Source organism: Taudactylus pleione, unplaced genomic scaffold, assembly GCF_031769625.1.
Source record: "Taudactylus pleione unplaced genomic scaffold, aTauple2 ptg000341l, whole genome shotgun sequence".
In the NCBI taxonomy this organism is placed as follows: domain Eukaryota; kingdom Metazoa; phylum Chordata; class Amphibia; order Anura; family Myobatrachidae; genus Taudactylus; species Taudactylus pleione.
Window position 1 is genome coordinate 1,907,780 of NW_028284742.1, and position 144,179 is coordinate 2,051,958.

Here is a 144,179-nt window from a genome sequence, read left to right on the forward strand (position 1 = left end):
CGACTGCAGGACTACGACATTGTAATCATGCAGTTGTTTGTCAGTCTGTGCTGTATCTACACTGAACGTTCAGTCGTTCAGTGTAGGCACATCAATCATCCCCTACCAGGCTCAACCTGACTTTATCGTCAGGTTGTACAGCATTTTCGGGCGTTGGTTGATGTCGGAAACGACCAGCGGGAGCGCTCATCGCTGGTTGTTTCCGACATAAAAGTGCACGAATCGCTCAGTATTATCGCTAAGTGGACGTGTGCCTTTAGTTCAAGGGAAATCTTTCACCAATATCATTCATACAGCACATCGTCTAATGTGTATGAGCCTTAGGAAGCAGCTGGATCAGTAGATTGACGTTATTAGTAGATTCACAAATTTACATTTTTTTTCAAGTATTTTTCACAGTATAAACAAAAGCCAAGGATCTGATCACATTCCCCTTCCTGTCAGCACACATACTGTAGATCTAGTATAACAGGGATGTAACTGTAGCATTGGTCTCTGGCTGTGCGGGGGAGTGATCATACTGATCCCACCCCCCTGGATTTAATCCCTGGCAGAGGAGCTCACAGCACCCCCCCTGTTCAGGGCTGTTGTCAATTCTCCATATGGTATATTTTCTGCACTATTACATCTTAATAAATAACATTAAAATAACAATGTGTGTTTCCCCCCCCACTAAACTACACATACTGAGCCACATACTCCCACTCACATTGCAGCTGAAAGATAGAGAGACCAGCACAGAAGATCTCCTAGGGGTAAGTAAACAATACAGTACCACCCCCCCACCCCCATTTCTGTGCACACTAGTGTCTAAACAACCTGATGTTGTCCCTGTCCCCTTTTTTATGAGGTGCTGTGTTATACCCCTTTCAGACAAAGTCTTTCGACCTGGGATATTGTCGTGGCTTGCGGCTCGACCCAGGTCTCGGCTATGTGTGGACAGACCCTTCAGAGGGAAGTGGTATGATTTACCGCCGGATCCCTGCCCGGCGGTTGGAATGCCGACACCAGGAGGCCGGTAGAGGAGGAAATCCCGATCATCGAAAGTATTAGCTAACCTATTTCTAACTCCCTAACCCTAACCTTCCCCCCCAGTGCCTAACCCTAATCCCCCCTCTAAGTGCCTAAACCTAACCCCCCCCTTCCCCGCCGCCTAAATCTAAGTCCCCCCCGAGAGCTCTAAACCTAACCTTCCCCCCCTTGCGGCTGTCCGCAGCGCCGCCCGGCATCCCTTTGATCCCTGGGTCTCCTGGCGTCGGTAAAATGACAGGCGTCTAGATTTAGAGGCCTGTCATTTCACCCTCACCGGGATTAAGCAGTCGGGAAGCCCGCTGTCGGGATTAGGTCCGCCGGCTTCCTGACTGCATACCCTTCACGGGTAGGATGTCCCGAGTCCGCGACCCTGCTCGGTACCAGAGTTATTACGGGGACTGACCTAGGTTCTCTGTATTGTGAACCTAGGTTCTCTGTATTGTGAACTGTGCGACCAGGATTTTTAGACCTGGGTTGCGCTGAAAATACTTGGCTGGCTGTTAGGGGCGCTTGCAGATTACCTCATCTGACCATCGGACATTGCACCTGCCCATAACAGGAGCAGAATGTGACTCACCATGGCCGCCGAAGCCCCGCACAGTGACACTACCGCAACTTGTAGCCACCCACCCCGTTACCACCCTGAGACGCCTATTGAGATTGTATGAATCTCCATGTAATTTCAATATGCGTCCAACAGTGCGCATCTGCAGTGCGTCTCGGAAGCATGCGCAGAGGTAAAACACCAGGCAGTTGCACACAATGTTTTACCAGCATCCAACTCAGAATTACCCCCATTGTATATAATTTGATGGCTCGCATATCATATATACTGCTATGATAGAATAAATGTTATATATTGTACAGAATTGTCTTTACCTAACTAATGCAATCTTCCTTACAAGTATATTTGTACAGTGTTACACTAATAACTAAAAAAAAAAAATGTAGTATAACTAAAATGATATTTCTTCCCTGTTAATCCCTGAACGTAATTAGAACATTGGGTTCTTAAAAGCATTTCACAAAACTTTTCTTCGGTTCTTGTTTGTAGAGACCACATCAATGATCCACTCATTTATTATTGCGGCCTGGTTACTGCCTGTAAAAATAAACCATGGATAACCCTTATGTTGTGTCAGTGCTGCAAAAATGCGATAGTAAGAGTAAAGTATATCAAAACAATTTAGATCACTTTTAATTAAGTTTTGTTGAGGACTTTGAGCCTCTGACCCACTTGCAGCAATCTCTTGCAGAGGTCAGGATGCCTAAACGTTTGTGAAAACAGATGGATATAGGAGGAATGCAGTTGATAAGTCACCGTCCAATGACTCAGACAGAGCATGATACAGAAATATTCGGTCCAGTAACTTTTTAGAATTCAATCCAAAGTCACTTGAGGGGATGTATGAAAAGTAGTGTAAAGTACATTTTATATTCCACTTTTTTACTGTATGGTCAGTAAATGATACCTTAAGATGTATATAGACTAGAATCTTCATATGTGTTTTTGGCCTAAATATTTGTTTTTAGATATTCTTAGCACGAAAAGTGCCCCAGGTGATTTTAGTTAGTATGGGTTCTGTGCATTGCAGTACACACATGTAATGGGCACTATTATAGGCAAGTCTAGATTAAGTTATGCAATGTGTCAGTATTAGGGATGGTAGGGACAGACCTGATGAGGTCACCATGATATGGTAGGTGGGCAAACTTCTTTGGCCAAACATGTACTAAGAACCTCAATTTCTAACCATGTTAATTGAAAGTTTATTATATATATTTTGATAGTGTTCTTAGTCCTTAGAGTATGCATCTGCACCCCCTCCCCCTTTTTTTTCTGCATTAGAACTACAGGTCTCGGCATAGTAGCACCTCTAGTACTGATGCCATGTGTCTCTGTCCCGGCCGGCTCCACTGAGCATGCGCGGGATCTCGCAAGATCCCTGCGTGCAGCCTGGGGCCGGCAGCCAGCGCAGCAGGGACAGCGCTGTCCCTGCTGTGGGGATAGGCTAGTGCCAGGCTGTAGCTGTCAATAACGACAGCTACAGCGGGCTGAACGGTCAGACGATATGACCTTTCGTACATGGCCCAGGCTATCAGCACTGCTATCTTGTAGATAGCAGCGCCGATGATGCGCCCCTGTCTTTTACTGCCCAGACCCCCGATCATACATTGGGGAGAAGCGTTATCAGCGCACATAACATGCACGGATACCGCTTCTGGGCTCCATACATCTACCCCATTATGTTTAAAATGGGATGTGCAGGCCAGCCCCCCCCCCCCCCCCCCCTTTTTTTTTTTTTTTTTTTATAACCGAGTCCTTATGGGAGCACGGTCAGTACGACTGAACTATTGAGGGGCTTTAATATATTGGGCTCTATTCAGCAACAGTGACGATGTTGCCCAGAATGTTATCGGCAACATTGTCACGATTTTTTATCAATTGTTAATAGTTATTGTTGCTATTCAGCAATATTTTCCTACCCTCCAACATGACCCCTTCCACCTGGTACAAAATGCTCTGCTCCTGGACTTCCCACCTAATTAATGATTGTAGCCACCTGTGTTGAGCAAGTTAATGGATGAGACAGGTGTTTCACCACAGGTGTCTGCAATCCTAAATTGAGAGAAGTCCAGGAGCAGAGCATTTTGTACTTGGTGGAAGGGGCCATGTTGGAGGGTCTGTATTTTTTGTAGGGACAGCGGCTGCGGTAACACTGTCCCTGCGATCAGGGCTGGATTAAGGTTTGAGGGGACCCTGGCGCAACAATTTGTGGGGGCCCCTCTCAATATAATTGTATATATTTATATATACACATACACCACACGCATATATATTTATACTTATACACACAGAAAAACACATATATACACTACACATACATGTCACACATACTGTACATTACACACAACCATACATATACACACACACTTACCTTGCACCATCTGCACTGCATGTTGTGGATGGGGAAGGGACCTGGCAGGAAGGCACCATGTTATTAAGCTCCACCCCCCCTCGAGGCTTTGGCCGTGATTCTCGGGTCAATTGGAGCCAAATGACACAATTGTAATGGAAATGCATCATACTGGCTCCACCTCCAGCCGATTGACCTGCAAATCGCGGCATTTTGCCACGAGGTGGGCAGGGCTTAATACTGGTGCCTGCTCTTGTGCGGCTGCTGCTGCTGTATGGGGGCCCTTTAGGTTTGGGGACCTCGGGACGACCTCCCCTGTCGCCTCCCCCTATAATCCGGCCCTGCCTGCGATGTTACAGAAAGCATTGTTATCAAACAATAGCTTGTTTCTGCTCCTGCACATGCTCAGTCATGCGCTTCCAAACAGTCTCTGGCCATGCTTTGCAGTCACCGCGTACAGGTAAGTACAACTACAGCCTGTCCCAATAGATTGACATGTGTATACAGGCTTTAGATTAGTCTCTATACATGTATATTTATGTGCCTTTATATATATATATATATATATAATCGCACATAAATATGAATGTATACAGGCTAATATAAAGCCTGTGTACACATCAATTTATTTAGGCAGGTTTAACAGGCTGTAATTGGACTTACCTGTCGGCAGTTACCGGGAGGCAGGGACGAAGACTGGTCAGAGTTACATGATGCTGCAGGGACTTATGGGGAAATGTCCCTCTGTCCCTTCATATAATGTCATACTGAGATGGCGTTATATAAAGTAAATACTTTGAGTGATTTAACACTTTTTGCTTTAAAGCACTGTAGAGATCAATGTCTGATCCCTACAGTGCGGTACTCTGTGATATGGGAATTAATGGAGAAGATAATTGCGTTATCTTCTGCCATCTCAGAATGGCGTTATATGAAGAAAATACATTCAATTCTCAAAAAACTGCAGGGACAGAGGGACATTTTGCTATAAGTCGCAGCAGCATTGTGTAACTCTGCCCAGTCTCTGTCTCCGCTTGGCCGTGACCGCCGAAGGGAAGTACATCTCCAGCCTGTCAAACCTGCCTAAATAGATTGACATGTGTACACAGGCTTTATAGTAGCCTGTATACATATTTATGTGCTATATTTAACATTTCTATATGTTAAATATAAAAGCACATAAATATACATGTATATAGACTAATACTAAAACCGATAACAACCTCTTGTGTAACATCGCAGGGACAGCGTGTTACCACAAACCACTGTCCCTCTTTTTTGTTTTTCGTCTCGTGGGGGACCAGCAGGTTTTAAGTGTTACATATAAGTGCTTCATATATTGGTAATTAGATATATATTATTTTTTGGTTGGAGTGGCAATGTCTGGTGTAGTTTTTTCTTTCTTTCAAGTAATGGGAGTCTTTGGTAAAGCTGTATAATTTTTTTCCCACAGCATATTTTCTTAAGTTGTTAGGCAAAGTGAGTCATTGTTCCAACTGATAATTTATTGCTTAATCATAGCCAATATTTTATTTTTCAGCGATGTTGAAGTTTTTATTACAGGCCCTGTGCTCATCTGAATACCATGGCACTGGTCAGTTGAGTAATGGGAAAACAATGCGGCAGCTTTTATGTAGATTGGGATACCTTCAGTAAGACCGTTCTCCAATAGCTGAAGACAACTTCTGCAGCTGACAGCTAATGGACTTCATCCAGCCCCATGCATTCTTTCGTCAGCTACTGAATGAGAGCGGGTGAATACATAAGGGGATTGTAAATAGAGAATACCATTCTCACACCAGCCTTGAAATATGACACAGCATCGAATCATCAGCATAAACATCGGTCATCTGAGTAACCTGGATAGCTGGGAAATTTACACTGCTGAAGCACACCCAGAAATCAGGTTTGGCACATCCCCATTTTCTGGGATGCTACCAGTCACCGCCTGCATACACCAGCAGCATGTCAATCATGCTGCGTCATTTGGGGCACCGCTAGCAACATTGCAGCCCTGTATCTGTGCAGCTGATTAAAAAAAAAAAAAAAATCGGATGTAAACCATCGGGTTTACAATTGTACATACATCTCTGATTTAGGAACATAATTGTCTTCTTCTGAAATGAAATGTGGTCTCGGTAATGATTTATTCATCCTGGATGCATCAAATAGAAGTTTTTAGCATCATACAAATCACATTTTCACTTACAAAAAATGAAATCTTGGGTCTTCTCCATGTTCACACAAAATGTGCTGGTTGTTGTTGTGAAGGAGTCATTTGTGGCACAGGGAAGCTGTTACATTGATATGTGCACCACTTGTTTGTTTTATATCATCCATTGGGCTAAAAGGGCTAAGGGCAAAAACTTATTTATTCCAATTTTCTCCAATGAAACCAAACACTGCCAAATGTACAAAGCTTTTGTTTTTGATCAGCACTGCTTTATAATGCAATATAATCCCATATGTGGTTGGAACATTACATTTTAAGGCGACAAACACCACCAAGGGATCATATTGCGTGCACAAAACAAATGCTCCTAGCACCTGGATGATCCCTACTAATGTGATCACACACATGTAACCTCTCAGTGATCTGAGTATCTTCTACTCATACCCCTTTCACGCGTAGCCTAAACACCTGGATTTTTGCCGACGCACAGACACAGGTTTAGACTATGGCCCGGATTCAATTAGCAGCGAAAAATCGGAATCTGCGAAAAAGCATCATGGATGACGTAATTTCGCCAGGCGGAAACTTTTTGCCGTATTCAATTGCAAAGACTTTTTGCGTACGCGGAAAGTCAATGTAATAGGCGAAAAAGTTTCGCCTTTTTCGCCTATGAAGAGCAGGCGGAAAAAAGTGTAGAATTGCAGATTTGGGGTGCAAAAGTGCGGAAACCACTTTGCACCCTTGGGACGGCCCCCCAAAGGATAACTGCCCAAAAAAAACTAAAAAAAAAGTGATGAACACCCCAAAAAATTACTTTGAAAATGGGGACGTAAAAGTAGAAAGTGGAGGTACACATAAAAAGTAGCAAAATAGACTTTGGGGGGGGCCTGCAAGTGGGGGGGTGGTGTTTTTCTGATTGCAGGTGCTTGCTGAAGGTGCATTTTTGGCAGCACTTAATACTTTAGCAATTTTAAACCATGCTAGCACCCATTTTTAAGTACCCCAAATTTGACAGGACTACTTATTTTCTCCCAAAAAAACTGCTTAATGCTATTCTTCACCACTGGTGCAAAGACGCTATGTAGAGGCAATTGAAAACACTTAAGTACCCCAAATAGCCCAAGGGGGCTAATCGGGGACATCTATACTGATCCCCAATGTTAGTGCATCTTTTGGGGGGTGTCAGGCCGATTCCCCTATTTTTCACAGCACTTTTTGCTTGTTTGAGTATCGCCGGGACCAGTTTTCGGGTCCTTTGGAATTGAATACGGCAAATAGCGGGGCGCACCCGATAAGTTCCGCGGCCAAAACATGCGATGTAAGCGAATAGTGCGGCAAGCGGAAAAGTATCACGGGTGTGAAACTAATTGAATACAGGCCTATGTGTGCAAGGGGCCGACCCGGGTTGGAGTCCCGGGTCCAATGACCCTGTGTAGTATAAGGGTTATTCCCGGGTCAGAGCCGGGTCACCTGTAGTGTGAATGGCATAACCCGGGTCGCGATGACCTAGGTCATGCCTAAAAGGCTCTGATTGGTCAGCTCAGTGGCACTTGGAGATGACATCATCTCCAAGTGTCTACTGCCTGACAGAAGTCCTGGATCCAGTGTGAACGGTGACGACCAGGGAATAACTCGGGTCGTCGCCCAAGTGTGAACGGGGTAAGTACAGAAAGCCCTAGCTTCAAGCTTGGGTTTGTGTAAGAAAAGGGTATTACAGAGCATTTAAAAACAGACAAAACCCAACAAAAAGAATTACATTTGAAAATAAACAAACACTATATATTTGAGCCCAAAAATTTCATAAACACAGACGCATTCATCTTAAAAGTATTTGCTCATTAAGTCTGTCTGGGAATAGGACATATGTCTCAACTCAAGCCATGATAAAAAATATTATAGAAAAGTAACTGAGATGGGATTAAAATGGAATGAATGTACCACCAGCCCACACAAAAATATATTTTAAAACTCCATGTAAAATCTTTTAGATGTTTGTGTGATTTAAGTATCAAGTGTACAGTGTCAGACCTTGCTAGCTGAGGGGTTGTTTTTTTCTTTTTTTTTTTTACAGATAAAAATTTTGGTTCCTGATCATTCACTTTCCTTTAAGTATTAAAATGTCCCTAGTTAGGATTGAGGGAACTAATGTTTTCTGAGGCACGTACTTTTGGTTCCATGTGACCTCACCCTTCCATAAAACTAAAGCAGCCTATCCATTAGACTACTTTCTGAAAGATGCGACCAAATGCAGGTGGTTTTGGTCAGAACGTTCAGGAAGTTGTCTAATGGATAGCCGGCAAGGACCAGCGATGTGCGTGCATGCTGGGTCCTTGACACCTATCTGTGGAACATGCCCGTCAACCTGACGACGATAGTCAGGTTTGGCATGTTCTCAGACAGGTCGTCGGACTCCTGCAATGAATGACGTTCAGTGAACCCATTCAGTGCGGGCACCGAATCTAGGCAACCAGAAGGACTGAACGCTAGTCGTTGAGATTTTCAGGTCGCCTAATGGATAGGCCCCTTTAGGCACAAATGCCGTCAATGAAACAACATGTACAATTATCTCAAACACAATTTTTTTTTCCTCCCCCATTAGAAATACATGCTATGACTGGATGCCATTATGGGCCTGATCCAGTAAGGATCGCAACTGCAATCGCAATATCGATTACGTATGCAGTCTCACTGCGAAGATATGTGATCGCAATGCCATGCGCAGCCTAACAGAAGGACGCCCCCTTTACCTTACACACATCCGTAATACTTTCGAGGCTGTGGAACAATCGGTAACATCGAGCACCATCGGAGCCTCACACTTGCACAACTCTGAACTTGCTCAGGAATTGCTAACCTCATCGCACGCAGTGAAAGCCCAAGCTGCGTATGGCATATTTATGCACGCCCTTGCAACGATGTTTAAACCCACTGGCACGCCTTCGTTTCGCCGACCACTCCCCCCATCATCAGCTCCAAGCAGTACTTCCTGTCAATCACTCTGCTATGGGTCTCCATAGTCACTGCGTTTACAATCGCGCAGAAAGCAACAATCGGCTGATTGCGTGTGTAATCGCACTTGTGATCGCTGCTGAATCAGGCCCTATATCCCCCATTACGCAAGTAAAGCCAGAGTCCAAACTGCCAAAAGTTTCCGGTCATCATTTTATTGTTAAATTACCAAGTGTCATGTACCTAATAAAATAGCAAGCTACTTCTATGCGCTCAATATACATTAAAGACAGTGATTGGCTTTATAAGGACAGCAGTAGCAATGGAGCGTCACACCGACATCTTGTGATGCATATTTCTATGTATAAGACATATGAGCCCCATTCTCAGTTACCATGCACATTGTACGCAATACACTTGCTGATTGTATTCCCTTTTTCAAGTGGATTCACGTAAATTGATGATTTTACTGTCTAGGGGGAGGTGTATCAAGCTTTGGAGAGATAATGTGGAGAAGTTTCCCAAAGCATTTCTGTCTGTCATTTATTTGTAATGACAGTTAAATGCTGATTGGTTGCTTTGGCAACTTCTCCACCTCATCTCTCTCCAAGGCTTGGTACATCTCCCCCATGAGGAGAAATCCAAACAGCAGAACAAATATTGCATTCAAGAGAACAATTCTAAACGCACCCCATTGACTATCATTTGTTTTATTTTTGGTCAGTCTTTAATGTAAGTTCATTGCAAGAAAATCCTCAAGAACTCAAAAATGATAACTCCTAAGTGCTCAATAAAATGAAGTCTGTACATTATTTATATGGATAAGTGCAATAGAAAAAGATACCATGCATTGCATTATCCAGCTTGTTCTGTGGATCAAAGACAATTCGATTTAGAGGTGGTATAGGGACCAGTCCTTCCCAGGGTGCCTTTCTCCTCCTGGTATATCCCTATTACTAAGCTGCCAGCTCAGCCACATACTGTCGGGCCTGATTCTGAGTTGCATGCAGGTCCGAATGCAGCTGCATCTAGCGAGTTTTAGAATGCGCTGTAGCTAACATATGCCTTTTTGCATATCTCTGGGTGATTCTGAACCGGGCATTACTCTCCGTCCATGAAATGGGCTTTTCTGGGTGTCAAATGCGCTTACGCACAGAAGAGAACCACGTTGTTGGGGTTACCATATTCTGAGTGGTGTGTATGCTGAGATGCCGCCTATTTCAATCCTCTCTCTTGTATCCATAGAGTGGGGTAGATGTGAGTGCAGATGATTAGGACGACTGCTTCTCTCACATAATAAATGGTGGGGTGGTGTGATGCCCACCTACAGTCACATTAGCATTCCATATGCTACCCATCCGGATTTTGAATGCAGCCGCATTATACCCAGGTCCAGTCTGCATGGAAGGAACTGCACACAGCTTGGTGCCTGATCGGTAAGTAGGGAATGGGGAAGAGTCATAGGGGTATATTTACTAAAGTGAGAGTTATTAGATGTGGAGATGTTGCCCGTAGCAACCAATCAGATTATAGCTATTATCTTCTACAAGGTACTAGATAAATAAGTAGAATCTGATTGGTTGCATCTCAACTTTTAAAAACCCTCATCTTAGTAAGTATGCGGCATAGAGCTGTAGTAGGAGGTGTCTGTACATTGAAGAACTATATAAAGCAAGAACTGTCAGACCTACAGAGATGAATTTGCTGCTGGATTTATAGCACTGAGGGCAGAACCACCCTTTTTCCGCAGCCTTTATCCAAGTTCTTCCACAAGAAGTGACATTACGTTAGACACCACAATAAGAGTAATGGAAAGAAAGGTTTCAGTAGACACACTGGATCAGGGTGTACATAGATCCCATTTATTGCATACTCAGTGCATGCCATTCAATGCCTCTACCACCAAACTAGATCCACAATAAATGGTCTATTTCCCTGCACAGTGATCTCATCTTTAAACATAAAAAGCCATCCAATTAACAACTAATAGTTTTTTTTAAGTTAATAGGTTATAATAAATCACATGGAAAGAATCCGAAATAGTCCACTGAAATCTGCATGTGGGAAGAACAAATCTGTTACATACAAAAGTGAAGACATGCAGCATCAGTCCCACCAGACGTACCCAATGGAATATATATAGCCTTGGCCAGAATTTCATAGGGTACTGTCCGATTCTCCAGGATTGTGTGGTCTGCTTAGCAGAAATTACACCCTGGCCCATTTAAAACCATACAATGATGTATTGCCTTTGTTTGACCCTCAATTTAGCTATTGCCCTGATCACAATCAGAAGTTTGGGTAAAAGCTATAATAACAGAGTCTTACCCCATAGTCATCCTTCAGTATCTCAAATAAAGAAAAAACAAATAACCTGAGATTAACAATAAAAAAAGGACGCTACATCTGTTACTTTACTGTCACCACAACCAACCCTTCTGTCCTGGACATCTATGCTTACAGAGGAAGCCCGCCAGGACTTGGAGACGCTGGTTCTGACAAAACAAACTAGTGGTAGATCTTTCACTCCTCCTTGGAAATGGGGCTCACTCCTCACTGGCCAAGAAAGTCAGAGTAGTTGATTTCTTATTCAATAATTATGTCCTCTGGTCGAAACCTCGATGTGGACTTCGGTGCACCCTTGGTACAGTAGTGTTAATAATTACATTATAGTATGCACAGTTGTCAACATTCTACACATTAGACTTGGATTGTTTAGGATTAGGCAAAAATTTGCTAATAAAAATAAAAAAAAAAACTATACTGTAGTTTTTTTTTTCCCATGAGTTACTTTCAATTCATCATTATCACTATGATCCAAACTCAATTGTTTCATCCGTGATTTGCTTGAACTCATAGTAGCCTCTGCCATCCATATGGAGGTAGTACTGTAATGAGAAGGAGAGTGTTATTAATTATATAGAAATATAGTATTGTTACTAGGACGTCAGCCAACTGACTGCATCTAGTATAGTACTTTATAAAACGCCTCATCACAGACAAAAAGAGGGGGCCCAGGCGGACCCACGGACAGGGGCACAGGCGGACCCACGGACAGGGGCACAGGCGGACCCACGGACAGGGGCACAGGCGGACCCACGGACAGGGGCACAGGCGGACCCATGGTCTAGGCCAGCACAGTAATTGCTTCTTTTCTTTGTCAGGCAGAGTGCACTATTGTGTTAAGCTGCATACACACACAACGATTTTTTGAACGATTATCGTTAAACAATATCGTTTAACGATAATAGTTCGAAAAAAATCGTTCACTTTCTGAGTCAAACGACGAACGATTATCGGTCATGCGCGTTCACGTTTGTAGTTTAGTCAGACTTGTCAACTCAACGATTTTCATTAAGGGAATATACAAAAATCTTTGTAGTTCAAAAAAAATCGTTCATTACACTTTAAAAAATCTGACAGATAATCTGACAGAAAATCGTTCAGAAAATCGTTGGTAACCAAATCGTTGTGTGTGTATGTAGCTTTAGGATTAGTTGTTTTAATTCTGTTTCTCTCACTGAAATTGCAACCTTTCAGTACACATAATCGTACCTTAACAGGTTGATTCCATTGAGTCCATCAATATCTATGAATTAGTTGCCCATATTATCGGTATACCTTTTCTGCTTGCTTTCTATGTGGAAATCTTACCGAAATAAGACACAGACTTGATTTAGAGAAGGCTCTGTGCATGTCTATGCAGCACTGAGGAAAATGTCCTAGAGGTATACATGTAGAATAACAACCAACACCTGACTGGCACTCCTGAGATTGTGGGCAGCCACTGTAATGGCAGAAAGAACACACCGCACCGATTTCTGCCAACACACTGCACTAAATGGAGACTCATTTCAATCCTACGGACGTTTCACACAATTACACACTATACACATAAATGATGTCTTCAGAAGTATACCTCATGGTGTTTCCACAGGGACTTTCTGTGTGACACTGTGAACAAGGATATTCCAACCTAGCAAAGAAGAACAAAAGGATTCAGGCTTAGTACAATAACTACATAATATAGAGATCTGCTAGTCCTACAAAGAATTTAGTAGAACACCCCTGAAAACCTAACTAACAAGGATTTATTTGTGACTGCTGTCACTGTAGCATTACTTAACACTGAGGTTTTTTTTTCTTTTTGAAGAAAGTTTAGTGACGCAAATATTCCCACTGGAATTGTGCCAGCAGTTTCCCTGGCACAATTAAAAGTGCCAAAGGATTACATCTGTAAGAACACCGCAGTGTGTCAAAAAACTACTGAAAGTTGCATTGGCTGTAACCCAACCCCAGGCTTGGAATGACTAAACTGCTTTATACTGCCTTCATTATTCTTCATCTGTGAATAATTACAGCAGACTCATTCATTACAAGAATAAACTTATTTCTTAGTAAGTTGCACTTTGAGTAGATTTCCCGGTCCAATTCATTTTCCAAAACCCCAGCTATTAGCAGGCAATTATTTACACACACCACAAGGATCTCGGATGGTAAATTCTAAGATCTGTCCTAGAAAATGTTTGTTTGACCATTCTAGTGCCTACATTTGAAACCTCAATGGGGATCATATGTTTCCCAATGAACAAAGACTGCCGGTATGCCCTAATCCATGAAATTGCTCACCAAATACAGTTACTCAGCTAGGTATCTAGTTTAATGTCCTCAATGGTGGCATCATAGTGGGCGACACCGCACACCCATGTCACCCATTGTGATGATCCTAATGGAAGTAGCACAATCAATTCAGAAGTCACAGCACATAGAATGAAGTTTAATTTGTTCCCTTTTTGCTGGTTGACCGCTGTGCGAGGAGATTCTCCTGTGCGCACTTGTTTTTTTAGATAACCCCTTCCTTTCTAATGTTAGGTACACAAGTCCAATATGTTGTTCATAAAGCAGACAGACTATATCGTCCATACCATCGGAACAGTGTCTACACACGATCTATCGTGCCAACAGTGCAGCATGGCAGATATGATATATATTGCAGATATATCATTCACATCTGCCGGTGCGCGCACACGACCAACTGAACGAACAATCTATCTGGAGCAGAATCCATTGAATTTGACGTCACTACTAGGTGGGCATATTCAAATGGAATCTAAGCCGACAATTGGCAAATGTGTATGCACAGGATCATTTGTGCATAAACCTTATCATTGGATCGATTGCTCATTCGGACAGCCAACCCATCAGCCCAGTGTGTAGCCCACATAACACCTGTGTTTATTTATAAACTGATTGAGCAACTTCCATTTTGTATATATTTATTTATATTTATCAAATCAATTTCTGTGTTATGCTGGGCATACACGGCAAGATAAAATGTCTGTTAGACCAACAGACATTTTATCTGGCTGGCTGCCAGCCGCAGATGTCCGCGACATACACTGTGAGAGAAATCTCACAGTGTATAGCCCGACATCTGCGCTCCGGCCCCGGGGGAGGAGACATTTCCCTGTTCCTTCCGTAGGAAGGAACACAGGAAATGTCTGTCTGTCGGCCGCGCTGGGCATACACTGCCCGATGCGGCCGACAGTTACCGGGTAAATATCGCATCGGATGGGCATGCTGGACAATCCAACATGCCCGACCAAGCAATATTTAACCCTCGGTCGCCCCCCCCCACGCTACAATTATCGCGGCGATCCGCCGAAATCGGGCGGATCGTCCCGATAATTGCAGCTTGTATGGCCAGCATAAGTTGTTGCTAAGCTGTAAGTCTGGTTACCATAAATGGTAGCAACAGGCACAACTGTCTGCTAGGAACCCTGTGCTATATTCAAGTCAAGGGACAGGCCTATCCGACGATAATATGGCTCCCTCTAGATGAGCCCTCAACAAACACATACAGACCAGTATTAATACAGTTTAATGTAACCTGTAAGGATCTATGTGGATGAAAGTCCAAGCTCAGATAAGTATACTGTAAATCACATCCAGAGTTAACATTTACCTGCATCATAAACAGATCAACTATTTAACCTCCAGTATGCCAGCCAAAAGTAATCAGAAAAACAATAAAATAAAATAATCATTGATAGCATCAGTCGTACATGATCACAAGGATTAACGTGAGGTTATGTAATGTGAAATAACATGAGCCTTGTAAACCTCATGAAGGAGGAGGTGGTCTTGTGTGCGGACATTAGACCTGATGCAGAGACGTATGCTAACCCAATGGTTAGAGCACATCTCCGTTGAGTCCGCTCAAAGTGCCTCCCAGCCGCAGCCTGATTGACAGGCTGCAGCGTTTGGGAGGCAGAGCGGGGGCGTTCCTGGGTATTGTGTCGCCCCTATTTCCCGAGAGAGAAGAGGCCATGGTCTGGCTCAGACAATGACTGTCCATTAGCATTATTCGGTTCTCATGACTTTAAGACTTTCCAGATCTCACTTTGCAGTCTTAAGCTAGGTACACACCTATATAATCGTATGACAGATCTTCCGATTCCCGACTCGTTTGTGAGATATCTTAAGAGTGTATATATACCTATAATCATGTTTTAATGAAAGAAAGCAGATCACATCTGTGGATCTGGGTTTATGGGCCTCCTGATATTCATCAGATGCGATGGTGCAATGTCGGATAAACCTGGAAGTGTGTACGCACTACCGACCATTCTGTCCAATACATCTGCTGCTGTTCCTGCAGTCACAACCGTTTCAGATGATTTCGAGAGATGGGGATCACAGGTGGAATGGTAGATTGCAATAGTGTGTACGCATTAATCTATATGTCCATCTGGACTTTCAATTGTAAGAAGAATCCGATCTCAAATATTATTGTACAAGTGTGTACATAGCTTTATGCTGGGTACACACTGGCCAATATATCAGTCATTCAATTGAACGGCCGATATATTGTGGGCGCATCGGCCAGTGTGTACCAGCGACATGTCTAAACGACGACACTGCACTGCAGATGTCCAATATATCTGCAGTACATTTGCTGCAGAGGCAGCCAGGAAGGGGGCGCAACGTGACCCCCGACCAGATAAATCTTTAGATGGCAGTGATGGTTGTTCATGGTGTATGAACAACCATCATCTGCAGATATATCTTTCAGGTGTGTACCCAGCTTTACTCAGTTTATGTCTGATCTGTAGATCACTGTGTGCAGGGGAGGGTCTCTATTGTGGTGTAATTTACTTGCAGTTCACTGATGTGTTCTGTGTGGAATGCAACATGACTAATTACTGACAAAGCCTCACCTGGATGAACAATAAAGTGAAACTGTAGCCTGCTGTTTTGTGACTGTAGGGACAAAGTCTAATTAATGTGTATCCATTAGCAATAGTTACAATAAAATGACCCACTGGGAGTGACTATACTCTCTGCTGTACATTGGGCTTTCTGTCCAAATTGGTTAAATAGCAGAAAGCTTTATGTCTCCCCTTATCAGGTCACTCTATGATTCGCTCTGCCCTAATGCTGGAATCTCCAGCCTGTCAATGGACTGTAGCTGAAGTTCAGGTGCAAAAACAAGAGATATGGTAAGAACTTACCTTTGTTATCTCTGTTTCTACGAAGTCCATAGGGTCCACAGGGTCCACAGGGTTGACCTTGGGGTATAGCTGGATCTGGATCCATGGGCACCACGCAGTTAAAGCTTTGCTGCTCCCAGGATGCACTTGGGTCCGTCCTCCTCTATACCCCGCCCCGGCCACAGGCACCTCAGTGGGTAAGCAGCTAAGGCTGGAGGAGGAGACTAAACAGAGAGAAGGAAGACTGGAACACACAAGAAACCATACTCACAGAAATGGGAGACGGAAAACCGGTGACCAGCCACACAGCCCATTTGAAGCCAGGTGCGTCAGGGCGGGCGCCCTGTGGACCCTATGGACTTCGTAGAAACAGAGATAACAAAGGTAAGTTCTTACCATATCTCTTGTTTTCTACTTCAGGGTCCATAGGGGGTCCACAGGGTTGACCTTGGGGATGTCCCAAAGCAGTTCAACTAAGGGCGGAGACGCTCCTGTGCTGAAAGGAGTACCCGGCGCCCGAAGGATGCATCCTGAGAGGCGAAGGTGTCAAACGCATAAAACCTCAAAAACGTTTGAATTGAAGACCAGGTGGCCACCTTACACAGCTGAACAGCGGAGGCGCCACGTCTAGCAGCCCAAGAGGGACCCACAGAACGAGTGGAATGAGCCTTAACAGAGGCTGGCACAGGTAAACCCTCCTGTGCATAAGCCTCACAAATAACGGAACGAAGCTAACGGGCTAACGTTTGCTTGTTGGCAGGCCAACCCCTCTTGTGAAACCCGAAGAGGACAAACAAAGAATCCGACTTCCTAACCAAAGCAGTCCGATCCACATAGATTCTAAGTGCCCGGACTACATCTAAGGAAGCCTCACCAGCTGAAAGATCAGGCGACTGAAAAGCTGGCACAACAAGTTCCTGATTAATGTGGAACTTCGAGACCACTTTGGGCAAAAACTCAGGACGAGTGCGGAGCACCGCTCTGTCCTGATGAAAAATCAGAAAAGGAGGGCGACAGGAAAGCGCCCCCAACTCTGACACCCTCCTGGCAGAAGCAATTGCTAGGAGAAAAACGGTCTTGAACGTCAGCCACTTGAGGTCCACCACCTCAAGAGGCTCAAAAGGATGACCCTGCAAGACCCGTAGCACCACCGCCAAGTCCCAAGGAGCCACAGGAGGCACGAAGGGAGGCTGTATCCTGAGAACACCCTGGAAAAAGGTGTGAACATCCGGTAGTGTAGCAATCCGTCGCTGAAACCACACGGACAAAGCAGACACATGAACCTTCAGAGAGGCCAGGCGTAAGCCGAGGTCCAAACCTGATTGAAGGAACTCCAAGATTCTGGAAACCCGGAACACCTGAGGATCATAGTTTCTGGATTCACACCACTGAAAGTAAGTGCGCCACACCCTGTGGTAAATCCGTGCGGAGGCAGGCTTGCGTGCCCTAAGCATGGTACCAATGACTGAACTGGAGAAACCCCTAGACCTCAAGACGGCTGTCTCAAGAGCCACGCCGTCAAAGACAGCCGACCCAGATCCGGGTAAAGGCAGGGCCCTTGAGACAACAGGTCCCGACGCTGAGGAAGAAGGTACGGAGCGTCGATGGAGAGACACCTCAGATCGGAGTACCAAGGACGTCTGGGCCACGCCGGAGCAACCAGCACGAGCGTGCCGCCGTCCTGCTTGAATTTCCGCAGAACCCGAGGAAGTAAGGATATCGGAGGAAACAGATACGCCAGGTGAAACGTCCATTTCACCGACAGCGCGTCTACCAGACTGGCGCCTGCGTCTCTTGTCCTTGACCCGTAAACGGGCAACTTGTGATTGTGACGGGAGGCCATCAACTCCAGCTCCGGCAGCCCCCACCTGTCCATGAGTAGCTGAAACACCTCTGGGTGAAGCGACCATTCCCCGGGATGCACGTCGTGACGGCTGAGGAAGTCCGCCTCCCAATTGAGGACTCCGGGAATGAAGACTGCCGAGATCGCTGGAATGTGACACTCCGCCCAAGCAAGGATGCGAGACACCTCTGACATTGCTGCCCGACTTCGAGTTCCTCCTTGGTGGTTGATATACGCCACCATGGTGGCGTTGTCGGACTGCACCTGAACCGCCCGTCCGTAAAGAGCGGGACCGGACGACTGCAGGGCCCGATAAACCGCCCGCAGTTCCAGAATGTTGATGGGAAGAAGAGCTTCTTCCGCAGACCAACGACCCTGAAGTGACAACGAGCCGGCCACTGCCCCCCAACCCCGAAGACTGGCATCCGTCGTGAGCAGGACCCAGTCCGGGATCCAAATGGGACGCCCCTTGACCAGATGAGCTGTCTGAAGCCACCAAGCCAAAGACTGCCGAACCTCCGGGGACAACACCAGCAACTGAGAGCGGATCCGGTGAGGTAACCCGTTCCATTCCGATAGAATCAGCCCCTGCAGAGGCCGGGAATGGAACTGGGCAAATTCCACCATGTCGAATGTTGACACCATGGAGCCCAAAACCCTCATAGCCGAATGGACCGACAGGCGGCAACTGCTCAGGCAACTGTGTATCCTCAGCTGCAGGGAGGAGACCTTCTCCGGGGTCAGGAAGATCCTTTGCTGCCGAGAATCCAGCAGGGCTCCCAAATGAACCATCCGCTGAGATGGAATCAGGGAGGACTTTTTCCAATTTATCAGCCACCCGTGCGCTTGCAGGCAAGCGACCGTCAAGTGGAGATGATGAAGCAGTACCTCCGGGGAACTCGCCAGCAACAGGAGGTCGTCCAGATACGGTAGTAGCCGTACATTCTGGTTCCGAAGATGTGCGGCCATGACCGCCATAATCTTCGTGAACACCCTCGGTGCCGTGGAGAGACCAAAGGGTAGCGCCCGGAACTGGTAATGGTGTTGAAGGATAGCAAACCTCAGATACCGCTGGTGCGAAGGTGCTATCGGAACATGGAGGTAGGCGTCCTGGATATCCAGGGACACCATGTAATCCCCCGGTTCCATCGCCAGAATGATGGAACGTAACGTTTCCATCCTGAACTTGGGAACTCTGAGGAATTTGTTCAGAGACTTCAAGTTGAGGATAGGGCGATGAGAACCATTGGGTTTCCGCACCAGAAACAGAGAAGACTAGAACCCCGTCCCTCGTTGTAATTGAGGAACGGGAACAATGACCCCTGCTGTCAGCAAGGACTCTATAGCTTCCTAAATCTGTAAAGACTTGGTCGTATCCTGAGAAGGACTCGTGCAGAAAAACTGGTGGGGTGGTCTGTGCCGAAAAGACAGGGCGTACCCCTGGGAGACCACTTCTCGAACCCAGGCATCCGTGGTGGTATTGTGCCAGCACTGGGCAAATAGAAGAAGTCGGCCTCCCACTCTGGGGTCCCCCAGAGGGAGGCCCGTCCCATCAGGCAGAAGGTTTATCTTCCTGCTTGGAAGAAGGGCGCCTGGCACTCCAGGGCTGCTTCTTGGGCTTAGAAGCGGCCTTGGTCGTCGACTGCCTCGGGAAGGACTGACCTTTTGCCTTGCCCTGAACCCGAAAAGCAGAGCTCCGTACCTTGGTAGGAGCAGAAGCCGAAGGGAGGAAGGCTGATTTAGACTTAGCCAGAGTGTCCACAATTTTGTCCAAGTCTGGACCAAAAAGCAACTCCCCATTAAAAGGTAAGGCCTCCAGTCCCTTTTTAGAGTCAGCGTCAGCTCTCCAAGACCTCAGCCACAAGGACCGACGCGCCGACACAGATGCAGCCGACACCCGAGAGGTTAGCAGGCTTGCGTCTAATGATGCTTCCCCAATGTAGGAAGCCGGATCCCTCATTTGACCTATCAACGCTCTCTGGATCTCCGGAGCATCTTCCGGAAAGGTATCCTCCAAAGCATTGGCCCAGCTCTCGATGGCCTTAGCCACCCAAGAGATGGCCATGGACGGACGGGCCACCGCCCCCGAGAGAGAGTAGATAGACTTCAAACAAGTCTCCACCTTCCTGTCCGTGGGATCCTTCAGGGAGGAGATCGACGGCAAAGGCAGCGTAGCGCTTTTAATTAAGCGGGTAACGTGGGAATCCACCACTGGAGGAGTTTCCCACTTCCTGCAATGAGTCTCCGGAAACGGATAGTTCGAAGCCAACCGCTTCTGGAACCTCTTGCTGGGCAGCTGCCAGGCCCCTGCCATATGATCCGTCAATTGATCGGACAGGGGAAAAACCGTCGAAGCTACCTTGGCCTTTTTAAAATTTGGGTATTTTGACCTGGGGGCGGGCACATCCTCCTCAATGTGAAGGATGGCCCGCACCGCCCTAACCAATGCCGGCACATTAATGGAAGACTTAGCCTCCATCTCCTGGGCCCCGGCATCCGAGTCAGAGTCTTCATGGATCTCCCCGTCATCCGAAGACACGTCCGTGTCCGTGAACTGAGCCGCCAGTGAAGCCGGAACGGAACGCTTGGACGCCCGTGGGGGCAAATCACTGTGCAACATATGTTGAAAAGCCGATGACGAAGCCGCCAGACTCTGAACAGAGCTGGAGAGGACGTCCACCCAAGGCGGGGGTACTGCCTGAGGATACCCCTGAAAAGGTACCATCGACTGCTGCGGCACCGTGGGGGTTTGCACGTATACCGGCAAACCCGCATAAGGACCCACAGTCTGAGACCCGGGAGGAGACTGCACCAGACGAGTCACACCTGGGGAACGGGGCATGGTAGGCTGGGGCAACGCCCTAGAAGGGGCAGCAGTCGGGACCGCAAGTCGGTCCGCGATTGACGCCAGCACTTGCGTAAACATTGCCCACGGAGGATCCTGCGCCACCGGGGGTTTAGAGGGTCCAGGTACCAACTGGCACCGCCCGCACAGACCGTCCTGAGACAAATCTGCCCCGTCAACCCCTGCCGAACAGCGTCGGCAGGAAAACAACACAGGAGCTTCGGAGCGCTCATTCCCCTCATCAGACATGACACAAACTTTTTTGCAAAAAAAGTGTCTCACCGAAACGAGGTAAGGCGTATAACACCCACGCACTCCCAAGTATGCAACCCAAACAGCCCACAATATGGTACTGAGGAGCACACCGCAGTATGTGACGGACCTCACAAATACGTAGATTTATATAAGTGAGGTACACAGAAAGAACACCCCTCCCCCACGCACCTGCGGGCCGTAGGAGAAGGAAAGGGATAGGTAAAAAGCTGACAGTAAGTAGAAAATAAGCACAGACAGCAGCACTAGCAAAAAGTCACATACCATGCAGAGAAGTTATACTCACTGCACCTTCCGCTACAATCAACCTCCCAGATTCAGTGTCTGGGAGGGCTATAGCGCTGCGAACACAGTCCTTTGCAGGGGGAGAGGTACGCAGGGGGACTGGTCCACTGGAAGCCTGCCTGGGAGCTCTGCGATGCTGCCTGAGGAAGATGGCCGCCGGAGAGCTCTGAGGAGGAGTGGCCGAGTGAGAACAGCCCAGCGACGCCAGCACACATGAGAGAAGGCGCACTGGGCTGAGGGGAGGAGCGCTGAAGCAGGGAAGGCTGCCTCCCCTGCTAGTACTAAACCCCCGGGGAAGCCGGTTCCCCGCCGGTACTTACACCCCGGGGGCCAGCGGACAAGCGGGGTATTCCTGAAGAGGGGGAGCCCGCCGCCGCTACTAGCGCCGCCGGTCTGTCCCCAGAGACCGGCGGCATGAAGACTGCATTTTCCCCGCGTGCAGCGCTGACAGCGCGGCACGCGGCTTACTTGGCCCCTTCAGTCCGGCAGCAGTCCTTGGGAGGTCCCGGAGCCACGCTAGTACTGTCTCCGGGGTCCCGCTGCGATCCCCGGATCAGTACCGGCGTCGCAGCGCCAGCGGGGCTGTTGGAGCGGCAGCGTAGACGTCCAGATGGACAGTCTGATGCTGCCGCTCTGAAGACAGTAAAAATAAAATAATAAAATCTTTTTTTTTTTTTTAAATAAAGAATAAAGCTTAGGGGCTGCTTATGCAGCCCCACTGCGCAGGGTGACCCGACTCCGGCCGGGCACCAACTAAAACTGAGGTGCCTGTGGCCGGGGTATAGAGGAGGACGGACCCAAGTGCATCCTGGGAGCAGCAAAGCTTTAACTGCGTGGTGCCCATGGATCCAGATCCAGCTATACCCCAAGGTCAACCCTGTGGACCCCCTATGGACCCTGAAGTAGAACAGGTTATGTTTTCAGGTTGATATGATCTGGTTTGGACTGAATGCCTGATAATTGGCAAATGCAGAGTTCTAAGACCTGCTGTGATGCAAGACTGGAATGAATGGCACAGAGTAAGCAGGAAAGAAACATGACCAAGCCTGACTATGAATCCACCCAGAAAACCCTCATTGTGGTTACAGTAATTATCTGTAAATTTTAAGCTTGGAAAAAGCCTACTCACGAAATTTATGCACAATGTGAAAAGAGACAGGTTTAAGCGACATACTGTTTTTATTGATAAATCTGCAGATAAATAGTACAAGTCTGCAGTTGATCTGCTATATTGTTAACGGAGTGTACATGTCCCACAACCACAGTGCTGTGATTGGTATCTTAGTAATTATTTCCTCAGTCTCGTTGGCTTGTCATTTTTCCATGTGTTGAACCCCTGTAAAGGCCCAACCGAGTATTAGACCCAGTAAGTTTGTGCCTAGGGGCAGAAGCCGAGAGGCGACTCAGTTCATGCAGACTGCAAAAGTCAGGCGTCTACCAAATGCAAAACTGGAAATACGTGATCTAAGTTTATATCAGGATGAAACTGCTCTGGGATAGCACTAGCAAGTACTGTGTAATCAAGGTGTGCCTAACACAGGGGTCAGGGAACTTTTTTACCTTTTACCCCAAAATATATTTAGATACGCCGACGTTACCCCCTTGATTTGAAAGGAAGGAAATGTAGTGCCCCCATATAATGCCCCTGTAGTAGTGCCCCCATAGTTATGCCCCTGTAGTAGTGCCCCCATAGTTATGCCCCTGTAGTAGTGCCCCATATAATGCCCCTGTAGTAGTGCCCCCATATAATGACCCTGTAGTAGTGTCCCTTGTACAAAAAAAACCAGCCACTTGCCTTAATCCCCGCTGCTGCATCCACCGCAGTCCTGTCCACCCGGCTACTCCTCGGAACTATGGGAGAGACGTCAAGACGTCTCTCCCATAGTGCGCATGGAGAGAGGCGGAAGCTGGAGTTCAGAAGAGAACTCCAACCTCCGGCTAACGCGGCGCTGCAGGGAAGGAGCCGGGCACCCGCTGGTAATAACATCTCAGCGGGCGTCCGGCTTGGAGCCTCCCTGTGGCACAGCCGAGCATGCATATGAATCATTCTATATTATAGAATGATTCATATGCATGGCCGGCTGTCCGTCCATTACCCCCAGGAATTTCATTTTTACCCCATGTGGGGTAATTTACCCGTTCCCCGACCACTGGCCTAACAGGTTGGGCTTTACACACCAACAGCCTACACTTTTTACTAATGTAAATCTTCCTCTGCAGCAGAACTGAGTGAATGAGGCAACACACAGTAGTAGCTGCAACTGGGATGTAGTTACTATACCGACACGTGGCATACCGGCTGAAGAAATCCCGGCGCCGGAACGCCACTACCCGGCTAAAAGTCCAGCACCGGAATACCGACAGTAGGTGACATCGCGACAGCCTGGATGCCGAACATGAGTATAGCGGGGCTGGTTAGGACTTAGCCACGGGGGAGGGGAGAGGGTTAGGTTTAGGCACTAATGGAGAGTGTTAGGATGGGGTGGGGGGAGGGTTAGTGTTAGGATGTAGATACAGAGAGTTAGTGTTAGGGGGACAGGGGGCAGGGTGAGTATACTTACCCAACCCTTGTCGGGATCCTGAGCATCGGGATGCCGCTGTCGGTATATTGACAGCAGGCATTCCGACTGCAGGGATTTTACACCCATTCCCTGCAACTGACTGCTGTGCAAAACAATGCATCTGCACAGACAGATACCAAAGTAATGGGATATTTGCTGTACAAGCCAATTCCTGAGTCAGCAGCCCAGACTGTGGGTCTGTGTAAGTTAGCATTGTATTTGTGTGGCCAAATTGGTCATTGATCCGGAAGTTTGGCTGCTGGGCTGGATAAGCTGCTGAGTAAGTATGTGGACATCATAAGCATTACATATCACTACTGCGAGATACTGCATATTGTATAGACATTGATACAGTGATGGTTGCACTAGAGCTATTTGCCAAACAAGTACCAACACATACTCCTTTCTGGAAATATATATATTATCTGATTAGTGCATCTATAAATTGCAGTTTTATGAAGGGCAACAGGTAGTAGATCTCTTGCGTGATAAAAGCTAGATTAATATATTGCCACAATTTCGTCTCTTACTTACCTTCCTACAGTGGCTGTAGATATAACCTTCTACGTCCACACTAACAGCACTTGTGCATTCATCCAAGATCGCAAACTGAGGCTTGTGGTAAAATAGCCGTGCCATCTGAAACAAGAGCGATATGTCACTAGCTCTGCAAACAGTGTAAAGAACAAGCCTAGTAACTAAACTCTTAGGAAAAACATAAAATGCTATGTGCCAACAAAGTGTAAGAACTTCATATACTTTTCTACAAGAAGAGAACACATGGAGTAAATTTGGCTTTAACATCTGCAATGACATTATTATTATTTATTTACAGACCACGACCATTTGACACACTGCAGAGTATTAAGTCTTTTAACCACTTGCCGTGCGTGGTCGCATCCGGAGAGGAAGAAATTACCCTCATCCGGACTTGACCTCTCTGCTGCTTTCGACACTGTGGACCACCCTCTCCTGCTGCAAATCAATCACTCCCTTGGTCTACGTGACACTGCCCTCTCCTGGCTGTCCTCCTACCTCTCTGACCGATCCTGCTCTGTCTCCTCACCGGCTCCACATCCTCTTAACAGTAGGTGTTCCCCAAGGTTCTGTTCTTAGACCACACCTATTCTCCCTCTATATGTCCTCTCTAGGTAAACTCATCAGCTCTTTTTACCTCCATTATCATCTCTATGCTGATGATACTCAGATCTACCTTTATTCCCCTGACCTCTTCCCTTCTCTCCTCACTCATATCTCCAACTGTCTCTCTGCTATCTCTTCCTGGATGTCCCAGCGATTTCTTAAACTTAATATGTCTAAGACAGAGCTGATCAACATCCCACCCTCCCACATAACCTCACTTTCCACTATTTCTTTATTATTTGATGGCACAACTATCTCCTCTAGCCCCAAAAGTACCCTGTCTTGGAGTCATACTGGACTGCTCCCTCTCCTTCAAACCACATATCCAGAACCTCTCACAGTCTTCTCGTTTCCAGGATCAGACCCTCTCACCCAGGATGCTACTAAGATCCTAATACACTCATTGGTCATCTCCAGATTGGACTACTGTAACCTCCTCCTATCTGGCCTCCCCAACTCCCCATCTCTCTCCTTTCCAGTCTGTCCTCAACTCAGCTTTCTCCCCAAACGCTCTACGTCTGCCTCTCCTCTCTTACAAGCCCTCCACTGGATCCCCTTCCGAGCCCAATTCAAGGTTCTCACATTTACATCTCTGACCTCATCTCCCTTCACTCTCCTGCCCGCCATCATTCGTTCGACAAATGCATGCCGCCTCTCATGCCAACCGATTACTTTCTCCCACTCCCGCCTCCAAGATTTTGCCCGTGCTGCTCCTCACCTTTGAAATGTTCTCCCTCTCTCCATCAGACTCTCCACCTCTCAAGACCCACTACACTTCATCAATGCCTTCCAGCTCTCATCCTAACTTGCTGCTACATGCTCCCTCCTCCCTGTCTACCCCATATGTGTCACGCCTGTTAGTCTTCCCTTCCCCTTTAGAATGTAAGCTCTTGCGAGCAGGGCCCTCTACCCTCTTGTGCTTCTCCCTACTTTACTTTCATCTTCTTACTCCCCACTAGGGCACCTAACACTTGGTTGCTTATGCTCTGTTGCTTATTTGGGTGTTATGGTCACCAATGTAGCAATGTGTATTATCCATGCCCTTGTCCTGCATTGTATTGTTCTGTAAGTCACTTTTTTGTTTATGTACTTTGTAAGGCGCTGCGGAACACTTGTGGCGCCATATAAATAAACAATAATATTAAAATGTGACCGCGCCAATAACGCCCACCGGCGGCTGCTGGAAGGTCATCTCCTGGCAGCCGTAAAAATCTCTGCACATATGACCTGCGCCCCTGCTCCCCAGGCAACCACCTACACAGACACATATAGACACACACAACACAATAGAGTAGAATAGCCTTTATTTACTGAATTTGATAATTAAGAATACATATATATAATTAATATATATATATATATATATATATATATATATATAAACATTAACTCGTTAGTCTAATTCTAATTAAACGGACAATATATCGTGTGTGTGTCGGCCAGTGCGAACAGACGATATGTCTGTGAACGTCGCAGCTGTACACACTGGGCGATGCGCTATAGATATATCACCTATTCCACTGAATAGGTGAAATATCCATCAGTGTGCACCCAGCTATAGAGGGGGGACTTGATTAGCTGGACCTATGTCCATATTGCAAAGGGTCATTTGACATATCATTGGCAACCTATCCTGTGGTACCTGCTCATTTTTGAAAGCTGCCTCCCTCACTGCCTATAGCTCAAAAAATATGCGCTACACGTGTCCACGTACATCTTACTTCCTTTGCAAGTTAAATAGCCCTTCTAGTCGTGCCATACCTTGGGTGAATCAGTAGCGTCAATCGTCTTTTCCTGCAACTTTTTCCCTTCAAATGTGTCTTATGTGCAAAGTGATACAATAGGGTGCACAAGCAGCTTCTGCTGAATAAAATGATATACGGCATGTTGTGTGTGACTGTGGGTGCATCTGCATGCAAAATGCTACGTGTTAGAGTGTCAGCGGCATATAATTTTAATCAGCAGCAGGTGCTTGAGCGTCCTATTGCATCGCTTTGTGAATAAAACGCATTTGAAGGGTAAAAGTTGCACGTAAAGAAGCTTGGCGCTACAGAGTCACCCATGTCACGGCGCAGAAGGGCTGTTTAACGCGTAAGGAAGACATGTGGACACATCTGTTGCACATATTTTATGCGCTATAGGCAGTGAGGGACACAGCTTTAAAAAATGAGCAGGTCCTGCAAGACAGGTTGCCAATGATAGGTCAATCATCACATTCATAATGTCAACATGGTTGTGCCATATGATAATAGCACATACATTAATATACCTAAAGTTGCAAGCGAACTCACCTGGAGGTACTCCAATATCCTCCAAATGGCACTACAAGAACCAGCACAACCTCCAAATGCTGGTCCCATACATGGCTCTCAGAACAGTATTATTAAATAGTGGCTGCTCAAATCAACCTAATTGTCTTTCACAGGTGCATGAAAGTGAGGGGTTTAAGAAGAAAAAAAAGGCACGAATGATCCCCCAAGCACACTGCAAAAGATCACACATGCTGTGTGCGTCTATATGATTTCCTGCCCCCTCGTGTCCTAATCTGCAAATATTTCTAAGGTAAAAGAGGAAGCTGGGCATTTAAGTAGCCAGTGGGGAGGTCAAAATGTTTGGTTACACTGCTGTTTTTTCATTATTTCTCTTATATGGGTTTAGAATTTTACACCAAACCCTACAACAATATGGGACCTAGAAACAGTGAGGTAGGACTCCATATTTTAAAAGTGATTACGTTCCTGGAACCCATCGTCTCATTGCGATCACTGATTAAGTGCACATATACACTGTAATTTCCAGACAATTGGTGTAAAACTACACGGATAGCAGTAGTGCAGCATCTCAATGGACCTTTAGATTAGCCTCAGTTATTTCTACCACCCATATTGTTGACTCCAGCTTGAACAAACAAACGGAATCTGTATGATTTACCGCCGGGTGGAATACCTGACAGCAGCTGCCCGACGTGGGTGAAAATCCCGATCGTCCCCAGGTAAGTATTCACTAACCTAACCTCCCCCCCAACCCTAACCCTCCTTAGGGGTGCCTAACCCTAACCTTCCCCCCAGTGCCTAAACCTAACCCCCTCTTCCCCGCTGCCTTACCCTAAGTCCCCCCCGGGGGTGCCTAACTATCCCTCCTCCTAGCCTAACCCTAACCTCCCAGGGGGTGCCTAACCCTGTCCCCCAGGAAACCCTAAACCTAACCCTCCCCCCCCCCCCCTGCGGCTATCCGCGCTCAGCATCCCTTCGATCGGGATGCCGGGCGCCGGTCTCCCGGCGTCGGTAAAATTACAGGCGTCTAGATTTAGTCGCCTGTCACTTAATCCTGACAGCCGGCTTCCTGACTGCTTTATCCCGGCGAGGGTTAAGTCCGCCGGTTTCCCGACTGCATACCAAACAAACAAACACCTAGTTCTATACAGTTTTCACCCACTTCCTTTCTGTCCTACTGTCACAAAGACCTGATCTATATCCAGATCATGAAATAAGAACTTAACATGCAGTATCTAATAAAATAATTCAACTATAGAAGTGGAAGAAACTACCCAAGTTTAAATCTAACTTTTAAAGACTGTAACACATCTTAGCCAGACCCTAATTACTCCATATAACCAGAACTATCAGCCTCTCTCTCTATGGATGATCGCTCATTAGATTTTTCATTCTGTGCTCACAATTGCTGCTATTTATACAAGAGAACAGCAGAAATGACTACTATTACAGTCAGGGATAATGCTGGCAGGGGGAAGGAACAAAGCCTGCCTGTTTGATCTAGATCATACAAAGGCTGTTTTGTAGCATTTTTGATACATTGCTACTTGTAGAGTGTGGTAAACACAGACTGGCGACTGCCCTTTATCAACGCCTCAGTATGTAGATCATTGACCAATCAATCTTAAGCATGACAAGCCAAAATTGGTCCAATTCAATTAACCGAAAGGTCCTGTAGGCGCCTCATGTAATGTGTTTTTGCACCCCAAAATCAGCAATAGCTCAGTTTTGTTTGCACCTTTATGGGATGCAAGCAAATATGAGTGATGGTTATTACCATAAACATCCCATGGAAACAGTGTGCGAGGCTCATACGAAGCCTCACTATTACAGGAATTGGCCCCAAGGTATACTGATGTATTGCAATCTTCTGCTATTGATGGGCGCCAACAGGTGAAAGGTTGAGAAGAAGTTTAATGTAACAAAATTATGCTTCAGAGGACGTCACTTTTAAAAGCTAATGGAACACTTCCAGGCCTCCCATACTTGCACTATTTGTGGAATGATGATCTGATACCCATGTTTTCCCAGCAGAAGAAACAGTACATGTACAGGGGTATTCAATATGGGTGCGATAACATCGTTTTTGCGTTAATATCGGAGCTATGACGTCATTATCGCAGGTTTTAGTTTTACACTGTATTCAATATGAAAGACTTATCGCTGTTTTGAAAAGTCTTTGATAAAAAAAGGAAATAACTTTTTACCATTGAATAGGTGTCGAAAAAAATGCAGAATTGGGGTTTAGGGGTGCAGGCTTAAAAAACATAGCCTGCACCCCTGGGACTGACATTTAAAAAAGAACAGTGTCAAAAAAAAGTTTTAAAAAAAAAAATAGGGACACCCCAAAAAATTAAAAAATTGAGGTAAAAAAAAAAAGGGAAAAAATTGTTTAACAATAGGGAAATAGGTTCAGGGCTATTCTGCAAGTATGCGGCAGGTGTTTTCTAGAACAGAATTATAGCGGCAGGTGCACAAATGCAGAATTTTTAAAAACTTACTTTAGGGACATCAAAATATGCTAGTACCCATTTTCATGTACCCCAAATTTGATGGGACCACTTAAAAAAACGAAAAAAATAACCTAAGTGCTCTTCTGCATCACTTCTTCAATGTCGGGAAAAAAACACCTGCTGCGGCTATTTAAATCCCCGACTTTCAATTAAATGCTAAAACGGGGGTACCCATGGTGTACCCCCATGTTTTTACAACTTTAGTGGGGTCTTACAATTATTTTAAGGAAAAATTCATAACTTTACGCAAATCCAACTTCGGAGTTTCCCGTTTTCATTAATTTTATATTGAATACGGGGATATGCGGGAGCGCGCACCAAACTTTAACGCAGGTAAAAACTCTGATATGAAACATTAACTTCGGCAGTGAAGTTAACGTTTCATATTGAATACCCCTCGTAATGTTCTAGTGCCATAAATGTATGCCCTCACACAGGGAGCATACTACAAGGAATATTACACCACTATGTACAAGTGGGGTTTGGGTACGTGATCCCGGCAGTCAGAATACTGACACCCAAAGGTAAATTGCCTAACCCTAACAATCCCCCTAACCCTAGCCCACCTTTCCCATAGCCTAGCCCGTCCCCCCACAGCCTAACCCTCCCCCTAGTGCTTAACCCTAACTCCTAACCCCAAACCTAACCTTGGGATGCTGGCGGTCGTTGATCCTGGCGCCAGTGCCGGCATTCCGACTGCCGGGATGTCAACTACATCCTGTACAAGTATTTATAGAAAATACCACCTCAGTCTGGACATACAATTCTAATACATGTACAGAACAATTGAACTACATACCGCCATTCTTTGCTTCTCTCCTCCGCTGAGGACATCCATCCAATCCTGAACACTGTCCCAGCCACCCTCACGGTCCAGTATCTGCCCCAGTTGGACATTGTCGAGGTAATCCTTCAGCACCTGTGTGTCACATGTACACCTTAATGACTTATTGCTTAAAACACTTTTGGAAAAAATAATATAAAAGTCTTGTGCAAAATAATGCTTATACCATCTCATCATACACCTTCTCATACAAACCATACACCTTCTCATTATACCATCTCATCATACACCTTCTCATACAAACCATACACCTTCTCATTATACCATCTCATCATACACCTTCTCATTATACCATCTCATCATACACCTTCTCATACAAACCATACACCTTCTCATACAAACCATAGACCTTCTCATTATACCATCTCATCATACACCTTCTCATTATACCATCTCATCATACACCTTCTCATTATACCATCTCATCATACACCTTCTCATTATACCATCTCATCATACACCTTCTCATTATAGAATCTCATCATACACCTTCTCATTATACCATCTCATCATACACCTTCTCATTATACCATCTCATCATACACCTTCTCATACAAACCATACACCTTCTCATTATACCATCTCATCATACACCTTCTCATTATACAATCTCATCATACACCTTCACATTATACCATCTCATCATACATCTTCTCATTATACCATCTCATCATACACCTTCTCATACAAACCATACACCTTTTCATTATACCATCTCATCATACACCTTCTGATTATACAATCTCATCATACACCTTCTCATTATACAATCTCATCATACACCTTCTCATTATACAATCTCATCATACACCTTCTCATTATACCATCTCATCATACACCTTCTCATACAAACCATACACCTTCTCATTATACCATCTCATCATACACCTTCTCATTATACCATCTCATCATACACCTTCTCATACAAACCATACACCTTCTCATTATACCATCTCATCATACACCTTCTCATACAAACCATACACCTTCTCATACAAACCATACACATTCTCATACAAACCATACACATTCTCATACAAACCATACACATTCTCATACAAACCATACACCTTCTCATTATACCATCTCATCATACACCTTCTCATACAAACCATACACCTTCTCATCATACACCTTCTCATACAAACCATACACATTCTCATTATACCATCTCATCATACACCTTCTCATTATACCATCTCATCATACACCTTCTCATACAAACCATACACCTTCTCATTACACCATCTCATCATACACCTTCTCATTGTACCATCTCATCATACACCTTCTCATACAAACCATACACCTTCTCATACAAACCATACACCTTCTCATTATACCATCTCATCATACACCTTCTCAGACAAACCATACACCTTCTCATTATACCATCTCATCATACACCTTCTCATTATACACCTTCTCATACAAACCATACACCTTCTCATCATACACCTTCTCATACAAACCATACACCTTCTCATCATACACCTTCTCATACAAACCATACACCTTCTCATTATACACCATCTCATCATACACCTTCTCATTATACCATCTCATCATACACCTTCTCATACAAACCATACACCTTCTCATCATACACCTTCTCATACAAACCATACACCTTCTCATTATACACCATCTCATCATACACCTTCTCATTATACCATCTCATCATACACCTTCTCATACAAACCATACACCTTCTCATTATACCATCTCATCATACACCTTCTCATTATACCATCTCATCATACACCTTCTCATTATACCATCTCATCATACACCTTCTCATTATACCATCTCATCATACACCTTCTCATTATACACCTTCTCACTATACCATCTCATCATACACCTTCTCATACAAACCATACACCTTCTCATTATACCATCTCATCATACACCTTCTCATTATACCATCTCATCATACACCTTCTCATTATACCATCTCATCATACACCTTCTCATTATACAATCTCATCATACACCTTCTCATTATACCATCTCATCATACACCTTCTCATTATACCATCTCATCATACACCTTCTCATTATACACCTTCTCATACAAACCATACACCTTCTCATCATACACCTTCTCATACAAACCATACACCTTCTCATCATACACCTTCTCATACAAACCATACACCTTCTCATTATACCATCTCATCATACACCTTCTCATTATACCATCTCATCATACACCTTCTCATACAAACCATACACCTTCTCATACAAACCATACACCTTCTCATTACACCATCTCATCATACACCTTCTCATTATACCATCTCATCATACACCTTCTCATACAAACCATACACCTTCTCATCATACACCTTCTCATTATACCATCTCATCATACACCTTCTCATTATACCATCTCATCATACACCTTCTCATTATACCATCTCATCATACACCTTCTCATTATACCATCTCATCATACACCTTCTCATTATACCATCTCATCATACACCTTCTCATACAAACCATACACCTTCTCATTATACCATCTCATCATACACCTTCTCATTATACCATCTCATCATACACCTTCTCATTATACCATCTCATCATACACCTTCTCATTATACAATCTCATCATACACCTTCTCATTATACAATCTCATCATACACCTTCTCATTATACAATCTCATCATACACCTTCTCATTATACCATCTCATCATATACCTTCTCATTATACCATCTCATCATACACCTTCTCATACAAACCATACACCTTCTCATACAAACCATACACCTTCTCATTATACCATCTCATCATACACCTTCTCATTATACCATCTCATCATACACCTTCTCATACAAACCATACACCTTCTCATTATACCATCTCATCATACACCTTCTCATTATACCATCTCATCATACACCTTCTCATTATACCATCTCATCATACACCTTCTCATACAAACCATACACATTCTCATTATACCATCTCATCATACACCTTCTCATACAAACCATACACCTTCTCATTACACCATCTCATCATACACCTTTTCATTATATCATCTCATCATACACCTTCTCATACAAACCATACACCTTCTCATTATACAATCTCATCATACACCTTCTCATTATACCATCTCATCATACACCTTCTCATTATACCATCTCATCATACACCTTCTCATACAAACCATACACCTTCTCATTATACCATCTCATCATACACCTTCTCATTATACAAACAGCCAGCTCAGTAGATTTGCTCCTACCTTATCAGATATACCTTTCCGTTTCTGGTCATCTTGGGTATCTGGATAGATGACTTGATCCCGTAATGTCCCCAGAGTCATATACGGTCTCTAAAACATGTAAATAACTTTGCTGAAATTGCTTTGTGTGTCTGATTGCATAGGGACTACATTGTGCACACAACATACTATGGAAATGGGAAAAGGCAAACGAAAAGTTACCTGGGGTACATAAAACAGTTTTCCTCGATCAGGTTTAGTCAGACAACCTCCAAAAAGTGGCCACAACTGAAAAAACAACCAAAAAAAAAAAACACACATACATTTTAAATTTCATAAACTTAAAAAAGAAAATTAGACAAAAAGTGGCTATATAAGTTCTCAAAATATCAGCTGACAGGCCAGATCCATTTTGTACATATGCTTCCATATACAATAAATGGCATATGAGAAAATGTGACTACATCAAATCACTACTTTTCAGTGTTATCAGCTTCTCTCTAATAATAACAAATCAATCCTAAAAACACTTCAGCTTCCTGTCCCGCATGAGGGACGCCATTTTAGATTTCTGTAGAGTCATGTGACAAAGGACTGGGCATCCTTGTTGTGTGGTAGGATTAGGGGAGTGATTTGGTATCTCTAATGCTGCAATCGACCAAGCAAATTACCTAAAACTACGGGTACATAGCGACCGACTGTTTGGCCACCCCTGCTATATAGCTTTCTTAGCTGAATAAAATGACATTGGCAAATTCTAGGCAGCCATTTTGTGGGCTAGTCCAATGAAAATGCAGCCTATTAATTTTCTAGGAACCAGTGACATCACTAGAACAAAGTCAATTTGTCATCAATGACATGGTTTCCTAGTGAAGAGATAGGCAGCATACAGATGTGTCCTCATACACTATTGCTGTAGTTTCGCCAAACAGTCCTTCTCGGCCGCAAGGTCCCATGCGACTCGGCTTGTGCAGAGTAATTTTTCTTGCCCAAAAATGCATTTCAGTCGAAACCTGATGCGAAAAACTGCTTAACATTTAATTTGATATGCGACACTTGTATATCTACGTACAAATGAGTCTGTATACGAAATGCCACGATGCAGCAGCCGCCGCTTTTTTTCACGCCAAGTTCCGTTGTGCTTCGTATACAGAATCAGATGCACACAGTGTCGCATATGAAATGAATCAGTACAGTCTCGTGAAGAAGTCTGTCACATCTGATTGCAACCAAGACGCAGTTTCGGGTGAAAAAGCAGCACGGCACAAGTCGTGTCACATGCGGCTCACTCTTGCCAGGTGTCTCATGGCACATTGAGGCTAGGTATATGAGGACACATCTGTATGACATGTATATTGGTTCAGCCTACAGCATGCCTGTCTTCACCAGCAACAGGTACAATATTAAAGTTAGTGTGTGTTAAAGTTAAAGACTTCCATTATATTTATGTGATCATTTGACCAGGGGGATAGTAGTCCTAAGAAACCTATGGCTTTAATTTACCTCAGCAGGCAAAGCATACATTAAAGATACAGAAGAATAACTAGTATAACCACAGCAATTTTACAAAAAAAAAAAAAAAGGGAAACTGAAAATCTGTTCATATGATTCAACTTGAGGAGTCACATATTACCCAACCCTTTATTCTTGTACAAGAAAGATTACCTCTCCTAATACTCGGAAAAGGGAGCTCTTCCCACAGCCATTTGGCCCACACACGAGTACATTGGTGCCAGATCTCACCTGTAAATAAAGACAATATATTTAATTTTTAGAAAACAGCCACTGCCACAAAAGCAGATAGAAAACAAACATGAAGAATAAAGCCTGGTTTGGTAAATACACCCAATATAACACTGATTGGGGAATAGGAGTAAATTACCCCAAATGGGGTAAAAATGAAATTCCTGGAGGTAATGGACGGACAGCCGGGCATGTATATTAATCAGTGCATGCCCGGCTGTCCATCCATTACCCCCAGGAATGGAGGTCACTGGCGCCAGTGACCTCCAGACCGGCACCGCAGGGAGGCTCCAAGCCGGACGCCCGCTGAGATGTTATTACCAGCGGGCGCCCGGCTCCTTCCCTGCAGCGCCCTGTTAGCTGGAGGCTGGAGTTCTCTTCTGAACTCCAGCTTCCGGCTCTCCCCATGCGCACTATGGGAGAGACGTCATGTAGTCTCTCCCATATTTCCGAGGAGCAGCCGGGCGGACAGGATGGCGGTGGATGCAGGAGCGGGGAGTAAGGTAAGTGGGCTTTTTTTTTCCCTTTGTACAAGCGGCACTACAGGTGAATAATATGGGGGCACTGCCACAGGGGCATAACTATGGGGGCACTAATACAGGGGCATTATATGGGGGCACTACTACAGGGGCACTATATGGGGGCACTACTACAGGGGCACTATATGGGGGCACTGCTACAGGGGCACTATATGGGGGCACTGCTACAGGGGCATTATATAGGGGCACTGCTACAGGGGCACTATTACAGGGGCATTATATGGGGGCACTATTACAGGGGCCTTATATGGGGGCACTACTACAGGGGGTATTATATGGGGCACTACTACAGGGGCCTTATATGGGGGCACTACTGCAGGGGCATTATATGGAGGCACTACTACAGGGGCATTATATGGGGGCACTATTACAGGGGCCTTACATGGGGGGCACTACTACAGGGGCATTATATGCGGGCACTACTACAGGGGGTATTATATGGGGCACTACTACAAGGGCATTATATGGGGGCACTACTACAGGGGGACTACTACAAGGGCATTATATGGGGGCACTTCTATATGATTTCCTTCCCTTAAAATCAAGGGGGCAACGTCGGCGTATCAATATATTTTGGGGTAAAAGGTAAAAAAGTTCCCTGACCACTGCAATATAATATTTCTCCTTTGAAATCTAGCTGAAATTAAAATACTATAACATCAAATAATCATATTTTGCCCAACGCCAAGGATCCCTGTTCTGTAAATGTTGTGCACCAATATAGTTGGCTGAACAAGCCACTGCAGCCATCGTACCAGCTGCTACAACTGTTTAATGCAGGCAGTTTCCATTCAAGCTTCTCCAGCTGTTAACTTGGGAGAAGCATTAGGTGCAGCTCCAGCCGGGTGTAGTATATTCTAAACAATGGAGACCGCGAGCAAGTGACTACATGTGTTTTATTAGTTCTTGTAAGGGGTATATATTGGCACAATACTATTTTTATCCAGAGCCCTTTCTATATTGCATTGATATAGTTCCATTGTCAAACTGGATGAAAGAAAAATGTCCCTGTATTTTGTCACTGTTTTACAAGCTGATTTCACAATAATAGACACAGTTAACACTGTCAGTAAGGGGTCAAGCTGGGTACACACTAGACAATATGTCGTCCGATCCCACAGATCGGAGCGACATATTGGGTACATTGTCTAGTGCTTACCCATGAAATGCGCGCTCCCGCTGATCCGCCCTCAGTCCTATTGCAGGGCCGACGGGGAATGTTGCCAACGATGCCATGTTGCAGAATGCAGCATGGTGTGTCCCGCTCCCTTTGGACACGCATCGGTAAGTGTGTATGTGTGAAGTCGGGCTGGGTACACATCGTCTGATAAGTACGCAGCATAACTAAACTGGGCTATAAAGCACAATGTCCCCAAGATTTGGAACTGCAAATATTTTTGCACCATATTAATTTGTGGTAAGTTCAGTGTAACACATTTATGTAATAAATGTCGAGAGAAAAAATATGAGATATGGTAAGAACTTACCCTTGTTATCTCTATTTCTACGAAGTCCATAGGGTTCCACAGGATACCTTGGGGTATAGGTGTGACGTCAGTCATCGAGCACCAAAGAGTTAAGCTTTCAGCCTCCCAGGATGCACTAGGTCCCCCTCCTATACCCCGCCCCCGAGCCAAGGCACCTCAGTTAGTTACCAAGCCATAGGCCGGAGGAGGAGAAGGAAGAGAGAAAAAAAGATCTGGACACACACACAAGAATCACATTCTCACCAGAGGGAGACGGAAAAACCGGTGACCAGAGCAAAGCCCATCTGCAGCACAGGTGCGATAGGTCGGGAGTCCTGTGGAACCCTATGGACTTCGTAGAAATAGAGATAACAAGGGTAAGTTCTTACCATATCTCATATTTTCTACGTCAGGGTCCATAGGGTATCCACAGGATACCTTGGGGATGTCCCAAAGCAGTATCCTTTAAGGGTGGGGACGCTCCTGTGCAGAAAGGAGAATCCGCCGCCCGAAGGAAACATCCTGAGAGGCGAAGGTGTCAAACCTGTAATACCTCATGAAGGCATGGACAGAGGACCACGTAGCAGCCTTGCAGATCTGGACTGCAGAGGCACCACGTCGAGCTGCCCACGAAGGACCCACAGACCTAGTGGAATGAGCCTTCAGAGAAGGAGGAACCGGTAGGCATTCATGAAGATAAGCTTCAGAAATAGCCATACGGATCCAGGCTGCCAAAGTTTGCTTTGAGGCAGGCAAACCCTTTTTACGGAAGCCATAGAGGACAAACAAAGCGTCCGACTTCCTAAACGAAGAAGTGCGGTCAACATAAGTCCTTAAAGCCCGCACAACATCCAAAGAGGCCTCACCCACGGAAAGACCCGGTGAGTTAAAGGCCGGAACAACGATTTCCTCGTTAACATGAAACTGGGAAACAACTTTGGGAAGAAACTCGGGCTGAGTGCGGAGCACTGCCCTGTTCCCATGAAAAACCAAGAAAGGGTGTCTACAAGAAAGAGCCCCTAAATCAGAAACACGTCTGGCCGAAGCAATAGCCAGAAGGAAAACAGTCTTAGCTGTTAGCCATTTAAGATCCACTGAGCCCAGTGGTTCAAACGGCAGTCATTGGAGAGCCCTCAGGACCACAGCCAAATCCCAAGGCGCCACAGGTGGAACAAAGGGCGGCTGAATGCGGAGAACACCTTGCATAAAGGTGCGCACATCCGGGATTGTAGCAATCCTACGGTGAAACCAGACAGACAGGGCCGAAACCTGTACCTTCAAAGAAGCAAGGCGAAGCCCATGATCTAGTCCCGCTTGTAGGAAGGCGAGAATCCGAGACAGACGAAACTCCCGCGGTGCATAACCTCTCGGTCGACACCACTGGAAGAATGTATGCCACACGCGATGGTATATCCTCGCGGAAGACTGTTTCCGAGCTCGCAACATGGTACGCACTACAGAGCTGGAAAACCCCCGGGACCTCAGCATGGCCGTCTCAACAGCCACGCCGTCAAAGACAGCCGAGTTAGGTCCGGGCGAAGGCAAGGACCCTGAGACAGAAGGTCCGGTCGTAGCGGCAACTGCAGAGGACTGTCCACGGACAGACCCTGAAGGTCTGAGAACCAGTGCCGTCTGGGCCACGCGGGAGCTATCAACAGGAGCGTCCCTCCTTCCTGTTTGAATTTCCGGATTACCCGTGGAAGAAGGGAGACCGGAGGGAACAGGTATGCGAACCGGAACGTCCACCGGACGGACAGAGCATCCACCAGAGACGCCCCTTCGTCTCTTGTGCGAGACCCGTACACCGGCAACTTGTTGTTGTGCCGGGACGCCATGAGGTCGATCTCTGGAAGACCCCATCTGTCCACCAGCAGTTGAAAAACGTCCGGGTGCAGGAACCATTCCCCCGGATGAACGTCCTGGCGACTTAGAAAGTCCGCCTCCCAATTTAGCACTCCCGGGATGAAGACCGCTGATATGGCCGGAAGATTGCGCTCCGCCCATACCAGGATCCGAGAGACCTCCACGAGAGCCGCCCGACTTCGGGTTCCTCCTTGCCTGTTTATGTAGGCCACGGTGGTAGCGTTGTCCGACTAGACCTGTACCGGACGACCCAGGAGAACCCGATGTGCCTGCTGGAGAGCATTGAAGACCGCACGGAGTTCCAAGATATTGATTGGAAGCTCCGCTTCTGTCGGCGTCCACCTGCCCTGGAACAAGTGTGGACCCGAAACTGCTCCCCAGCCCCGAAGACTGGCGTCCGTTGTCAACAGGACCCAATTTGGAACCCAGAACGGACGTCCCTTGTTGAGGTGGGTCGTCTGTAACCACCAGGCAAGGGACAGGCGAACCTCCGGGGTGAGCACAATTGTCTGGGAATTCAGAGACTGCGGCAGCCCGTTCCACTTGGACAGAATCAGGTGCTGCAGAGGTCTGGGGTGAAACTGGGCATATTCCACCATGTCGAACACCGACACCATGGAGCCCAGTAACCTTATCGCCGAGTGTAGAGACACCTGGCGACTGAGCAGACAACTGCGCACCCTCGACTGTAAAGCAGAGATCTTTTCCTCCGTCACGAAGATCCTCTGCTGTTCCGAGTCCAATAAGGCTCCGAGGTGCAGAATCCTCCGAGATGGGATTAGAGTGGACTTCTGCCAGTTGATTATCCAGCCGTGCCGTTGCAGTAGCGCAATGGTCAGGTCCAAGTGGTGTAGAAGGAGCTCTGGAGATCCTGCCACCAATAACAGGTCGTCCAAGTACGGCAACATGCGGACTCCCTGCAGCCGCAGAGAAGCCGCCATGACCGCCATCACCTTGGTGAACACACGTGGTGCTGTCGCCAGGCCAAAAGGTAACGCCCGAAACTGGAAGTGGTCGCTGCGGATTGCAAACCTGAGGAGCTGTTGATGGCGCAAAAGAATAGGGACATGCAGGTAAGCGTCCTGTATGTCCAATGATACCATGTAGTCCCCAGGTTCCAGCGCCAGAATGATGGACCGTAGGGTCTCCATCCGAAACTTCGGTACCCGCAAAGACCTGTTGAGAGCTTTGAGGTTGAGAATCGGACGATACGACCCATTGGGTTTCTGTACCAAAAAAAGATTTGAATAGAAACCCTGGCCCCTCTGGGAGAATGGAACAGGCACTATAACTCCAGCCTGGAGCATAGTGTGCAATACCTTCCGCAGCTCCGTAGCCTTGTTCCGGTCTGATGGTAGACCCGTGGTGAAGAATCGAGCCGGGGGTCTGTGCCGGAAGGAGAGGGCGTACCCGTGGGAGACCACCTCGAGAACCCAAGTGTCTGTCGTAGTGACCGACTAACACTTGGCGAACTGCAGCAGGCGGCCTCCCACTTTGGGATCCCCCAAAGGGAGGCCCAGACCGTCAGGCCGCAGGCTTGTCATCTGGCTTGGGGGCCGGACGTCTGGTACTCCATGCCTGCTTCCGGGGCTTGGCCGATTTCTTAGGGCCAGCCTGTCGAGGAAAAGACTGTGGTTTGGGCCTGCCCTGGGCCCTAGATGACCGAAAGGACGATGGTCCAGAACCAGAAGGAGCAGCGGCCGACGGGAGACAAGCCGATTTGGCTGCCGCCAGCGTGGCCACAATCTTATCCAGATCCGGACCGAAGAGAACTTCTGCGGTAAATGGCAACGCCTCCAGACCCCTTTTGGAATCTGCGTCCGCCTTCCAGGATCGCAGCCACAAGTTGCAACGGGCAGCCACCGCTGCTGAAGAAATTCTAGACACCAGAGTACTAATGTCTAAGGCCGCCTCGTTGATATAAATGGCCGAATCACGGAGATTACCAATCAACTCCGCCTGTTCGGCCGGACAGTCGGAGTCAAAAGAAGCCTCTAATGAATGCGCCCAGCGCTCCATCGCTCTGGCAACCCAGCAAATGGCCATAGCCGGTCGTGCTGCCCCCCCCCCCGCAAGGGAATAAGCGGACTTCAGGCAGATCTCCACCTTGCGGTCCGTAGCATCCTTAAGGGAGGACATGGATGGCATCGGCAATGTGGCACTACGGACAAGACGGGTCACGTGAGAATCCACCTGTGGAGGGGATTCCCACTTTGCAAAATAATTATCCGCGAACGGATAAGCCACCGCCAGGCGCCTCTGCGGCTGGTATCTTTTGCCAGGCTGTTTCCACGCCTCCTCTAAATGGTCCACTAACTGACCTGAAAGAGGAAAGACTGTGGCATCGCCCTTCACATCTTTAAAAAAGGCGTACTTAGATTTAGCCGCTGGGGGAACTTCGTCCTCAATCACCAAGGCTGTGCGGACTGCCCGAATAAGTCCAGGAATATATACCTTGGACTTAGCGTCAGCATCCTTAGTATGGAGAGGTTCCTGATCGTAAGGATCCAGAATCTCCCCATCATCAGACGTCCCCTCGTCATCCTCATAAGGAGCCGACAGAGACGCCACCGGCCGTTTATGTGGCCGGATCACAGACTCCCCTTGCAACACATCCGACAAGTGCTGTACAGAACTCGTCAGGGAGTTAACTCACGCCGGCTCCTGAGAAACCGGGAGCGGGGAAATAGGGAGACTGTGGGGTACCACCAATTGTCGTGGGAAACCCTGCATGGGTGACGACACCACTGACTGCTGGGACAAACCCATCGGTGTAAACGCGGGTTGCAGAGCTAACTGGCCCACTAAGGTTGTAAGCGCCTGAGCGAAACAAGCCCAGGGCGGCTCCTGTTCCGGTGCTGTAACCGTAAGAGGCCGCGCCATGGACAAACACTGCCGGCAAAGGCTCTCCGCGCTACCCTCCCCCACCGCTAACGGTACTTTACACGTAGTACACTGTAGCCGGAGAGGAAAATCACTTTCAGACATGATGGCACCAAGTATGTGACCCCTCTGACCAATTATATATCAAATAGGCGAGAGACCACCCTGCAGCACCGCACCGCAAGGGCTTAGCAGAAAGAACAGGGATAGTAATAAAGCTGACAGTTTAGAAGAAAAGTTACAGGCAGCAGCGCTAGCACAGTCACATACAATGCAAAGAAATATCAATTCCTGCACTAACAGCGCTGATCACTCAACTACGCAGACGCAGGGCCTGGTAGGACACAGCGCAGCATACACAGACCTGACCCAAATCGGAGGAGAGGTATACGGGGGGACCCAGACCACGATGCTTCCGTCCAGGCTTCCAGCAGCGTTCACCATGCGTTCAGAGGAAGATGGCCGCCGAGGAGCAGAGAGGAGGCTGGCCTGGGGGAGGAGCGCTGCCACAGGACCAGTCGGCAGCGTGCAGAGAGGGCTGTGTGCAGCGGGGGAGGCGCCGGCTGTGAGACAGGGAAGGCGCGCTCCCCTGGCATGCATTTAACCCCTGGGATGCCGCAGCGCTACCGCTCTGCTGCGGTCCGCTGTCCCAGGGGGTAGTGGAAGCGCAGGTTGGTTGCCTGGCTCCATGCTGCAGCCAGTCCCCAGGGAGCCCCCTGCCTGGGGACTCAGGACCATGTGATCAGCGGGGACCCACCACGGGACCCCGTTGCTTATCTTTGTCCCACTTGAATCCGGCCATGGTCCGGAACATCTGGGGTCACCGCTAGCTGTGACCCCAGATGCTCACCAGCATCCCCGGATCGGTACCGGCGGGGGTGTAGGGAAGACAGCATGGATGTCAGGACTGACTGTCCATGCTGTACAGCCAGATGTGCAGCCACAGCTGCATAGAAGAAAGCTTCAGGGGCTCTTCTAGCCCCCACTCCGGCTGGGCACCAAACTAAACTGAGGGGCCTTGGCTCGGGGGCGGGGTATAGGAGGGGGACCTAGTGCATCCTGGGAGGCTGAAAGCTTAACTCTTTGGTGCCCGATGACTGACGTCACACCTATACCCCAAGGTATCCTGTGGATACCCTATGGACCCTGAAGTAGAAAAATAAAAATAAAAACAAACTTAAGTAATCAAAATGAAGCCATTGTATTAGCACCCCGGATGCCCATGAACACCTCTAAAATAATATTACGTACTTCAAAGTCGAGATCTCGGATTAAAATATCTCCATTTGGTGTTGCTAAAGGAACGTGATCAAACCTAAAATAAAAGGTTTACAAATACTTAGGAACATTACACTGCCAAAGTAATATATCTGTATTAATACAAAATATACAACATAACGTAATAAAGAAGCATATATAGCAAAAGAAAGAAAAGTGATATTGAATTCATATTGAGACATGCACACAAAAACATGTAAAAATAGTAAACCCTCTTCCCCAATAATACAATTGACAGTTGCAATGCCAAGAGCTCACTCAGTATGGTGCACTCTGTGCCCAAGAGCTTAGATCTCAATTGTGGCCACCAATCTTACTCATGCCACGCTGAAAGAATGTAACTTCAAGACGTTGGATTTTTGTTGGGGCTTCATTCAAATGTTTCCAGATTAGCCCTAGGACACCCAAACACATAGACGGCTATTTCAGCCACTGGGTTAGGTATGGGAGGTCATGAGTGACAATGTCAGCAGTCAATATGTTGAAACAACTATGCCAGTGCCAGGATCCCTACATGGCTGATATACCACTAAGAGCATTGCACGCAGGTGGTTGCTATAACCTTAAACATGACTGTAAATTATATTTTTAAAGTTATAACATGTGAACAGGTGAAATGCTCTAAAAAATATGAGATATGGTAAGAACTTACCCTTGTTATCTCTATTTCTACGAAGTCCATAGGGTTCCACAGGATACCTTGGGGTATAGGTGTGACGTCAGTCGCTGGGCACCATAGAGTTAAGCTTTTCAGCCTCCCAGGATGCACTAGGGTCCCCCTCCTATACCCCGCCCCCGAGCCAAGGCACCTCAGTTAGTTATCAAGCCATAGGCCGGAGGAGGAGAAGGAAGAGAGAGAAAAAAGATCTGGACACATACAAGAATCACATTCTCACCAGAGGGAGACGGAAAACCGGTGACCAGAGCAAAGCCCATATGCAGCACAGGTGTGACAGGGCGGGAGTCCTGTGGAACCCTATGGACTTCGTAGAAATAGAGATAACAAGGGTAAGTTCTTACCATATCTCATATTTTCTACTTCAGGGTCCATAGGGTATCCACAGGATACCTTGGGGATGTCCCAAAGCAGTATCCTTTAAGGGTGGGGACGCTCCTGTGCAGAAAGGAGAATCCGCCGCCCGAAGGAAGCATCCTGAGAGGCGAAGGTGTCAAACCTGTAATACCTCACGAAGGTATGGACAGAGGACCACGTAGCAGCCTTGCAGATCTGAACTGCCGAGGCAACACGTCGAGCTGCCCACGAAGGACCCACAGACCTAGTGGAATGAGAAGGAGAAGGAGGGACCGGTAGGCCTTCATGAAGATAAGCTTCAGAAATAGCCATACGGATCCAGGCTGCCAAAGTTTGCTTTGAAGCAGGCCAACCCTTTTTACGGAAGCCATAGAGGACAAACAAAGCGTCCGACTTCCTAAACGAAGAAGTGCGGTCAACATAAGTCCTTAAGGCCCGCACAACATCCAAAGAGGCCTCACCCACGGAAAGACCCGGTGAGTTAAAGGCCGGAACAACTATTTCCTCGTTAACATGAAACTGGGAAACAACTTTGGGAAGAAACTTGGGCCGAGTGCGGAGCACTGCCCTGTTCCCATGAAAAACCAAGAAAGGGGGTCTACAAGAAAGAGCCCCTAACTCAGAAACACGTCTGGCCGAAGCAATGGCCAGAAGGAAAACAGTCTTAGCTGTTAGCCATTTAATATCCACTGAGCCCAGTGGTTCAAACGGCGGTCCTTGGAGAGCCCTCAGGACCACAGCCAAATCCCAAGGCGCCACAGGTGGAACAAAGGGCGGCTGAATACGGAGAACACCTTGCATAAAGGTGCGCACATCCGGGATTGTAGCAATCCTACGGTGAAACCAGACAGATAGGGCCGAAACCTGTACCTTCAAAGAAGCAAGGCGAAGCCCATGATCTAGTCCCGCTTGCAGGAAGGCGAGAATCCGAGACAGACGAAACTCCCGCGGTGCATAACCTCTCGGTCGACACCACTGGAAGAACGTATGCCACACGCGATGGTATATCCTCGCGGAAGACGGTTTCCGAGCTCGTAACATGGTACGCACCACAGAGCTGGAAAACCCCCGGGACCTCAGCATGGCCGTCTCAACAGCCACGCCGTCAAAGACAGCCGAGTCAGGTCCGGGTGAAGGCAAGGACCCTGAGACAGAAGGTCCGGTCGTAGCGGCAACCGCAGAGGACTGTCCACGGACAGACCCTGAAGGTCTGAGAACCAGTGCCGTCTGGGCCACGCGGGAGCTATCAACAGGAGCGTCCCTCCTTCCTGTTTGAATTTCCGGATTACCCGTAGAAGAAGGGAGACCGGAGGGAACAGGTATGCGAACCGGAACGTCCACCGGACGGACAGAGCATCCACCAGAGACGCCCCTTCGTCTCTTGTGCGAGACCCGTACACCGGCAACTTGTTGTTGTGCCGGGACGCCATGAGGTCGATTTCTGGAAGACCCCACCTGTCCACCAGTAGTTGAAAAACGTCCGGGTGCAGGGACCATTCCCCCGGATGAACGTCCTGGCGACTTAGAAAGTCCGCCTCCCAATTTAGCACTCCCGGGATGAAGACCGCTGATATGGCCGGAAGATTGCGCTCCGCCCAAACCAGGATCCGAGAGACCTCTACGAGAGCCGCCCGACTGCGAGTTCCTCCTTGCCTGTTTATGTAGGCCACGGTGGTAGCGTTGTCTGACTGGACCTGCACCGGGTGACCCTGGAGAAACCGCTGTGCCTGCTGGAGAGCATTGAAGACCGCACGGAGTTCCAAGATATTTATTGGAAGCTCCGCTTCTGTCGGCGTCCACCTGCCCTGGAACAAGTGTGGACCCGAAACTGCTCCCCAGCCCCGAAGACTGGCGTCCGTTGTCAACAGGACCCAATTTGGAACCCAGAACGGACGTCCCTTGTTGAGGTGGGTCGTCTTTAACCACCACGCAAGGGACAGGCGAACCTCCGGGGTGAGCACAATCGTCTGGGACTTCAGAGACTGAGGCAGCCCGTTCCACTTGGACAGGATCAGGTGCTGCAGAGGTCTGGAGTGAAACTGGGCGTATTCCACCATGTCGAACACCGACACCATGGAGCCCAGTAACCTCATCGCCGAGTGTAAGGACACCTGGCGGCTGTGCAGACAACTGCGCACCCTTGACTGTAAAGCAGAGATCTTGTCCTCCGTCCCGAAGATCCTTTGCTGTCCCGAGTCCATTAAGGCTCCAAGATGCAGAATCCTCCGAGACGGGATTAGAGTGGACTTCTGCCAGTTGATTAGCCAGCCGTGCCGTTGCAGCAGTGCAATGGTCAGGTCCAAGTGGTGTAACAGGAGCTCAGGAGATCCTGCCACCAATAACAGGTCGTCCAAGTACGGCAACATGCGGACTCCCTGCAGCCGCAGAGAAGCCGCCATGACCGCCATCACCTTGGTGAAAACACGTGGTGCTGTCGCCAGGCCAAAAGGTAACGCCCGAAACTGGAAGTGGTCGCTGCAGATTGCAAACCGGAGGAACTGTTGATGGCGCAAAAGAATAGGGACATGCAGGTAAGCGTCCTGTATGTCCAATGACACCATGTAGTCCCCAGGTTCCAGCGCCAGAATGATGGACCGTAGGGTCTCCATCCGAAACTTCGGGACCCGCAAAGACTTGTTGAGTGCTTTGAGGTTGAGAATCGGACGATACGACCCATTGGGTTTCTGTACCAAAAATAGATTTGAATAGAAACCCTGGCCCCTCTGGGAGAATGGAACAGGCACTATAACTCCAGCCTGGAGCATAGTGTGCAATACCTTCCGCAGCTCCGTAGCCTTGTTCCGGTCTGATGGTAGACCCGTGGTGAAGAATCGAGCCGGGGGTCTGTGCCGGAAGGAGAGGGCGTATCCGTGGGAAACCACCTCCAGAACCCAAGTGTCTGTCGTAGTGGTCGACCAACACTGGGCGAACTGTAGCAGGCGGCCTCCCACCCTGGAATCCCCCAAAGGGAGGCCCGGACCATCAGGCCGCAGGCTTGTCATCTGGCTTGGGGGCCGGACGTCTGGTACTCCATGCCTGCTTCCGGGGCTTGGCCGATTTCTTAGGGCCAGCCTGTCGAGGAAACGACTGTGGTTTGGGCCTGCCCTGGGCCCTAGATGACCGAAAGGACGATGGTCCAGAACCAGAAGGAGCAGCGGCTGACGGGAGACAAGCCGATTTGGCTGCCGCCAGCGTGGCCACAATCTTATCCAGATCCGGACCGAAGAGAACTTCTCCGGTAAACGGCAAGGCTTCCAGACCCTTCTTGGAAACTGCGTCCGCCTTCCAGGATCGCAGCCACAAGGTGCGCCGAGCAGCTACCGCTGCTGAAGAAATTCTAGACACCAGAGTACTAATGTCTAGAGCCACCTCGTTGATGTAAGTGGCCGAATCACGGAGATTGCCAATCAACTCCGCCTGTTCGGCCGGACAGTCGGAATCAAAAGAAGCCTCTAATGAATCCGCCCAGCGCTCCATCGCTCTGGCAACCCAGCAAATGGCCATAGCCGGCCGTGCTGCCCCCCCCGCAAGGGAATAAGCGGACTTCAGGCAGATTTCCACCTTGCGGTCCGTAGCATCCTTAAGGGAGGACATGGATGGCATCGGCAATGTGGCACTACGGACAAGACGGGTCACGTGAGAATCCACCTGTGGAGGGGATTCCCACTTAGCAAAACAATTATCCGCGAACGGATAAGCCACCGCCAGGCGTCTCTGCGGCTGGTATCTTTTGCCAGGCTGTTTCCACGCCTCCTCTAAATGGTCCACCAACTGACCCGAAAGAGGAAAGACTGTGGCATCGCCCTTCACATCTTTGAAAAAGGCATATTTAGACTTAGCCGCTGGGGGAACTTCGTCCTCAATCACCAAGGCTGTGCGGACCGCCCGAATAAGTCCAGGAATATATACTTTGGACTTAGCATCAGCGTCCTTAGTATGGAGAGGTTCCTGATCGTAAGGATCCAGAATCTCCCCATCAGACGTCCCTTCGTCATCCTCATAAGGAGCGGACAGAGACGCCACCGGCCGTTTATGAGGCCGCATCACAGACTCCCCCCTTGCAATACATCCGACAAGTGCTGTACAGAACTCGTCAGGGAGTTAACCCATGCTGGCTCCTGAGAAACCGGGAGCGGGGAAATAGGGAGACTGTGGGGTACCACCAATTGTCGTGGGAAACCCTGCATGGGTGACGACACCACAGACTGCTGGGACAAACCCATCGGAGTAAACGCGGGCTGCGGAGCTAACTGGCCGACTAAAGCTGTTAGCGCCTGAGCGAAACAAGCCCAGGGCGGCTCCTGTACCAGTGCTGTAACCGTAAGAGGCCGCGCCATGGACAAACACTGCCGGCAAAGGCCCTCCGCGCTACCCTCCCCCTCCGCTAACGGTACTTTACACGTGGTACACTGTAGCCGGAGGGGAAAATCACTTTCAGACATGATGGCACCACGTATGTGACCCCTCTCACCAATTATATATTAAATAGGCGAGAGACCACCCTGCAGCACCGCACCGCAAGGGCTTAGCAGAAAGAACAGGGACAGTAATAAAGCTGACAGTTTAGAGAAGAAAAGTTACAGGCAGTGCTAGCACAGTCACATACAATGCAAAGAAAATCAATTCCTGCACTAACAGCGCTGATCACTCAACTACACAGACACAGGGCCTGGTAGGACACAGCGCTGCATACACAGACCTGACCACAGCGGAGGAGAGGTATGCGGGGGGACCCAGACCACGATGCTTCCGTCCAGTGCTTCCAGCAGCGTTCACCATGCGTTGGAGAAGATGGCCGCCGAGGAGCAGAGAGGAGGCTGGCCTGGGGGAGGAGCGCTGACACAGGGCCAGTCAGCACAGTGCAGAGAGGGCTGTGTGCAGCGGGGGAGGCGCCGGCTGTGAGACAGGGAAGGCGTGCTCCCCTGGCATGCATTTAACCCCTGGGACGCCGCAGCGCTACCGCTCTGCTGTGGTCCGCTGTCCCAGGGGGTAGTGGAAGCGCAGGTTGGTCGCCTGGCTCCACGCTGCAGCCAGTCCCCAGGGAGCCCCCTGCCTGGGGACTTAGGACCATGTGATCAGCGGGGACCCAACGCGGGACCCCGCTGCTTACCTCTGTCCCCCTTGAATCCGGCCATGGTCCGGAACATCTGGGGTCACCGCTAGCTGTGACCCCAGATGCCCACCAGCATCCCCGGATCAGTACCGGCGTTCTGGTACCGGCGGGGTGTAGGGAAGACAGCATGGACGTCAGGACTGACTGTCCATGCTGTTCATCCAGATGTGCAGCCACAGCTGCATGAAGAAAAAGCTTCAGGGGCTCTTCTAGCCCCCACTCCAACAGGTGCACCCGACTCCGGCCGGGCACCAAACTAAACTGAGGTGCCTTGGCTCGGGGGCGGGGTATAGGAGGGGGACCCTAGTGCATCCTGTGAGGCTGAAAAGCTTAACTCTATGGTGCCCAGCGACTGACGTCACACCTATACCCCAAGGTATCCTGTGGATACCCTATGGACCCTGAAGTAGAAAGCATAGTGATTGGTAACATTGTTACGGTCAACCTCCTGACTGCATATCGGTGGACTCTGACTTTCATAATGGACTCATTGAGCAGCCTCCCCAATTATCTAGTACATGATAATCAGGTTACATTACTGGATAAAGTACGAGCCTATGCCAGCCATTTACTCATATGACTAGTACTGCTAGGGGGATCTTCTGAAAAATCTCTCATTGCACTACACTGTGGGGCATATGAAAATTACGCTTGCCAGGTAGGCTGGAGGCAAGTCACTTACACAAATCAGACATATTGTAGCTCCATAACTATTTCAAACACACTCCGAAGTCGATAACTTAAGACTCCCACCATTGATTCCATAGCATACTATTACTAGATTAACTAGGTTCTCAGAGATTATTTAGGAGCGGGCACAAGCTTAAGTGAGCGTAAAATAATCATAGTGGACCTTGCCACCTTTTCTGAGTAGGAAGTATCCTTCTTGGCACAAGACAAGAAATTTTGCTCAACAGTAATTAGCCCAATCTATGAGCAACTGCGCCAGGATAATGTGCTGGACATAAGAGCTTTTCCATCTCAACCCGTCCCCGGACTTATTTTGTGAAATATATAAACTCCATTACCAAGCGACACTTAATCAGTACATATGACCCAAGGCGGAAGAGGACTGTGTTGCTCGTCAAAGCTACCAATCTCTCTACTAAATTACAGATATCAAACTGTGTACTAACATTTCAGACAACAGGCTGCAGATCCTCCTAACTGGAGCCATCAGACATGTAGGAGAGAGACCAGAGACACTATATACATTTTATCAGTGATACGTCTTTGCCAGCGTTATTCAATTAATCAGCATTTTCCAGCGTGGTAAACCGTGGGTTAAAGCGCACTAAGCCATAGATACTGTACTGGAATCTATGGGTTTCCCCTGCTAAAATGCTGTTAAATGCAGAAGTCATCCCCTCTGGAGCTTAGTGCGCGGGGTTCCCGCAACTAATTAAATTGGGCAGCGCATTCAATTGGCTGCGGAATAAACCCTGTGGCCAATTGAAATCCCCCCTTAATGTTTAAATGCATGACATCCTTGTTAGGTTAACGGACTGGTTATTTTACTTTATGAATCATATTGTTATTCTCAAATCTAATAATGTATTAATGAGTTTTTAAACTGAAAAAGTACATGGATGCGTTAATGCATACGATTTAGAACACAAATAATAAGTAAGGCAGTGTATTTATTTCTATTATTCCTATTCTGCTAAATATTATAAAGTACTGCAAGTCCCATTTGTGTCATTAGTAATTCTCTATTTATTCCATCTAATGTACAGTAGGTAGAAAAAAGTATTGCTCTACAATTCTGCAATTGTTTGAGTTAAACAAAAAGGTTTTGTAGAACCACTTTCCGTTTATTGCTTGGTCATTTTTTTCAAAATCTTATGCATTAACTCATCAATGTTCTTGTTCAGTTTAAAAACTCATTTATAGATTTGAGAACCAGAATATAATTCCTAAAGAAAAATAAACAGGCTGTTAACCTAACAAAGATGCCTGACTAACATAAATGATACCAAATGAGGTGGATACCACTAGAATCAGAGAGGGAAGGGGGGGTGGTTACTAATTACCCGGGCTTGATGGAGAGGCCCAATGAAGGCCCGTGGTCCAACGCTCGCCCCCATCTCCCTTTACCTGTCAGCGGCAGCATCAGTGTCTCCTCAGCTCGGCACATGCTGCTTTGTACTGGGCTGCGGTGGGACCAGGGATGCCACAGCCACCGGATTAGCCCCTTGGTTGATGGGCACAGGCGCCCCCCTGTGGAGCGAGCTGCGCTGCATAATACTATACTTTTTTTAAACTTTTTTTTAAAGTAGGCATGGTCACACCTATTTACATTGGGCCATTCCCCCCATATTATCCAGGCCCGGCAAAGCTCACTACTGCCCTGACAAGAAGGTCACCTACGTTCAATAAACTATGGGTTCCTAATGGGTTTATAAGAATTTCCTCCTAACAACATACTCACATTTTTCCCCGGGCTTTACTTACTAATGCATTTAATTCTTGGACTACTACAGATTCATGTGTCCTTATGCAATTGATATCTGCAACAGCACTGAATTCACAGAAAGGATAAGATTCTTGCCGGTGGATTTAATGATGCTGTCTAATAAAGGTTGAAGTGCTAAACTCTGACCTGCTCTGTGATTGGTAATGTTAGTACTAATCTCACATGACATGTACAATAGTTACAGAACCTGTCTCACTTCCCTCCCCCATGTCAAAATCCAATTACTGTTTGTGCACCACCCTCCCTACCTGATGTGTTTGTGTATATCTGCCTGACATTTAAGTACTGAATCCTGATTTACTAGAGCCACCTATAACACAAGCTGATAACTCTCAGAAACCAGTCTTCTGATTCTGTTGTGGGTTAGGGAGTGCCAGACCTCCCGCTATCGGTGTTTCCTCCAGTGGCCAAGTGCCTTTTGATAGTGTAGGAAACTGTACTCGCCTTGGCTTTCATTGCAATTTTTAGTCTAAAAGGAAAGACCTACACTTTTAAGAGTTATCGTGATAATGATAGTAATATACTGCCAATTGCCTAATATTGCTTCAGAGGGTGAAATAGCAGCCAACACTGCTTTTATACAGAAACAGGGTTTGTAATCCAATAATCATTAGAAGCTGGGACACCTGTAGGAATTGTTTACTTCAACATTCAAAGCTTAAATTTACTTCCATTGTTGCAGAACAGCTGTAAGTTCTTAAACCATTACTTGTTCCATGAAAAAGGACATTTTTATACTCTGAAATTCACACTATGTTTCAGTTTTTGCTAACCTAAACTTATATTTTTTAACCACCAGTTTACTGCTTACCATTTTTGTACCATTTCAGGTTAATCACTGGCCTTAAATTACTTAATTTTCAATAAAAACTGAAAAAAAATGGGAGTGATGTATAATTAGGGACTGGTAATGTACCTCGTTTAAGAACAGAGGCACAATAAAAACAAAATATTTTCAAAACAAAACGGTGTGAAGGCAAAATGCTGTATGAGCCCGTTACCTACATGTTTATTTAACATGCATAAGCTCATATCATAACTAAGAATTGCTCATCAACAAGCAGATGTGCTGCTCTTACATTTCCTTTCTCAGTGATGAAACACTGGTTTCCCCCACCTTTTGGTTTACGTGGTCTTATACCGGAATTGCAGACACTAACATTTTACACATCAAAATACAGAAACTATGATGGAACGTTATTGCCCAGACACATACTTAATGACGTTGTCACAATTGATAATTCTTCCACTTCCCGGTATTAAGGGTATTCTGGGAAGAGCTTCTGCCTCTGCAATTTAAAAATAATATAACTATGAGTATGAGTGTGTGAGAACAGGAGATTCTTTACGGAAAGAAATGAGAGCATTTACCTTTTTCCTGAGAAATCATAGTGCGCTCATATTTCCCTTGGTTCAAATCCTTCAGCACCTGCATCAATTCTGTAATTCTGGCTGTGAAACTACAAGAATGACATACTACAGTTAGCATTCCTTTATATAACATGAAGACCAGACAGAACCAGTGGTACAGATGTGTCCTTAGTCGCCTGTGCTGAAGTCGCGCAAACTGCCCCTCTCTGCGTACCTGGTCGGGTGTCTTTTTGCTGAAAATGCATCTAAGTCGCACTGCGATGCGAATATGATGCACCAAGAGACTGTGCTGATTCATTTGATATGTGACACTTTTATATCTGTGTTCAACTTAGTCTCTCAATCAGCATGTGAAGTGCTACGATGCAGTGAACATGGCTTTATTCCACACCGAGTTCTGTTTACAGTCTCAGTCGCACACAGACATAGAAGTGTCACAGATCAAATTAATCAGCAGTGTCTCTTGGTGTGTCCTTGTTGCATAGCATTGTGACTTAGATGCAAGAGGCCAGACTCTAGCAGAGAAGCATGGGACCTGGCGGCTCACTCACGCCAGGCAAGTCACACTGCATGGTACATATTAAGGCTAGATTTCTGAGGACACATCTGTATGGCTCCAATAGAAATTAAATGAAAGGACCATATAGCAAAATTATGAAAAGCCTCACATCCTTCCAAGCAACTTCTCCCCCCAATCCTCAGAGAAGTCACAAACAAGTGATCCAGACCATCTTCCAGTTTTATGAGTAAATTAGTAGGAGGGTTATCGTGCAGATATAAAGTTTAGGTAAGCATGCCAAGAGTAATGCAAACTCTAATCCTGAAAATGAAATCTTACAGCACATCTTTCTGTACCGGAATAGCTTGGTAAAGCCCTATATATTATATCCAACAGAGAAACCGTCACTTGGGTTAAAGGACTAATTGTAACACACTATACGTAGTAGCACAGAATACTAGAAGCAAAACACAGACAGCAATAAGGGGTAGGGAAATTCTGTGGAAACACAGTTGTGCGAAAATGGTCATATGATTTCCATGCTGAAGTTGGTTGGGTTAAATCGAATTGTGGTTAGCTGTGGATTTGTGTGAAATATGGGAAGCCATTTAAATAGGCCACATGAATATAACGCCTTTTGGTGCATCAGAGATGTGTCATACTTAAGCCATATTTATTTAAAAATGGAAGGTGTATAACAAGTCTCACCCTGCAAGCCTGGTCATTTCACGTCCTGCCAGCACAATCCTGCCCAGTGCTTGAGACATCCTCAGTAACATCCTTCCACTCTGGTAGTAATCCTTTCAGAGAGAGAGAGAGAGGAACAAATGATCAGACCAAGCTTTTATTTACAGAACAGGGAAAGTCTCAGAGCAGACAATGCGTTGCTCACCTCCAGGAGCTCAGCATGCGAACTGGTCAGATGCCGCGGGTGATTTAAGGTAAGGAATGGACGGCTGACAACCAGATAACCGACGACAGTAGCAAGGTCTGCGGTAATTTAGAACAATTAGCATTTAAAGAAGTTAACAAAACCAAAATCAGCCTATCATGTATTTAATATTTTTTTGCAGCTAGAGGCAGATCAGCTGATAATAGTTTTAACATCTGTTACTGCTCTTACAGTAGAGAATCCTATTCATAAATACAAAAGTTAGCAAAGCCCAGTAAAATTATTGAGGTTAAGAACCAAAACATGAAATGGAAATTCATCTGATTACAGACGTAAGTATCCTAATTACGGTAAATTAAAGCTTTTGGATCAAGACTTGGTACAGCATATGTCTATATAATAAACAATAGGTAATTACAGCCACTGCATGTTTTGTGGCATATTACATAATATTACATAAGAGAACGGAATCGGGAGACTTACATTTGGCAATAATGCTGTCTACAAAACCCATGGAGAACCGGAATACAATGAAATTATGCAAATGCTCCACCTGTGGACACCAGAGGATTGCAGAGTAAGTAAATTTGTACATAATCATATTATAAAACTGTGCTACTCCAAACGCTTATCATCAATGTGTAAGAAAATGAGACAATAGATGTAATAAGGAGGAAGTTACCATTCTGTAAGGTATAGACAGAGGTGAATGACAGCTAACATTTTCCGATGTGCCATAATCATACATCAATCTCATTGTAGGAGGCCGTAAATCTTTTCAGTGGCTAAAGGCTATCCTCAAAATAATCAGTTACCTCTGACATTCCTTCCACTATCCCTATTCTTCATCAAATAAGAAGTTTCCATAATTAGTAGCTTCTTCCCAGCAAGATAGAAATCTAGTCAACAACAGAAAGAGCTGAAACATAGAACTATCATCGCGTGTGGTATATTTTGTCGACATGAGACTGTGGACATGGTCATGTCGTTTGATATGCAGCATGTCGACATAATTAGAATGTAGCCAAAATGACCCTGGTGATCTAGTGGTGACTTACAGGTCCAGCAGCTCCAGCAATGTCTTCCTGGTACAGCGGTGACATCAGGATGACTTCTGGCGGATCCTGAGGCGCTTCCGGCAGTAAGTATCACTAATCCTAACCCACCTCCTAGTGTACATGCCGACGTGTTCAATGTCAACATCATAAATGTCGACATTGTGATGTTGACACCATGAATGTCGTTGACACGACTACATCCCCTATCCCCTCTAAAAGCAGCATTGTAATTGGAACGTGGAAAGTAGACAAGTGAGTTTTACAACTCTATATTCATCTTACCAGTTTGTTAAAAGCTGAGTGAATGGTCAGTTTTTCCCTTCTATTCCCATTGTAAAAGGCAATTTCTTCACTAAAATAAACAGCCACAACAAAAACATTAAAAGAAAAAAAAAATCACCTAAAACAGTGTTCTAAAACAGACAGACATACATAATAGTAAGCCCTCTACTCCTGGCAGCTACAAGGGGTACAAGAATGCGCCTGCCCCTGAGCTCAAGCTTCCTTTGCCGTTCAAAATGTGTCACACTAGCATATGAAGGGCTTGAAAATCACAATGGCATCAGTAGTAGTCTGCATTTTGCTGATATATGCTTGTGCCTATATAGACCAGAGAGTAGTGATCCCTATGGCACAAATGCCACGATATGTGGAGGGAGGTCTGTATTCATCTGCTATAACTCTGATAGTTCCACCTAAGGAATGAACACTAATAAAACCCCAGCCCACATGGAAGTTACTTGGGGTCAGGCTTATTTAACAAACAATGTTAAAAGTACAAAAAAACAACATAGGAGGATAAATAATACTAAGCCAAAATGATGCAACATGTCTTAATGCACGTAAAAAAGATATATCCTACATTACTAAGATATCCAAACCATAATCACAGGAGCACAGTCCTGAGAGGGTTAAATGCACTAATTGAACTATGTTGTCGAGAAGGCGGCAGATTGTATTACCTATTGGTAATGAGCCGTGAGTTCACATATCTGTATTCGCCTTCATATCTCTGCTCGGTAATGGTCATTTTACCAATAGGCCTTCTGAGGCGTGTAAGGAAAAGTCCTGAGACAAGCAGATAAGCCATCATGCTCGCTGGACCCTGTGGAAATACAGCAATAGTAACCATCAACAATGCTGATTGCAACTGTAATGAGGGAAAACATTGGTGCCGTATACAAAGCTGGGACAAGTTACCTGAGCTCCAATTGCACTTGTCAACTTGAAGATGTACAGAATGATGTCCAAAAATGGCTGCAACACAGAAATAGCACATTTTATTGCATGACCACATTATTCTTTTCTTACTGAATGGGTTACATAATAAAGATATATTTGCAAAAAGGAAAAATAAAAAAAAAGTAATTCAAAATGTTTTTCTTCTTCTTGAAAATTGCATATGGAATACTCTTTTCTTGATAGTCAAATGAACCAAGTTCATTCAACAGTAACTGATCGGTGATGCCCTATAGTTTTCAGGAAAATTTCATAATTTGGCCACTAGGTGGCACCATTGAGGATGTTAACTGGTCAAGGGAGAAATATGACAGTTCACACGTTTAAATCATAAAGGGGTCATCCAATTAGGTGCGCGTTCTTCACACTGCGAGTAAGTGCTGCTGTATGCCGCACTTACAGTACTGTACCTCTGGACTCGCACATTTCTGTTCGCAGACTCATAGGGCTGCAAGCAAAAATGTGCGAGTCCAGGGGGGGCAAATTCCCGTGCAGTTGCCGGCATTTCTATGCCGTTCCAACAGCAATTTGCCCCCCTTCGCACCTATTTGGATTGATCGCAAAGAGGCCACTTCTGAGTTTGACGAATCTCTGTTCACGGACGCAAACTGCAAGTTCTTGCATATAGTGCGTGAGCATTGCATATGCCTGTTCCTGCATTAGCCCTACAGGTTCCCACATTAGCATAATGTAGTAAATCAGGCTTCCACGGCTGCCCGCAGCTACAGTACTTTGTGCGTGACTCAGAACCAGCCCCATGGAGAATTAAGACTTGGGGCCATATTCAATTAGTGGCGAAAACTGTCTTTTTCCAAAAGTAAGGCAAAATTTTTGCCATAAACAAGCGAAAATGGAGAAAAAAAAAAAAAAAGCAAAATCCCTAATTTTGGCTGAAAATGTGGGGATCTCTTTCAGAACCTTTTGGACAGCCCCCTAATGATAAATTACCCCCAATTCTTAAATTTTTTTCATTAGTTGCGTACTTTGGCGAAAAACAACCGCACAATTTTTGGGTGAAAAGCATTTTTTTCCCAGGAAATGACCGTCCCACGTAAATTTGGAGCACGTTAAGATGGGTGCAAGTATATTTTCAGGTTGTAAAAATGCAATTTTAAAAACCGTTAAAATACCGCCTACTGCGACCGCATGCGATGTTTAAAACACTTGACACATCAATACCACCCCCCGAAAAATCAGACCGAATACGTTAAAATCATATTCAACTTTTTTTTTTTTTTTACCCAAAAATTGCAGTCGTTTTTCGGCAAAGTACGCAACTTACGAAAAAATGTTGGGGTAATTTATCATTAGGGCGGGGACCAAAGGGTTCTGAAAGAAATTCCCAAATTTTTAGCCAAAAATAGGGATTTTGCATTTTTTTTTCCTCCTGGTCTGGGATGGAGAAAACTTTTCTCCAGTTTTGTTTTTTTTTTTCATTTTTGTCTGTTTTGGGCTAAACTTTCGCCTGTTTTTGGCAAAAAACAGGCGTTTTAACCAATGGCAAAAAAAACATCCATTTTCGCCACTAATTGAATACGGCCCTTACTGTGCAAAATAACTTGAGCATGTTATAGTGATTTAATTTAACACATACACACACAAGACTATATAATTATTAAAGGCATTAAGTGCTTGCGGGTGTATAACATCGCAGCAAGTCAACTGATACAAATAACTGGATTTATTATTGTTGGCCTTTATTTATCAGCCCTGCACAATGAGAGGAATTTAAGCGTAGAACTTATTTAAGAAAAGATCCCCACTCAGGGGAAGAGTCTTGCAAAAAAAAAGGAGAGATGCTCAAATCGTCGGCAAATTTATTGAACAAAAAATTTTGACCAGTTAATAACTAAAAGAAGAAAAAAATCTGGAGATGGGTTTTAATGGGGTACCCCTGAACACAGAAGTGATCACTGCTAAAAATAATAATAAAACAAAGTTACAATATGGTATTTAAAAAAAATTATATTATTTATTTAAAAGCCTTGTAATATGAACCATGAACGCAGGCTGCAAAGTATAAACCTAAGCCGGCACTGTATCATGAACAGGTTTGTGGCCAATGAATCTGTGAAAAGGAATCGGATCCTGAACTAGTTTGAAATAGTCAAACATCGCTAGTGACAACCCAAAAATTGTAATGGAATTACTTCAAGCAAAACTCGCCTTGCTCAAGTTGGAATATAAATCCACCACACTGTTACAGAATTTCTCAACGTCTTGCGTAAGCAGCTGATCAGCATTGGCTATCCGGTTGTCAAGGTTTCCCATTTTGTAATAAGTAAAAGATCTAAAGGAGACAAAAGTGATGCAAACAATATATTTATGATGTTTCAGAAACAAGCAGCACTCACATTCAAGTCAGGATAAGTGTACAAACAATTCCAGGTACATTTAAATCCGCCTCCAACATACACGTTGATGACTCCGTGACATATACTATATTATACACCCATAAGCCATAGCATTAAAACCACCTGTCCAATACTGTGTAGGTCCCCTCGTATCACCAAAACAGCACTGTCCCTTCGAGGCAGGGGCTCCACAAGACCACTGAAGGTGTCCAGTGGTATCTGGCACCAAGACATTAACAGTATAGTATCCTTTAAGCCCTGTAAGTTGTGGGGTGGAGCCTCCATGGCTCAGACTTGTGTTTCCTGCACAACCCACAGATGCTCGATTGAGATCTGGGGAATCTAGAGGCAAACACCTTGATCTCTGTCATGTTCCTCAAACCATTCCTGAACAATGTTTGCAGTGTGGCAGGGCGCATTATCTTGCTGAAAGAGGTCACTGCCATCAGGGGATACCGTTGCCCTGAAGGGGTGTATTTGGTCTGCAACAATGATAAGACAGGTGGTATGTGTCAAAGTTTCATCCACATGAATGGCAGGACCCAAGGTTTTCCCGCAGAACATTGCCCAGGGGAATCACACTGCCTCCGCCAGCTTGCCTTCTTCCCTTAGTGCATCCTGGGCCCATCTCTTCCCCAAATAAACGAGGCACTTGGCCTCCAAATGATGTTAAAGAAAAAGTCATTAATCAGATCAGGGCATTTTCTTCCATTGCTCCATGGTCCAGTTCTGACACTCACGCGCCCATTGTAGGCGATTTCGGCGGTGGACAGGGTCAGCATGAACTGACTGTTCACGAAGATGCATAATATATCCCACCCTTTGAGAGGTGCCATTGTAATGAGATAATCTATGTTACTCACTTCACCTGTCAATGGTTTTAATGCTATAGCCGATTGATGTATAAATACACAATACATATAGTACAGTATATGCAGAACATTGCTCTTATTTCATACTACTCTTGACACCTACCATTGTCTCCAGATATAATATTTTACTCATGTACAATAAAACGTAAAATATACACTTTAGATTCTTTATAAAGACAACCACATCATGATAACTATTTAAGTATGTGCTCATATACTAAGAGGGAGCACCATAAACACATGCTTTTGAATGAAAAAAATAAATTCAACTTTACTGTACTTGGTGGGAACTCTGCTTGTTTATGACAAGTCATACTCTTTTCTTGCCTCTAAAGAAAGAGGGCGTAATGTACGAATGTACCTCCCAAAGTAGATTCTAGGGACACTGGAAGCAGTTGAGGAAATAAACATACTTTCTTCATCAGGGTCCATAGGGCTCCACAGGGAGACCTTGGGGTGTAGGTGGTGGATGAGGACATCGGGCACCGAGCAGTTAAAGCTTTAGCTCACAGGATGCATCAGTCACCCCTATACCCCGCCCCCGAGCCAGAGGCACCCTGGTTTCGTCTATGCCCAGCCGGAGTCGGGTCACCATTATGCAGTGGGCTGCTTAGGCAGCCCAAATAGCTTTTATTTAATATTTTCCTACTGAGCGTACAGCAGCAGGCTGTCCACAGTGCTTCTGCGCTGCGGCTCCATCACCCCTCCTGGCGCCGCAACGCCAGTTTCGGCTACTGCTCTCGTCGGGCATCCTGGGGTCTTACCTAGTCGGCCCCGCGTACAGACCCAGACATCAAGGGGACAGGTAAGGCTGGTCATCGCTAGCGGTGACCTGCGCATGGTCAGTCCTACCTCCAGTCTCCTCCCTGAATCCCTCACAGAGAATGATTCATCTGTTAGCCCTGCTGGATTCTCAGGATCAGAGAATATTTCTGACATCAGACAAGATCTCCACAGTCGCCGAGTGTCGATCTGCTCAGCAATGCAGGTTCTAGGATCCATGGTGTCCATCTTCGACATGGTGGAATATGCTCAGTTCCATTCCAGGCCTTTGCAAAGGCTGATCCTCTCCAGATGGAATGGGTTAACCCATCTGATCAAAGCTCAGACGATCGTGCTCTCTCCGGAGGTGCGTCTGTAGATGTCTATCTGTCCCCAAGACAGAGACAGACAGCTCATCCAACCAAGGGTCGCCCCTTTTAGATCCCGAACTGGGTAATCCTAACAACGGACGCCAGTCTCCGGGGCTGGGGCGCAGTGACCGGTCCGCACTCCTTTCAGGACCGTTGGACATCGGCGAATCAACCCTGCCAATCAACATATTGGAACTTCGAGCTGTTTACTGGCCCAGCACATACTTCATGGAAAACCTGTACAGGTTCAGTCTGACAATGCCACAACAGTGGCTTACATCAATCATCAAGGAGACACTCGCAGTCGGACAGCAATGACAGAAGTGTCACGCATTCTGACATGGGCCGAGGGTCACCTCCCAGCCATCTCTGCAGTGTTCATTCCGGGAGTTCTCAATTGTGAAGCGACTTCCTCAGCCATCACGACGTGCATCCCGGGGAATGGTCTCTTCACCAAGAGGTGTTTCAACTCCTAGTGAACAGATGGAGCCTCCCAGAGGTGGACCTCATGGCCTCCCGACACAATCACAAACTACCAGTGTATGGGTCCAGAACAAGAGAGAAGCCGAGGCAACCTTTGTAGACTCATTATCAGTGAAGTGACCCTTCCGTACCTATTCCCTCCAGTCTCCCTTCTTCCTCGAGTTCTTCGGAAGTTCAAACAAGATGGAGGCACTGTCCTGCTGGTGGCTCCAGCTTGGTCCAGACGTCATTTGTACTCAGATCTTCGGAGTCCCTCCATTGACACTCCGTTCCTGCTGCCTCAACGACCGGACCTGTTGTCTCAGGATCCTTGCCTTTACCCGGACCTGGGTCGTCTGTCTTTGACGGCGTGGCTCTTTAGACATTCCTCCTGAGGTCCAAAGGGTTGTTTAGCTCTGTAATTAAAACTATGCTCAGAGCGCTTAAGCCAACCTCTGCTCGGATCTACCACAGAGTGTGGCATACATATTACCAATGGTGTCGTACCAGAAGCTACGACCCCCAGGTGTTCCGAATTTCTAGATTCCTGGCCTTCCTTCAAGCCTTGGACCATGTCTCTACTCTGTTTGGCTCCAGCGTGGACTTGGTCCACTACCGGATATCCACTCCTTCCTTCAGGGTGTCCTCCGGATTCAACCTCCCTTTGTCCATCCAGTGGCTCCTTGGGATTTGTCAGTCGTTCTTCGTGCCCTCCAGGGTCTTCCATTTGAACCTCTTGATTCTGTGGAACTCAAGTGACTAACAGCAAAGACTTTTTCTTCTGGCTATAGCATCCGCCAGAAGAGTGTCAGATTTAGGGGCGCTCTCCTGTCGCTCCCCTTTTCGGATATTCCACCAGGCCAGGGATGTGCTTCGGACTTGCCCTGGTTTCCTTCCTAAAGTTGTTACTAGTTTCCAATGAAGAAATTGTAGTCCCGGCCTTTCTCTCGCCAGACCTCCCGGCAGGTGAGGACTCCTTGGATATGGTCCGTGCCCTCAGGATATGTGTGGACTGTACCAGTTCCCTTTGGAAATCAGACTCCTTATTTGTGCTATATGGATTTCACAAGAAGGGGTGGCCAGCCAAACAAACATTTGCTAGATGGCTTCGCAGACTATCTCACAGGCTTACACGCAGGCAGGCCTTCCTGTACCAGCTACTGTTACTGCTCATTCTACTTGCTCTGTGGGTCCTTCATGGGCAGCTCGCTGTGGCGCCTCAGTTAAACAGCTTTGTAAGGCGGCCACGTGGTCCTCTGTCCTTTTAATACCTTTGCCTCTCAGGATGCTTCCCTTGGGTGCCTGATTCTCCTCTCGGCGCAGGAGCGTCCCACCCTTAAAGTACTGCTTTGGGACATCCCCAAGGTCTCCATGTGGAGCCCTATGGACCCTGAAGAAGAAAATGAGAGTTATGGTAAAACTTACCTTTTTTAACTCTCTTACGTCGAAGTCCATCGGGTCCACAGGGCACCTGCCCTGACGCACCTGGCTTCATATGGGCTATGTTTCTAGTCACCGTTTTCCGTCTCCTTCTCCATGAGAGAGTGATTCTTGTGTGTACCTGTCTTCCTTCTCTCTTCTCCTCCTCCGGCTTGTCACGAACTGAGGTGCCTCTGGCACAGGGGCGGGTATAGGGGGATGGACCGATGCATCCTGGGAGCTAAAGCTTTAACTGCGTGGTGCCCGGTGTCCTCATCCACCTCCTACACCTCCCTGTCGACCTTATGGACTTCGAAGAAAGAGTCAACAAAGGTAAGTTTTACCATAACTCTCATTTTTGTAAAGATGAATGAAATCAGTGATTATTCCTAACATAATATCTTACTGTAAGGGATCTGTTTTTCTTCCCATTCAAAGTTACAGAGAAATATAGTGGTTATAAAAAATAAATTAAAGCTTACACCAGTGTTTCCTAAACTCAGTCATCAACAGTCCAGGTTTTAAAGGATAGTTTTTAGAAAGAAGATGCACAAAGAGCAGAGGTTCCCAAACGCGATCCTCAAAGCTCCCCACCAGTTCAGGTTTTAGAGATATCCATGGTTGAGCACAGGTGACTTATTAAGTACCTCAGCCAATTTGAAATAGCCACCTGTGCTCAACCATGGATACATGGATATCTCTTAAACCTGAACTGTTGGGGAGTCTTGAGGACTACGTTTGGGAACCTCTGCCATACAGTGAGATATAGAAAGTGGGAGGACGAATAAACCTTTTTCACAGCCGCAATAATTATTGCCTACCTGGGTCAGGGCTCAGAGGAAAAGGGTCCCAAAAAAAAAAAAAATAACTCCGGTTCAGTGACTCGGGAATCCAACCCAGGTAGTGACCAGGGTTGGACACGGGAAGGCCCCGGGTTAAGTGGCAGTGTAAAGGGTAACCCGGGTCGGACGTCTCGTGTCCCGTTTACAGCATGGGAAGATCCATGCGTGGAGATGATGTCATCTCCAAGTGTCGGCAGAAGAGGTCTACTGCACACGGATGCAGTGGGAACTGCGCTGACCTGGGAGTAACCCGGGTTGGCGCTGCGGTGTGAAAGGCGTCTGTCCCAAGTCTGAACCAGTTTGGAAGTGTGTTCCAAATCTCGAGTCAGACTCCAGAGATTGGTGGAAAAGGGGTATAACTTGCATAGCTATGGCACGCTCAAGATATCACAGACAGAGCTACAAGAGTGACAATTTATTAAAGTAATAAGAACAAAGAGACAAGCGGCACTTACTTTAGATATTCATCATAAAGGTACTTGGTTAGCTTCTCCCGGAAACATAATTTCAGCTCATTGAGACCATATTTTAAGAAATTATTTACTAATGAGATCTGCAAATAAGAACCAGAACATAAAACACAAAGCAGAAATATTGCAGACATTGCATAACATATTACAAACTAGATAAAGCTCTCTCTAAATTGCTTTCTGCACTGTAATACAATTAAAATATACATTTTACAGGTACTAAAAACATCAGTTAAAACCAACTCGGCTCCATAAGCATTACCGGGGTACGATTTTGCCATAGTGTAAAAGCAGATCATGTGACCATTATTAATGAGAGCAGTGGCAGACGCATAACAGTTACAAAGGTCTAACCTAAGCATTGAGGAGGAAGCGGTTTCCTGTTATTAATACAGTGCATTAAAAACAAACAAAAAAACAGCAGCAACTTACGGCAGGCATGGCGGCGATAAAGTTCAATAGGTACCTCTTAAAATCTTTCCAGCTGCGACCAATGATTGCGCTGCAAACCATCACATGCAGAGTGCGTTAATAACATACATTTGCAAAAACTAGAACAAAACAAAAAAATACATTCCGCATTGACAGACATGACATGGTTTAGATTATAGACGCATAGGACAATTACAGAGGTCAGTAAAAAATATTTGGAATCCAACTGTTGTAGAACTACAAGCAGCATTGTGACCCTGGAGCTTTAGCTTAGGCAGTCATGGATATCCTTGTTCGTAAATAAGGAGTTTTTAAAGTTAAATGCCAGGAAAAGTATATTATTTACCAGCATATTAATAGGTGATAAGTAATGCATAAAATCCGCTTTACAGTTCCACCAATTATTGCTCTCATCTTAAGATGCAATACACCCAATTTCCCTGTACTTGCACTTACCAATGACCTTACTGTCACAGCTATGAACTTATTTAGGTAGTCAAAACTCAGATTACAAGAGTGTCCAGTGGACACTGTCCACGTCCATTCGTAGCTCATTAATGAACCTCCAGAGCTTCAAGTTCATTGCACAGGATGGCCACCAGAGGTCACCCACAGCTAAATACTAGGTGGGTGATGGACCCAGCAAAGCAGTGTTTTCAGGGGAGTGCACAAGTCAATATCCCCCACATTAAGCACACTCCTCACTTGGGGTACACTGTACCGCTATGAATATTTTGATGATCTGATAGGCTTGTTCTATCACTGTCCACTTCAAAACTGGATACACATAGAGCAGGAGATTAGGCACATTAACACAAAGGTGCTCTGCTGGGTAGGTAGTGTATGAGATGATGGGAGGTTTCCTTCATTCCATAAAGCACCGACCCCCTGATGCAGCAAGCAAATATATTTTAATATACATAATCTTGGGTCAAAGAACCTATTTTTTCCAGTTCCTAATCTTCTGCCTACGCCAAATACCACGTCATCTGGCCAAAGAAGTGTGAAAAGGTGGATCATTTAATTAGGAATGGGAAATAAGAAACACATCATGGATCACACAAGTATAGATTTTAAAATATTCCCAAAAAGTGGGCATAGCCTTTAGTAATGAAATACACACACTATTCACTCTGCATGCTTCAGCCATATCCATGTTATATTACATCAACTTAATATAGTCAGTAAGAGTGCAGAGAGAGAGCGCGGCATGCTGTCACAGCCTGGGGACTACCATAGAGTTTTACCAGTGGGATTGCAGCTATGTACTGGAAAAAGTACTTCTGGAACACTGCTCTATTTCTGCTTATGATTCCACTGAAACAAGAAGTAACAGACAATATGCTCAAGACCATGGGAGGAGTACATAAATATATTATGCACAGTTATCTGAGCAAAAAAAAAATGTGACATAAGCAATAGTAAGCAGATAATACTAGCTAGAAAAGTGACAGTGTCTGATTGCTGATAGTGATAGTGACAGTGTCTGATACTTTTAGTATTCCCAACAGCCTTTCCCTACACATCATTTGAGGATACTATCCCACTACTTGCTACTCTTAAGCTGGGTACACATTAGACGATGTGTAAACGACACAATGGTTGTCCCTTGAACTCCTGCACAATAGATATAGCACATACACACTATGCAATCTTTCAAACAACCGAACAGGGGTGTATCTAGGGGCCCGAGAGCCCCTGGCAGAGTAAGGGACTGGCGCCCCCCTGGAGGGCCACTTCTTTACTTTAAAATGACTAATTATGAGAGCCTCATATGAAGAATGAGGCTCCCGTTTATACCACCACATTGATTAACTTGGGGCGAGGGGGTATTAATGGGCAGTAGGGGCACCTAAGAATCTGAGAGGGGGGGTTTCCTGGGTGACACGGGCACCCTCATATATATATATACTTAACTCACTGACACTTCTGACCCCCAATTGCCTCCCCTCCCTGCTTGATGTGCACACAAGCAAGCTGGAATCCAGGAAGTGACGAACCTACCTGTCTTTGCAGTGCACCCGATGCAGTGGGCTTGTAGGCTTGTACTGCGCACGCTGAGTAATCAGGGGGCGTGGCCTTGCGGGTGGGCGTGGTATAGCGGCCCAAACACCCAGGGATTTTTTTCACAGGGGACGTGGGAGATGCAGGCTGGCCTTGGGCACCAGTCTGTGTAAAGTGCTGGCTCCCTCACTGTGCTAGGAGCAGAGTGCTGCACATAATGCACCACCCGGCTCCTGTCACTGCGGGGGAGCCAGCACTTTGCTAGTGAGTCCAGGCATCCCTCCTCGTGCCATCCCCAGTGTGATACGGCCGCCTATGCACGGCAGGGCGGCCGTATCACAGATGGCCAATGCCTTGCTATTAGTTATGTACCTACAGGGCTTCCATAGCCCTGTAGGACAAAGATCATGTGACGTGACCGCAGCTGCTGCCGACGGCCACTCGGAAGGCAGCAGGTGAGCTGGACACTGGGGCCCTTGCTATCTATGGAGGTGGCCCGCAATGCTCGGTGCTACAGCGGCCCAGTCTGCCACTGCGCACCACCCTAGTTACGGCCCTGGACTGCCACTGCTGGGTGGCGCCCCCCCAATGGCCGGCACCCCTGGCGGTTGCCATCCCAGCCAATACGAAGATACGCCCCTGTAACCGAATATAAATCGGTCATTTGGTTGTTAACTATATAACGTTAACATATGGCCTGGTCGTCCGGTAGTGCAATGGCCTACACTGCAGGCAGATCTGAAGTTGTGATGAACGACTCACGGGAGCGCGCGACAGAGCGTACACACTGGCCAATGAAGAGAATTTGTTGTTCCAATCCGTTGGAAATTGGCAAATCGGCCAGTATATCGCCCAATGTGTACTCAGCTTTACAGTAGATCACTATGGGGGAAATTTACTAAAGGGGGGGGATTTAAAATCCCAACAGGATTGCACTGATATTTCAGCATTTTGCATCCAGCTGAACTCACACTTGCGATCAGAAACGCCCTCCCAATTTTGCCCTATTGCAGTTATAAAACCCGTCAGATCAACAAAATGGTGATTTTTTGAAACTGCCTCAAAAACGCTGAATAAACTGGCTGCCTCAGATGCATATTAGTGTATAGAACTGAACGGATCACTAAGGGAACAGCCGTGCTCTGACCAATCAGAACACTCCCATTAGTTCGCGATAAGATCTATCACATAAGTTCTGCCTCACATATATGAGGACTTGGGGGGGGGGGAAGTGCATGCAAGTCCTAGCACTTGTGACTCCTCAAGTACTAGCATCATCTGGCAGCCAGCAAAACTGGCCATGACAGGGTTTGCTATGACCTGCAGAGTGCCAACATATTAAAATATTCCATTACCACAGCCCAGAGGTGTTTGGCTGAGTCCTAGTGCAGTCAGCATGGGGTTATTTCATTTTGTGGGCCCATTTCCAGTGGACCCCATGCTCTTTGCCACTGATTTTTCCACCATCAGTCTAGGAATAAATGCCTAGCTCTGATTACTATTTTGTTGGGGGACGACATGCCTTTTTTTTCTACTAAATTCCGATTTTCATAAAACATACATAAAAAGCCGCACACATCTTAGGGATCCACACAGCACTATAAAAGCGCTGCCTTCCTGCAGAGGATTAGGAATCATTAGGGATAGACAGTGGATTAAATGTACACGTTCAAAACGAGCTTTTGTAAATACTGTAGTCTGACTATGAACCCAGCGCCAGTAGTGGTGGATCCCATCGGTTTGCAAAACTGAGCTTTGGTAAATCTTGCCCTATGTATTTTTGTAGTGTTGTCCTTTTGAAGTTGATCCACTACTTTTTTTCTTAAGCAATAGATGTAATAGACTACACAGGATCTATTTTGAAATACAACTCCTGTAGATACAGCTACTGTAGCGATACATAATGTCTAACATTTTGCCTTTCAAAATTAAAATACGTCCTCCTCACGTATCAGCACCCTGCACCTAGAGTGAACACTACAGGTAGATAAACTCTGTCCAGGCGCTTGTAAAGATGGACTATGGGCCCGACACAGAGATGGACGCAGTTCACATCGCTGCTGCGTCTTTGTATGCAGCAGCAATGTGAAAATATACTGATGCAGCAGGAGGTGCCCGAGGAGAAAAGACGCAGCATTGGATTACCAAAGGTTACTCAGAATGGCCGTCTCATCTGTGTATCCGAGACCAGGATAGCAGACCCTGGCCTCGACATCCCCCCTTTTTCTAGAAATGTAGGCCGGCACCACCCCCTCCTGCTCCCAAATGCAGGCAATCTTGCAAATGGAGTTCTGCACCCTGCGCAAGTGCAGTCCTCCAACCATCAGCGATGTACGCAAATGGATTTGCGTATATGAGGCCTAATATACGTTGCAATTATATAGTCAATTAGGCCGCTTTTAAAAATTGCAGAGTGTAAAATACCACTGATCTATTGAGACAGATGGTAAATGTGGTCCCTGTCTGACCATGCCCTGTCAAATCCGGCCTTTCAGCAAGAGCATGTATACATGAACAAGAAACACACTGATCCGAATGCATGGTGGTCATCAGGGCAAACTCTGTATGGCCAGGATCTATTGCATATATTCCTACACAAGGTGGTCATGTCATTTAAGACAAGTCACATTTGTTTAGGAGCTCATGTATAATTACACATAGCTGCATTTTGCTGAACGGTAGGAGTGTTCCTTTTGGGAAGATATTAGCAGTGTACGTTGTTATTGATCTCTTATTCCTACAGCTTTCAGTGGTTATCCTTATACGTTTCTCCATTTCCACATTTTATACCAACAACAAGCCTGAGCCTTGGGGACATGTATACTTGGCATTACCATGAGAACGCTATGTGACAAGGCTTCCATTACAATAGTCAGCCATGTCATAGAAACATTAGCCGTTTAGCTGCAGAATAAATACCTTTCAATAAAAGTGCCATTCTGAATCATCCAAACGTCACAGTATGTGCGAGCAATCAGCATCACAGCTATAAGTAACAGATATCCGCTCTGTAACACAGAAATGACCGTGTTACTTAGTGACACCTCTACAGCAGACATTGGAAATCCTGAGAGATACTATCAGAGATGAAGAAAGGACCATGGAATACCCACCTCTTTACATACAGTTTTAGGGACTAATATTTTCAAGATGCGTCCCATCCGTGCAAAGAAAACCCTGTCCACCACGGCCTTTTCTTTCTTTCCATCTTTCTGTAAAAACAAAAAAGGGCATAAAAAAAAAATTGTAAACAAGCGGTCGCTCCTTTCATTCACTTCCAACAGGATAATCATTGTAAAGGCGCGTATCCACATGCCGATATTAATGGACAACTGAACAATAACGACATCGTTATCGTTCAATCGTTCATTAATCGTGCAGTAAAATGTCAGAAACAACCAGGGATGCGCGCTCCCGCTGGTAGTTTCCGACATCAATCATCGCCTGTACATGCTGTTCAATCTGCCGATAACGACAGATTGGCCATGTTCAGGGACGAGGAAGGGTGTCTGCACTGAACGATATATCGTTCAGTGTGGGCACCTACAGGATGAGGAACGACTGTACGATTACAATATTGTAATCGTATGGTCGTTACCCCTTCGCCTAATGGATACACACCTTAACCTTTCCTCTGGCCAGTGAGATCTCTACCAGCTGATTCCTTACACTGGTTCAACAGCCTCTCTACATATCTGTACACGGCCATACACAGTATAGCACACTTTAACATTGGTAGTAGATTAGTAAAACCTAAAATTGCCTGTTGCTCCCAATCCATTCACAAATAAGGCAAAATTTAATGCAAGTATTATTATTATTATTGTTTATTTAACACCTCCAATTTACACAATGCAGTACATAGAGTATATGACAACCATATTAGTCCCCAGCTGATTGAAGTATACAATTCACTAACATATAAGTGCACATACAGACCCTAGAATTCATTTGGTCATAAGCAAATTAACCTACCAGTATATTTTTCGAGTGGGGGAGGAACCAAGGCACACAGACGAAACCCATGCCAACACATGGAGAACATACAAACTCCACACAAATAGACCTGCACTGGTAAATGAATTAATAACCCCAGTGCTGTGAGGCAGTCATGTTAGCCATTATACCACCGCTATGATAACTTACCCAGAACGTCTGGAACAGGGTTTTGCAGTAAGTTGGACCAAAATAAACGAACCTTACTATATTATACTAAATACGCATTTCAAAATGACCCCGTTTGTTCACCCTGCTGTCCCTAGCTCTGCTTGTTACAGCACCCTCAGTGACTGTAGGTGATCATGTCTGTGTGCATGAGAACGTCACAGAGCAGAAGCATTGAATACATGAAACTTTCAGAATGAGTGCATGAAATGATATCCTAGTCACAGACACTTCATTGGTTCAGCTGCCAAGAGGAGCCCGGTATAAAACAAAAAGTTACATTTCGGGTACACTTAGCTCAGTTTACAGAGGACTACCAAAGATAACAACTGTAACACTAAAAAGAATAAAAATCCATTCACCTCATTGTTCTGTGATGGCGTTGGTCCACTTTTCTTCCTGCACAGAGGATAAATCATAGTTTTAAAATCTATATAGAATATTAAGTACATTTCTGCAACTTTTGGACTTTGCTCTGAAATTATAACAAATCACTTAAACTAAAGGTTTCAAAAACGCGGCCCTCACAGCCCCCCAATAGTTCAGGTTTAAGAGATCTCCATGGTTGAGCACAGGTGGTTAAATCAAATTAGCTGAGTTAAGTCACCTGTGCTCAACCATGGATATCTCTAAAACCTGAACTGTTGGGGAGCCTTGAGGACTGCGTTTGGGAACCTCTGACTTAAACTAAACACATTGGGCCTGATTCTGAGTTGTATGCTAATGCAAACACATTTGCGCATTTTACTGCTTAGCAATTGCTAAAATATTCTAATGCACCAGCCGGCGGAATTTGTACTGAGAGGCCCACTGGAGCCCTCGCAGCTGCCCGCAGCAGTGGCCACAAATCCTGAAAACATTCACACCTCGAGTGAGTCTATAGTCACTCAGAATGGCCGTGGTAACAAACGTCTGTGTGCACGCAATCGCAGACGCTGGCTAGTACGTGCCCAGGAAAAGGCCCGACGCAAACCGCATGTTGGCCGTAACTCCCTGTAATCACCTGCAAAACGCTCTCTTCCTGTCAATCAATTGCGAGTGATTCCTTGCAGCGCGCTTGATTGCAACTGCGCGTGCACAATGTGGTTGTGACGCATGCACAGACCACCGATAATCACTCAACTGCGCAAAAATCTGCATAGCATTCAACTAGGAATCAGGCCCATAGTGTAATTGGTCTGCTAAGCCAGAGCTGCACACACAGTACAATGGCAAGTGGAATTTGTTAGCTTGTCAGATATGAATATTGCTTCTTTAAACCCAACAGCCAAAACCACCAAAGATCCCTGCAGTTTCCACGTTACTTCAGAAAGCAGATTTTGCTCACACCCTACAAAGGTGTAAACCAGTAGTTCTCAAACTCGGTCCTCAGGACCCCACACAGGTCACGTTTTCCAGGTCACCCAGCAGGTGCACAGGTGTGGTCAGTACTCACTGACATTTTAAAAGATCCACAATTGGAGTTTATTATTTCCATTGTGATTCTATGGGGAGACCTGGAAAACATGCACTGTTTGGGGTCCTGAGGACAGAGTTTGAGAACCACTATTGTAAACAATCTGCTTACAGTAAAGCGCAGACAAACGCGCAACACAATCTTCCGTCGGCGATTTCAATTCACTACCAGGTGTAAGTACTGTACACACGGGTTTCAATGTGATCCTCAACAAAAAATATGTAATATAATATACATTATAGTGTTCATTCTAGCACCCTGCACCTATCACAACCTGTGCAGTTCCTCATTCCTGCCTGGGCTGTGACTGTCTGCTCTGGTGCTTTTAACACACTCTGGTATGTATCTATGCAGTTTGCTGCCATTAGCTGAGTGTGGTAGAAACACCAGAGCAGAGAGCGACACCCCAGACAGGAAAGAGGAACTGCACGGGTTGTGACAGATGCAGGGTGCTAGAATGAACACTACGATTGAAATACATTAGCTAAGCATGTGAGTACTAACATATACCATATATATATATATATATATATATATATATATATATATATATATTCACACACACACACATATATATATATATATATACACACACACACACACACACACACATATACACATATATGTATACATACTGTATATTATTATTTTTTTAACAAGCAGAACACAAGTTCCATACACATATTCATCACGTGCAGTCTACACTCTTTCACCTAGTTTCACCCGAATGTGTTACAGTACCTTTAGCCTACTAAAGCGATCAGGACATAGTTTAAAGGTTATTACACATTGAAGTTTGTACAGACCGGTGTTACGTATGATGGTTTAAGTAATACAAAGGAGTATGGATTATAAAAAGAAATATGCAACTATCACCATTGGTTCTGCTCACATTTTGCAATTCTGATTAGGTTTGCTCAATGTAGAAATACATCAAATATGAAGAACGCATCTATTTTTAGATACTTTGCAATTTCATATATATTTATGACAATAATTCAATGTACTTGGCAAACACAGCATGAAACATTTACAAACCAGAAGCCACTGATGTGTCCTTACACACTGCTGCTCAAGTCGCGTCAAATAGCCACACTCGGCGTGCCAGGTCCCGGGCCGAGCATCTTTCTCACTCAAAATGTGCATCTTATAGGTATATATAAAACAACCGATGCGTATTTGAGTCTTGAATGGCGCAGCAAATACATATGGGTGTAGACTGTGTTTATGTTCCGTAGTGGGGTATAATTGGAGGAAGTGTGCAATATTTGGTGTATATCTATGTGGCATAGAGAAGATGCACAAATTTATGCTAGAGAGTCCATTTATACACCAAATATCGCACACTTCCTCCTACATATTTTCTGCGCCGTTCAAGACCCAAATATGCATCAATTCTATTTGGGGAATACACCTCTGTCACTGGCCGCAGCTTCCACTACACAACACTCATAACCAACAGAATTACCACCCCGAGTAGCGCCCATACCATCCGTTCTACTAAATAACGACTTTGCTAGAATACACTGATCAATTAGATGTGCAATAAGTGTGTGTGACGGAGTCTGAATCTGTGTAAGAAGTGCTGCAATGCAGCGGCAGAGGCTTATTCTCACGCCTGGTTTAAAACTGGTTCTTTGCGCAGCTCAAGTCTAAGCCCAGCATCTCTAGTACACTTTGACTGCTGCGATTCTCGAAGAGTCTCAGTTGTGCCGGGCATGTCGCGTCATATGGCGTAAAAGTGCTCGGTGTATGAGGACACATCTCTATGTTAATTGTAGAATGGTTATACACATGGTTCTAGTGTGGTGGGAATTAGGCTGGTTTGTTACTTAATGGCTACAATATTTACTGATGTTCAGAAAAAAATGAAGATTCTACAAATCAAAAAGAAAAAAATAAGTAAGTCCAAAACGGTTATAATGGTATCAGAACAAATTTATGCAAAATGTCCAAATTAAATTAAATGTAATGTTTCGTTACCATGTGTTCAAACAGGGTAGCACAGTGGCTAGCATTGTTAGCCCTTGTGCTTTGGGTTTGATTGTAAACAAGGGACAATCAGTGTGGAGTTTGTATGTTCTTCCCCATGTTCGTGTCTTTCCTCTGGATGCTCCAATTCCCACAGTTCAAAAACACACTGGAAAGTTAGTTGTTTTCTGACAGTGTGCGAGTGTGTGACAGATTGTGACCTGACCTGAATGTGAGCAAGTCTGATTGCAAGGCTCAGGGTAATAGGTTGACATCATATAAATAAATCAATACAAATATAATAAGAACATTGTGTTTGTTTGTTCCAAGTTGGCGCAAAAACTGCTGAACCAATTTTCATGAAAAGTGCAGAAATTTTGTAGTGGAAGCTCCTAGAAATAACCCTGGGTTCATCTCGATCCATCAAGGTATGGATGAGCAATAACAAAAACAAAATGTATTGACATCATCAATGCAAGAGATAGGTGTGGCACCATGGCTGGTAAGGGGTGGGGGGAGATATGATTTGGGTAACCGCGTTCAGTTGAATAGGATAGCCTACATAGCAGTCTGTGCACAGGGCACACAGTGACAGTGGTGGGTGAATAGGATATGCTATATAGCAGTCTGTGCACAGGGCACACAGTGACAGTGGTGGGTGAATAGGATATGCTACATAGCAGTCTGTACACAGGGCACACAGTGACAGTGGTGGGTGAATAGGATATGCAATACATAGCAGTCTGTGCACAGGGCACACAGTGACATTGGTGTGAGTGGTGGATGAATAGGATGGCCTACATAGCAGTCTGTGCACAGGGCACACAGTGACAGTGGTGGGTGAATAGGATATGCTACATAGCAGTCTGTGCACAGGGCACACAGTGACATTGGTATGAGTGGTGGGTGAATAGGAAATGCTACATAGCAGTCTGTGCACAGGGCACACAGTGACATTGGTATGAGTGGTGGGTGAATAGGAAATGCTATATAGCAGTCTGTACACAGGGCACACAGTGACATTGGTATGAGTGGTGGGTGAATAGGATATGCTATATAGCAGTCTGTACACAGGGCACACAGTGACATTGGTATGAGTGGTGGGTGAAAAGGATAGCCTACATAGCAGTCTGTGCACAGGGCACACAGTGACAGTGGTGGGTGAATAGGATATGCTACATAGCAGTCTGTGCACAGGGCACACAGTGACATTGGTATGAGTGGTGGGTGAATAGGATATGCTACATAGCAGTCTGTGCACAGGGCACACAGTGACATTGGTATGAGTGGTGGGTGAATAGGAAATGCTATATAGCAGTCTGTACACAGGGCACACAGTGACATTGGTATGAGTGGTGGGTGAATAGGATATGCTATATAGCAGTCTGTACACAGGGCACACAGTGACAGTGGTGGGTGAATAGGATATGCTATATAGCAGTCTGTGCACAGGGCACAGTGACAGTGGTGGGTGAATAGGATATGCTATATAGCAGTCTGTACACAGGGCACACAGTGACATTGGTATGAGTGGTGGGTGAATAGGATATGCTACATAGCAGTCTGTACACAGGGCACACAGTGACAGTGGTGGGTGAATAGGATAGCCTACATAGCAGTCTGTACACAGGGCACACAGTGACAGTGGTGGGTGAATAGGATAGCCTACATAGCAGTCTGTACACAGGGCACACAGTGACAGTGGTGGGTGAATAGGATATGCTACATAGCAGTCTGTGCACAGGGCACACAGTGACATTGGTGTGAGTTATGGGTGAATAGGATATGCTACATAGCAGTCTGTGCACAGAGCACACAGTGACAGTGGTGGGTGGAGGCACTGCCGGGACAGGGCCCCTATGCAAAGCAATACACCTAGAACACCTCAAACACAATGTTGATAGAAGCGATTTCATCATGGGCGAAGTTGCCGGTATCAGCTAGTTATAATAAGAAACTGCACAGAAAATACGTAGGTTTAAAAACAAAAATAACCCACGCATGCAGGTTCTGAACAAATTTCAGATATTGAAGGTGCAGCCAAAGAGGCTATCATACAGATGCCATACTCGGGTAACTCATTTATATACAGTAAAGCTACCTGGACAACAAGAAACCAGAGCGAGCACCTGTGTGATGGTTTTCCCAAATATTTGATGATTTTACAAAAGGGATTAACATACTATACTATTATTTTAAAGAGAAGAAAAACATTCACGTTTATCACGATCTCTTCAAAACAAGTAACAGTAAATTCCCTGTGTCATTAAATCCCCCTCTCCCCAGTGGCAATAACCCCCCTCTGGCATTTCCCCTTCTCTCCTTATGCAGAGGGCAGTGGAGCGGGTGTAGGGAGAACTGATCATCAGTAACTCAGAGTGCAGACATTGGTGAATAGTGCTGCCGTACATCTTTGCAGTTGATCAACATGTATAGATTATATCAGATTGGTTTCTATGGTGTTCAATGAACTGATGCTTGCATGTTAAATAAACCCCACTGTATTTTATAATAGGCGTTGTTATTAGGTTAGGGATCCAGTCACATGGTTCACAGTGACCAACAAGGTTCAACATATCGACACGCACCAAGTCGACATAATCAAAATGTCGACATCTGAAATATGTAAGAAAAAAAAAAAAAGTAATCCTGCACTAGAATTGTTTGAAATAATTCTGTGTTGATCCTCTTATCAGATATGTATTGTATATGTATTTATATATGTTTTAAATTACATATAATTAATTACAATGTAGTTAGTCTATCTTTTAATGTGACGGTGCTACCGTTTTACTTTATATACTGTTTTAAATACACACAAGAAAGGAAAAAAAGGACAAGCGATTCTCAGCAGTGCACTCAGGGATCAGTAATTCTATACATTTAAAACATAACTTATTTATACATAGGTAAAACACACTATTTTTTGAAGGTATAAAAAAGAGAACTATAAAAATTATTAAAGATGTAGTGAAAAAAAGAGAATCTGTGGCTCCTCCTGACTTCCAGGCCATGACCGTACACAGCGCACGGAGCAGGTACTCTGCGGTCATGGCCTGGAAGTTATGTTTTTTATCTATGAATAAATCAGTTATGTTTTAAATGTATAGAATCACTGACCCCTGAGGGCACAGCTCGTGAAATGTGGCCATGTGAAAGGTCAATATTCTCAGAATGCCGACTGTTAAGGTAAGGCGCCGCCGTTATAGTTAGGTTGTAGGGGAGGAGGGGGGATGTTAAGGTTAGGAACTTGGGGGAAGGTTAGGGGTTAAGGGTAAAATACTTACCAAAACCGCCACTTGTCCGACGTCGGCACTGAAACTGTTGCACGTGACTGCCGGGACCTGGAAGACGACACTGGAGCCACTGGGACCAGGTAAGTGACCGATGGGTCAGCAGGGACTTTAGGTCAACATTTTATCTGGTCAACATGTCATGCGTATAGACATGACGAATGTCAACATGTCCACGGTCAACATTTCAACCATGTCGACATTCTCAGGTCGACCTGATGCATGTACTGTAGACAAGATAAAAGTCAACCTAACATACCACACGCTTTAGGTTAATATACCCGTTATGCAAGTATTAGTATTGCTTTATAGAGATTAACATCCACCCTGTAAGTCAGTCATGGGCAACTAGCTGCCATAGCCAGGCCTTAACCATCAGCACCAGATCCGACCTGCTTTCTTGTCAGGTTTGTTATTGCAACACCTGTAATTAATGCCTCCTGATAATGCAATTAGATAGGTGTCTCTTTCATTAAAAGTATTGATTTAACTTATTTCTGAGATTACTGGTAATGTGCAGCCCATTTGAAGGTTAGAAGGCATATTATGTCTAGTGCTTTGGGGGTTTCATATGAGTGTTATTTGTTTCTTTAAGTCAGCTGAGTTACATAGAACCCTGGTCCATTGCCATCTGAGATGTTGGTATGTGTTTGAGGGTAAATAAACCACCGTACACAAATGAATATGAATATGAATAAAATGTTTCATTTCTAATCATGGCATGTATGTACAAGACTAGGAATGTGGCCTTTTGTTTTTCATTAGGAGTGGCTGGGAAATACAGGTTTTTCATGTGGATAAATGTGTAACCTCAGAAACCTTGATTAGAATACACAGCAATATCCCAAATTCATATATGCAGAATTGAATAAACAGTGTAGTGAAAATCATGCACAGAGCACAGCTTTAACATTGTTTAGATTGATTTCTATCCTTTAGGATCATTATTTACTATACAGAAGAATTTTAGGTAACAAGAAACACTTAGGATTAAGAGCCCTCTCGGTGTCGGTTAGAATGGTCATCGATGTGTTGATCAGGACGGCCCTGGAAACAAGCTTTTTAAATGGATTATTTTTTTTTTTTTTTTAAATGACAAACATAAGAGAGCACTAACAATAAGTATGATGTGAAATAACATTTATGAACTCTGGTACCTGAGCAGTTCAAATATTGTACCTGACCTAAGTCTTTAATTCAGTGGTTATTAAAAAGTATAGCAGCTTCCTAAGGAACAAGCATTAAGCTAAAGTAAGTTCTCCAAGTCAGGAGTAGGCAACCCTATGAACTAGTGGTACGTGATGATGTTTAAAGGGAGATGCGTCTTTGGGACTGCGTTGGAACACCAGCAACTGCACCCTACATCACCCCTACATTTTACCTCATACTCCCATAGAGGTGCACAAAAAAAAAATGTACGGCTACCGTATGAACAAATGATGTGTGTACTCCACATGACCTGTATCTCGCACCAGAACATGCGACCCAACATCGCACTGAAGTGAAATGACCCCTGTGAGTGGCAACCGCAGGGTCAGGCCCTCTCCTACTTGTGTGTGCTGTGATGTTCCTCCCCCAAGTCCTGTACGACCTCCTTCCCTCACAGAGGAAACGTTTCTAGCTCACTAGAACTTCAAACTAGAGATTCCAAACAAGACCCCATATGGGGAAGCCTGTGCCTTTGGTAAGTGAATCCTCACAGTCAAATAACAGTAAAAATATTCTGAAGCATGTAGTCACCTCCATACTACAAATATCTACCCAACTAGCTTCAGAAAAGGAAGGTCAGGGAACCACTAACATTTCTAGTACTCACCTATTAGTTTTGTAAATGTTTGTATAAGTAATGGATGGGACACTGGAAATGTTCTTGGCTTGTAATCTAGAACGTCTGGCACCAAAAAGGAAAAGCATTGAACATCGGTACTCTAAGCACACAGAATGGATTTGACATCTGAAGAGTTCACTGAACGCAGGATTTGTTTATGCCTAGTGATCTTTAGGTCTCTGTATTGCCATAGGTATAGTAGGCTTTGTGCATAGTCATTTATTTCACACATTAAACACGTGTTCTTAACACACTTTAATTTTGATGGACATCTCCACACACCCACCTTGTGAAAAGTGTTGTCTTTGCATCATTTATGATGCTTTCTTCATGTTCCAACGGTATGAGGTGAAGAGGTCGTCAGCGACAATGTCACCAGTCACTATGTCGGTGCTGGGATCCCGTCATAGCTGCAATGCTTACAGCATTCATCCATGCAGAGGTTACAACTTTAAACACTTACCAACACAGTAACATGCTCTAAGTAGCATTTCAGCCGACATAGAGCCGTATTCAATTTGAGCGGACCCGCGATACTTTTCGCTTACATCGCGTGTTTTGCAGGCGGAAAAGTATCCCCATATTCAATTTGAAAGTATGCGAAAAAGGGGACCCGGTGAAACTTAAACAAGCGGAAAGTCATGGCAGATTTGGGCAAATCAGCCTGACACCCCCCAAAAGATGCTGACATGGGGGTTTCCTATGGTACTCCCCGATTTGGCTTGCTGAAGGTATTAGTTGTTTTTAAACGGGCACAATATCTGCTAAATAGCGTTTTTGTATAAGTGGTGCAGCATAGTATTCAGGAGGTTTTTTTTGCACAAAATAACTTATCCCAGCAAATTTGGGGTACTTGAAAATGGGGGCCAGCATATTTTAAAGTTGCTAAAGTTTTAAAAATTGTGAAAAATCCACCTGCCACAAGCAGCTGCAATGAAAAAAAACACATGGGGCATACTTGGGGACCCCCCCAGAGTCTAGTTCGCTAGTTTTTAACTTTGTCCTCCAACATTTTTTTTACCCCAAATTCAAAGTGATTATTTTGGCGTTTTCTTAAGTATTTATTTTTATTTTTTGAAACAGTTTACCTTTGGGGGACTGTCTGAAGTCTGCACGGTGGTTCCCGCAGTGTTGCACCCCAAACCCCCAATTCTGCACTTTTTTCCGCCTGCTATTCATAGGCGAAACTTTTCCGCCTATTAAATTGCATTGACTAGGCGGAAAGTCTTTCAAATTGAATACAGCGATGCTTCTCCGCCTGGCGAAATGACGTCATCGGCGAAACTTATCCGCGGATTCCGGCTTTTTGCCTCAAATTGAATACGGGCCATAGTGAGGTCGACATAGTGACTGAATACATTGTCACGGTCAATCACCTGTCCACATTCCGCTCCAATGCTTTGTACAAATATAGAAGAGCTTTATGGGAGAGCTCATAAAAAGGTACAAAGTACACTATGGTGAGACAACTTGCTGCAAGTGTACGTAGACATAAGAAGGTGATATCCCATATAATTACTAATTCATATATTGGATTCATAGGGGAATCTGCCTGTGTAAGTCCTACTACTTTTTACACCACTTTGGTCACATAATATCCTCCAAACTTAGGAGCGAATTCATTAGGACGATCTAATTGTTTGTAGCTCCTGCCTAAACTGCATGGGAGTCATTCAATTGTCTGCGTGACCAGCCCCTCTCTCACACAGGAATGCACATTATTAGCCACATTGAACAGCTTCTCCCGGGCACACTGCAGTTACAGCGCGCCCGGCATTTGGGAACAGCCCCAATGCACCTCAGGAGGGTGCAAGCAAAAATCCACAGTTAGTGCAGCGTACAGTTCAGACGGGAGCTACAAACAATTGAATCTCCCCAGTAATGAGAGAAGGTCGGTGAATTGCAGCTAATGGATATATTTTATGAGCCGATTCACTAAACATTTATGGAGAGATTTTGTTTTTCTAATGCAAACAGTACTAGAAATAAAAAGGTGAGAAAAAACTGTAGTAAAAGTAGTATAACGATCTAACTTTACAGTATGATCAAATAGGGAACCCTGACCAACATACAGTAAATATATCAGTTTTCTCCCCAGGCCGTTTACGGCAGGCGCATCGCATTCCCGGTCATTCATCTTCTCCCGTCCCAATGCACCGCATTGCCGGTCACCCTCAATGTGTCTTTGTTGCCACGGATGCGACACGGACGTCACGTTCTTCACAGTGGAGGCTCAGTGTCCGCCAGCAATAAGGACATGTTAGTGAATGTTCCAGGTGACTGGACACGGCGCATTGGGGCGGGGGGAGGTGCCAGCAGGGGACGCAGCATTGGGGCAGGGGACAGGGTATTGAGGCAGGGGAGAGTGCAGAGCAGGGGATGTGGCATTGGGGCGGGGGGTAGTTGTCCATTACAGTGCAGGGGCGGTGTCAGGCTGGAGGGCAAAGATCCCTCCTTCTGTATAAAAGTTCAGGCGGGAACAGTCACCTGAACTGATTAAAGAGAGCCTGCAAGTATCTGTAGAGCTGTATAAAAAATATATTCTGTGTAGCCTGCAAGTGGGGACAGTATCTGGGCCTCTAAGAAGAAGAGAATTAATATATAAATTGTTATTTCAAGTTTAAATCATTATAAAAGGTCAGGATTTAAAACATTTTATTATTGCGAAGGCCGTCCAGCCACTTCTAGATGCCATCCGGCTGGAAAGTTTTCTGGGGAGAACACTGTATATGTTTTGTAAATCACCTGTTTTTATGTTATTATTCTTATATTTTATGGACATTTTGGGGAAGTAACAGATCAACCTTTAATGAATTGTCTTCTACGGTTAAATTCCATCCAGTCTTTACGTTGGAAACCTGCAGGCTCTTCGATCCATTTAGATTTGCTTTGTAAAATTGAAACCAGGTTACATGCTAATATAAGGATAAAGTAGCTAAAAGCATGCAAATAGAATGTAAAACAAAAGGTCATAATCACTGGAACTACACATTAACCAGTAACACAGCACTGCAGAGAACGCCACACCTTGCAGTGACTCACGCTTTTCAGATGTAGTCAGCTTGACAATGACTTGCATTTACTATCAAAATACACCTAATGGAACTGAAATATGAAGTACAAAAGGTTTCCATAAAATATTATACCTTTAGTAAAGTCCAAGTAGTACAAAATAAATTTACAGGGCAATTAAAAAAGCAATCCCATTAAACTTTCCTTTAACATAAATCAATGTGGAGCTTATAAGAAGCACCTTGGTTTGTTTTTTCAGATCATGATTAATTGTTGAAAATTCTTCAGATTTTCCAGTGCTATGTGAATACCATGGGAACCACAGTCATATGGCACAGGATGACGCTTGCAGTGAGGCTTTGTAAAGTCCCTTTAAGCTCTGTTTTCATTGTGACATCCTCCCCCTTTATCCCCTCTGCCATCACACGAGGATAGCTAAGAAAAAGGACTACTGTATAAGAAACATGCCCAAGAAGGTATTTAACTTGCTACTTGAATAAAACGATTAGATTATATGGCATTGCTGCTTTAACATCTAATGTAAATCACTACGGCTCGCCAGTGTTACTATGCATTTAAAGGAGAATTTCACTGAACACTGAATATTTTGTATTGGGTGATTTACAGTTAGTCTAACACAAATATATAAGGGGCAATTCCAATAATAGTGAAGCCCGCATTATGCCATCTTAATGTGGAAACGCTGCTAACGGCGGCACAGACAACACCGCTCCTCTTGCCACGCACCCCTATAGGAGTGCGCAGTAATAGGAGCAATGCTGCTCTGTCCTACATATCTGTAATGTGTTCAGTCACCACACATCGTGGATAATTGAATTGAAAAGTAAGGGCTTGGTGGAGAACGGAACACTATTTTGCGATTGAATCTTGTTTTCGCACAACGCATGCTCGATAGCCAAGAGAAGCAAGCATCCTAGGGGCAATTCAGAGCCGTAAGCAGCTCAGTACAATCTCCACTTGTGGCTGAAATGCCTAATTGGGTGGAAACGGAGCATCGCTCGTAGGCCGTTTAGCGAGGGCTTATCAGCGGAATTAGTTTTGCAAGATCCGTCTGTTTGCAGATGAGTTTCTTGAACCAAGGATAAATATAGTGCAAGTGGGCACTGATAATGATGACAGTTATAAAAGAAAGAGCATGGACGGGGAGCGATGCGGTCGCTTTTATGCGTACAAGTCTGCATACAGGTAATTATCTCCATTTTTCTCTGGCCACGCAATATGAGAGCAATTGCAGGTGACAAGATCAGCCCCTTTCTCACCCAGGATGCTACCAAAACCCTTGTACATTCACTGGTCATGTCCACATTTGGACTACTGTAACCTTCTCCTAGCTGGCCTCCCCAAATCCCATCTCTCTCCTCTCCAGTCTGTGCTCAACGCTGCTTCCCGGCTCATCTTCCTCTCCAAATGCTCCTCATCTGTATCCCCTCTTCTGCAAGCCCTCCACTGGCTCCCATTCCCTTTCAGAACCCAAATCAAGGCTCTCACACTCACTTACAAAGCCCTCACCCATTCCTCTCCCATTTACATCTCTGATCTCATCTCCCTTCACTCTTCTGTCCGCCCTCTTCGTTCACTTAATACACGCTGCTTTTCATGCCGATTACTTCCTCCCACTCCCGCCTCCTAGATTTGGCCCGTGCTGCTCCTCACCTTTGGAACTCCCTCCCTCTCCCCATCAGACTCTGCACCTCTCTACAATCTTTCAAATGAGCACTTAAGACTCACTACTTCATTAAAGCCTTCCAGCTCTCATCCTAACTTGCTGCTACATCTTCCTTCCTCCCCGCCTACCCCATCTGTGTCACTCATGTTTGTCTTCCCCTCCCTTAAAGAATGTAAGCTCTTTCGAGCAGGGCCCTCTACCCTCTTGTGCTTCTCCCTACTGTAATTTAATTTATCTCTTACTCCCCACTAGGGCAACTAACACCTGGCTGCTTATGCGGGCATAAAGGTCGCTAATATAGCAATGTTCATCCATGTCCTGTATTGTATTGTATTGTAAGTCAATGGTTACTTATTTGTCTATGTACTTTGTAAGGCGCTGCGGAACACTTGTGGCGCCATATAAATAAATGATAATAATAATAACTCTGCATCAACAAGAGGTCAATAACAAAATGATGCAGATTTATCAATTTCAAATATTTGAATGGATTATGCAAACCTGGCATTTTAATAGAAAGGTTTTAATTATGGATACATTCAAATTAATTATAATTGATTTAAATTATTCCATATTGAAGCATTGGGAAAAATGCAATGCATCCGCAGTACTACAGAATGGGTGTAACATGACAAGAGGGGCTGGAGCCTCTGGAAACAATTGTTCCAATTTGCTCCCATTATTTGTATTAGCATTAAAATTGCTAGTACAATACACAAAACTTACGCCACTGTGTATGAGGCATTCTTTCATACCTGCTGCCCTCTATGGACGCTCTACTACAGTGATTTTCAACCTTTTTCAACTCGAGAATACACTACACCCAATTTTGAAATTGCTAAAACACATCATCTGGCGATGTGGCGTGCGTGAGTAACCTATGACCAATATAATAATACACAAAATCATGTTGATCTGATATATAACACAAGAAAGAGGGATTCTAGATATATAGGTTACCGTTTATCTATTGTTCTAACTTGGACAGTAAACCCATGTTTGTAATTCATTTAGAAACAAAGATCTACAAATATGTTAATAGATACAAAATAATAAAAAATAAAGAGCATCAACACTGTTTATGTATTACAAAAATAGCTGGTCAAATGCAAATTACAATAATGCTACAAAAGATTGCATTTAACTTAGAAAAAATATATATATGTTACGTAAACAAGCATATGTAAGTAGGAGGAGGAGCAGAAGTTAGCACAGATAAAGTCCCAGCCACATAGAACACAATAAGTCAGTGGTACAGTAATGGTCTCTGCATGAGCCCTATGTGTTGTGCATGAAACTTCACCAGCATTTTAGATCTCACATCCAAGTTTACATGATTCTGCCATATATACCGAAACCAAACAATAAATAAAGCACATTTCCCAGAGTGATAAAACCAGGCAGCATCCTGTTCCTCATCTACATGGGTCATCCAAGAGAATAATCAGCACTATGAACGTGGACAGCACTAGCTGACCCAAGAGTAAGGGAGGATCCAGCTTACACCCCAACAGCAGAGTGCCCCGCACACATCCACACAACACGCTTGGGGCTGGAGGTAAGAGAGAACAGCATGCATATCACATATAACAGCTAGTATTGTACCATGCCATGTTCCCTGGGGTCACAGCGCTCCTCACCCAGCACTGCCCCAGACGCATGTGAGGCTGCTGGTAACATGACTGGCTCAGCCAGTGCGCCACTTTTGAGCGGGACATCTTGCTGCCATACGCCGAGGGCCCCCGCATCCCACACTGCCAACGTGGCGTGCTTGACCCATGATGTCACGCCGCCGCGTCTCTATACATCACCGCCCAGGTGTGCCTGAGCATCCTAGAAGAGCCAGCAGCCAGTGCCCGCAGTACAAGTAAAGGCGGCCGCGGCTCTGACTGAGCTGATCTCGCACGGCATGCTTGACAACCAGCTCAGCGTTTGAAAAACGCTGCTCTGATAGGTAATACACAAATGAGCTTTTATCATACAGTATAATTCAATAATAAAATGATTTGATATTAACATGTAATGCCAGTTTAAGGATACGAGTAAACTGACAATTAGAGGACAAATATATTTTGGCTGCCTATATGCTATTGTGGCAGATGATTGTTTCGTTGCAGAGAATAAAACTGCAGGATAGTGTACATTATGTTATAACGGCGTCTTGGGAAACACTGTTTCCCAACACTTGATATTTTGGGGATATTAAAGGGGAAGTCCATTCTCAGACAATTCCATATGTAGCAAATAAGCGGGCCCGTAGTACAAGTAGAGGCAGCCGCGGCTCTGACTGAGCTGACCCTGCATGGCACACCTGACAACCGCTCACGGCACACTAGTGTGCCACGGCACAGCGGTTGAAAAACGCTGCTCTACTAGGTACTACACAAATGAGCATTTATCATACAGACAGCGTATGGCCCATCTACGACAAGCTGCCAACTGGAACAAGATAGCCAGCCTACCTTGACCACAATAGAAGACAGGGGGAACTGTGTGAATCACTAGAACACAGGTTAGTTATACTGTACTTTGCATTTATGTGCAATTTACGGATTAGTACCCAATACTGAAATGTGCAGATTTGGGTGGCATTAACCTTTAAATAAATTCCCAGATCTCAATGTGCAATACACAACTGCAAGCAACGGAAAGGGCCAAATCATTTTAACCTTTGCCTTAGAAACCTCATGCACATCTGCAATAAATCTAGTTAATACTACAGGACATCGAACTGTCTTAAAGATATAGAGATTAGAAAAAAACCACACACTTGATAAGAACTGCCAAATGAGTAAGACGCAATGACAGGAGATAGGTGGGTGGGTGGGTCCCTGTGACCTCACAAAGATTCATATAATCCAGTAATCCAGTCTAAGAAGAAATACACAATATATAGCAAAGAATATAAACTAAAGTTGGATATTAATGTTAGATATGTGCAATTCTACAGTATATGTTCTAAAATTCTAACAATGAAAATACAGTACCTGTGAAGGCTGAATGGGTTAAAGTCTAACAAAAAAAAAACTTGCCTAATATATAAACTTTGTTGTATACAAATCTGTATTCAGTCAACATTCTTCCTGCACGTGTATGACAGGCCCCCCACATAGTAACTCTGTACTGTTGGGAACCATGCTCTCTATTCACTGTCAGTGCATGAGGCTTCCTGCTTACCTCCATCCCCCTCCCCCACATCAGCAACCTTCATGTCTCCTGAAATACTCTGGGCTGTTGCAGACATCTCAATGAACCAACTGGCTGCAGTTTGTCGTATCTATGAAAACTTACTTCAAACCTGGACAAATAAAGGGCAAGTTACAAAGCTGAAATCAAAAAATGTGCTTAGGTCCTACAGAGGTCCTAACAAACAGGGTTTGGTACGATATGTCAACATTCATAAGGTCAACATGATAGAATGCCGACATTTCATCCCTGTTGCCCAGCAATAACTTATCTGCTCCCGTTGTGTCTTCCGGGTCCCGACTGTCATGTGACCATCAGTTCTGGCGGATTCACCTAGCGGAGAAGAGTTCCTGAGAGTATACCTGCCCTATCCCTAACCCTCCCTCTAGTGTCTAACCCTACCCTTACCTCGCCCTAGTACCTAACCATAACCCTCCTGTCCCACAGCTTAACCCTAATGTCAACATTCTGACAATGTCGGCGTTGTATGTCGATATTCTGACAATGTCCACATGTTGCCTGTCAACATTTTAACATAGCCGACATTGTGAATACAAACATTGCTCTTACCGACCTAATGACTACATCCCAACAAACATTCACTAAACCTGGAAATTGGAGGTCTACCTTCAGAGAATGGATCACTTCACCAAGACACAGGAGGGGTTAGGGGGCATTTAATGATAAACTACCCTGTAATTTTATAGTGGCAGTATTGTCTATACATTTACAAATACTACTATTAACAGGATTGTTTATAGCTAATTATGAAGGAGAAACAAGTCTGTTTAAAAAAAAAAAAGTCTAGGAGGTAAAATGTCCTGAGATTACATGGGAAGGCCTCAGTTTCTCCCAGTCAAGAGAAAACACAATTGTAGCCATTTTATTCCTCATAGTAGATGCTTTGTCCTATTCCCCGGCACTTCGTTTCTAAAGCTGCTTAAACTGCATTTTGTTTTTGGTTTTCATATTAAAGTACCAGTACCCTAAACTGTAATCTCTGCATAAGCACCATGAAGATACAGGAAAATAATAGTTCATTGTAAAGATTATATTACACTGCAAGTCTGATAAAATGTGACTTATACGGACAGCTGCAGCTGCTCTCACATGTACAGGAGGGGATGCAGTCAGGAAGCAGACGGTCGAAATGCCGAACGCCGGCTTCCCGACTGTCAAATCCCGGCAAGGTACTAATGACAGGCGTCGAAATCCCAACGCCTGTCATTAGACCTACGCTGGGAGCCCGACATACTGAACGAAGGTAAGCCAGGCGCAGACAGCCGCGAGGGGGGGGGGGGGTTAGGTTTTACGGCTCCCTGGGGGACTCAGGGCATGCGGAGGGTGTCCGAACTCATACAGGTCTAAAACACCCACGTCTGTCACAGGTCCTGCCACAATACAGAAAGTCTGCAAAGCTCAGTTGTGTGAGGTAAGAAGTGTCAGGATGGAGAAAGGGAGGGGAACTATGGAAAATAAACTACTGGGGAGGGCTAATGGTGGATTGGGACAGATGCAGTATCTATGTATATGTTGACAGCGTCCAAATAATATCAATATTAGTGGCATTTCTGACATTAGTCACAATGGGGTAGATGTACGAAGCCCAGAAGCGGTATCAGCGCACGTTATGTGCGCTGATACCGCTTCTCCCCGATGTATGATCGGGGGTCTGGGCGGTAAATGACAGGGGCGCTATACGCCCCTGTCATTATCGGCGCTGCTATCTACAAGATAGCAGCGCTGATAGCCTGGGCTATGTACAAACGGTCAGATCGTCTGACCGTTCGGCCGGCTGTAGCTGTCGTTATCAACAGCTAAAGCCTGGCGCTAGCCTATCCCCACAGCAGGGACAGCGCTGTCCCTGCTGCGGCGTCTGCCGGCTCCAGGCGGGGATCTCGCGATACTTGCGAGATCCCGCGCATGCTCAGTGGAGCCGGCCGGGAAGAGACACAGCGCATCAGCACTAGGCTGATGCGCTGCTATCTCTAGCGGGTAGCGCCGGAGGGGGGAGTTAACGCTCCCCCTCCCCGGCCGATGAGATGTTTATACATCTCATCGGTAGTGCTTCCTGCTTCGCCTCGATAAAGATGCGAAGCGGGAAGAGTTATAGCGGCACGTTAAATGCCGCTATAATACATCTACCCCAATGTACCATAAAATATAGTATACACTGGGGATGACCCAATTCAGCGCGCTCCTTATAGCTATTCAATTCAGGGCTCTTAAGGAGCTATTCAACATCATGCTGCATTGAATCGCCCCCACTGAATGGCTAATATGCATGTAATGGAACTATTAAATTTAGATTATGGCAGATTCAAAAAAATAAAAAATTGTAAAAGAGGTCTTCTAATTCAATAATCAAATGATTGGATATTAATATGTATTCCCAGTTTAAGGATCTGTGTAAACTGACAATTAGAGGACAAATATATGCCATTGTGGCAGATGATTGTTCGTTGCAGAGAAGAAAACATCAGGATAGTGAAGATTATGTAATAACTGCATCTTGGGAAACACTGTTTCCCAACACTTGATACTTTCGGGAAGTCCACTTTTAGACAATTCCATGCAATTCCCCATGTAGCAAATAAGCTAGCAATATACAGTATTTAGCTATAGGGCAGAAGCATAGATGGACTCCCTGGAACTATAGGTAACTGGCAAGTGGGTTATGTTACTATACCATGCACATCTTACATGCTTTCAAAATGCACTGTTTACACAAAGACGTGCTGGTTTAAGTGCATTAGCCATGAGTTAAGCTCCTTATAGAACATGTCACCTGACCTTAGGTTATAAATCATGGTCTATAATGTGGGGCTTATTACTTGTCTGTACAGCCAATAAATTAGATATGAATGATTCCACCAAAATTTGCCAAGCTGTGATTGGCCCAAAATCTGTCTTCAATATCAACATTTTTCTATTTTATCAGAGAATAACACCCTTCACTACATCACATCACCCCTCCCACTGGGTTGGGTATGGGATCCCGGCTGTCAGAATCAGACAGCGGCATCCCGACATTCACAATCCTGACACTGGAAGGTAAGTTCCCTACGCCTAACTCTCCTTCCCTAGTGCCTAAACCTAACCTCCCCTAAACCTCCCCCCTTAGTGCCTAACCCTAACCCTCCCCCCTAGTTCCTAACACTAACCTGCCGGCGGTCGGGATTCTGGCACCAGTGTTTAGACCATCGGCATCCCGTCTGCCCGGATGCTGACTACATCTCCTCCCACTTCCTGCCAGCCAACTGAAATGAATGTGCACTCTCAGGTTCTAATGAGGAATGTTTCGGCCCTGGTAATAAATCCCAGTATGGAGTTCCATGATATGCCTTACAACCCAGAAATATAGCCTGATCCTTTCTATTTCTACTGCTGAAGCATCACTGGAAGCTAGGAGTAACACTCAGGTACAGAGAGGAGAGAAGCCTCTGCAGCAGACACTGTATGACAAAGGAAAAGAACTGCTGTTCTCATTATATATAATTCAGCAACTTATTACTTACAAATACATTTTTTAATAAAATAAGTCATTAAAATCATCAATATGCACATTCTGACAGCGTATAAACCTCATTAATTATAGTGGATACTTAGGTGGAATAACTTTTCTTGCAATGATTTTCCAAGCCAGAAAGTTTTTAGAGAAGAGCTCAATCCATTTAGGAGGAGTGAATAAAGTATTTGTGGAACAATAGAGTCCCTCAGTTCTATGGTAAGAGGCTGTGACCGGTAAATATGATCTCTTCGATTCTGCAGTGTGAATGACTGGCTCTGCAAATACTCCAAGGTATAGTGTTGCAATGTCTACCAAACTGAATAACTGCATGAAGGTCCCAATGGCATAACAGGCTGTCCGTATGCAACAAAAGTCTTACTTCCTTAAAGTATTTCAGTGCAAGCAGGGTGCTTTCCTAAGATTAATCCAGTGCAGGTGTCCTGCAAAACCACAGATGTCCAGGCACCTATGCCTGTGGCATCTGCTACATATCAGTAACCCAACGTCGTTCCCACAAATCGTCTCTGGCTTGGCAGTATTTCACACTACCAAGAGGAGCCTCCATGAAGGACTGACGTTTACCTCCGATCGCTGCGTCATTGTTGGAAAGCTAGGCCAGGCAACAATCTTAGCAAGATTGGTACAGACTCTATGGCAACTGCAGAGGTTCCCGTCTGAAATGTGACAATGGCACCAGTCCCTAGCAGGATTTTAGGTAATTAGAACCAAAAGCAATGCACACAAATTTGGTATGAATGGTTGAAAAGTTTTACCAAGCATAACAAGGGGTTTAATGTTTCTCAAATACAGCTTGTGGAACAGACAATATTTTTGTATATTTATAAAGTGTCTCTAGAACTTCATTGTACATTTCACAAGCACTCTATGACAATCAGTTATCTGCTTGCAATTTATTTTGTGCAGCTTTGTCTACATATACGGCTTTGTGCATTGCTTGCCACCCATTTCATTTTCGTGGATGACTCTAAATTGGATGAGGATGCAATTGTAAAATGTACTTAGTGGTGTGGCGCTGCCTGACCACAGATATTGGTCACTCTGTGGTATATTTTCATCCTTCTCTTCACCAACGTTTAGCAAGGTACGAATATTTGAATTTTAGCACATTGGGACTTACAGGAAGGCAAAATAACAGGAAGGCAAAATCAACAGCAGTGCATTCCAATAGGAAGGAGCTTCAGACCAAGGGGTCAATCCAATTGATTGCAAAGGGTGCAAATTGCTATTGCCATGGCGTTGGGGCTGTGAGCATTTTTATGCATATTCGGGCTGCCGTCAAGTGGATTGAGCCCCAAGAGTGATTGATAATTATAAAAGGTAACAGAGACTTCAGAAAAAAGAATACAGCAAACTGTCACCGAAAAAGAAAAGACTGGAACCAGGAGACAGTATAGTTCTAGATCAGGGTCAGGAAGCACATCAATATGGCAGGGACAGACTGCCAGAAGTCATATTAACTACCTTACTTGACTATAGGGAACTACTAACAGCTGGAAGAGGGTGCGGTATGGTATTAGCACTGAACATGGTCAGGAAGTTTGACAGATATCTTTCCCAAAAGACAATCTGAGCATTCTCATTGAGCACAGCTGATTTCCAAATCCAGATAGTAAATCTGCATCTTCATTATCCCTATAGCTCAAGGTCCTCATGCTCCAACTGCTGAATGTAGTCACTGGCACTTAATTATAATTTTCTTTGAACCTTGTTTCTTTGAACCACTGGTAGGATGGGACACATTTGTCTGCAAAACCTGCAAAATTGTGACTAAAAGAAGCACCTGTCGCAATTTGATAAAAGGGATGATACTGTTTCAAGATCATCTGGATGAACAACAATACTTAGCCAATCACTAACTTGTTGTGTTTAACTGATCTCTTTAGTACGGCTCTGGTTGTTCTGTAAAGCTGGGTACACAACTATACCAGTGGTAGCCAACCCTGGTCCTCAAGAGTTACCAACGGTACGTGTTTTGCAGGTCATCTCACAGAATAACAAGTGATATAATAGCTCCACCTGTGGATCTTTTCAAATGTGTGTGTTAGTAATGAATACACCTGTGCACCTGCTGGGTGGTGTGGAAAACGTGAACTGTTGGTAGCTCACGAGGACCGAGGTTGGCTACCACTGCACTATACGATGTATTGTGCGCTATATATTTGTTCCGATGCAGATTGGGAAGATATATCTAACACATCGTAACGTGTGTACGCCTGATCTGTCGTTGTCGGCAATCGTTCATCGCATCATACCATCCACTGTGCTGCACAGCAAATGGGACAATGCAATAAACGATGCTGTATAGTTACATGAAGCATGCAACGCTACATTAACACCACATACGCCAGATCGCTCAGTGTAATCGGCGCGCGATGTATCATTACATCGCTTCGCCATGTCACACCATCGTATGGTGTGTACCCAACTTTAGTTTAGAAGTCCTTTCTCCAGCTGCATTTTTCTTTTTCATGTAAGTCATATTTCTTCATAAAGCCACAGCGTCACTATAAGTAAAAGGTATATTTTGTTTTCACATCAAAAATGGCCTTCAGTTCAAATGGTGGACAGACTGACTAGTACATAAAAACTGGGTTTTCACCAATGTTTTGAAAACAATATGCAGGTTGAGATCACAATGTACATTGGAATCTAATTGCACTTCCAGATAAAACTAGTGTTTTGTGTCCGTTGTATGAAATATACCAGATAACATCCCAATGTATCAGTCATCGCATTAATGACATGTACAGAAAAAGACATGGAGCTTTCTACAGTATGTTTTGGAAAAAATACACCAGCTCTGTGCACAGTGAATTTCTACAGCCAAATAGCGAATGACAATTGAATAATTGCATTGTGCAGCATACAGTGTATTGCAGTGATGGTATACAGTGTATTGCAGTGATGGTATACAGTGTATTGCAGTGATGGTATACAGTGTATTGCAGTGATGGTATACAGTGTATTGCAGTGATGGTATACAGTGTATTGCAGTGATGGTGTATTGCAGTGATGGTATACAGTGTATTGCAGTGATGGTATACAGTGTATAAGGGGAGGAGAGGAAGAGACTCAGACAGCTGACACTCTGTGGGCTGATTAAGAGAGGCTGCATTGCGAGCTGGGACATGCTGCGGATTTCGCAGGGAAGCGGCTGTGCAATACCGTCCAACTAAATGCAAATGCAGCAGGAGGTGCATGCATCTGTGATAAAAGTGCAGCATCCGTAGACGCTGCCTCAGATCACCAACATGACCATCAGTTGCTGCTTTGGTCGTTCTGCGTAAGCGTCCGAAGACGCAGACCCTGGACTCTACACGCCCCCGTTTTGGAAAACTGTTTCAGTCGCTGCCCCAACTCCGCCCCCAAACTGCAGAGCATGTCAATCATGCAATGGCTAAAGGGGGAGATTCCGAGCGAGAAAACACAACCTATTTTGCACATGTGCAGAACAGGTCCTGCGCCGGCCCTGAAATAGCCCGATCTCGCCTCTGAAAAGCTAATAAATCTCTCTACACAGCCATGGCTACATACCCAGATCTTTCTGCATGTACAAAAGATCTGAGGATGCGACGGATGACCCGCGGGACCTCTCGTCAACATCGTGCGTACACAATGGACGAGATGAGCGATTTGTCGTCCCAATGTGTCGGAATCTGACAAATCGTTCAACATATCGCGTGTAGGGGCCCTTAGAGTACTGTAAAAGAGACTTCACAAAATTCCTCATCCTGCCTTGCAGCAATCAGATTAGATGGCCCACCACCCTCTTATTTTAAAATAAAGTTATTATTTCATGAATTTTAAAATAATGTATATATGGGTAGGGAATAGGGATGATAAAGAAAACCAATACCTGAAATGATAAAAACACCTTTTTTAAATTAAAGGAGTCTTGAGTATTTTCTGCCATGATAAGGACACATTTTTATATTTTGACATCATTAGCGCAACATCATTTCAGGTATTGTTTTTTTGCTTAGTTTCAAGTTTTGGGAGCCCACACATGCTCTCCGAGTGTTGCTGCTGTTAGAGATTCATCTTACTCATTTTTATTAGCGCCCGATTAGTCTTTTTGCTTCGGAATGATAAAGAAAAATGACAGACATGGAGGAGAGCAATAGCAGATGTGATAAGCACACAGAACACGTGGACAGAACTTTACAACGGGTGAAGTTCAAAAGTGACTACATAGAATCTGTCATACTTGTATAACCAAAGGCAGTTATCAAATATTATCTGCTACAGGATATGCAGATCCAAGCACACACATCTTTTCACTCCGTAATAGTATTAAAAAAAAAAAAAAACCTCATGCCCCATAACATGAAGCTTTTGCGTTGAAATGTAAATTATAAAACCTTTTAAATAATGTTATCTTTAGAGGGGGGGGGGGGGGGTATATAAAACCCCTCATTATTTTTTTATCTTATGCTCATTTCACGCAATTAAAAAATGTCAGTAGAAATATATTTGTACAGATGAACTACTAGTGACAGGCAGCTCTCGCTAAAAGACAAAATTATACAAGAAAGACCCCACACAGTTATTCCCATGCAACATATACCAGCATAATGTTACATATTATAGAAGTCTGATGCTCATCCCAAGCCATACTCCAACTACAAGCAGCACTGCAGGACACCTGTGCTTCCCCACAGCTGCAGTGGCAGGTGGCCTATCGCTGTCTATGTCGGTCTAGCAGAGGTACCAGGTGCTGGGATGGGACATCAGAGGGCTCAGGTGTCTGTGTGGCCAGCATGACACAGGAGGCAGATCCCGGCCTGCAGCATCACACCCCTATACATATCACCGGGCTGTCAGTGACTCGGTGCGCCCTAGCCCCTATGTTCTCACCCGTTCGCTCCCTTCCGCTTGTTGATGAGGTAGAGCAGGATGAGCGCCGCCCCGGTGGCCGAGCAGTTGCGGACAGTCAGGTACTTGCTGTATACAGGCGCCATGGTCACTGTCAGAGAGCCGGGGGGGAGGAGCTGCAGAGGAGAAGCCGGTCAGTGGCGCGCAGCATGCTGGGAACTCGCCTGGCACAGCCATTAGCTCCGCCCACTAACCCATCACTACAGCAACGGCGGCGTGGTGGTGATGTGACTCAGGACTGGAGGAAAGGTCTAGCGCAAGTGGTGGCATGTGTGTGTGTGTGTGCTGCTGAGGCTGGCACTGAGAGGGCGCAGCCTAGTGCAGGATCAGGCAAACTCTGAAACAGAAACAATCTCCCTGACCCTCTGAAGAGGATAGCATTCTCTATATATACAGTATACATTCAGATGGGATCATTAGTATCATTTCCCTGCATTACTTATTAGGTATAATGATCCCTATGGCTACAGGCATTTTGTGAGAAATGTTAGTGTGTTTTTATCAACTAGTAGAGTTTACTACCTGCCTTGGTACTTATTTACAGTTGGATGTAAAGCCCCCATACATGGTGCGATTATTTTACACGATGTGGACGATTTTGATCGATCGTAACGATCAATCGTGCACATCATGTGTTGTTTCTGCACCATTACGATACCTATGCGCGTCCCCGCCATCGTCTAGTTGGATCGTAGATCTTACGGGAAAACCTATTACGATCTATAGTGTATGATGTGACATACATCGTATGCTGTTTGTCACATCGTACACAATAGAGATGCATGTAGACCAGACCAGGGAGATCCGTGCTACTTGCATCTGGGTCAATGACACAGAGCACGGACAGGTCCGTTGAGACCCGTCTGTGCTGCTGCGGTAAAAAAAAAAAAGCCTGTGTAAGAAAAAAATGGAGTCCCCCCAAAAGAGCAACCAGCCCCATGCTTTTAGTGACCCAGTGCTGTGTGTGCTTAAATTCAGGGGATAAACGACATAGGGGTCCCCTGTACTTAAGCACAACCAGCAGCGGGCTAGTCTGAACCAGCCCTGGTTGCCAAAATACGGGGGACAAACGATGTAGGGGTCCCCCGTATTCTGGGCAACCAGCACTGGGCTCTGATCTGGTTCTGGAAATACAAGGGAAAAAAATGAGTAGGGTTCCCCTGTATATTCCAGAACCAGCACCGGACTTCTTCTAGCGGGGGGCTGATGCCACAGCCAGGGGAGCCCTTTCACCGGGCCCCCCAGCCGCAGCATCAGCCCTGACCGTTAGTAAGCCCAGGCCGGGGATCCCTGAGGAGCTGGGGACCCCCCCAATAAAGGGTCCCACCTCTCCAGGGCACCCCAGGCTGGTAGCCCAGAGCTATCCCCAGCACCCCTGGGCGGTGGGTCCTGATTTGATTATGTGGTGTATTGTAATAAAGAATAGCAAGTAGAACTGCAGGTCCCAGCAAGCCTGTCCCATTCTGGTACTTGGAGAACCACAAGTACCAGCATGCGGGGCATTAAGGGCCCGCTGGTACCTGTAGTACACCTGTAAAGAAATGTTTAAAAAAACAATACTTACACAGTGTGAAAATAAAGTTTTATTACATACATACACACACACATACTCACCTACATTACCTGGAGTGGTCCCCTTGTCCCTGCAGGCACCCATGGTCTATGTAAAACAAGATCCACGCATATTTAAATGTGTATGTATTTTATATCAGCACCATTTGCGCATGGGATTGTTAAATTGAAACATAGGGCCTGATTCAGAGCCGCTCGTAAGCGGCCGCTCGTTCGCTCCGAGCGATGTTCGCACATCTGTGCATGCGTATGGGTTGTAATGCGCATGCGCCAACCAGTCAGTGCGGTCGGAAATCGCGTGCTCGCAAAATAGCGAATGCCTGCTAATTTGAGTGGCAGGATGAGGCGTTTGTGGGTGGTAACAGGGGAAGGTGCTTGAAAACGGGGGAGTGGAGATCTGAACGCAGGCGTGCCAAACGGTCAAAACGGGCGTTTTAAGGGTGTGCATAATTAACAAAGCAGCGTCATCAACCACGTCAGTTGGTTGTCTTTTAGCCTGAACTGCTCGCATGATTGCGGTAGGAAAATACTACCACAAGAATTGCGAGCAGTTCATACTCCTTTCGATGTACTCGATTAATCTAATAAATAGCGGAGATGACGTATGGTGCGAGCGGCCAAGGGGCGTCTTTACAAAATAGCGAGCGCATGTTTCGGACGCTCGTTCAGACATAGAGGCGTCAACAGACCGCAAAGAGTGAGCGCTCAATTTAAATAGCCAGCCCCTTTTTCTGAACGAGCGTCCGCAAATAGCGTCCGGCTCTGAATCAGGCCCTTAGCCTGTTAAATCAAACAATGATTGATAGCAGGATAAATAGACAGTGGGAATGGGGCTTAGACACACCCACTGATGAAGTCTTATCCATGACAAAATATGTTTGGGTGTGCCCAGGCCCGCTGAGAGCCGCGGCGGGCCCGGGTAATAGGGGGCGTGACCTAATCACGGGAGGCGTGGCCACGCCCCCTTCCCGAAAAAATAAATATGCAGCGCCGCAAAGCGGAGCTTCGCGCTGGGGAGGGGGGCGCTCTGGGCCCCCTCAGCCCTGCTCAAAGCCAGGGGGGGCGCGATCAGTGTGATCACTCCCCCCCACAGGCATAGGAGATTGCTGTGGTTGTCTCCACTGCGGCTCAGCACACGCTGTGTGCTGGGCTGCTGTGAGGGAGGGGGGAGCGGCGCGGGGCCCCTCAGGAAGCCCGCGCCCCGGTAATCTGTACCCGCTCCCCCCCTCTCGGCGCCCCTGGGCGTGCCTAGGACAGTGACGTGTACCAGCACTGTTTGAGAGGACTCCGTGAAACTCCAAAGCGATACATTGCACTGACAGCGGCTGCTGAAAAGTACCCCTTGCCTGGTATCGGTGCCATAGCTTGGCTTAGAGCTGAATAGCGATGAACGGCAGTATCGTGAGCTGATTAATGTTTACCTCAATGTAAATTTTTATGATATTTTTATTACATAAAATTGACAAATTTACTACAGTGTGTGCTCCTATATTTCTTTCCTAGAACTATCTACTGGAGATTTTTGTTGTGATATAATGTCAATGGGAAGCTGAACTCTGTGAAAACACCAAAAACACGTGGACTGTCTTACTATAAGGACAATAATTGAAATCGGAATCAATAGCGCAATACTCTATTTTCCTGAATATATATATTTATTTATATATGTATGTGTGTGTGTGTGTGTGTATACATACACACGCATATAGATATACACATATTATTATTATTATTACCAGTTATTTATATAGCGCACACATATTCCGCAGCGCTTTACAGAGAATATTTGGCCACTCACATCAGTCCCTGCCCCAGTGGAGCTTACAATCTATATTCCCTACCACATGCGCACACACATACACACACTAGGGTTGATTTGTGTTGGGAGCCAATTAACCTACCAGTATATTTTTGGAGTGTGGGAGGAAACCGGAGTACCCGGAGGAAACCCACGCAAGCACATATACATACATATACATAAGTCACTCATACCTTACACACACACACATACGGTATGTCACATATACATTACAAACAGACTTACCATGCAGCAGATCTGATCGGTACAGGACCTGGCAGGATGGCACCATGAAATTAGGCCCATCCCCTCAAAATGCCGCGATTCATGGGTCAACTGGGAGGAGGGCAGGGCCAAATGGCTCAATTGTAATGAAATTGCATCATATAAGCTCCGCAAAGGGAGTGGGGCTTAAGAACATGGTTCCTGCACTCCAGTCTGTTGGGGAGTTTCTGGGTACTCGGAAACCCCCCTGTGTGCGCTACTGCCAATGATGGCTCAACCATCAACTGTTTCCTTCTGTTAACTCTTCGATGGCCATCCCAACTTCATTTTGCGCATTTACAGAAGTGTTAGAAAGTTTGTGAAACATTTAGAAATTTCTGATGTTATGCAAAACTGTAACCTTAAATGCGCTCAGATTTTTATCTGATTTCATCTAAAACATAAAAATATAGAGTACCTAATAAACTAAATAACACACTTTTTCATTCACTTGCTGATTAATCTGCCCCTACATTAATGCCATAACACTTCTTTCTGGTTCGGGTCCCCATCGCGCACTGCGCATGTGCGGCTGTCAGCTGGCGCATGCGTCACTGGGAGCTCGACGGAGTGGGAGCCGGAGGCTTCTCCAAAAATGTGCGATTTAGTTGTCCATACGCTACTATAGGGTAACACTATCTGGAGATGGCATTACCCCTATCGGGGCCAAGCTGGTAAATCTGACAGCTTAGCAGCCCCCATAGAAACCTATGGGCGCTGCGGCTACTGTCAGATATGAATATCTGCTGGCAGTGGCGTAACTAGGGTATTTGGAGCCCAGGGCAAATTTGAAAATGGAGCCCCCCCACCAACATACCAATATGTGCACGTGCCGATATGTGTAAAAAAAATGGGCATGGTCACTTAAAAATGGGGCGTGTCAACATGACACACCCCTTTATTTTCACGTGAACATTCCTATCCATATGCACCTTAACCCCAGTAGTACCCCTTATACAGTACCCCCAGTATGCAGTTGTGGTCCCTCTTATGCAGGCCCATAGTAGTGCCCCTTATACAGTATCCCCAGTAGTGGTCCCCCTTATACAGCCCCCAATTAGTTCCCCTTACTCAGTGCCCCCAGTAGTGGTCCCCCCAAATGCAGTGCCCTATGTAGTGTTCCCCCTTATGCAGTGCCCCCAGTAGCAGTCCCCACAATGCAGTGCACCCAGTAGTGGTATCCCCTTATGCAGTGCCCTTTATATAGAGCCCCCAGTAGTAGTCCCCCCCCTATGCAGTGCCCTTTATATAGTGCCCCCAGCAGTAGTCCCCCCATGCAGGTTTCCCAGTAGTGGTCCCCCCTTATGCAGTCACCCAGTAGTGATCCCCCCTATCTAGTGCCCCCTGTAGTGTGCCCCTAGCAGTAAGCCCCTTATATAGTGCCCCCAGCAGTAGTCCCCCCCCCTCCCATGCAGTGCCCCCAGTAGTGGTCCCCCTGATGCAGGCTCCCAGTAGTGACCCCCCTATCCAGTGGTCCCTGTAGTGGTCCTTCCTGTTATTGCCCCCAGTTGTGGTCCCCCCAGTGCAGTGCCCCTAGCAGTAGGCCCCTTTTATAATGCCCCCAGTAGTAGTTCCCCCCCCAAGTAGTGGTCCCCAGCAGAGGTTCCCCTCCCGATTAAGTGCCCCCTGTAATAGCCCCCCCCAGTAGAGGTCCTCCCAATAATGGTGCCCCCAGTAATAGCCCCCCCAGTAGAGGTCCTCCTAATAATGGTGCCCCCAGTAATAGCCCCCCCTAGTAGAGGTCCTCCTAATAATGGTGCCCCCAGTAATAGCCCACCCCAGTAGAGGTCCTCCCAATAATGGTGCCCCCAGTAATAGCCCCCCCCAGTAGAGGTCCTCCTGATAATGGTGCCCCCAGTAGTAGCCACCCCCCCCAGTAGAGGTCCCCCCAGTGGTAGCCACCCCCGTTGCCCCCAGTAGTGCTGACAGGTTTTTAAAAATATATATATAAAAACTTACTTACCTGAATCCACGCTGCTGCTGCTCCTCCAGTCCGCGACGCCGCTCCCGCCACCGCCCGTCAGTCCTCCCGGGCTGGCGCGCTCAGCATAATGGGACAGACGTCATGACGTCCGTCCCATTACCCACTGCAGGAGCCGGACGGAAGTCCGGCTCTTGCAGTGGGTGCTGCAGCAGTCAATGAGAGTCTATCTGACTCTCATTGGCTGCTGTTAAACACACGCATCGCCGCCAGCGCTGGCGGCGATGCGTGTGTTATGCACAGCCTGAGCCCGCCTCCTGGCGCTATTGGGCAAGCGCTCAGGGGGAGGGAACGGGCTCAGGTGTGCAGCACAAGACCGCCGCTGGAAGCCTAGCGCCGGTCCTGTGTAAATGTGTAGCGCTGACCACACTCATTGCGGTCGGCGCTACACTGGTGGCTAACTAGGGTGGGCCGGACCGTGGCGCCCAGGGCAAGCACCCCACTCGCCCTGCCCTAGTTACGCCACTGTCTGCTGCGGTCCCTCCTTCATGCTTTTCGGGGATCCTCAATATTTGCAGGTATCTCACATATTATTAGATAACTAGGATTTGGTTTTCTCTATAATACTGAATGTATTGTCTTTAGCTTTCCTTCCTGGTATAAAGCTTTATTTAAGACTGTTTAGTATGCAAGTTAAAATCAATATGAAAAATCTGCTTGATTATAGCTGTAACATTCCTCTTACTGTGTATTGTATTTTGAGAGGACTATTACATGAGCCTCAGGGCCTGATTCAGACTCGCTCACAAATCGCGGCCGTTCGCTGGCAAAAAGAGGCCGGATATTTAAATTAAGCACTCGCACTGCGTCTCGGTAGGATGCCCTCTATGTCTTAGCGAGCCCCGGCAATAAGCGCTCACTAGTGTATAAAGACGCCCCCTTGCCACTCGCAACACACGTCATCTCCGGTATTTGAAGGATTAACATCGAGAGCCATCGGAGCTGCTCGCAGCGCTTGAGGTAGACCTTACCCTCCCGCAAGCGCTGCGATCAGTTCAGGGTAAAAAACAACCAAGTGACGTGTTCAATGACGCTACTTTGCTAATTATGCACACCCATTACACTCCGTTCTGACAGTCAGACACGCCTGCGTTCGCAGCACCACTCCCCCGTTCACAAGCACCTTCCCCTGTTACCACCCACAAACTGTGCAATCTGTCACTCATTCCACTGGGCAGTCTTTTCAGAGCGAGCGAGCAAAATCTGATCGCTCGTACTAGTTTGCACATGCGCACTGCGACTTATACGCATGCGCAGACGGGCGACCATCGCTCAGAGCGAGCGCAACTTAGCGTCTGGGTCTGAATCAGTCCCTCAGCTATTCCCTTATGTCCTAGTCTTTCTTTGGGCCATTCTGTTATTAATGTTTTCTATTCTTTGTTTTTTTTGTTAAAAATGTTTTTATTGCAAGAAATTTCCTGCAGATGTACAATCATACAGAGAGATATACAACATGGTTGTGTAACATACACACAAGAAAAACGTTATCCCAAATAATAATTAAGGAGAAACAAAGGGGTACATCCACATAGTTATATAACAAAGGATGATAATATAACAAGAAATGTTCTAATTTTTCAATATAACTAAGTAGTATAATCATCGGATAAGAGGAGTCATGGATAGGAGAAACAAGGAAAGCAGAAATAACACAAATGTGGTCTAAATGCCAAATGTCATAGATTTTAAAACATGTCATATTGGATAAATTTTGTACATGCTTTGAGAAATAAAATGTTAGTTGCAGACAGTGGCAAGTAAATGAATATTTGAGTAATGAGCGAGGTGGACTAGCCAAAAAAAAACATACATATATATATATATATATATATATATATATACACACACAAACACATATATATACACAGTGGGTAAAATAAGTATTGAACATATCAACATATCAACATTTGTCTCCGTAAATATATTTGTTATGGGGCTATTGTCCACACATGTAAAGAAATCAAACCATAGATGTCCATAAATTAAGTTATGTGTAATAATGTGAAATAAAAATATAAAGAGTTTGAAACAGTGCGCAGATTTCAATTCTTTCTGTAAATCTGCAAGAACAAATGTCTCCCCTGCCATGCAGAACTCAGTTAGGGAAGACACAACAAAAAATAGAATATTGTGCAGTAATTCTTTTACAATAGTGGTTTTAATTCATCAATGCAATTCCAATAGACAAGAAAGCCCTTTATGCAGCATATATAAATACTGCATAATGGGCAGGGGAGACATTTGTTCTTGCAGATTTACAGAAAGAATTGAAATTGGGATCTGCTTGTACTATAAATCCATGAACTATTGGTGAATATTATTATATTTCTTGATTGTTTCACTGTTGTGATATTATTCAATTATAGATAATGTGTTAACCACTTAGCGCCTTTTAGTTGTGGAATTCTTTCTTTTACTGTGTAATAATGTGAAATGACACAGGGAAAAAGTATTGAACACGCTTATTGAAATTTAGTTAATACTTTGTACAAAGGCCTTTGTTAGTAATGACAGCTTCAAGATGCCTCCTGTATGGAGAAACTAGTCGCATGCATTGCTCAGGTGTGATTTTGGCCCATTCTTCCACACATTCAGTCTTCAAATCTTGAGGGTTCCGTGGGCCTCTTCTATGAACTCTGATCTTTAGTTCTTTCCATTGATTTTCAATTGGATTCAAGTCAGGTGATTGGCTGGGCCATTGTAGCAGCATTATCAATTGAGAGTGTCCTTGGCTGTGTGTTTGAGATCATTGTCTTGCTGAAATGTCCACCCTCGTTTCATCTTCAGCGTCCCGGTAGATGGCAGCAGATTTTTATCCAGATGGAATTTTCCATTCATCCTTCCTTCAACCATATGAAGTATGCCAGCACCGTATGTTGTAAAACAGCCCAACACCATGATGTTCCCAACTCCAAACTTCACTGTTGGTATGGTGTTTTTGGGGTGATGTGCAGTGCCATTTCTCCTCCAAACATGGTGTGTATTATGGCATCCAAAGAGTTCAATTTTGGTCTCATCTGACCAGACTATATTCTTCCATTATTTCACAGGCTTGTCCAAATGTTGTGCAGCAAACTTTAAACGAGCTTCAACATATTTTTTCTTCAGCAATGGAGACTTGCATGGTGAGCATGCATAAAGGCCATGGCGGTTGAGTGCATTACTTATTGTTTTCTTTGAAACAATTGTACTTGCTAATTCCAGGTCTTTCTGAAGCTCTCCACAAGTGGTCCTTGGCAGGGCCGGCTCTTGGGGTGTTCGGCCAGTGCGGTTGAACAGGGGTGCCACCCCAAAGAGGGCGCACCCCTCCCCAACATCCCGATTTCAGCGGGACAGCATTGTCCCGGTGTTCCACCCGTGGGCCAAAGTGGCCCGTGGGTGGTCTGGGGAAAGCCCAGCTAGTGACGAAGTGCTGGGCTCCCCCCAGCCTGACATTACACGGGAGGCATGCCATGTGGGCACGCCCCTGAATAATGTAATTTAGGGGGCATGGCCTATGTTAATTAGACCACACACCAATTTTCGGTCACACGCAGCTGCGCCACTCGTGACTAGAGGGGACAACCATCACCCGGGCGGCACAGGGCACCGCTACCCCTGGAGCCGGCCCTGGTCCTTGGCTCTTGATCAACTCTTCTGATCAGGGCCATAACTAGGGTAGTGTGACCAGTGCCATGGCACAGGGCACCGCGCTGTTCGGACCTATCAATTTTCTGTTTATTATCATTCTCACTTGTAGCTTCCTCTACTCTTATCCCCAGCATCTCCTGGCCTCCCCTATCTCTTCCCTGGCCCTTCCCCATGAGGCCATGGCCCTTTTTGGGGTCTGTTATATTTCTATTTAATAAATAGGGGGGGTGCCAATGCTCTTTCTGGCACAGGGCACCTAAAAGTTTAGTTACGGCTCTGCTTCTGATAATTCTATTCACTCCTCTGTCAGAATTCTTGTGCGGAGCACCTGGTCGTGGCCGGTTTATGATGTTATTTCCACTTCCGGATTATGATTCCCCCAGGCACACCAGGGATTTAGAGGTTAGGATGAACATCATAATATGTCAGTTCAACCAGATCAGTGGGTGGGAAAACAAGAACCAGAGAATGAGACAGAGCAATATTTGTCCGTAATGGTGGAACTCTATCACCATCCTCTAGATTCCGCTGTAAGTCGGAGACAGGTGGTGCGATCGAGCTTAATCGTGACATCACTGCTTGGAGAGAAACCCAGATACATCCAGCCTGTTACAGAGCTGAGATACAAAATCTGTCAGTTGTGGCATGTTTGTAATGGAAAATTTGGGCAAGGAAACCATAACCAAAAAAAGGTACAGACCAAGTAACACAGATATTACAAAACAGTACAAATGCAATATTACATGAGCAGTAAGGTACAGTTATAACCCAGGTCAACTGAAAACATAAACAGTAACCAGAAAGATAGCAGGTTTGAATATATCAGAAGAAAAAAATAGAAAAAAAATAGAAAAAAATAATTAGTTCGCTTAATTCAGAATTTAGAACAATACCAATGTCCAGGGAATGAGTCCCACAAGTGATTGCACAAACAGTGTCTTGTAACCATTTCATCACATATGAAAGTGGGATTGTGAAGCAGAGATCCTGTATATGAAATGGATCGGCGTCTTCCCCAATATAAGAACCCCCTGTCACGGCCAGGGTATTTCAGCATGGCGCTAGGCGGGTGTTACCTGTGAGGTCGTTGTGGCACGGGCTGTCTGGTGGCGGAGCTGGTGTCTGGCGGGGGGCTTTGGCTGCGCGCATTGTTGTGCGGCCCTGTTGTCACTCTGCGGTGGTGAGGCCTGGCGGCGTCTCCGTTCCATTTGGCATCAGTGCCGCCATCCTGCCTTCTGGCCATGTGATGCGGCTGGCCAATCCTGGAGAGTCACATGTTCCCGCCGGCCAGTAACAGCACGGCATGGGGTATTTAGGAAGGGTCAGTGCCTTCCTTCTTTGCCAGTGCAACGTGTATCTCAGCCTAGCTGAGAGGGAGTTCTCTGTGCTTTCCTGTGAATTCGCTGTCTGCCAGTCTGCCTGTCAGCTCCTAGCTCCCACTGGACTACCCCGCTTCCTCCATCACCCTTGCCCATACCTGAGTGCCTGAGCCTGCTGACATCCTGCGCTTCAGTTCACTACCTGCATACCTGGCTTGATTATTTTCAGTTCACTACCTGCAAACCTGGCTTCATTATTTTCAGTTTCACTACCTGCACACCTGGACAGCCCTAATTGTTTTTACTTGGACATTAACCCTTTTGCTCCCACCACAGAACTCTTGTGCACATTTATATATTCCTGGACTTTTATTTACTGCCACATTATATGTCTACTCAAGCACTTATTAAAAATCCTAGTTTTATTTTCAAATCTGCTTCTGTGATCGCTCCTGCTACCACCCCGGGTCCACAAACAACCCAGAACATAACACCCCCGAATCCAGCCGGGAATAACACTAGAAAGAAAACATAGAAAGGGGGCGCCACATCGTGCTTAAAAGTATAACAATATTTTATTGCAATCTTTAAAAATGACAATGCTCGTACCAGAACAAGCGGTCAGAGCCACAGCTAGCGTAAACAGCACAAAATAAGGTAGATAATCATAGTTTACCAAGACATTTAAAAAAATGTCAGCATAGCAATCCCGCAACTATAAAAATTTATGGGGATAGAGCATATCAAGGTGGATAAAAGAGGTGGAGATCGGGAGAATGTATTGACGCAACGGGAAACGTTTTGGATTATCAACTTAAATACTCTGTCTCCTTGTGGTTTAAATGAGGGATTTGAGATCACCCCCTTTTTGAAATAATAGATTATACAGGTGATTCCCATCTATCCTGTGTCCTTACATTCATATGTTTTTTGTTTTTTTTAATGTATTTTTTATGTATTTTCACTGTACTTTTGATGGCTGTTATAATGTTACAGGTTTAGCATTTTTCCAACTTATGTGCATGTGTTTTTAATTATATTTTTTAAAATGTATTTTTTCTTGCAGGATTGCAACTGATATGCATTTGTATCTGAGGTGTATCAATGTTGTTTTTCACATTTTATGTAATATATTAACACTGTATGCATTATTATTCTGAGATCCAGATATATAAATGCTTGTTTAATATAGCAGTGTTTTCTATGAGACATTTTCTATGAGACATTTTATATTTGTATGTTGCCATTTGAGCAGAGTGAAAGTATTAATTGTAACAAGCTACAGCTGTGAATCATTAAGTGTTGTGATGAATTTAGAGATGTGAGAGCATTGATGCTATTTAAAGGATGACTGTAGAAACGCCAGCCAGCCTCCTGATGAAGTCTTATGACGAAACATGTAGTGGCATGGCTTGGCGTTTTGGATTGTGCAGAGGAATCAGTTCCCAGAGAAGTCCTTGGAGACGTCCAGGTTACAGACCGGGTGACTGCCTCTGCTTATTATTGTGCTGTTTACGCTAGCGGTGGCTCTGACCGCTTGTTCTGGTACGAGCATTGTCATTTTTAAAGATTGCAATAAAATATTGTTATACTTTTAAGCACGATATGGCGCCCCCTTTCTATGTTTTCTTTCTTGAATATATCAGTGACAATGTGATAAAAGTATAATCAGTAAGTTGTATTGACTATAATTCACCGCTAGATGGCATATTTGTAATATGCAATCACAGCAATACTAGAAAGCTGATAAGGGGCTGAGTGAGTCCAGCAATATTATAATGTCGCTGACAACGTCCCTGATCTAAAGCAGATCAGTAATATTGGGCACAGATACAGCTGAGAATATAATTCCAGTAGATAGTTGTAGAACCAGGCAGACACAAACGGCTGGGTCACAACTTCACAGAGGGACATCCAACAGAGTGAAAAAAATTAGGAAGGGGGGTTTTTGGGAAAAGATTCTGCACAGGAGAACAATATATATATGAGAAATATATATGAAAAAATTGTAATTACAAATGTAAGATAAACCAACCGTAATATCAGTAATTGGGATTAAATATTCCCTGACAAGTAAATATTGTTGGTGGTGCACCCAATAGTCAAAAAGATACAAAGTGAAAAAAGATCCCTGTACAGGCAGGCAAAAAGACTGTTTTGTGGGGCACTCTTAGAAATGAAAAATAGAATATGGTAAATGAAATATTTAAAATATAATTTTTAATAATACTCTTAAAATAATAGTGCATGAAGCACCAAAAGGAACATAATAATGGTGATTACAAAAGATAAATTCAACACAATTTTATATATATTTGTGTAGGAAAAAAATCCTGCTTAAGAAGGCAAATGTCCCTTCCATAACAGAAAAGATGGGAGAAAATATTTATAGAGCAATTATTCAGTCCCTTGAATTTTTGGGAGAGAGATCCCTTGAATCTTTGTGATCGCGGTCAGCTGGCAGGCGCCTGGGTAGACGCTGTATGTCTCCAGAATGGGCGTTCCTTTCTTTGTGAACAAGCCTCCGGGCGAAACTCGTGTCATCCAGATGCCTGTCAGCTGATCGCAGTCACGTGACCGCCACTGTGTGATCTATTGCTGGTATACACTTTTCTTGAATTGGAGCTATTGGTCTGCTTACGGACTGCAGACATACAGCGTTTACCCAGGCGCCTGCCAGCTGACCGCGATCACATGACTGTCACCACGTGACTTACCACAGACACACATCCTCCGTAGCCGGACTGATCGGCTTGTCTGTGGACCACAGATACACAGCGTCTTGCAGCTGACAGGACAGACCACAGAACAGAAAGTCACCCTTTCTCCTCACAGTGCAGATTGCATATGGTCATACAGGTACCCTTCTATGTCTCTCTCTCTCTCCTGGTGGGGATTTGACTGCTCCTAGGCGCATTTAGCCCTGCAATGCCTTAATGGTAACAGGGCTCATCTAACACCTGGCAGAGCCTTAACAAACCCCATCACCGCTGTTGTTTCCATAAACACCAGTCCCCACTCTCTCATTACATGGCTTGCACATCTCCCATGTAAAAGCAGAAGTGGAGAGACATCTAATCCAGTGTTTTCTTTAATTTTTTCATATCTACTACCGTGTTTCCCCGATAATAAGACACTGTCTTATTTTTTTTTTGTTCAAAAAAACACCATAGGGCTTATTTTCGGGGTAGGTCTTATATTAATTAACATTGACAGCAGTGCCCCTTATGCAGGCCCCCTTGTAGAAGTGCCCCTTATGCAGGCCCCCCCCTTGCAGGCCCCCTTGTAGAAGTGCCCCTTATGCAGGCCCCCCCCTTGCAGGGCCCCTTGTAGAAGTGACCCTTATGCAGGCCCCCCCCTTGCAGGGCCCCTTGTAGAAGTGACCCTTATGCAGGCCCCCCCCTTGCAGGCCCCCCTGTAGCAGTGTCCCTTATTGCAGTGCACTTACCTGACTCGCCGCCATTCGGAATGTCGCTCTCACTTGCGCGCTGACTGGATCTAACATGATCCAGCAGGCGCGGCCACACAGGATCCTCAGCGCGCGGGTGACGTCATGACGTCACCTGCGCACTGCATGACTGGGAACGCTGGTCTCTGCAGCGTTCCCAGCTCAAAATGAGATTCAGGTAGGTCTTATTTTCGGGGTAGGTTTTATTATCGGGGAAACACGGTAGTATATGTTCAATGAATCACATGACAATTATCTATGTAATACCCTCTCAATGTTGAACCTGCATTTAAATACCAACCTTCAACTATTCAGGTGACGCTGCTTAAGGGTAACTTACACACTACAGGGGTTACTACACCTTTATTAATTATTAACAGTTATTAACAGTTTCTTACATACCTTTCTTATTTAAGATTATTTAATGAATTTGATCTAAGACTTAAGTGTGTCTGCAAGACATTTGAAATAGTTTCCAACTTCTTTGAACTTATCATATCAGTAATCATTGTCATCCCATTATTTATTTCCTATCTTTCCTCCCCTTTTCCCCCCATATTTTTCTGCCGTATACGTAGAGGACTATATACAGGTGACGATCATTATATACACCTTACAGTATTGATTAATGTTACTTGTGCTTGCTGAGGTATATATATACTTTTTCTCTCTCCCAAAAATTCAAGGGACTGAATAATTGCTCTATAAATATTTTCGCCCATCTTTTCTGTTATGGAAGGGACATTTGCCTTCTTATTCTGGATTTTTTTCCCTACACAAATATATATAAAATTGTGTTGAATTTATCTTTTGTAATCACCATTATTATGTTCCTTTTGGTGCTTCATGCACTATTATTTTAAGAGTATTATTAAAAATTATATTTTAAATATTTCATTTACCACATTCTATTTTTCATTTCTAAGAGTGCCCCAGAAAACAGTCTCTTTTGCCTGCCTGTGCAGGGAGCTTTTTTCACATCCAACAGAGTATCAGCAGCAGGTGCACAGATTACCTGAGAGGCTCAGAGTTAGATGCTGCCGAGAGTGCAGAAGCTAGAGAGGCACAGAAGTTGAATCCACCATCCAGGAGGCGAAGAGCTGTAACTAGACTTTTTGGTGCCCTGTGCCAGAGAGAGCAGGCGCACCCCCCACCACCACATTTTTTAAATAAGGACATAAGATAGTCATACTTGCCTACTTTTGAAAAAGCATTTCAGGGAGATTGTGAAAGCAACACCTATGAGTGTGGCGTTAAAGTGGGCGTGTACTGCTACAGTACATGTGAGAGGCGTGTCATAATACTGACTTACATACAAATGTAAATGAGCCCCAAAGCAGTTAGTAAGATCTATTGGTTGATGAAAACACACTGATGCTTTTAGAAAAATGAATGTAGCCATAGGGATCATTGTGCCTTATAACCAATGCAGGGAAATGGTACTAATGATCCCATTTGAATGTATACAGTACATCTTTTTATATATATATATATATATATATATATATAACAGCTTCAAATTGGGGGTAAGGGGATAAAAGAAGAGGAAGCTAAAAGTGAGAATGATAATAAACAGGAAAATTGACAGGCCCAAACAGCGCCCCCTGCCCTGCGGTGCCCTGTGTCATAGTTACGGTACTGAGGAGGCGCATGGAAGATAAGTGCTCAGGAAGTCATCAGTGGTGACAAGATGGTGCCAAATGAATAAGAGGGTCACAGTCCATGGAGTATGATAGAGCGGTGTCAAAAGAGATCTTAGCAATAACCAGCCAGGAAGTTACAAGATGCACAGAGGGACCACCGAGCTGCAGATGCAGTCAGTTCCACCCATTAGCATTGCAGCCATGGAGCAGCAGGCACAGGGGAAGAAGCACACAGCACACCCTCCACAGACAGCGTATTCTCAGCACCACACCACACAGCAGCCAGACTTCAGCCAAAAGGTAGGAGGCACCGCACCGCCAATGGGGCCAAACTGGGAAGCAGCCAGTGAAGAACGCTACTGGGCAGTTATTGAGGGAGGTACCTTAGCTTGTGACGAGTAAGAGAAATAAGTCACAGCATGGTTTTGCGCCAAAAACACTGGTAGTCATAAACGCCTCAGAAGTAAAGGCTGGGTTCTGGGGAATATAGTGCAGCTCCTCCAAAAATAAAGGGTCCAGCAGCAGCCTCCAGTAGTATCACAGACAGAGGCTGTGTGACAGAAGAGATGGACCAGGATTTCAAATAAGTTGGAGGCGCTCTGGTAAAAAACGGTCATACATGATGCTCCGCCCACCGGAAGTCCTGTTCTTTGTTTTAATATATTTCCTTTTATAGGATTTTATAAAATTAGTATACAAACACATGCATTTGCATGCCTCAAACAAGAATGGCAGTCAGCCTACACACTGGAAACACAAAAGGGTGCTAGAGAGACTGGGCAGCTGGAGAGACCCTATAAGGGGCTCAGATAGTGTAGTATGTTAAAAGCACAATGGGATACTTAGGATAAAGTATCAGCATCACAATAGCCCAGTATCTCTTCAGCATCACAATAGTTAGAAACTGGCATATCGGGGGCAGACAAGTCTGTTTACAGAAAGCGTGTCCAGAGGATATCGTACGTTGCTTCCTGGTTTGGAAACAAAGCCACTCACTTTCTACTAACAGGCTTGTTTGCTCCTGATATGCCAGTTATTCTAGCTGCATTAGCAGAAAGTCCCGAGGACCGGTCAAGCATGTCCACCACAGTTGACAATTTATACAGCATTGAAGGCCTGATTCAGGAGGACAGGTACATTTGAGTTAGTGATATTGCTGATGAACTGAACATCTCAGTGGGTACTGGGGAAAACATCATTCATTAGCGTGCTTGTTGATTTTCTCACCAAGGTAGCTACTGTGAATGCTGTCTGCTATTGTGACACATTGAGCCAGTTGTGGAGGGCAATTTGTCGAAAATGACCTGGGTTGCTGCGAGCATGCATCATAGTTCCAGGCCACACTCAAAAAACTGCATGCAGGAGTTGTAATGGGGCTACCTTTGGGAGTTAGTGGACAATCCTCCCTACAGCCCCGACCTGGCACTGAGGGATTTCCATCTTTTTGGACCATTGAAGAAGCACCTGTGTGGAAGGTGATTCGCAAGCGACAGTAAATTTCAGCAAGCTGTCATCTCCTGGCTTCAGGCGCTTACACTGATTTCTATGCCAGGATAGATGCTTAGATGTACCATTGGAACAAATGCTTAGACAAGTATGGGGACTATGTGAAAAAATAATCTGTACCAAGGCCATACTATTGATTATATGTGTATTCCATAGACCAAAAACCTTACGGTTTCGCATGTCCCATTAAGGCTTTTTAGGCATGATCTGAAATTTCACAAGACCTACTGAATTTCTGCCACTCAAACTTAAAAAAGCAATGAAATTCCAATTATCCAATGAGCACACAATTCTGTGAATTAGCATCTCCACCATTTTGTGAGTGATCGCAATCTCACTCTGTGAGAGTGCTGAATCTGGAGTTAACCACAGGGTGTGATGGCATATCTGCCCCTATGCACTGCCCCACTGCTGCCACTGACTTGCACGCCTGCAGCCTTCTTTCCCTCTGCACCCCCCGAAACACCTCCTGTGTGCTGTCCCCTCCACCACCTGTGCTAGTGTACCATTTTGTTGCCCTTCTCCCCTGCAGGTGGCCTTGTTTGCTGTTCCTGTCCCTGATGCTTAATAAATTATAAAAAGCAATAAAATTATGTAGACAAAAAGCTTATGGTTTCACATGTCCCATTAAGGCTCTTAGACATGATCTGAAATTTCACAAAACCTACTGAATTTCTGACACTCAAACTTAAAAAAGCAATGAAATTTGGATCATCCAATGAGCACACAATTCTGTGAATTATCAGCTCCACTATTTTGTGAGTGACAGCAATCTCACTCTGTGAGAGTGCTGAATCTGCAGGTATCCACAGGATGTGATGGCATACCATATCTGCCCCTGTGCACTGCCCCGCTGCTGCCACTGACCTGCATGCCTGCATCCTGCCCCCACAGCAGTCTCTCCCTCTGCATGCCCAAAACACCTCCTGTGTGCTGTCCCCTCCACCACTTGCACTAGTGTACTATATTGTTGCCCTTCTCCCCTGCAGGTTTGCTGCTCCCATCCCTGATGATTAATAAATTATAAAAAAAGCAATGAAATTCCATAGACAAAAACCTTACGGTTTCAAATGTCCCATTAAGGCTTCTTAGACATGATCTTACATTTTCACAAAACCTTACTGAATTTCTACCACTCAAGCTTAAAAAAGCAATGAAATTCCGACACCTTATTAAGGTGCACACACACATAGCGATATTTTACCTGATCTGGCCGATTCCGACGCATTGGAATGACAGATCGTGTAAAATATGCCAAAATCATGAGGAAATCGTGAGTTCCCACTCACGAACACGATGCACGTCCCCGCAGGTTGCACATCGCATCTTTAGATCTGCCGTGCAGTAGGGCAGATCTAACAATCTAGGACACGATGCACTGTGAAAGTCTGGATGCAGGAGAGATCGTTTGAAGATTGGACACCAAATTGTGTGCAGATCGTGTGGAGATTGTGGGCCTGATTCAGAGCCGGACGCTCTGACCAGAGCGCTCGCTCTGAATCAGGACCCTCCTACCTCAACTTGGAGCGGCCTCATGGATGCTCACATAGCTGTGGGTGGTAACCCACAGCTATGTGAGCGTCCATGATGATGGTCGTGATGGTCAAGACCATCGCGACCATCGGGCTTGCGACAAGACCCTTCGGTAGGGTCTCACTGCCGCAAGCCCTGGAGTGATTTTGGCTCTATCAGAGCCAAAATCACTCCCACTGACATCACTCATGATGTAATTTAGGCCGGACCCAGATGGCAGGCGTTCCCATGGGAACACCTCCATCTGGCAGCCACGCCCCCGGCGCACCCACCAAAGGGGGCGTGCTGTCACTCACCATCGACAGCACGCCCCCTTTGGTACAAGACCCCGAGCGACGGACTCCCCATCGCTCGTCGGGTCTCGCGCATGCGCGCGATGGAGCTCCCTCCATTGTGCGCATGCGCACTTAGGCACCATCGACCCACTTGCGAGCATACAGCGCACAGCGCTCGCGAGCGGGTCAGAATCAGGCCCTGTGTGCAGACCTGCCGGGGAGAGTTTCAAGGGAAATCGTACACAATTCGTACACATCGGCTGATCGTGTGCAGATCGCCATGTAAGTGGGCACCTCAATGGACACCCTGTGGTTAACTGTGGATTCAGAAGTCTCACAGAGTGAGATTGCTGTCACTCACAAAATGGTGGAGCTGCTACCCCGTGCTTTTCACTGCCATTCCTGGTTGTGAAAATACAGGGGACAAATTACATAGGGGTCCCCTGTATTTAGCACAACCAGCACCTGGCTTTTGAGAGCCAGTGCTGGTTGTGAAAATACAGGGGACAAAATACAAATATGTCCCCTGTATTTAGCACAACCAGCACTGGGCTCAGCGAGCCGGTCATAGTTTTGGAAATACAGGGGACAAAAAGCGTATGGGTCCCCTGTATTATCAATAACCAGCACCAGACCCTTTCCAGTGGGCTAGTAATACCAAAGCCATGTGAACCCTTTCACTGGGTCCCCCAGCCAAAGCTTTACTCCTGACAACTAGTCAGCCCAGGCTGGGAATCCCTGGGGAGGTGGGGACCCCCTCTCCAGGGCAGCCCAGGCCTGGGCTGATAGCCCAGGGCTATCCCCAGCACCCCTAGGCGGTGGGTGCCGGGTTGAGTATGTAAAAATGTAGTGCAAAGAAAGAAGTAAAAATAGTCTTTTGCAGGTAAACTACAGGTCTCAGCAAGCCTCCCTCACATGCTGGTACTTGGAGAACAAGAAGTACCAGCAAACTGGGCATTAAGGGCCCGCTGGTACTTATAGTAACCCTGTAAAATAAATAATCAAATAAAAACATAGCACCAAACATTTTAATAATTTATTTTGCTGCACCTTCACCTGGTGGGATGGCAGCCTGTAAGTTCTATTACATGGCTGCCGCCTCCCCCAGGATGTCCACGGCACCTTCACCTGGGGGGCCGCCACCTCCCCAGGGGTTCCGGTGTCTTGACCTGGTGGGCGCTAACCCACCAGGGCTTCCAACATCTTCGTCTGGAGGGCACCAACCCACCAGTGCTTCCAGCATCTTCATCTGGCGGGTGCCAACCCATCAGGGATTCCGGTATCTTCACCTGGGGGTGGCAGACATTTAGCTCTTTTTCGTGGCTGCCACTTTGGCTGTCTTATTTCTTCAGTGACCCCTCCAATTGGGATTTGGGTTTTAGCTGCACTCAGCAGGCAGGTCGCGGCCCTTTGGTCAGGTTTCCGGTACAAGTGGGAAATGGAGGAATGCAATCACAGGAGAGACACAGAAGAATAGCACTAGTAGAACTAACCTGCGTATAGAGTGCACTCAGTGTGGATCCTGAGGTAACTCTGGCACAGGAAAGGAATAACACAAGACAGTACTTGATGAAGGTTCTGAGTACACATGCTGTGGCTTTAGATGGAGCACTGTCACAGAAAGATGGTAACACGAGATGGTACTTAAAGAAAGTACTGAGTACACACACTATGGTTTTAAACGCAGCTGTCACAGAAGGATGGTATCATAAGGTGGTACTTGGTGAAGGTACTGAGTACACACACTGTGGTTTTAGATGCAGCACTGTCACAGAAGGATGGTATCATGAGGTGGTACTTGGTGAAGGTACTGAGTACACACACTGTGGCTTTAGACGCAGCACTATCACAGGAAGATGGTATCACGAGATGGTACATAATGAAGGTACTGAGTACACACACTGCGGATGAACACTAGAAATAGCTCTGACAAGAGAGTAGCACGGAACCTGGAACGTAGTAACGGCAATCATACACCAGAAGTAATGACGTTGTACAGGCAACTTCCAGTTTTCCTTATATACCCTAAGGTAGCAGTCCATTGGAGGACAGCGTCAGCTGACAACAACCACACTACCATTGGGTAAAGGGCCAGTCAGGTGATGAAGACTGTCATTGCTGTGGCCATGATGGCAACTGCAGCAACCAAACCATGGAGCTGCACATGGATGTCCAAGCGATCCCTAGGCATAATCCCCAGCGCATCACTCCCTGCCGCACCTGACATCTGACCACTTGAGAAGTCAGGGGAAGCCGGTGCTGGGGTAACGGCCGATCCTAGGCCGCGATCTGACACTCACTTCATGACAGAGAGAGGACTAAAGAGGGTAGGTTAAGAAGACCATGGCTAAACATTGAGGATGGCAGTGGAAGGTAGCAGCCAGTAGGATCAAGAGGGAAGATGTCTAAGCCCTGATGGCAATGTGGCTCTTTGCAAAAGAGATGACACTTGCCACCTCACCACCCCACCACCTCACCTTGCCACCAACAGATTAAGACCAAGCTAGAAGGAGGAGACCAGTATGAGAAGACACCAAAGCTCCCAGGTAAAGGCCTAGGCATCTGAAAGAGGTAAGGCATGTACATACATAAACCTTCTATACCAACAATGTCATGCTGTACCATCTCTGCCAAACTCTCAATAGTGTCTCCATAGTCAGTATTTAGGCCCGGGATCTCCGTTATTTAGGTGGGCATTAGGTTCAGCCCCATTGTAGACCACCAGTGTTGTTGTTTTTTTGGCCTATAGATGCCTAAGAGATTCCGAGTTGTGACGACGCCACATACAGAAGTTTCCTACCAAAACGTCCATTTTCTCACCAAAACCAAACCAGGTGTGCTTAGAGTTCAATAGGCATATTAAGAGATAATCCCTTTCTAGGCCCACTAGGGATATGGCAACAGTAAATCCTTCCTGGTTAAAGCTGGTTATATTAGTTCTAAAAAATATCTATAACTATAGTCAGCCACCAGGGGGCATTGTTACTCTGTGAATGAATTCAACTCTGCAAACTTACACCAAACCAGTGGAAAATCTCAGTAAACTTTTTAATGCATGATTGTGATTGAGTGCACAAGGTTTACGTAAATACAAATGAATCCGTTGAGACCTCTTTAAAATAGTTATTTTTTATCTTTTGCAAAATACCTTTTTAAAAAAAATAAAATAAAACATACAGTGCTAACAGAGACTCATTTGTGATGGGCTGTGTCACATGGGGAGAAGTGCAGGTTACTGTCTGTACTGTACCCTTGTTAAAAGCCAATTGTGAATAAACAAGGCTTATTAAAGTGAGGACAAAACTTTGTACTTTGTCCATCGTTTTATCAGTGTTCAAAGCATTTTCTCGAAGCCTTCTACAGAAATGTTTCCTGTGTCGCACCTATAATTACTGTTGTTGTTTCTTACATAAAACAGGAACATTAAACTAGATGGACAAAATGAATGTGGATGTAAAAACAAGAGGTAGGACGGGAAGTGGTGGAGAGAGTTAAAAAAAGAAAAGGAAGACCAGCACAAAATAACCAAAATGACCAATACCAAAGTGTCATAACAAGTCCAGGCGCACAATGCTTTAACAGAGGGCACAATATTTTCATAAATGTACTTATTAAATCATTCTTTTTAAAATACTGGTGATTGTGTCTAAATGGTATGTCTGCCTGGTTTTACGCACTTTTATTACAGTTGGCGGTTATACTTTTTTCCAGTGTGAAGTAATGGATACGTTTTGTAGAATCAGAAATATGATTGATAAGCACTGAGAGTTTTGGAGTATGTGTTATGGGAGTGATTTCCAACTTGGGTTTGGCGGTACCCTAGGGTTCAGTGAACCAACAGGAGGGGTTCTACCATGAATAGCTTGTGCCCTGCTCCAGGAGGCAAACAGAATTGTCGCATGTTGGCGGGAGCAAGAGCAGGATAGAGGAGACTGTCACGACCCTGTCTGGTTTTTACCTTTTGCCTGTTGACTCTCAATTGCCAGCTGGCCCCATGAATCTGTGTGTGTAATTTGCTTGGAGGATCTGCTCTGATTATTGCACCTGGTCTCTCCTCTGTCTGTGAGCACTGCTAGTCCTGATTGGAGTCACAGGTGTGGTTCTGATTCTCAGTGCTGCAGAGATGAGTACTCCCTCTGCATGTTGTGCCTTCCACCACTCAGAATGCTACTGCCAGACCACCTGTCCGTATCCACCAATTGCTGCCAGACCCAGAGTATATATTTCCTCCCCTGATAGCATTCTGGGCCTGAACATCTCGTCTTCCTGTGGTGTATGGTTCATGCTGTTTCTGCATTCTAGTGTATCCCTGAAACCTGCTACAGCAACCCCTGGTGCAATCCAGAAAACCTGTTAAAGCTATACCTGACAATCCAGTTGACCTGCTGGCAGCAACCCCCGGTACACCCAGAAAATCTGCTATAGCTAAACCTGGCAATCTAGTAAACCTGCTGACAGCATCCCCTGGTGCCTTCCGAAAATCTGCTACAGTAATACCTGGGATCCAGACATCCTGGTACAGCAATACCTGGCCTGTGCTCTGCTGCTAGTCCTACTCCTGGTTGGTCCCTGGCACCGTGTAAACCTGCATTGTGTCACCCTGCCTTGCTTCCTGCTGTGGATGAACTCCTGCTCCTTTTACCTACCTACTCCTTCCCTTAACCTAAATCCCAAACCTACCCAATTCTTCCTGAAACCTGTTATTCCCAATTATCCAATCCAGCCTGCACCTGAGTTCCAACCTTGTCACAGCATTTCTGGATCACCCTGTTTAACCCTTGTCTCAGCACTACCTGATTTCCCTTCAGCCATTGTCACGTTGTTCCAGTCCAGAGTCAAGTTCCTAGCTCATCAGTTCAAATCAACAAGTCCTCCTGCCGGTCCCAGTCCGGTTCCTGCAAGTTCCTGTCATTTATCATCAAAGGAGGTTCTCACTGCCACATAAGTCTTGCAATAGAGCTATTCAACTCATCTGTGGTTCCAGTCATGCCGGTCTCTGTTGAATCCCGCTCATCACCTGAGACAGGTAACTTGCAGACACCATTTGTGACAGAGACCTCCTGCGCTACGAGTGATCTCTTTGACTCGGAGCTCAGGCTGACAGAGCAGTATTGATTGACAGCAAGACACCGATATTCCAGTCACCGAGTCACTGACAATAGACTGCACTGCTCTAACACCATTGGAGCACAGTGTAGCCTCATCCCACTAGTATGCTGCTGTTCCCTGCAGACACTGAGGGCCTGTTTCTGAGTTGGGAATGACCTAAGAAAGTGGAAGTAACTTTGCATCTTGACAAACCATGTAGCAATGCAGGGGGTGCAAATAAATTTTTTTAGATGTCAGTTTATACACGTCTCTCTCAAATCTAAATCTCTCTGCACACTATAAATCTGTCCCACCTGCAGTGCAGCATGGTTTTGTGCATAGGGCCTGATTCAGCATGGATTGCTATTGCGATCACGCGCACAGTTCTGGTGCGAAAATATGCTAATGTTTGCAACTGCTCGGCTAGCATAGAGACGCCCACTACCGATATCTAACATCCGTAAGACCTCACAATCCTGTGTATAGATCGGTAACATCTAGTCATATTGGCCCCTCATGCAGAAATACAGCAGCTCTGACCTGGCTCAGAAATTGCAACTCTCGTCGCATGCAGTGAGTACTCAAGCTGCGTATGCCGTCGCAGTGGCTAATTTATGCACGTCCGTTCAAACGGACTGGTACGCCTGTGTTTCTCCAACCACTCCCCCATCAACACCCCCAAACGCTGACGTCCCCTCACTCACCCTGCGGTAACTTTTTGCTTGCGTGATTGCAGTGCGATCACAATGCTAACCTATGCACGCACACTGCGGTGCATACTCATGCGCAGTATGCACCATCAACCAATCTGCGTATGCGGTTGCAACTGAGATCTGTAATGAGTCAGGCCCATAGTTACTTGCTCTTTCTTACTTTATTCCCAACTCATAATCAGGCCCAGAGTCTCAGACGGTGAGGAGCAGGGTAACTAGATATGCTGTACAGTACAGTAAACTACTTGTCTACTAGCTGATCATGTACATAGCTTTATAGGCCACACAGCAGGGTACTGTGCATATATAAAACAAAGATTGGCTGCTTCATAGTAAAGTGCATACTTGCCTGCTCTCCTGGGAAGGTCGCGAGCCTCCCAAAAATCAGGTGGTGCTCCCGGCCCCCAGGAAGGGTGGGCAAGTCTCCCAACCAGCGCCACATCCCCCCGCACCCTCATTTCTGCCGGTGTCCGCTCTGGCTTCTAAGTGCCTAAGTGTACAGTCTGGGAAAGCAGATGGCGCAATTCGCGTTGAATCGCGTCATCGTGACCCCGCCTCGGCTGCACAATGCCAGTAATCTCTGCATTGTGTGGTTGGGACGTGGCCACTATGACACGGAGTCACACCCCCGATCTGCCCCCAAATTAGCACCACGCCCCCCTGATGTGCAGAGCTAGCTGCCTCCTCCTGGAGGAGGCAGCCTCATTGTCGGGATGTATGATAAAATGTATCCCATGATCTTTAATCTATGTAATAGTTTGGCTATTGTACCACACTCTCAAACTACCTTCCAATTGGCAGAAGAATAGTAATGCCACAGCACTGCCATTTCTTTTGCTGTTTTTCTTGTTTCATATATGAAATGTAGCAGTTCTCTTTTTGTGCAACTGCGGGTATTTTATTCTGTTATGTGTCGACTTTAGTGCCTTAAGGAATATTATACTTCATGGGAAAGTTTGAAATCATCATTCTGTATTCATAAAACGTATATCATATCCACTTATGTTGCCGGTATATTTTGTTATTGCATATGTGTAATATATAGAAATACAGTATGTCATAGATGTCCTTGGAAAAAGTCTGCAAAGACCAAAACTTCAGAATAAAACCGGATAAATTATATAATTTGATGCCTGGAGACTGCTGGTTCTTTCTGCTATTATTTATATATACAGTGTATGTGTATGTATGTATGTGTATGTATATATATATATATATACCCGCGGCGGTGTGCAGCAAGTGACAACACGCTACATGACTATACCTGAATCTTGGGGTAAGTTTCTGTGCACATTGCACGATGGTTATATAATCTATAAGATTTGGCCATATATGTGATTATTATCATGCTATATTTCCACAGGTCAATCAGTTGTCTTGTACTGGTCTATGCTTGGACCATGTCCCCATTTGCATATCATGAGATTGTCTCAGGTTCAGATAATTTAACCATGCCATCGCTGGAAGCGATTAGAGGTATTGTAATTCTGTGTAATATCTTTTTAGCATTAGGCAGTCTGCACGCTGGGAGCACAGGCTAATTGGCAGCTTCATTAATTACTTATTTTCACTATGGTGTGGTGTCAGTGTCAGCCACATTTATGTATATATATTTTTTTATATTGGTATCACCTCAGGTTTTACAGGAGCCTGATAGACAGGTTATTTTGTTTTTTTTCTTATTTTTCACAGATGCATAGTATATTGTTGTCTAAATACAATATATCTGTGACGTGATTGTATTGAGGTCTTGAAAAAGGTCCAGATGTGTACCGAAACGTCGACCATGATCATATTCTTCCGATGAAGCCTTGTGATGAATAAAGTTTGAGATGTTACATTAAATGGCGAGTGCATCCTTCATTCCAGGAAATCCACGCATGTATGTATGTATGTATGTATGTGTGTGTGTATGTATATCGTACTGCATCTGTGCCACTCTGTTTCCTTCCATCAGCACCACTGCCTTCCCCCCCAGCCACACCGCTCTGTCTTCCCCTCATCTGTGCTACTCTTCCTTCCTCCATCTGCACCACTCTGTCCCCCCCAACCAGTGGCGGGCTGGGCCTGGGGGCAGGGTGCCATGTTCCCCCCGGGCCACAGCGTCATTCGGGCCGCGGGCAGTCTGTGTCACTGTGACACAGACTGCACCGCGTGTGTATCGCTGACCGGACGTAGTTCGCTCAGCGCTACACAAGTGACAAACACGCAGCCACCGGCTCCGGCAGCTGTGTGTTTGTTTTGATCAGCAGCCAATGAGAGTCTGTCAGACTCTCATTAGCTGCTGCTGCGCCCACTGCGGGAGCCGCTCCATCTTCCGGCTCCCGCAGTGGGCAATGGGAGAGGCGTCATGATGTCATGACATCTCTCCCATAATGCAGAGCGGCCCGACCCGGGAAGGACAGACGGAGGAGCGGATGGCGACGGCGGGAGCGGGGATTGAGGTAAGTGTTTTTTTTTTTTTTTTTAATTACGTGTGTCTACTGGGGGAGGGGCGGGCACTACAAGTGGGGGGACTACTAATACTGGAGGCACTACAAGGGGGGGGACTACTACTACTTGGGGTAATACAATTGGGGGACTACTACTACTGGGGGCACTACAAGGGGGGAACTACTACTACTGGGGGCACTACAAGGGGGGTACTACTATGGGGGGCCCTACAAAAAGGGAACCAGTACTGGGGGCACTACAAGAGTGAGGGACTACTACTGGGGGCACTACAAGAGGGAGACCACTACTGGGGACACTACAACGGGGAGATCACTACTGGAGGCACTACAAGGGGGGGGGACTACAGGGAGTGGGGTGGCACTAGAAGGGGAGACCACTACTGGCGGCACTGTAAGATGGAGACCACTACTGGGGATTGTTACTGGGGGCACTTCAAAGGGGGGGCTACAACTGGGGGAACTACTACTGGGGGCACTAAAAGGGGGACTACTACTACAAGGGGGGGACTACTAGGGGCACTACAAGGGGGGACTACTACTACTAGGGGCACTACAAGGGGAGGGGACAACTACTAGGGGCACTGCATAGGGGGAGGGGACTACTACTAGGGGCACTACATAGGGGGGAGGGGACTACCACTGGGGGCACTGCATCGAGGGACCACTGCTGGGGGGCTCTATAAAAAGGGCAATACTGAGGTACTGCATAGGGGGAGACTACAACTGGTACCACTATTTAAGGGACACTGCATAAGGGTTACCACTATTGGGGGCACTGCATGGGGGGTGGACTGCTACTGGGGGCACTATATAAGGGGCACTGCATAGGGGTACCATTACTGGGGGCACTATATAAGGGGCTTACTACTGCGGGCACAAGGGGCATTGCACAGGGGGGACCACTACTGGGGGAACTGTATAAGGGGCACTGCATAGGGGGGGATCACTACTGGAGGCACTACTGGAGGCCTGCATATGGGGGTCCTCTCGCGCACGCACGTTCTTCGGGCACCCTGGCTACACGCTACTCCTCTGCCAGGGCCGCCTGCATGCATTTGCCCCCAGGCTAAAAGTTGCCAGCCAGCCCCTGCCCCCAACCGTGCCACTGTCTTCCCCCCCATCCACACCAATCTGTCTTTTTCAATCCCTACTGTTGAGTGTTCTCCCATTTGTGCAAGTCTGTATTCCCTCATCTGCACCAATCTGTTTTTACCCATCTGTGCTGCTCTGTCTTCCCGCATCCATGCCACTCTGTACCCCCCATCCACATCATTCCGTCCCCCCAAACCATGCCACTCTGTCTCCCCCCCCATCCGCACCACTGATTTCCACCCATCTGCATCACTTTGGCTCCTCCCCATCTATGCTGCTTAATCTTCACCCCTCTCCATGACTTTCTGTCTCCCCCATCCTCATTGCTGTCTCCTCTCCCCATCCACACCACTCTTATCACAATCTGTGCAGCTCTGTCTTCTGCCCAGACCTCAGTTGCATAGACTGCATGTGTGTATTCCAATGAGCACACAATTCTGTGAATTAGCAGCTCCATCATTTTGTGAGTGACAGCAATCTCACTCTGTAAGAGTGCTGAATCTGCAGTTAACCACAGGGTGTGATGGCATACCATATCTGTATTGCACAGGGAACATGTCCATTAAGGCATTAGCCTTAATTATCAGAATTTCATTGCTTTTTTTGTTTGAGTGACAGAAATTCAGTAGGTTTTATGAAATTTCAGATCATGTCTAAGAAGCCTTAAAGGGACATGTGAAACCGTAAGGTTTTTTGTCTATGGAATTTCATTCCTTTTTTATAATTTATTAACCATCAGGGTTTGGAGAAGCAAACTGGGCCACCTGTAGGGGAGAAGGGCAACAAAATGTTACACTAGAGTGAGTGGAGGTGGTGACGGCACACAGGAGTTGTTTTGGGGGTGCAGATGGAGAGATGGCTGTGGGGCCAGGCTGCAGGTGTGCGGGGCAGTGGCAGGAGTGGGGGTGTGAAACAGTGGCAGCAGTGTCGCTGGGCATGCATCTGAGAAAATAAAATCAATAAGACACAGATGCATGGACGTATCAGTGAGATCCATCCATGCATCTGTGTTAAAAATGTAATATGTGTAAAATAAATAAAAAAAATTATGTGCTCCACCTCCCCCCCAAAAGCTCAACTAGCCCCAGGCTTTTCACTGCCAGTACTGGTTGTGAAAATACAGGGGACAAAAAGCATAAGGGTCCCCTGCATTTAGCACAGCCAGCACTGGGCTAAGCTGAGCCGGTCCTGATATTTGAAATACAGGGGACAAAAAGAGTAAGGGTCCCCTGTATTATCCATAACCAGCACTGGACCCTTTTTAGCGAGGAAGTAATGCCACAGCTAGGGGAACCCTTTCACCAGGTCCCCTGGCCAAAGCATTACCCGACAACTAGTCAGCACAAGCCGGGGATCCTCCAATAAAGGGATCCCCCTTCCCAGGGCACCCCAGGCCTAGGTTGATAACCCGGGGCTATCCCAAGCACCCCTGGGCTGTGGGTGCCAGGTTGCTTGTGTATAGTGTAGTGCAAATAAATAGTTAAAATATTGTCTCTTGCAGGTAAACTACAAGTCCCAGCAATCCTCCCCCACATGCTTGTACTTGGAGAACCACAAGTACCAACACTTATTAAAATAAAAACAATTCACCAAATGTTTTAATAATTTATTTTGCTTTTAAGCTCTTTTACACGGACGGCTGCATCCCCAGGGCTTCTGTCATTTTTGCCTGGCAGGCACCAACCCACCAGGGCTTCCGATGTTTTCGCCTGGTGTGTTCACCTGAGGGGCAGTGGCCTTTAAGCTCTTTTACAGGGCTGCCACCGCCCCAGGGCTTCCATCATCTTAACCTGGCATGCACCAACCCACCAGGGTTTTCGGCGTCTTCGCCTTGCGGGCACCAACCCACCAGGGCTTCTGGTGTCTTCACCTAGTGGGCGGCAGCCTGCAAACTCTTTTTCATGGCTACCGCCCACTAGGACTTTTGGCATCTTCTTTCTTCGGTAGCTCTTCACTGCTGCCTCCCTGCCGGCAGACTGCCTTACCGCTGCCTCACACTGGCTTATAAAAGCCAGCCAAGTGGCTCGCACGGCCATCTTTGAATTTCAAAAATGGCACGGAAGCGCCATTTTTGAAATGGGCACGAAAGTAACCTTAAGTTACCTTTGCGGTTCTCACCATTGAAGTCAATGGTGGGAACCGCTCAATGGAAGGCTCGCCTCTCTCAGCCAATGAGCGATCCACACCGGGATTTCTATAGTGAAATCCCACCACTGAGCCATTATTATTTGAGTTTAAGGGAGAAATCTGTGTGTGAATTTTGGTTGTGTCTGTATCTGTGTTGTGTCTTGTGTATTCTATTCTTACTAGGTGTGAAGTGAAACTAGGAGGAGAGGCTGATTCTAAGGAGAAGTGACACTAGGAGGAGAGGCTGAATCTAATAGCAGTCACCTGAGAGATATATATATACAGTGTTCACATTCATTAGAGCTTGCTCATTGAGAGAAGCTTGCATTCTAAAGTGAGGCTTGCATTCTTAAGTGAATTGTGAGTTTGAAACAGAAGCAGGTGAGTTATTATACACAAATAGTAACATATATTTTCAATACAACTTACATCTGAGACAATGTTTGGCCTAGTGCAGTGCAGAGGATGTAATGCTTTTGTTTTACAGGAAGAATGCTGGAGACCCAGCTGCTGTCCAATCTGTAAGCAATTTTCTCTGCTATAGGAGGAGATAGCAAAACTTCATTCAGAGATATGTAGGATGTCTGTGTCCTTGAGGCCACCACTGCCTCAGAGAGCCCCCAGAAGACATAATGCCTGGACTACGGTGGGCTCTGAAAGGCAGAGATTTCCAGAGGGACACAGACACCTCCCACAAGCTGTGACACTGCAAAACTCATATGCTGCTTTTGCAGGGCTGGAAGGTACAGCTGATACAGACAATACAGAACAGGAAGATATGGGGTCTTCCACTGACTATAGAAAAAGGAATAGAAACAGGAAAATGACATCTTCGAAAAGGACTACACTTCTCTTGGGAGATTCCGTTATTAGAGGAGTACATCTGGGAAACACTGCTGAAGTAGAGAGACAAGTAAGGTGTTTACTTGGAGCCACAGCTCCAAGGGATAAAGAGCGCATGCTGAGAATTGTGAAGGCAGCAAGAAAAGATGGAGAGGTGGATGTCATTGTCCACCTAGGGACAAATGACCTGGCCAATGCTGAAGTCATGGCAGTAAAAGATGAATTCAGGAAGTTAGGGACTGCTCTAAAGCAGGTGGCAACCACTGTAACATTTTCAGAAGTATTGCCAGTACACAGAGAGGAAGATAGAAATTATTGCATCAGAAACTTAAATGTTTGGCTACAGAAGTGGTGTTATGAGGAGGGATTTGGACTGACAGTCCATAGCCATGCCATCTGGCCAGATTGAAGCTTATACAAATATGATGGCCTGCACCCATCTTCAAAAGGAACTAGAATACTGAGTGAACAGTTTGAAAGCTTCACCAAGAACTATTTAAACTAGAAGAGGGGGGTAGTGAACCAAACATGAAAAAATAAATCTGCTCCCCCAACCAAGAGGTATTATTTCTGCTGGCAAATGGAACGGGAAGCATATCCACAGCAACAGAAGATAATTCAGAACAAAACCAAATAAACATAGGCAGAGAGATGAACATGAACATATCTAGGAACAGGAGAAATAAGCAAACAAATGAAAGTCTAAGAGCAATGTGTGCAAATGCTAGGAGCTTAGGAAATAAAATCCCTGAACTAATTGCCAGAGCTGTAACTGGACTTTTTGGTGCCCTGTGCCAGAAAGAGCATTGGCGCCCCCTCATTTTTCAAAGGGACATGATGCACCCAAAAAAGGGGAATGGCCTCATGGGGAAGGGCCTGGGAAGAGATAGGAGAGGCCAGGAGATTCTGGGGATGAAATAAGAGGAAGCTACAAGTGAGAATGATAATAAACAGAAATTTTACAGGCCCAAACAGCACCCCCTGACCTGTGGTGCCCTGTGCAATGGCACCAGCCACACTACCCTAGCTACGGCCCTGCTAATTGCAATAATGACAAGGGATGATCTGGATATTATGGCTATTATGGAGTCATGATGCAATGAAAATCATTACTGGGACATAGCTATACCAGGATATACTTTATTTAGGAAGGATAGAATGGGAAGAATAGGCGGAGGAGTAGCAATGTATGTCAAGGAAAGCATAAATACTACGCTAATACATCGTATTGAAGAAAAAAAAGAGTCCCTTTGGGTGACTATAGAAACAGGGGAGAAAGTGATTCTTCGTATTGGGGTGATCTACAGACCACCAGGTCAGGAAGAGGAACTGGACAATAAACTACTGCAGGACATCACTAAAATGGCATTAAAAGGAGAGGTTATAATTATAATCATGGGAGATTTTAATCTACCCGATTTAAACATTGCAGGCAGCCTCCCTCCAGCAATTGGTGAGGGGACCCACTCGGAAAGACGCAATTTTAGACTTAATACTTACAAATGGAGACAGGATATCTGATGTAAAAGTGGGTGAAAACCTGGGATCCAGTGATCATCAAGCAGTATGGTTCAGAATAAAGACAGATACTGACTCACCCCATACAAAAACAAAGGTGTTAGATTTTAGGAAGGCTGATTTTGCAGGGATGGGAAGATGTTTAAGCGAATCTTTGGCAGAGTGGAGGAACTTGAAAGGAGTGCAAGTGAGGTGGGAAAATTTAAAAAGTGCAATATTAAAGGCAACAGACCTTTGTATCAAAAGGGTTAGGAAAACCACAAGGAAAAGGAAGCCAGTGTGGTTTGGCAAAGAGGTAGCAAGTATTGTGAATGCAAAAAAGATGGCCTTTAGGAAATACAAGTAGACACAAAATAATGAAGACAAAGAGAAGTATCTTGTAAAGCAGAAGGAGGCTAAGAAAGTAATCAAATGTGCAAAGGCAAAAGCTGAGGAGAAAATGGCACAGTCAGTGGGTAAAGGGGGCAAAACTTGTTTTAAGTATATAAGCAAAAGGAGAAAAACAAAAGGTGGAATAAAAAGACTAAAGACAGAAAGGGGAAATCTTGTTGAGGGAGACAATGTAATAGCTGATCATCTTAATTATTTTTGTTCAGTATTCACTACTGAGAGAGAGGAAAAGGGGCCACAGTTAAGTTGCAGATGTAATCAGAAAAATGAGGTAGGAACAAGCACATTTACAGAGGAGAAGATCCTGACAGAACTCTCAAAGCTGAAAGTGGATAAATCAATGGGGCGAGATGGGATACATCCAAGGATACTAAAATAGCTTAAAGGGGTGCTGGCAACACCATTAACAGAATTATTCAACCAGTCACTAGCTACTGGAGTAATTCCAGAGGACTGGAAAGAGCAAACGTTATCCCACTGCACAAAAGTGGAAGCAAGGAAGAGGCAAGCAACTACCGACCAGTGAGCCTTACATCAGTAGTAGGGAAATTGATGGAAACACTCTTAAAAAAAAAAAAGTTGTAGATTATCTCAAATCCAACAATTTGCAGGATCCCAAACAGCATGGATTTACTGGGGGGAGATCATGTCAAACAAATCTTGAGTTTTTTGACTGGGTGACTAAGGAAATGGAAAAAGGGGGGGCCATAGATATAGCTTATCTAGACTTTAGTAAGGCTTTTGACACTGTTCCACATCGCAGACTGTTAAATTACCTGGAAATCATGGGAGTGGATACAAAGATAGTTGAATGGATAAGATCATGGCTGCAGGATAGGAAACAGAGAGTTGTAGTAAACGGAGTGCAGTCTCAAGCGGCCACTCCTGATTGGCTGCCGTTCCGCAAGCTTTAATTGGCTTGCGACTGGCAACTTATTTGGAATGCTGCCTGCGCAGCGCTAAGTCTTCTCCCTGGCTTCCCACAGAATAGTGACCAATCCATTAATTCCGACATCCGGGCCCCCTCTCTCTCCTGGCCCGGGACTACAGGCCCGGCAGTCCCCCCATGATGGCGGCCCTGGTTACCCGTGGAGTACCTCAGGTATCTGTACTTGGACCAGTGCTTTTTAATATCTTTATTTGTGACATTCCAAATGGTATTGAAGGGAAACTATGCCTTTTTGCAGATGACACAAAGGTATGCAACAGTGTAGACACACCAGGAGGGGTAAAACAAATGATTGATGATCTAGGTGTGAGGTTCTGGTTTTATGTGTGGATGTGGAACTTTTAATGAGTGGTTTATTAGACATGGAAATGGCAAAAGAAAAAGTCCAGGTATAGCACTGAAATGCACTTTGGGAACTGTAGTGAAGCAAATGGGAGAATGTCCAGATAGTGACAGGCAGAAACAGTCCAGTATGCAGGTGTGGTGAGGCTGAGGTGAATTGCAGGCTGAGGTGAATTGCAGGCTGAGGTGAATAATGTCCAGAGGAAATGTAAGTGGAGGCAGGGTGCAGGGTAACAGCTGACACAGGTACTCAGGCAAGGGAGAGGCAATGGGAGGAGGCAGGGGATTCCAGCAGGGAGTGGAGCAGGTCAGGTTAAGCAGGCTTAGGCAAAGATCAAACAGGCAGACTGACAAGCTCAAGAACTCTCTCTCTCAGCTTGCACTGAGAAACACGTTGCACTGGCAATGCAAGGGAGCTCTGAACTCCCCTAAATACCCAGTGCTAAGCCGTGACCGGTCAGAGAATGAGCATGTGACACGCCAGGATTGGCCAACTAGGTCACATAGCTGAAAGCAAGATGGCACACCCATGCCGGAGCGGAACGGAAGCACCACCAGGCCTACCCAGCAGAGTGACAATATGTCCAAACAGGTCCACGCACAGCCAATGCTCCCCCCCAGGCATCAGCACCACCGCCAGATGCCCCCCGCCACAGCATCCTCACAGGTAACATCCGCCGACCATCATGCTGAGAAACCCTGGTCGTGACACTAGGTAGACTAGAGGAATGGTCAAGAACGTGGCAACTACAGTTTAATGCCAAAACATGCAAGATCATGCACTTGGGTCTCAAAAATCCAAAGGCTAAATATTAATGGCACTATACTGGAAAGTACTGAAGAGGAATGAGATCTAGGAGTCACTATTTCAGGTGACTTAAAGGCAAGCAATCATTGTAACAAAGCAATGAGGAAGGCAAGTCAGATGGAATCAGTAGCAGAAAGAAAGAAGTGATAATACCACCGTATAGGTCATTGGTACGTCCTCATCTCGAATACTGTGTTCAGTTCTGGAGGCCATATCTCCAGAAGGATATTAATACATTAAAGACTGTACAAAGAAGGGCAACTAAAATGGTGCAAGGTCTACACCACAAAACGTTCCAGGAAAGACTAAAAGATCTTAATATGTATAGTTTGGAGCAGAGAAGGGATAAGGGGGACATGATAGAAACGTATAAATATATAAAGGGTTTTAACAAGGTAAAGGAAGGAGACATTCTTCAAAGAAAGAGAAGTATTAGAACAAGAATACATGTTCTAAAACTGGAGGGTGGTAGGTTCAGGGGAAATTTGAGGAAAAATTACTTCACAGAAATGGTAGTGGACAAGTGGAATAGCCTCCCATCAGAGGTGGTAGAGGCTAAGCCAGTAGAACAATTTAAACATGCATGGGATAGGCATAAGGATATACTTCAGAAGAAGTAAGGATCAATAAGGGTTGAGGTAATAATATGTTTAAAAATGGGGCAGACTAGATGGGCCAAGTGGTTCTTATCTGCCGTCAAATTCTATGTTTCTATGAGTTGTATTGTCCTTAGAGGAAAGTACAGATCCGGTTTTTTGTTTAACCATGACCCTATGGATGCCTATATGGAACGAAGAGGACGTGATACACGCAAAGGAGGAGGTGAGTATGGATTTTTTTTTTACAGGTACCCTTGGATGCTACATGGAAAAGTGGACGTGATGGGCTAAACTTTAGCCCATCATGTCCACTTTTCCATGTAGCATCCAAGGATACCTGTAAAAAAAAATCCATACTCACCTCCTCTTATGCGTGGATCACGTACTCTTCGTCCATAAAGGGATACAAGGGTGAGTATGTGAGATAGTGAGTGTGAATCTGTGTGTGCATGTATGTATGTTTTTAATAAACTTTTACTGTCATAGTGTGTGTGTAAATTAATGTTGCTTTTGCTGTGGAACTATAGGCCCCTAGTGGGACCTGTAGTTCCAGATCAAAAGACAATATTTTTACTATTATTAATTGCACCACACTACATAAACAACCCGACACCCACCGCACCAGAGGTGCCAGGGATAGCCCCGGGCTATCAGCCTAGACCTGGGGTGCTCTGGAGAGGGGGGCCCCTTTATTGGTGGGTCCCCATCTCCCCAGGGATCCCCGGTCTGGGCTGACTAGTGCTCAGTGGTTATGCTTCGGCTGGGAGACCCAGTGAAAGGGTTCCACTGGCTGTGGCATTACCCCCTTCCTCGCTAGAAAAAGTTTGGTGCTGGTTCAGGAATTTACAGGGATAACCTACACAAAAACCAGCACCTGATCAGAGCCCAGTGCTGGTTGCGCTAAGCACAGGGGACCCCTACATCTTTTGTCCCTTGTATTTTGACAACCAGGGATAGTTTTGAATAGCCTTGTGCTGGTTGTGCTTAATACAGGGAACCCCTTTGTCATTTGTCCCCTGTATTTAGCACAACCAGTACTGGGTCTCCAAAGCCCAGTGCTGGTTGTTCTTGTTTTTTTTTGTTTTTTTTATGCTGTTTTTTCTATTTTTACACAAGATTTAATTTTTTTAAACAGAGCAGCGCAGATGGATCTCACTGATCCCGTCTGTGCATCTGTGTTTATATTTTTTATACACAGATGCAGGTATCGCGGATCTCCCTGATCCAAGCCTGCATCTGTCTGCTATCGCACATGATCTAATGAATATGCAAATCATTAGATCATGCACGATAGATCTTGTGTGAATTTCAAAAATGGCCCTGAGGCACTGTTGCTGTACTCTGCAGAATGGCTGGTAGGGACTGGATCCTCTCGGATCCAGGCCTGCCACCAACACAGAAAAGAAAAATACCAAGAAATTGGATACAGGCGCTGTAATGAGTGGTTATTTCCTAGCTGCCACTGAAAGAGGGCTAGTCAGGCCCAAGACAATACACAAACAATATACAAAGATGAAGTGGCGCTTTTTGATGAATTGTTCACAAACACTATTGATAAAATCATATAGACCACATGGGTCACTTTAATAAAAATGTAAAACTAAGATCAATAGAAAACCATATGGCTAACAAGCCAATGTATACATTAGGTACAGACCACATCAACACACTTCCTGTTATTGTAGAAATGCCAAATATTGGGGAAAGAAGATGCACAATAATGTCACTTGGATGGTGGAAGATGTAGTCCAACAGCAAGGACACTGAATGAAATATTGACACACTAAATATAGTGTAAAGCTCTATTGTCCTGAGTATAATTACCAGATCCTTGTACCGATAGCGGGATACTCCTATTGACGTATAATGAGTATGCTGCACTTGGAGTCCTCCAAATTGTACGGTGTGGGTCTTTGTAGATGTTCCAGATCTTTGGAAGATGAAAAAAAATGTCCAGAAATGTCCCCAGGCACACGATTAGGTCCAGGAAGATAGATCCAAGATGGTTTGTATCCAATCTCTGTGTGTGTGGACACTTGGCAAGTGAGGAGATACTCCAGTAGTCTCCTTGGTGGTCTGATAATGCATTTTGCTGTATCAGCTAACATGTTTTTCAAAGGTATATGTCACCAACACAGCACCACCACTGGGTCCCGCCGCTGCTGGACGCACCTAAGCCGGGTCCCCAACTCTGCCACCACCCACACCGCTGCTAACACCCGCTAGCTATGCCAGGTCCCGGCCACCACTGATGCCCGCTATCTTGGCCGGGTCCCACCGCCGATAATGCTCGCAAAGGAAAGCCATTTTTCTGCACCCAAGTGAAGCCAAAGTACACCCCCTCCTGGAGGCACCAGTTTGTCAGGTTGTGGCCTAGGTTCGGCCGGTACTCACCTCACCCCTGACCTCTCAAGTGGTCAGAATCCAGGTGTGGCAGTGAGTGACATGCTGAGGATTATACCTGGGGTCTGCTAGGACATCCATGTGCTCGCTCATTGATTTGGTTCTTGCGGTTAACGTCATGGGTGCAGCCAAGACAGTCTACATCACCTGATTGCACTTTACCCAATGGTAGCATTGGTTGCTGTCAGCTGACACTATCCTCCAATGGACTGCTACGTTAGGGTATTTAACCGGGCTCCAGACAACAGGAAGTTATCTATACAATGTTGTTACTTCCAGTGTATACTTGCTGTTGCAGGGTCCAGGTTCCAAGCTCCTTCTTCCAGTAATACTCTCCTAGTGTTTTCCCATGGTATGTGTGTGTGTACTCAGTTCATCATCCAAGTACTATCTCTGAAGTGTCCTCATCCTGTACCAGTACTTCATCTGGATCCATAGTGTATGTACTCAGTACATCATCTGAGTACAAACTCCTAGTGCCGTTCTGCAGTACCAGTTCTAGCTGATCCTCTCGTCTCCAATTATGAAAATGTTATTTGTTCTTTCAAAAGAATCTTCGATGAGCCACGCCCGGACTGCCTCAGCTTCCTCTGATCTCTTACGACGTCGACAAGGGATACGTAAAGTGGACCAGTACATGGTTCAATTCCAGACAATAACTTCTGAGTTAAAGTAGAACGATGAGGCGCTTAGGGCAGCATTTCTTCACGGATTGTCTGAGAGAATGAAGGATGAGTTAGCTTCTCGAGATATTCCTGAATCCTTATCTGATGTAATATCTTTATGTATTAAGATTGACTTGCGCCACAGAGAACAGCAGGCTAGCAAAGGACGTGAAGATCATGTCCAGCATCGATTTTCGCCAACTGCACGTTCTTTCTCTCCTGCACCAACTAAAGAGGAATCTATGCAGGTCAACAGGTCTTGTTTGACTTCAGCTGAGCGAACCCACCGATTCCAGAACAAGCTTTGCCTCTACTGTGCAGTCCCTGATCATATTCTTAAAGTTTGTCCTCTCCTCTCGGGAAACGAGAGACCCTAACTAATTTTGGAAGCATCCAGTTGGGGGTGTTAACTAAGTCTTCCCATTCATTGGATAATCTTTTACCAGTGTCTGTTTTTTTTTCAAGTCTCAAATCAAATATATTAAAGCCTTGGTGGACTCAGGAGCCCCAGGAAATTTTATTTCTTAATCTCTGACACATCTACTAGGAATCCCAGTTGTTCCTCTTCCAAGCCAGATTGCACTTTCTAGAGTAGATGGCAATGTTATCCTAGAAGACGTTATATCTTCAGTGACTCTACCTGTTTCACTTCGGGTAGGATGCCTACATCAAGAGGAGTTATAATTCTTGGATCTACCTAAAACTCCCTATTCTCTAGTCCTAGGTCTACCATGGCTCAAGACTCATAACCCCACTCTGGTCCACCATGCATGGCTTGGGGATCCATCATCTAATCCCTGGGAAGATGACACCTCGTGGCCGTGTATACCCTCTTTCGGTTCCGTAAACAGCTGCTATGTCCGACTACATAAAAGAAAACCTGGCCAAGGATTTTATAAAACCATCTTCCTCTCCTGCTAGAGCCAGATTCTTCTTTGTCAAGAAGAAAGATGGAGGTCTCAGATCCTGCATAGACTACCATGGGCTGAATCAAATCATCGTTAAAAATAATAGATATCCTTTGCCACTCATCTCTGAGCTTTTTGATAAAGTTCGTGGAGCGTCCCTTTTCACTAAATTGGATCTCCTATAATATAATCCGTATTAAGGCAGGGAATGAGTGGAAAAGCGCTTTTAATACACAAGACAGACATTGAGTACTTGGTGATGCCTATTGGCTTGTGTAATGTGCCAGCAGTCTTCCAGAGCTACGTCAATGAAATCTTCTGAGATGCTCTTTAAATTTGTTGTCTATCTGGATGACATTTAAATTTTTTCAGAGAACTTGTAATCCCATTGTCTACATGTCAGAGAAGTTTTCTCCTGTCTTCGAAGTCATCATCTGTATGGGAACATTTCTAAATGTCTTTTTCAACAGTCCTCAGTGCCATTTTTGGGGCACATCATATCGGGAAAATTCCTTCAAATGGATTCAGACAAGCTAACAGCCATCCAAGACTGGCCCCAACCGAACTCCTTGAAAGCCATACAATTTTTTCTTGGCTTCTCTAATTATTATAGGAAATTAATTGTAGACTTTTCTACTATCGTTGCCCCATCATGGCTCTCACTAAGAAGGGTGCTAACCCGTCTCGTTGGCCTGCAGTGGTGGCTCCTTTCCTCTCCTTTTTCAAAACAGCTTTTTCCACATCTCCAATTCTTTGTCAACCACAACTTGAGAACCCCTTCATGTTAGAAGTTGATGCCTCTTCAGTAGGAGTGGGAGCTGTACTGTCTCAAGTGGCTGAAGATGAGAAGAATCATCCTCATAGTTTCTTTTTCCGTAAATTTTCCCCCACCGAGAAGAATTATGCCATAGGGGATCAAGAATTGTTGGCTATGAAATTCGCACTAGAGGAATGGAGACACCTTTTGGAAGGCGCTAAATTCCCTATTACAATAATCACCGATCATAAGAATCTCCTTTTATCTCAAGACAGCTCATCGTTTGAATGCCAGACAAGCTTGCTGGTCTCTTTTTTTTTTTTTTTTTTTCCAGATTCGATTTTAAAGTCCAATTTTGTCCTGACATACAAAATAAAAAGGCTGATGCACTTTCTGGGTCCTTTCTGCCACAAGATGAAGAACAACCTCAAGTTCGCCCTATTCTAGATCCTCTTGCTTTTACTCGAACTCAGTTGCTGACTCCTCCTCCTCCTGGAAGATCTTTGTGGTGCCTCAGTTGCGTAAGAATTTATTAACTTGAGCTCATGCCTCCTTGTTTGCTGGCCACTCAGGCATCCTCAAAACTTTTACGTTTTTACAACACTCCTACAAGTGGCCCACCATGGGCCATATTCAATTGGCGGCAAAAAGTCCCGGATTTTTCGCATGCCAGAGTTTTCACTGTCATCGCCAGTTTTGCCTCTGGAAAAGTATCTCGCTCGTCATCACGATTCGCCCTATTCAATTGCAAAGGACGCGAGAATGCTTCCCGGCGAAACTGAAATCGGCGAAAAGTCCTGTCAGATTTGGGGAAATCACCTTGACACCCCCCTAAAGATGCACTGACAAGGGGGATCAGTATGGATACCCCCAAATAGCCCTGCTGAAGGTATTTGGGGTGCTTAAATGGTCTAAATTGGTGCTATTTTGCATCTTTGAACAACTGGGGAAGAATAGCATTTAGCAGGTTGTTTTTTTTTTTTTAAATAAGTAGTCCCAGCAAATTTGGGGTACATGAAAATGGGTATAAGTGTAACCCCCCTTTTTACCACTAAAGGGTCACCAGGTTACTACCACCTTTGTTACTCCTAATGTACCCACCCTTACCCTCTATTGGTGGTGTACGTTCCCATTGTCAGTGCCTCCACCCAGGTTAATTATTTTGAATGTCAAAAGGGCTCACCTGGGAAAACCCAGTGATAGAATATATAGTGTGGTGTATAGATAATGTGTAATCACATACAATACTGCATCATTTCACTTCACATTTACCACCAATGTCTTCTCCTTCCACGGATTCCGCAGTAATGGAACTCCCACTGTAACCACTCCAGGTAAGTAAACACACAGTAGTTAAAAAACATTAATGTTACTTTTATAAGGAATATAAGTAAAGGATCTTCACTTGTACTTTGCATATAAACTGCTGTTAATATACAGAGGATAAACACAACTCCATCTATTACATCAATACATTGCTTAATATACAAAACCCTTAAACTTAAACAATGTTATAACATTAGTTAGGAGACTATATTTATAAATAGTTCCAATCCAGAGTTTATAGTCCCGGTTCAGTTTCTGAAGTGTAGATATTGTCTTTGTTAATTATCCTTATGGGGCTTTTCCTCTAGCAAGCCTTCACTTTTCCTTGGTCGTATTACAGACTTTGTCATGCCATAGATTAGTATAACTGGACTCCCCTCCACAATATATCTAAGTCCATATAATGTGCTTATGCCGGTACCTTGGTAAGTATATAAGCCTTGCAATATCAACAAATATAGTCCTGTGGGGTTATTCCATTACAGTCACAATGAACATAACCATACTCCAAAATAATTATATTTATACAGCAGTCCTGCCAATGCAACAACCCGAGTTTGGTGCTGTGTGCTGTGGATTATAAGTGTAACTGGCACTATTATAGACAGTACAGTAGATGCATACACCAACTCCCCCTGACTTATATCTGCATCAGGCTGCAAATTCTTCCTGTATTCCCTGAGGGAATAGCTTTTTTTTCCTAAGTCCCAGTCTCTTATAGATATTGAGTTATCTATCCCTTTTGGTCCCTCCTCTTTGCTGCCTCAGCTTGCTAGTAAGTGGGTTATATGATTAGGCAGAAATTAAGCCTTTGAGTAATGTATGAAGGGCAGCTGGTGATTACTGTGAGTGTGGTGCTTGTGTTTGTACTCACACCCCTGCGGTATAAAGACAGCCTCCGGGCTGTCCTTTGTAGTGGGAGCTGCTGCTTGCTTCAGCCTCTGCAGTCAGCCTGAATTCAGGCTGATTTGCCTGCTCCATGACGCCGGCAGTCCCACTGCGACCATTGGCCTGCTGTCTGAGCCAGCCGCCTCCTTTCACCAGGGATCACCCAGATCGGTGCGAGTCCAACTCCCGCGACGCCACCTCTCTGGCATCATCGGCAAGACAGGGTGGGTGCCACTGTCCCACCTTCTTCCCCAGCTCCGGCTGGGCTCCCTCTCCGGCTCTGCCCCCCTGTGCCCGGCAGCATATCGCTGCTCACTGGCTGCCCGGGTCACAGGAGGGCAGGCACTGGAGGGAGGGATCAGGAGACTGCCCTTCAACTGCTGCTAACAGCTGTTATATGTCCTCTCTCTCACCGGATCCTCTTTTCCTGACAGGAACCGATTCACTCCCATCTATATTACTCCGCCCCCTTCTGCAACTATCACCAATGTCTGTGAAATGTATATCTGCAGCATGAAGCACCAAAGTCCACTGACATCATAGATATCTAACATGCACAGGGTACATACATTTCCACATATTTACTTATATTTACATCACATCACATCTATCCCTACAGTATATTTAACATTTACCTCATAAATGGCATTTTGCTGTAAATAGATGAATGAAAATATATACCTGTTTCAATTGTATATATGAATTATCTCCGTAACCCTAACCAGGGTTACACAAGCATGGTTAAAATCTCTAAAGTGCGTTTTTAAAAAACGTAAAAAATGCACCTTCAACATTCACCTGCAATAAAAAAAAACAGCTTGGGCATATTTGGGGAACTCCTGGAGTCAATTTCGCTAGTTTTTAAATTTTGTCCCCCAACTTTGTTTTTTTTTTCACCCACAAAATGAAAGTACTTTTATGGGGTGTTTGAAAGTATTTTTTACACTTTTTTGGTGCAGTTTAATCTTGGGGGACTGTCCCAAGGCTGCAGGGGTGTTCCCGCAACTTAACACCCCAAACCCCCAATTCTGCACTTTTTTCCGCCTCCATTCACAGGCGAATCTTTTCCACTGGTTACAAGGCGCTGCCTTTTCACATCAGCAAAAAGTCTTTGCAATTGAATACAGGTAAAAGTTCTCGCCTGGCGAAATGACATCACCGGCGAGAACTTTTCGCCGATATCGGCTTTTCGCTGGCAAGTGAATACGGCCCTATGAAGGAAGACGTTCAGAATTTTATTGTTTCCTGTGCCAAGTGTGCTCAGCATAAATCCACTCGCAACAAAATTATTGGCCCTTTGTGTCCTAATCCTGATACTCTTTGGACTCATATGTCAATGGATTTTATTATTGAGTTACCATCCTTTAAGGGACACAATACTATCTGGGTGGTAGTAGATTGATTTTCAAATATGGTCCATTTTATTCCCTTGGTTGGACTTCCTTCAGCTCCACAGTTGGCCAAACTGTTTATTCGTGACATCTTCCGTCTTCATGGACTACTCAAGCAGATAGTGTCAGATCGAGGTGTACAATTTGTGGCCAAATTCTGGAGGGCTTTATGTGCCTCTTGTGGAATTAAACTGAAGTTTTCTTCCACCTATCACCCGCAAACAAATGGCCAAACTGAGAGGGTGAATCAGGAATTGGAAACATTTCTTAGACTCTTCAATTTATGACATTGGGCAGAGTTTGCCTACAATTTTAGGTACCACTCATTTTCAAATTCTACTCCATTCTTTGCAGTATATGGAAGACATCTGCGTGTTCCAGATTTCCAAGATTTACCTCCCATGGAAATACCTTTCGTCACAGATATTGTGGAATCATTTTCTGATATATGAAAAAACATTCACTCCTCCTTGGAGCTAGGGTGTGGCTGCCAACTAAAAACATTCAAGTGAAGGTTCCAAGCATGAAATTTGCTCCACATTTCATTTCATATACCGCACATTAAGGATTGTCCAAGAGGGGACAGAGATCCTGAATATAGGAACCATAAGGACCCCCCCCTTAATGTGCAGTATACAGTGAGCACAAGTGACTGGGTAACTTTCTGCTATTTTGTCCAGCCAAAGTGCTAAGAAGTATCAATATTAATGTGATTAACAGTGATGTATATAAACAGACTGTTCAAACCTGATTAGTATTTATGGTCTAAAGTAGAAAATCTACACCAGCAATATCTCCACTAAACATCGTTGTTCTCAGGATGTCCGTGAACAATTATTATTGAACTTTTCATTACTTCAGGCTCATTTGGTGTACAGCCGTGGCCAAAAGTTTTGAGAATGACACAAGTACTGGTTTTCACAAAGTCTGCTGCTTCAGTTTTTATGATGGCAATTTGCATATACTCCAGAATGTCATGAAGAGTGATTAGATGAATTGCAATTAATTGCAAAGTCCCTCTTTGCCATGACAATGAACTTAATTCCAAAAACAAAATTTCCACTGCATTTCAGCCCTGCCACAAAAGGACCAATGACATCATGTCAATGATTCTCTCATTAACACAAGTGAGAGTGTTAACAAGGAAAAGGCTGGAGATCACTCTGTAATGCTAATTCAGTTAGAATAACAGACTGGAAGCTTTAAAATAAGGGTGAAGCTTAAAATCATTGTTCTTCCTCTGTTAACCATGATTACCCATGTGAGGTCATCATTGCTTTGCACAAAAAGGGGCTTCACAGGCAAGGATATTGCTGGTAGTATGATTGTACCTAAATAAACCATTTATCGGATCATCAAGAACTTCAAGGAGAGAGGTTCAATAGCTGTGAAGAAGGCTTCAGGGCACCCAAGAACATACAGGAAGCGCCAGGACCATCTCCTAAAGTTGATTCAACTGCAAGATTGGGACACCACCAGTGCAAAGCTTGCTCAAGAATGGCAGCAGGCAGGTGTGAGTGCATCTTCACGCACAGTGAGGTGTAGACTTTTGGAGGATGGCCAGATGTCAAGAAGTTCAGCAAAGAAGCCACTTATCTCCAGGAAAAACATCAGGGACAGACTGATATTCTGCAAAAGGTACAGGGATTGAACTGCTGAGGACTGGGGTAATGTTTTTTATCTGAAGAATCCCCTTTCAGATTGTTTGGGGCATCTGGAAAAATGCTTGTCCGGAGAAAAAAAGGTGAGCGCTACCATCAGTCCTTTTGTCATGCCAACAGTAAAGCATCCTGAGACCATTCATGTGTGGGGTTGCTTCTCAGCCAAAGGAGTGGGATCACTCACAATTTTGCCTAAGAACACAGCCATGAATAAAAGAATGGTACCAAAACATCCTCCAAGAGCATATTCTCCCAACCATCCAAGAACAGTTTGGTGACGAACAATGCCTTTTCCAGCTTGATGGAGCACCTTGCCATAAGTCAAAAGTGATAACTAGGTGTCTAGGGGAACAAAACATTGAAATTTTGGGTGCATTGCCAGGGAACACCCCAGACCTTAATCCCATTGAGAAATTCTGGTCAATCCTCAAGAGGCGGGTGGACAAACAAAAACCCACAAATTCTGACAAACTCCAAGCATTGATTAGGCAAGAATGGATGGCCATCAGTCAGTATGTGGCCCAGATTGACAGCATGCCAGGGCAAATTGCAGAGGTCTTGAAAAAGAAGGGTCAACACTGCAAATATTGACTCTTTGCATAAACTTAATGTAATTGTCAATAAAAGCCTGACACTTATTAAATGCTTGTAATTTTACTTCAGTATACCATAGTAACATCTGACAAAAATCTAAAACACTGAAGCAGCAAACTTTGTGATAACCAATACTTGTGTCATTCTCATAACTTTTGGCCATGGCTGTATATGTAGAGCTAAGTATATGCAACATATAGAGCATTATTGATATTCGAAAGTTCGCAAACATCCAGTGTTGAAACACTCATTTATTCAAGGTTTTTTATTAACTGTTTTTTTATATAAAGTCAATTATATTTAACAGATGTTCTAAAATATTTTTATATGTGGAATTTACATTTAATAATATGTGTATTTGACATAAGTATTGGAGTCCACACTGATATTTTCTGTTATCTCACAATATTATTAGGATAAGCGCAGATATACTTCTAGCTTCAATAGTTTAAAAACTGTAACTTTCTCAATTACCTGAACTCCAAAAGCAACTACCCTGGAATAAGACCTAGCTAATAAAACAAACCCCAAGTCTAAATTCGTCCTGTACCCTGACTTATGCCTTCACAAAAATCTCCCATAGACTATAGCAGAAAAGTGGTCCTAATTGATAGTGGTCCCAATGGCAACATAAGTAAATCTAAAAAAAATAAAAATGTACGGAGGCATAAGACAAATAACACAGTAATGTAGCACAACAACAGGTAAATACACAATTACAATAAACAATAATTGCAAATAGCAAATGTATAGACATACTCGTTCTATGGCCTGACTCGGATGCCGCGGTGGTACATGTGGTGTGGTGCTGGGTATAAGTAAGTCATTTTTTATTACTGTTTTTGTATCTTGAAAACGATGCAT

At 45.3% G+C, this 144,179-nt stretch overlaps 1 protein-coding gene across 2 annotated transcripts; it reads right to left on the bottom strand.

Moving 5' to 3' along the window:
- Positions 1-9,271: 9,271 nt before the first annotated feature.
- ABCD3 (ATP binding cassette subfamily D member 3) lies at positions 9,272-96,976 on the bottom strand. 2 transcript variants are annotated; one of them, XM_088443963.1, is made up of 23 exons: positions 96,814-96,976; positions 72,354-72,390; positions 70,941-71,039; positions 70,747-70,835; positions 67,071-67,140; positions 65,377-65,474; positions 60,006-60,129; positions 57,801-57,857; positions 57,563-57,705; positions 56,883-56,952; positions 56,026-56,095; positions 55,543-55,640; positions 55,359-55,450; positions 54,152-54,240; positions 53,997-54,069; positions 44,132-44,195; positions 36,052-36,129; positions 34,609-34,674; positions 34,408-34,497; positions 31,101-31,220; positions 24,907-25,011; positions 12,992-13,048; positions 9,272-11,960 (listed from the first exon to the last, which is right to left on the bottom strand). In XM_088443963.1, exons 1-23 carry the CDS (start codon positions 96,915-96,917, stop codon positions 11,883-11,885), a joined length of 1,971 nt encoding a protein of 656 aa, XP_088300089.1. In that variant the 5' UTR covers positions 96,918-96,976; the 3' UTR covers positions 9,272-11,882. The 2 variants fall into 2 exon arrangements, with proteins under 2 accessions (XP_088300089.1, XP_088300088.1); XM_088443962.1 differs by lacking the exon at positions 67,071-67,140 and adding an exon at positions 65,824-65,893 and having other exon boundaries at positions 96,814-96,975.
- Between the last annotated feature and the right edge of the window lie 47,203 nt (positions 96,977-144,179).

Excerpts from the sequence above, each read along its gene's own strand:
- ABCD3 (XM_088443963.1), bottom strand. The coding sequence starts at position 96,917 with ATGGCGCCTGTATACAGCAAGTACCTGACTGTCCGCAACTGCTCGGCC. Across the intron at positions 72,391-96,813 it reads AAGCGGAAGGGAGCGAACGG|GAAGAAAAGTGGACCAACGC; the intron begins GTGAGAACATAG and ends TCCTCTGTGCAG. Across the intron at positions 67,141-70,746 it reads AATGGCACTTTTATTGAAAG|TGGAATCATAAGCAGAAATA; the intron begins GTATTTATTCTG and ends TTCTTGTTTCAG.